At 42.4% G+C, this 121,896-nt stretch overlaps 1 protein-coding gene and 1 pseudogene across 7 annotated transcripts; both read right to left on the bottom strand.

Annotated features, from left to right (window-relative positions):
- Positions 1 to 2,180: 2,180 nt before the first annotated feature.
- Positions 2,181 to 63,671, bottom strand: SLC36A1 (solute carrier family 36 member 1). Of its 7 annotated transcripts, XM_031666554.1 has the most exons (12): positions 52,600 to 52,723; positions 45,696 to 45,699; positions 41,807 to 41,954; positions 34,367 to 34,457; positions 33,406 to 33,494; positions 32,847 to 32,942; positions 30,739 to 30,823; positions 30,099 to 30,317; positions 24,377 to 24,475; positions 21,411 to 21,577; positions 18,713 to 18,882; positions 2,181 to 9,982 (listed from the first exon to the last, which is right to left on the bottom strand). In XM_031666554.1, the coding sequence occupies exons 3-12, from the start codon at positions 41,947 to 41,949 to the stop codon at positions 9,711 to 9,713; spliced, it is 1,431 nt and encodes a 476-aa protein (XP_031522414.1). In that variant the 5' UTR covers positions 41,950 to 41,954; positions 45,696 to 45,699; positions 52,600 to 52,723; the 3' UTR covers positions 2,181 to 9,710. The 7 variants fall into 7 exon arrangements, with proteins under 7 accessions (XP_031522414.1, XP_009207694.1, XP_003900443.1 ...); XM_009209430.4 differs by lacking the exon at positions 45,696 to 45,699 and having other exon boundaries at positions 52,710 to 53,003; XM_003900394.5 differs by lacking the exons at positions 45,696 to 45,699; positions 52,600 to 52,723 and adding an exon at positions 52,776 to 53,002.
- A 46,715-nt stretch (positions 63,672 to 110,386) lies between these two features.
- Positions 110,387 to 114,052, bottom strand: LOC101026319 (annotated as a pseudogene).
- Between the last annotated feature and the right edge of the window lie 7,844 nt (positions 114,053 to 121,896).

Raw genomic sequence — 121,896 nt, 5'->3', positions numbered from 1 at the left:
GTAGCACGGAGCAGCTGGAAATCCAGCCTGGGGCAAAAGTACACTTATGCCAAAAATAGAAGTTATGCATATGGTTCTGCTCATTTCTAAAAAGGCACCATTCTGGATTCTACATCTGTGAGAGTAAATATCAGGGTGGGTGAAAAATGAAAGGCAATCTAACAATGTAAAGAATAGTATACCATGATAAAGCAGGATTTATTCCAAGTAAATAAGCAAGGCCAGTTCAATATTCAAAAATCAATTAACGGAATCCACCATATCAAAAGGTGAAAAAAGAAGAACTGTACGATCATGTCAGATACAGAAAAAGCATTTGACAAAATTCAGTACTCATTCATGATTTTTAAAGTATCTCAGCACAGTAATAGAGGGGAACTTCTATAAAAAGTATACTACTTACATCATACTTAAAGTGAAAGACTGAATGCTTTCCCTACAAGATCAGAGACAGGACTAGGATGTTCACTCTCACCACTTGTTTTAAACTAGAAATTTGAACCATTGCAATATGGCCAAAAAAAAAAAGAAAAAAGAAAAGAGATACACATTGGAAAAAAAGAAATACACCTATCTCTATTTGCAGATAACGTGGTTGTCTAAAAAGAAAATCCCGGCCAGGCACGGTGGCTCACACCTGTAATCCCAACACTTTGGGTGGCTGAGGTGGGTGGATCATGAGGTCAGGAGATCGAGACCATCCTGGCTAACATGGTGAAACCTCTACTAAAATACAAAAATTAGCCGGGCGTGGTGGCAGGTGCCTGTAGTCCCAGCTACTCGGGAGGCTGAGGCAGGAGAACGGCATGAACCCAGGAGGTGGAGCTTGCAGTGAGCCGAGATCATGCCACTGCACTCCAGCCTGGGTTACAGATGACCTGGGCTCCCAAAAAAAAAAAAAAAAAAAAAAGCATGAAATCTAACCAAAAACTCACAGAATTATTGAGCACAGAAAGGTCACAGGATACAAGATTAAAATACATAAATCAGTTGTATTTCTATATACTACCAATGGACACACAGAGACTGGAATAAAAAAACACCATTTATAATTGCTCCAAAAAAAAAATTAAATACTTAAGTATAAATCTAACAAAACACAGGATCTGATAAATGGTTACAATAACAAATAGTATTGGGAAGCCAAGGTGAGTGGATCACCTGAGATCAGGAGTTCAAGACCAGCCTGGCCAACATGGCAAAGCCCCCTCTCTACTAAAAGTACAAAAATCAGCTGGGCATGGTGGCACACACCTGTAGTCCCAGCTACTGAAGAGGCTAAGACAGGAGAATCACTTGAACCCAGGAGGCGGAGGTTGCAGTGAGCCAAGATGGTGCCACTGCATGCCAGCCTGGGTGACAGAGACTCTATCTCAAAAAACAAACAAACAAACAAAAACCCACAAGTAGTGGTAACAGCAAAGGCTGGCAAAGTTGCAGAGGAAATAGACCACTCATACATTGTTGCTAGAGTAGTAAAATGGTACAGTCATTCTGGAAAATGGTTTAGAAGTTCCTTTTAAAACTAATAATGGGGCTCACCATATGTATTAGTCCATTTTCACGCTGCTGATAAAGACATACCAGAGACTGGGCAATTTACAAAAGAAAGAGGTTTAATTGGATTTACAGTTCCACGTAGCTGAGGAGGCCTCACAATCATGGTGGAGGGCAAGGAGGAGCAGGTCACATCTTAAGTGGATGGCAGCAGGCAAAGAGAGAATGAGCGTGTGCAGGGAGACTCCCCTTTTTAAAACCATCAGACCTCGTCAGGCTTATTCACTATCACGAGAACAATGCAGGAAAGACATGCCCCCACAATTCAATCACCTCCCACCGGGTCCCTCCCACAACATGTGGAAACTCAAGATGAGATTTGCGTGGGGACACAGCCAAACCATATCACCATACAATTCAACAGTTGTGCTCCTGGGCATATATTCCAGAGAAATTAAAACTATTTTCATGCAGGAACACTTGCACAAATATTTATAGCACTTTATTTGTAATAACCAAATCTGGAAACGATGCACATTTCTTTCAGTGAGCGAATGGTTAAATATCAGTACCATGGAATCCTACTCAACAATAAAAAGAAACAAACTATTGATAAATGCAACAACTTAGATGAACATCAAGGAAATTATACTGAGTGAAAGAAGCCAACCCCAAAAAGATACATATGGCATAATTCAATTTATTGAATTATTATTATTTATTTCATGAATAACAAAATTATAGAGATGAAGAACAGATTCGTGGCTTTTGGGGAAGGTTAGGGATGTGGGGGACTGAAGGGAGTGGGTATTTATAAAGGGGTAGCATAAAGGAGTCTTGAGGTGATGATACAGTTAGGTATCTAGTTTGTGGTAGTGGTGTATACAAAGCTACTCATGATAAAACTGCATACAGCTATACACAAACACACAAACAAATGAGTATCTGTATAACTAACGAAATCTGCATCAGCTCTATGGATTGCGCCAATGTCAATTTCCTGGTTTCGATAATGTACTACAGTTATGCAAGATATTAACACTGGGAAGCCCAGCTGAAGGGTGCTCTGGACCTGGACCTCCCTCCTGTGCCTTTGACTCTTCCTGTAAATCTACAATTATTTTCCAATAAAAAACATATCAAAAGAAGTAGATGACTGAATTTTAAGAGGCAAAATATTTGAACAAATACTTCATTAAAAAGATAGGCCAATAAGCATGTAAAGAGGTGCAAAACATCACTAGTCATTGGGGAAATGCAAATTACAACTGCAATGAGATGCCACTTCACACCTATTAGAGGGCTAAAATTTAAAAGACCACAATATTAAGTATTGGTGAGGATATGGAGCAACTGTAACTGTTATACATTAGGAATCCAAAAGGGAACGGCCACTTTGGAAAACAATTTGCCGAAAGTTAACACACATTTCCCATACAACCCCATCATTTCACCTCTAGGTATTTACCCAAGAGAAATAAAAACATAGGTCTACACAAAGACCTGTACATAAGTATTTATAGCAGCTTTATTCATAATAGTAATTTTTTCATAATTAAGTATAGAGTATATTTGAGCCCAAAACTTGAGAATGGCCACTGGGGTGCACAGATTCAAGTTGCCCTCATAACATACTCTGATTAGCAGCAGTTACAAGTGAGTTTTAAGCAAGAAAGAAGAGGCAGTTTCTAAATTGTTTACCAGGAATTTACATTAAAATAACTAAGCCATAACAGCTAAAAATTTGAAGCAGCCTCAAAGACTATCAACTAATGAATGGATAAACAAATTATGGTTCACTCATGCAATGGATACTACTCAGCAATAAAAAGAATCAATTATGGATACATGTAACAACGTGGAGGAATATAAAAAAGCATGATTATGTTAAGTGAAAGAAACCAGACACAAAGGGCTGCATACGTAATGGTTTTATATGACATTCTAGAAAAGACAAAACTGGAGACAGAAAAAACACATTAGTAGCTGCCAGCAACTGAGTGGTGTGAGGATGGGATTGATTGCAAAGGGGCACAAGGGACTTTCTGGGGGCAAAGGAGATGGTCTGTATCTTGACTGAGATGGTGGTCACATGACTGTATGCAAAACACACTGAACTGTACATTTGAAAAGGTAGATCTAAATTTAATTACATGTAAATTTTACCCCATTTTTTTTTAAAGGAGACCAATGGCCAAGGGTCTAGTAAAGCATACCCATTAAAGACACACATAGTTCCTCAGCACAACCACAACAGGCTAAGTATGAGGAAGGCAACCTACATAGCAAAGAGCCCCAGGCTTAGGGTCCACTGTCACTCAGGTTTATGCCTCCAGTAGTAGTGCAATGGGCTTACCGGAGGGCCCTGGCTCTCTGGAAGAAGAGGTTACAGCCATTAGGTATAAATGTGAGCAGAAATAAAAACTTCAAGAGGTGGACAACCTAAAAGAGGATCGAGTGCTCTCCACAGAGGAAGTCAACAAGACATCAGTGCATGGACGGACAGCCAGAACAACAAGCAGAAGTACTTTGGAGTCCTGGTTTTCTACAAGTCAGCGAATATTTCAGAAAATGTTTAATAAGTCCTTTGTGATTATGACATATGGCACTTTACAACATTCTCTCTAACCCTCATGACAATTCCTCAAGGCAAACCTCCCCCTTGAGGTTGCAAGAAAGACACGCAGCCAGAGCCTTGGGAAACACTCAGGTTCTGGAACCAGAAGACTTGCATGTGTATCCTAATGCTACTACCTACTGGTGGGCAGCTTGGCATAGCTGCTAAATCTCTTTGACCTTCCTGTTCCAGAAATGATAATGACAATGAAAAAGACTATATGCCTGCCTTCCTCTCTTCGTAAAATATTATACTTTTAAGAGTGTTCCTTGAAGGCTCTGTTTTTAAACTTATACAAGTAAGTGTATTTCCCTGAGTTCTATGAGCTACTCTAGCAAATTAATCAAACCCCAAAACAGAGTCATGGGAACCCTGATTTACAATTTTTAGCCAGTCAGAAGCACAGGTAAACAACCTGGTACTTGCAATTGGCACTGGAAGTGGTGGTGGTGGTGAGGGGTGTCACTCTTGGGGACTGAGCCCTCATCCTGTGGGATCTGATGCCATCTCCAGGCAGGTGGTGTCAGAATTGAATTGGAGCACACCTGGCTAGTGTTTGCTGCAGAACTGATTGCATGTTTGCTGCAGAACTGATTGCGTGCTTGCTGGTGGGAACAAATTCCAAGTAATTTTTTTTTGGGGGAACCAATGTATTGAGAATAAACATTTTAAGCCTTAAGTGTGTTTTCCCACTCAGTGACAAAAAGGGAAGGGAAGGAGTGTCTTTTCCATTGTCCTGTCCTGAAATTAATCTCCACATTTCAAGAAAATTAAGTGTTACCTATTGTGTCAGATTTCTTCAGAGAAACAAAGCCAGTAGGAGATTTATATATACACACACATATATACATACACATATATGAATATAAATACACATAGAAAGACTGAGAGAGAGAGATCAAGGAACTGGCTCCCATGACTGTGTGAGCCGGCAAGTCTGCGAGTCACAGGGCAGGCCCGTAGGAGCTGATGCTGCAGTCTGGAGGCAGAATTTCTTCTCCAAGGAAACCTCAGCTTTGCTCTAAAGGCCTTTACACTGATTGAATGTGGCCCACCCACAATACTGAGAAAACCTCTTTTACTTAAAGGCAATTGATTATAGACATTAACCACATTTACAAAACACCTTTGCAGCAACACCTGGATTAGTGTTTGACTGAATTGTAAGTTGACACATATAAAACTGGCCATCACACCTGTCACGTGGGCTCATCTGCTATGCAAGGAGAGGGCTGAAAATTCTTACTCAAGTCTTCAAGAGAAGCGGAAGGAGGTTTAGGGAGGGGAGGATTGTCTAACAGAAAAAAACAAAAACACATTCCTGGTCCCTTTCTTCTTGGGCAACTCTTAATTCCATGGAAGGGTCTACTGCTTGTGCCACTCTCATATGAACTCTGTGGCATAAACCAGAAACATCTAACCCAGTATCTAGTCAAGGGATCTGAGTGATATAAAAAGGAAAAAAAAAAAGACACAGACAGCAACCTCTCAAAAATAAAAAATAAAATTCATTTATTGAAAAGAAAAAGCTTAACATATGATCCATGTGCAAACCCCCAAACAGGATCTATGAACTCTGGCATGATCCACATCCACGCAGGCACGTAACATACACAGTACTGTCTAGTTAGCAACACCTACGGATTGGTTGATTTTCTTCACACACCATTGACATGTTTTACAATAGAGTTACCAATTTTATTACCCACTGAAAGAACATAGCTTCCCCAGAATCACTTTGATTTAAACCAAGTAACACAGTGAATGACAGGCACCCTGTACCTATATCTCCTACCTTCCTTACTCTGATAACCTCTTATCAGCACCATTTATGTCCTCTGGCCAGGGAATGACTCAGTGGCACAAAGGAAAGAGAAGAAATGTTACAGGCTGATATTGTTGGGGCAAATAGCCTTGCAACCAGTCGAATTTACTGTCTAAAAGTATTAACCGTAATTTCAAAGACAAACCACACCCCTTCCTTTTCCCCTAATGGCCTCAGAGATCTGTAATGTACTTTGGAAAATTAACTTCTAAGGCAGACTGGAAGCCAGCCTCAAGTCCTGCCACTTGGACTCTGTGTCTTCTCTTTGAGGAAGCAGCATTGAGGAAGCAGCATTGTGGACCCAGTGGGGGCAGATGCTGAAGCTTGCCTTAACATCTCAGCAGCTACAAAATAAAATCCACTGATACAGAAACCCTTGCTGTGAGCAGTGAGGACAGAGAGCTGTAAACAGACATAAATTGAGATTTTTGCACTTCCGAAAAATATGAGGTGAACATTCGTGCTAAACAGAGATAATGTTCTAGGAAGGGAGAAATCTGAGAAGAGAAAAGTAAGATGAGAGATGAGAGAGAAGAAACATGATTTTTCGAATGCACTTGTTTAGGATCAACACTTTAAGACTATCGATAAAACTATAAATTTCCTGGGGATAGACAGTGAGCAGTGAGCATCAGCCAATGAATCCAGCTGCAGAGGAGAAATGGAAGAGGGCGGCTGAAGTGAAATGACACACATTCACACGTATCTCGCCAGGGCTTGTGCAGATGAAGGGATCTTAGCAGCTGGACAGCAGCACAACATAAATAATGCCACTTGTGAATGGTGACAACTGCTAGGCAGAGTGAACAGAAGATGCCAGCTCACACTCTTCCCAGCAAGTGTCTGCATTTAGCAGGAGGTGCACTGCCCACTGAGAGCTGGAAGCCTGCTCCCAACAGCAGCATTTGGAGGAGAGAACCACCAAGGGGCTCTGAGAAAGCTACCTCTGGCTTGGGGAAATTGGGGTGACAGGAGCAGGGTCACAAAGCTCAAGAGTATCTGGCTGGGAAATCCCACGGCTCCCCTTTGCTCCAGCAGATGCAGCCTCACACTCCTGAAAGCCTTTGCTCTGTTGCTCTGTGATCGTGTTTCTACTTATTGTGGGAGGACACCAGGGAGGGTTCTCTGCTTCAAGAAGCCCTTTGGGCTGCATAAGAGATTCTGGGCTGGCTGAGGGCTGCTTGCATAAGAGGAGGAAGGGCTTCCTCCCACTACTACTGACTGGCTGATCCTTTGCTTGATGCCTAACAGCTGTGCACCTGCACAGCCAGGAAGGTCCTCCAGCTGGAGTGCCCTTCCTGGGTCTTCTGGAAGAGCCACGCAATCAGTCTGTCAGTGTAGCAGGAACACAAGCCAGAGATCAAACAGGCAATAACAAATTGGCTTCCAGAAATCCTAAAGCTACAGCCAACTCTCCTACATACCGTGTTCTCACAGCCAAGCAGCAATAGCCTGCATCTTGCTAAGAGCTGGGGGACCCCCAGGATTCTCCCATCCAGTCCTCAGGTGCCAACATCACAGTCCCAATCTCAGAACTCGGCTGGGCAGGATGGCCTCTAGCAGCTCTGAGTAAACAGAAACATCCACCAAGGAGGACATGGGCAGGACACAGGCCTGGCCCTCCAGGTGGCCTCTACCTTCTCACTGAGACCACTCTTAGCACCGCTGGGGAAGACAGCTAAGGTAGTGGCTGGGCTGCCAGAGCCCGAACTTGGAACCAGGAGATGACAGTTTCCGAGCCCACTTTGGTAACTTCTAAACCTGAGACTTCAGAAGACAGGGCCTCTGCTACTCCCAGCTAGATTCGTGGTCACATAGCACCTGTTAAGAGTCCACCATAGAACAGAAAGGGTGGTGAAAAGCATCCTTCTCCTAAGGAAGAACAAGTCAACAATGACGGCATGTTCTTAAGTTAACAAATTATTAGGTAGGTGGGGAGTCACTACAATGAGAGTCCACTTTTCCCATCCCTTCACCTGGAAGTCAGCTCTCCTGGCTTTGGAACAGAAGAGACAGAAAAAACTGGGGCCATGTGGCTGGGTCACAGCCCTTATGAGCTTTAGGTGAAACACAGAAGCAAAACCCCTGATACATTTTTGCTGCTCTCCTTCAACCAACTTTCAGAGTGAACTGTATCTGCAGTGAAGCAAGAGCCTGGTGACGGAACAGAGGAGACAAGGGGTCTGGTCTGTTACTTACACAGGAACACACACACACACACACACTGTGCACACACACACACAGCTAAAGAGGGGAAACTCATCAATGGCCTTCTGAAATACTTTGTACACCAAGAGGAAAGAAGAGGCAGTCCACAGCAAGGCAATGTATCTTCCTCAGCCTTCTCTGAAGTTTGCTCCCAAATCTGAAGGCTGACCTTGAGGAGGGCCAACCTCAAGGCTGTTTGCGAAACCCAGGGAGGCATTCTGGGGGAAAGACAGGGCTCATAATTAGTGTTCAGTGGTTCCTTTCAAAGTCTAGGCCACAGAGGCAGTGTGGAGACGGGCACTGGTTCTGCCCTATTCCCCACTGATTGTAAACAACCAAGCACCGCGCGTAGTGTCAGACCAGCTGCTGTAAAGTCTATGAACTTAATGTCAAACTCTCTGTGCACACTGACCTCAGCTACTCATCCGTGGCAATAGAGCGGGTGTCGTCCCAGCACGATGGCAACTGAGCATTGCTGATCCTTTCACCTGGCATGGGCTGAGGCGGAAACATGGGCCTGCATGTACACAGCCCCATTTTATACGCCTCTCACTCAGCCACCCTTCCCTCGGCCCAGTGCACCCACACATTTCTGCAGTCCTTCAATGTCTTTTCAGTATGAAACCAGGCTGGTCAACAGGAGGCAAAATCTGCGCCTCCTCACCGAGGTACATTTTTAGATGATCCTGATTAAAACCTTTGCGTCCTCAGCCAAGAGTGCCGAGGACCACAGCAGACATCTCCTGGAGCGAGCTTCTTTTCAGCAGGAGAAGTTGAGTCAAAGTTTACTGAAGAAGAAGTCATTCGTAATAGCCCCAGATCTAGAGACAGTCTAAAAACAAAAATCTGATTTTAAATAAAAGATAAATATTTTCCGTTTAGACAACACTTCCTATGTTTTAAGAGCTAAAGCAACTAAGAATACAGTACTGTGACCCATCCTAAGGAATCCGCGGAAGAGACGCATTGCCTTAAGGGACACAGCAAGCCAGAGAGTCAAGATTAAAAACTCCAGTTTGGGGGGCCTGTTTCAAATGACCAGGTAGGTCCAGCCAGCCCCTGGAGACTCGGGTAGGAAGAATACTGAGATACAACATTTGGCAGAGAGATGAGAAAGAGGCCCAGCTTTACAAAGAGGGGGAGTTCCCAGTTATTTAATCTACGCCTAGACCAGAAAAGGTGAAAACATGAGGTGGGGGACACTAAAATTGTTAAATAAAGTGAACTGTGCAGTAAGAATGAATTGGGCGAGGCGCACCAGCAGCGGGGGAGGAAGGGAGGAAGGAGGAGGCATGATGAGGGGGAGCTGGAAAGGTCTGGGTGTAAATAGGTACAAGTAAGTGATGGCGGCCCTGTCACTAGTGGCACTTCTGCATGTCTGCCACCCCACTTCTCCCCTGCCCTCAGGTTACCTGGCCCGGGGTATCCAGGAGCCAGGCAGAGGGGTTCCCACACAGCAACCCTGATTTTCCTCAGAGCCTGGACCATACCTGAGGCTCTGGGGACAGGTAACGGGGGACACACGAGGCAGGGGTAGGCAGCTGCAGAGACGAACCCAGATCCCTATATGAAGGCACGGGTGGAATTGATGAAGATGGGAGCATTGCTTGGCTGAATCAGCTCATAGAGGGCCTCATAGGTCCCCACCACAAAGCCCACGAAGCCCAGGACGCTGATCAGGGCGTCCTTGAAGATGGTGAGGGGGCTCATGCCCTCTGAGTAGAAGGTGGTGACCTCCAGGAGCGGTGGGATGATGAGGGCCAGGGCGCTGCTGCTCACGGAGCCCACCAGGGAGATGACCAGGTCCAGGCGGGGGATGAGGATGGCCAAGATGCCTGCAGAAAGAGAGGACATGCCTGTTTAAGATGCCCAGAGCTGGGAGAGGTCTGTCTCCCTACTGTTGAGCAAATTCAGCATCTGTCCGTCTTCTAGGATTGAGAGCTCTAAGAAAACGCAGACATTATCCAGTTCAATCTCTGTGAAACAGATGCCCAGAAATGTGGAATAACTGGCGTCCCCCTGCAAGGTCAGCAGAACTGGGACTGGAACCTGGATCTTCTGGCTCCAGTCCCTGGGCTTTCAGCTTTTCCTGCTACAGCGCATGACTTCCATCTTTCTGCACAAAAGGAACCAAATTACGTTTCAGGGCAATCTGGTTTCTACCAAAGGAGGGAGGGTAGGGGGCAGAAAAGGAGGTGGACATTTCTGAGCAGCTGCTCATTTTCTTACCACTCAGGGAGACTCCAACACAAATATTTCTACTTGACTGACAAGAAACCAAATAGGAAAAGAAACCCCTCTTTCTGGAAAGACACCGTGATAAAACCGCATTTCACAGAGCATTTTCATACAGGTGAAAAAAAGCAGTTCTATCTGCAGGCTGACCCCTGGCAAAGCCCCACACAATGACCGTATCTCTGTGTCAGGACACCCACTGCCTCTCACATCTGAAACTCAGTCACGGGTTAGCAAGGAAGGAGGAACTGACGGAGACCAATGGTGCACTGCCGCAGGAGGTGCCATCAGCTTCCGTGCCATACCAACCATTGCCAATACTGCCAGACAGTGCTGCAAGCAGGAGGCTTCACCGAATTCAAGTATCCTAGTGCCCACTGACCCCATGCTTCCCATCTCACCGATCTTTCCACCAGGCAGGCAAAGGCCAGTGTTTCACAGGTTTATTGAGGGTTGTGGGCTCTGGACCTAGGTTCTTGTGTTCAGACCTTGGCTCTGCTGCTAATTAGCTGAATGACACTGGGGAAGGTATGGTACCTTTCTATTCCCCAGTTTTCTTGTTGGCAAAATGGGGATATTAACTGCTCCTATATCATAGAGATGTCATGATGGTCAAATGAGGTTATGCAGGTGCTTCACAAAAGGCCTGGTGTACAGTAGGGATGTCTTACATGTTAATGTTATCGTCATTAGTATTCATCTTTTTGGCCATGAAAAATGCATCCTGCTACAGCATGACTTCCTGTTAGTTACTAACCTGTCAGTAATCAAACGGAGTTTCACAGATTGTCTCTCCCACTGCTGGGCTACAGCTGGATGCTCCCAGCCTTGATGCAGACATCCAGAGCTTATCTACTACCTCACTGATTCCTACGAGAGGTTACCTTTTATATGAGAGGTTTGCTTCTAAGTTCATTTTGTAAGGCAAAAATGTAGTCAAGTCACTCTAAGAAGGCATCACCCTGGTGAGATTGCCAGGACGTCTGAGTCCAAGGCAGCCAATGTCTACATCGATCACTGCTTCTTTGGATGAGCACCAGAAGAAAGGATTGGATTGCATTTCAAGACCAGATTTTGTAAGAAACACTTTAAACTGAAATGTCTGAAGTTGATTTTTGTGGAGCCACAAAAACAAGCAAAATGCAATAGCACTCCCTGCAGTAAGATGAGAGGCATGTGGGAACCAGGACTTACCAGGTAATATGGTTTGGATATTTGTCCCCTCCAAATTTCATGTTGAAATATGATCCCCAATGTCAGAGGTGGGGCCTGGTGGGAAGAGTCGTGGGGGCAAATCCCTCATGAATGACTTGGTGCCCTCCCCAAGACAGCTGTTGTTTAAAACAGCCTGGTATCTCCCTTATCCTTGCTCCCTATCTTGCCATGTGAGACCTGCTCCCGCTTTGCCTTCTGCCATGATTAGAAGCTTCCTGGGGCCCTCACCAGAAGCAGATGCTGGCATCACACTTCCTGTACAGCCTGCAGAGCCATGAGCCAAAATAAACCTCTTTTCTGTATAAATTACCCAGTCTCAGGTGCTTCTTTATAACAATGCAAATGGACTCACACACCAGGGAAAGAGTGGATTCATGCCTCCTGCCTCACACCTACCCTGGAGCTGTGCTATCCAACACAGTAGCCACTAGCCACGGATGGCTATTTACATTGAAATGAATTAAAATGAAATGAATCCTGTTCTTCATTCACACTAGCCACATTTCAAAGTCTCAACTACCACTGGTGCCTAGTGGCTGCTGCAATGGACAGCACACACACAGGACATTTCCATCACTGCAGAATGTCTAGTGGTACCCAGCAGACAGCACTGCTAAGCACTCACTAGTGAAGGTGAATCTGCCTCTGTTTCACAGGTATGTAACTCCACAAAATTACTACAGTCCTATGGAAAGAGAGGCCCAGAGGGTGTAAACGACAGGAAGCAACAGAGCTGGGAACAGGATCCAGGACCTCAAGCCCCTGAGCCATAACCTCACAGACCTGATGGGCAAGGAAATGCAGAGGGAAGGGAGACAGGGAGTCTGGCAGATCAGTGGCAGGATTCTGTCTGTGAGGAAATGGGAGGCAGATACCCAGGCTAGCTTTCCCAGGGACGCACCACGGGCGTGGTGGAGAATCCAGCACACGATCAGCCCTGACCTCTTTCTGCTTTGTCAAGTGGAATTGGACAAGGGATTCAAAGCCTGACAGCAAAGGGGCACAAGGATATTGAGTCTCAGATCCACCTCTGCCACAGTGTTATATACTCTGGAGCAGTTCTTCATCTTTCCTTCTTCTATTAATCAACCATAACGGCAATTCTCATTAACATCTTCACTGATCTCAAGGCTTTGAGAAGTGTGCAAAAAGTTTAGGTTTTTAATTTCCCTGCAACTCAAAAATAGTATGTTTTTAGCCCTTCGCTGCTTCTAAATAGAGTTGGTGACATCTCCCAAACCTTGAGGGTTGAATATGGAGAAAATTAGAGGTAAAATTGTAGGCTGATGACAAAACAGCATTCTCATCACAGGTCATCTAACGCTCAACAAAAGAGCTGGTCTACTGTGGTACCGACACCAAGACACTTGCTCTCTGTGGGGTCTGGGTCTCCCTGCCTAATGTCACCCTCGCAGTGATGGCGCCAGGTGTTACTGTGGGGTGGAAACTGCACGGAGGAAACAGTTGGGAGAACTGAGCCCCAGGGAGAGGGTGGTATAGGAATGGGTGTAGGCTCTGGATTTGGAATGCCCAGGCTCCAACCTCAGCTCTACCACTCAGTGGCTAGTTACCTAAACTCTTTGAGACTCATTTCCCCAACTACTAAACAGGATGGTCAAATGATATCACTCATGTAAAGAAATCAGAGCTCTAAAAACCAGTAATAAATACTTCAATATTATCACTAGTCCCTGCTCCATAACAAGCTGAGTGGCACAGGGCAAATCAGCTTACTATTCTGAGCCTCAGTTCATTCATTTACCTGTGAAATGTGGTAACTGCGTGATGTCTGAAGTCTCGCCCAACTCTGAAATTCTAAGGACTATACATTCCAGTGTTAGTCACTTAGGACTGTGTTCTGGGATATGTTCCTCACCTCACTGACACCTGGGAAGCACCACATCCTGCCTGAAGGTGGCGCAGCGAAGTGATGGGGCTCCTTTCCCGGAACACATGGCTTGCCCAAAAGGGAGCTTCTAAGCCACTTGGTTCCGTATGAATAAAGGAAGTGTGAGTTTTTCTTCAGTCCCAGCCACACGAGCATCTCCACAAATGCTGAAGTCCGCTCAAGAGACAGGAGGCCTTTATTATCAGAGAAAATGAGTCCCTGGCAGGAGACAAATCAGAGCCTCTCCCAGCCCTGAGAGTCTGTCATCTCCCCACCCTCTCCCATACTGACCTAGCAGGACATATGGGCACTTCATGACAGTTAAGTGGAGTCAGAGAGATGCTCCACTCTGTGGCGAGAGTTAAGTGGAAACAGATACAGAAGCTTGGGATCAGAATTTTTCCTCTGATTGGACAAAGATCTTCTGCTTCGTCATGATATTTTATAAGTAATCTAAAAACTTGTTCTTGTTTTCACCACTATATAAGATAAATATGCCTAATAAAAATATCCTTAGTAGAGATTTTAAGAACATTTCTCTCCTCTTAAAGCCAGGATCACAGGGCTACAAAGGGAAGTCCCTCTTCCTGTCCTAGCTGAACCACATACCACCACTGAACCCTACACAAAGCGTGACACCGCAGAGGACAAGAGCAAGCCTCCCACTAACATGAAGTGGGAAGAAGAGAAGGATGTCCAAACCAAATCTGTATCAGCAGCTCCCAGGGTTCAACAGCACGGGTATCTGTTTTGCCACCATGGAAAATGACTTTAACTCCAGAAGCAGCAATTGACTACTCAGACATGTGGGGCAAATAAAACCCCTTCTGGCACTAAATGTGTTCTGTGAGTTAAAGTGCCTACAAAGAGAAACTCAACAAGGTAGAGATCTCAGGAAGCAGCCAGCCAGGAATACCCCTCTCCCAACTCTCCCCTAATCCCTGCACCTCCCCACACGAAAAGACCCCAGCCCAGACAAAGAGGAAGACATTTGTATAACAAACTCAGTTATACACTTCTCGGCAGCAGCTCAGCTGTGGCATGTACCAAAGAGGGGACAGAGGCCAACCTCAGCTCAGCCACACGATTAGTCAAGAGGGCTCCAACAGTATTACAAAACGTCTTCCCTTCGGGTGAAGAGACACGAAGAATATGAACTTTTAAACTGCTGAAGCAACATAAGGCCAACAGTCATGTTCACAGAAGGAACTGGATTCTGGAGCCTGTGGTTTTGAACCAGCATCAGAAAGAGCTGACTTATGCACAAGACAAGAGCAAAGCACTGAAAAGAACAAACACACACTTACGAAATACGCTGGCCATTTACAGCTCTTGTGCTGGGAGCTCTTGCTGCTATTTTACTACGATCAAAGTTCTTAAAACCTACCATGTTACTTTTAAATGTCTATAAATATGCCTTTAAAATTCACAATAATCTTGGACAGAATACAAAATTTGACTTAGTGGGGGTATAAATTTTAAAAATATGAAAGCAAGGGAAACAACCTCCATGTCTAACATTAAAGGAGTACCTTAGTTAATATGATCCACCAATACAGTGAAATACCATGAGGTCATGAAAATATTACTGAAAGATACGAATATTCGTGATATAAAATTAAACAAAATGTGGAAGACAAAGTTATGTGTAAACTACAATGGCAACTATTTTTACAATGAACGCATGAGGATTAAGACACAGAAGATACAATGCAAAAAATACATTACTTTGTTAAATTGGTAGAATATTGGAATTTCTTCTTCTTTTATTCCCAAATGTTTTTACATTGACTTTCTTTTTTTTAGAGTAATATTTGTGTAGAAATTTAAAATCAAGTGCAAAGCATCTGCACAGAATCACAGAATTTTGGAGTTCAGAGAAACCTTGGAGATCAGACACCCGTCCTATCTTACAGTTGAGGACCCTGAGGCCTTGTGAGGGTTCCTGGAGGGGGGCCAGGGTTACACAGCTAATGAATGATACTGCTCTTCTTCACTGTAGCTGCAAGACTAAAAAGTGTGAAAGGCCCAAAGGTACTAAGAAGCTACTCTGTTTGGACCTGGAAGCTTCATCCTCTAAAAATCTGACTGCTTGGAATGTTTTGCAGCTCTGCATTCCAGTCTGAACAGGCTTCTTGAATGATGCGATTTTATGTAATTATATCTTCAGAAATAGGTTTCTGAAATTTTCATAGCAAACTGAAGTAAAATGTGTCACATGGCAAATGCCACAGAGAATCAGTATGAATCACTGAAGGATGGATGGGTTATTGCTCCAAAGAAATCTAAAAAACCATTGATCCTACAACTCCAGACTCAACCAGATGGGGCCAGCCTCTTCCACACAAGGTCTGGACATAAGGTGACCTGCTAAGTCTGCATTTCCAAAAATTTGGGCTGGAAGTAGATACTGTCCAATATGAAATCATAACGAAATGAGCATTATTCTATGAAGTACTTGTTTTCCCTCCCCCTCTTCTCCAACAGTTTGAAATTAAGCATCACAAAGTCTGTATCAGCCATAGTAATCTTTGGAGGATGGGAGAGAGTGGGGAGAAAGTTGAATTCCAAGAAGGCAAAAAAAATGAAACTACACCAAATTCCTCCTGTTCCCCTTGGAGGGTGAAGAGGAGGAGGAAAAGTTGTGGAAAAGATAGGAAAACACCAGAAATAGCAATAAAAGAAGCTGCTGTTAAAATGTATGAGTATAAATGAAAAACATCAATTAAAGATCTAAAATCACATACTAATCAACGGTGCTGAAAGATCTGAAAGAACAGAAAAGCAAGAACAAAATGAACTTGCATGAATACATTTAAGTTGCTGCTACCATGAAAGGCCTCTACTGTGTCCCACAATTACTTCAAAGTCTCCAAGGAAGGTGAGAGAGGCGAGTGCTCTCAGAGATAAAGGGGGCTGCCTTTTTGAACAGGATGACATGCAATGCTAAGTCACAGCAGATCATAGAAGGGAAAAACAACGGCACACACTAGAAGACCAAAAACAGCCGTGTCTTCTGAGCATCGTGCTGTTGAAGGGAGATGAGACTCACAGACAGGGCCAGGAAAAGTGAAGCAAAATCCAAGAGGCATCTAAGGATAACATGAGGTCTGTGAATCAGAGACTACTGTCTCCTGTGGGGTGCTGCAGAAATAAACCTGGCAGGAAGTGTGGCATATGCTACAGGGAGGCTGAGTCAGGCTGCAGGGGAAAACTGGGCAGGGAGAGGAGCCAGGCTCCTGTCACTGCCCCAGCTCAATAGGCAGGGAGGAGAAGCTGTTTAGTCAGGAAGGCACGTTTTACCTAGAGAGACCTACTTTTTCTGGAGGGAACACTTTGGAGAAAAGCAAATTATTTGAACCAACCACATGCTTTCTTCCAGTGCCCTTTAGATTTAAGAATTGGGCCCTGAAATGTCCATCAGTGACAGATTGGATTAAGAAAATGTGGCACATATACACCATGGAATACTATGCAGCCATAAAAAAGGATGAGTTTGTGTCCTTTGTAGGGACATGGATGCAGCTGGAATCCATCATTCTTAGCAAACTATCACAAGAACAGAAAACCAAACACCGCATGTTCTCACTCATAGGTGGGAACTGAGCAATGAGATCACTTGGACTCGGGAAGGGGAACATCACACACCGGGGTCTGTCATGGGGAGCGGGGAGGGGGGAGGGATTGCACTGGGAGTTATACCTGATGTAAATGACGAGTTGATGGGTGCAGCACACCAACATGGCACGGGTATACATGTGTAACAAACCTGCACGTTATGCACATGTACCCTACAACTTAAAGTATAATAATAATAAATAAATTAAAAAAAAAAAAAAAGAATTAGGCCCTGAGAGTTTACATGATAAATACGGTACATGTGAAAGCTGTCTCCTCAGCACTTAGAGCTACTCCATCCACGGCGGAAATATACACCTTAGAATCAAAGCATGGAGAGTTACTGGCACAAGACAGGACTAAAATCTGGAATCCAAACATCCCATCTTAGCAGTACACATTAAGGCAATCTACTAGAAAAGCAGGATACATCATGTTCCTTCTTTTTCAGTCACTGTGGGAAGAGCAGCCGGCTTTCAACAGCCCTGGGCCCTGGATTAGCAGCTGTGTGGGCTGTTTCTATAGGCTGGTCTAGGAGAGGGCCTGAAAGAATGACTAAGAGCAAATGCTAGACAACATTCCCATCTTTCATCCTTAAAACAGTCAACCCTAATTAGAATTTTAAAAATCATATGGATCTATTTTTATTCCAAAGACAGAGGCTCAGACTGAATAATTTAAGAAAATTCTCGGGGAAGTCTCAATATAATAAGCAAAGAGGTTCTTGTTAAAAAGAAAACCAAAAAACAAAACAAAACAAAACAAAAAACAAATAGAGCCAAAAAGAGGAATCTGTGCTTTAAGCATTTCAATTTGGAAAACAATTGCAAATCTCTTAGAAACTTAAATTCACTATTATAGACCAATTTGCTCCGGGGTTCTCTAGTCTACCAACTCACAAAAGCTACAAAAAAAAAATTTTTACTTTTATTTTCTAAATGTCACCAGTTTTCAACCACAGCAAACAGAAGGATAGCCTGTCTTTTAACTTACACTCCTTGGAACGGGGCTGAGAGAAGAAGAAGAAAACACAAGTGATCAATCAAATACCTAGGTTAATCAGTAGAAATTTTCTGAAACATATTTAGTAAGACCGACATTTAAAAATGTGTAGAATACTATCCTACAGGCTCTAAAGGAAATCTAAGGAGTAACTTGTCACACTGGAAAAACAACAATTCGAAAAAACAAATAAGTACCCTTCATCAAAGTAACTTATACTCATTACAGATACGGGTTAAATGGCTTTCAGACCCTTACCTTATTTAATATGGGATAGTAGTTGTATGTCTTTACTCTGAATGATAACCATCTCCACAGCATTTCATACCCTATCTATAAATAAAAACCATCTCCACAGCATTTCATACCCTATCTATAAATAAACCACTGTCCTCATTCCCATGTTCTTTAGAGTACATATGTAATTAACTCACTTCCCCATCTGGAGGTGCCTCAACTCTGAAAGCGAGGCCATGGGCCAGGTTCTCTGCTCACAAACATAGGCAGTATATGTCAAAAGACACATACTGTCTTTTCTCACGCACGCCCTGGAGACTGGGTGCCCTTTAGGGAAAAACAAGCAAGGCAATTATCGTCTTCTACTCACATGTCAGGCAGACCAGCACTGTGCGCACAAACAGGTCCACCACTAACTCACAGTGCTCGGGTGCTCGGGACACAAAGAAGGGGATGATGATCTCAGCCGGGACGTAGAACTGGAGCGCGTAGGTGAAAAAGATCCCGATGGAGTACAGCAGCTTAACTGACTGGTACAACCTGCCGAGACAGACAGGAGATGTGCCAAGCCTGCTCAGCACACTTACACATCATCAGCAAGAGTGCAAAATGGTCCCACTGCGATTTATTGACACTTATCAAGGCTACAAACCCACACGACCTTCGGACCCAGCAATTTCATGTCTAAAAATTCAGCTCACAGATATCCTCGCACATGTACACAAAAGCTTATATTCACAATATCTCACTGCAGCACCATTTAAGAAGGAAAGACTGAAAACAATTTAAATGTTAACCAGTGGGAACTGGTTAGACAAATCGTGGTGCCCCCATATAGCTTTTAACAAAGTATGAGGCAGAACTCCAGGTGTGATATGAAACTATGCCCACGATATATCACTCTATCATGTGATACAGTATATCACTATCATGGGGACACTTTTATATCACTTTTTTTAAGTGAAGAAAGCATGAAGCAATACAGTATCTATAGAGTGCTACAATTTGTCTTAAAAAAGAAAAAAGAGGAGAAAAAAAATACCCTCGCCCCACATGACAATCTTACATACATTAAGCATCTCAAAAAAAAAAGAAAGAAACTGGGAATATGGTTGCCCCTGAAATGGGGAATTGTAAAACTGGGAATTAGAGTGGAGGGCGAGGGGTGGAAACTAAATGCTCTCTGTGTACCTTTTGAAAATCTGAATCTTTGCCATGGGTATATGGGTGTATGTGCCTTCAAAAATAAAAACAAAAATGCAATTAAAATGTCACAAGCCTATTTATATCTGTCCCGTCCGAGTCAAGTGTCCCTAGAATTAGATGAAGACACTGCAGGACCAAGAGGCCGGAGCAGAATTCCGTCTTTCTGTACCACTATGGCTCTCTTCCTACTACTGATTCAGGTGTAGCTTCCAAAAAAGACGTGACTCACCACGGGATATCCCTATTTTATCACTCCAGGGCCTTGACTGCAGAGTAGGAAAAAAGTCTGTGATCAGCTTACAGATCTGACTTGGTCATTAAAAGGAAAGGTCTCCATCCCTAAGCAAAGCTCCACTTTAAACCAGACCCTCATGTGTTAGGCAGCAAGAAACATTTGTCCTCCCTTGTGGGAAATCTATTTAAATGTGCAAACTGTGTATATGTGCATTGAGTTTCTCTGTGGCTGAACTTAAAATCTAGAAAATGTTCTTATGCTATAAGCAGGAGAACAACCTTGTAAAGACTGAGTTTGGTAAAAGGTCATATTTGCTCCATGAATAATGAAAACTCTTTGGAACAATCTGGTGGCTCTATCATCAAAGCAGCCCGAGAGCCTCTGGAGAGCTATGAAGTCTGGACTCAGGAGAGTGACACCTGCAGGGATAGCCAAATAAATTATACCCAAATAGAGGCAGAAAAGTGACAGCAGCTGGGTTTGGGGTGTTAGGAAAGAAGACAGATGCTCCTCTACGGCTTCAGATCACGTGGGCTGCTTCTGTTGCTCCCGATCCATTTATCTTCCAGGGAAAGGTGACACAGTTACACCAAGCTACTACCTGCCTCTTCCTTCTTGGAAGGGCAGAAACGTTTGGAAATTTGAAAGTAGGCACCAGATGGATATGCCAATTACCCTGATCTGATAATTACACATTGTATATATGTATCCAAATGTCACACATACTGCATACAGATATATAATTAGTATGCCTCACGAGTTAAAATCAACTGAAAAAGAATTTTAAAAAATTAAAAGCGAATCCAGGTCTATAGCCATACCATTCTGAATGTGCTCAATCTCATCTGATCTTGGAAGCTAAGCAGGGTCAAGCCTGGTTCGTACTTGAATGGGAAAGCCCCTGGAAATATTGAGTGCTGCTGACTTAAAAAATACAATACAATAAAACAAAACAAAACAAAATAAAAAGCACACCCAGGCAGATCAGCCAGCCTAGACTGAAAGGTGATTCTGATCCGGAGGGCACTCAACAAGCTTCTCAGTGTCTGCTAACAGCTGCTCTCCACCATGAGATGATTAATCTTCAAAACAGGATGGTTGCTCAGCACATGCCCTGGGACATCATCTACCTTTTCAGGAAGCATTTCAATATGGCTCACTATTTCCCTATAATACACTCACCAATGCAAGAGAGGTACAAAAGGACTCCCAACAATCCCCGGCCCACAGTGAGATGCTCCCACCTGCATATCAAGCCTGTGACTACCAAGGGAGAGGCACAACTGATGCTGGGAACCAAATGCAGGTTTGCCCTCCCATCTCCCTGTCCATTTGGAATGGTTTACAGTGAATGGACTAGATACCCGGTCCTTTTGAGCTTAGGAATTCCAAGGAGAAATGGCTTATCCATCGGCTGATCAGCACCACTGGCTTCAGCAGAAGGCTCTACATGAATAACGCAAACAGAATGCAGTCCAGGGCAGCCAGTGAGGGCTGGCAGTGGCAGGAGATGGTGGGTTAGAGTGAAGTGGGCTGGTTTAAGAGATAAGAGGAAAAATCCACACTCTGATCCATTAGTTTTTAAAAATATCCAGTGCTCCTAGGTTTCCATCCTCCCCTGACGTACCAGCAGTTGGGCAGGTTGAGGGTTATGCTGCCTTGGATATTAGCTCCAAATTGCAGGTACCCTAGACACCCCAGACTGATGTAGAGGATGGTGACAATGACCATGCCCAGGTATAGGATGAGTGGGAACTTCCGAGGATCCTTCATTTTGTTTTCCAGGGGTAGAACCTATGAGAGAGGAGTGAGAGAGGAGAGAAAGTGCAGAAAAAAGCAAAGTTAATGGCCAAGAAAAAAATCCTCAGAAAAAAAGTAACTCTTTTATCTCCAGAATTCTCCAGAAGCACATCTCCTCTTTAAAGTTATTTCATCAGACGTTATGCTCTTGGGACTAGAAGGGACTCCGCAGCCCACTGCCTAGCCAGGAAGTCCTAAAAGTAAGGGTGGGCAGGACAGGAGCCCAGGACTCCTGGCTCAGGACAGTGCTCTGTTCTCCTGCTGCAGGATCCCTGCAGGCTGGGAATGTCCCTTGCCCTGTGAGGCCACATGACGATCAGAAGGCCTTCCCACATCATGCCCACCTGGCATCTAACCTGAGATCACAGCTTCCTGCTACCTGTCTAAAGAATGCAAAATATAGGTCAGGGAAAACTGCCACTCTAGCTTAACAGGGGCAAGCACGAGCAGCAAAAAGTTAAACCTCCAAGTGAGAGAAGCTGCGGTGCGAAAGACAGCATGACTTCATAGAGGATCTCGAGACATGGGTACTTAACAATGCCCAGTTTCCAGACTCCTATTACAAACCACTGACCTTTGCTGCCTCCTTCATCATAAGAGAGGATATTCTTTAACTTTGGTAAAGGCAAAGGAAAGGCCCCTATGAAAATGAGTTTATTTAGGAATTGGGAAAATGGTGTGACTGTGAGGATCTTCACGGTCTGCCATGAACTGGATCTGGCATGGCTAATACGGAAGAGCAACACTGGGCAAGGTCTAGCTGTGCCACAAACTTTGATCTTGTTATTACACTTATTTTCCTGCAGCGCCTGCGGCCATGAGGCACAATGGATGTGTGCTGCACACACCAACACGATTCTGCTGCAGGCCTGGTGCTCCCAGGGGCTCCCAGTGTCCCCTACCACGTGCTCCAGCTTCAGTTAATCCACATCCATTAGAAACAGCTTCTAAATGTATCTGTCAGTTTTCTTCATACCAAGAATACAAAGAGCCAGAGGGCAGGGAGCCCATCTCCTCCATGTTCTATCTGGCCTGTGACAGCTGCATGAACACAGAGCACACGATGAATACACAGTGTGCAGCCTGGCACTTTACCCTGAGGCAATGAACAAGCTCTAGATCCAAAACCAAGAGTCAATCTAGCAGTGTTCTCTCTCTATTGTAAAAAAGTAGAAATACAAAGAAATCTTGAAGACAAATAATGTTTGCAGAATAACTTTGTGTACAAGTGGTGATGAAACCAAGCAAACAATTTCTGCACTGTGCTGTTAGGGAAAGCTACTAAAAATTTAGCACGAGGTCCCTTAGGATGCCCAGGAACCCAAGGTCTCTGGGCATCTTTCCACACTTTCTCAGCCTCCTTTTTCCAGTCCTGAGTTCTTGGGATCTCTTTCTCACTGCTGAAATATGGGCCTGCTCAGGCTTCTGCCCTGGCAGCAAGAAACCATTTGTGTTTCTGAATTAAAGTGAGATCCTCTTCATAGGCAATGAAAAGCCCCAAGAAAAAGCAAAGGGCAAGGTATAAAACCTCAAGGAGATCAGTGATTTATATGTGATCACTCCCAAAGCCTCCCCAATGAGGTCAGAGCCTCAACGTGTTCCATCAACACCACTTGGGTGATTTCTCACGATTCTGACAAAAAATGTGTACAGCTTCTAGGTTTTCTTAAAAGCAAATAAGGTGTCTGGGAAATCAAAAAAGAGAAAGAAGTGCCGTGCCAGGAAGAGGCTTTTCCCATTTGTGGAGCCCTTGGCCAGGAATAACTTTCTTCAGAGAAGAGTTTTGTACCATTATAATGAAAAATACAAATAAAATTCAAATTAGGTAAAATTGAGGGGTAGATTCCTCTTTAGGAAAAGCATTCGGTGAAATCACAGCATGCTGAGCCAGGAGTGAAGGCTGCTTTTTTGCATGCAGAAAATACACCAAACCAATGTTGTAGGGCAGAGAAATTATTCACACATTTATTGATTCAATAATAAAATAATATTAATAAAATTAAAATCTATTAAACATTTACCATGCGTCAGGGTCTGTGCAAAGCACTTTGCACATATCTCATTTAATCCTAATAACTATGAATCATTAAGTTCACTTTTCAGGAATAAACAATGAAGGCTCAAAGAGGTGAAGCCCTTGCTCAAGGTCACACAGCTACTCTATGGCAGAGCCAGGACTTACCCCCAAGTCAGTCTGACTCTAGACCTTGCCTTCCTGATTGTCATATACTATTGCTTACTGCACACATAGGAGATGAGTGTGCAATGACGGGGCCTTGAATGTAAACATTTTAAAATTACATATAATTTGTCTTGAAAAGTTGAAGCTGGGAAATCTCAATGGAATCCCCAAAACACTATTCACTAACTGACCAGTGAGTCACAGAAGATAATTTCTTTTTTTTGAGACAGAGTCTCGCTCTGTCACCCAGGCTGGAGTGCAGTGGCACGATCTTGGCTCACTGCAACCTCCGCCTCCCTGGTTCAAGCGATTCTCCTGCCTCAGCCTCTCGAGTGGCTGTGATTATAGGCGTGTACCACCATGCCCAGCTGATTTTTGTATATTTAGTAGAGACGGGGTTTCACCATGTTGGCCAGGCTGGTTTCGAACTCCCGACCTCAAGTCACCCACAGGCTTCGGCCTCCCAAAGTGCTGAGATTACAGGTGTGAGCCACTGCGCCTGGCCTCAGAAGATAATTTCTAACAATGTTTCCTCAGCATTCCTTGAAACAGACCTGCAGGACACCAAGGGCACTAGAGAACACTAGCCCAAATCACAGTGCAGCTCTTACCATTCCAATGCCTTCGAATGCAAAAATCGCTGTGCCAAAGAAGAGAGGGTAGGTCTTCCAGGGAGCCACCAAGGGGAGGTGGCTGGGGTCTGGGATCCTCTGAAAGAGAGAAAGCAAAACAAAGCAAAAGGCTATACAGAAATTCAAGATTTGAACTCTGAATCAGAGAGGTCATACCTTTCAACAAATCCGAGATTCTCTAAAGGAAGAAAGTCTAATACCTGACAGATGTTTAGGGACATTTAACCTTTGTATGTTTTTCTCTTCAGGCTAAGAAAAACCCACTTGTTTGGGGGAAAGACAAGCCCAACATATTATTAAAAACTCAAATGTTGGGGCTTGCATAAAAAGAGTCACATTCTTTCACGAGGTAATCCCATCCCAAGAAAGTGAAATCAAGTAGAAAAAAAATCAAAAGATGAAAAACACTGAGCAAAGCTGTTTAATAAAGTAACTGAAAACAACATAAATGCTCCCAAACAAGCATATATTGTATATTTAGTAGAGATCCCAAACAAGGGATCAGTTAAGTAATTAACAACATACCAGCTAAACCACAGAATATATACACTGTTTGTTTATTTAGAGACAGAGTTTCCTTCTGTTGCCCAGGCAGGAGTGCAGTGGCGAGATCTCGGCTCACTGCAACCTCCTCTGCCTCCTGGGTTCAAGCAATTCTTCGTGCCTCAGCCTCCCAAGTGGCTAGGACTACAAGTGTGCACCACTACACTTGGCTAATTTTTGCATATTTTTGGTAAAGACAGGGTTTCACCATGCTGGCCAGGCTGTTTGTGAACTCTTGATCTCAAGTGATCTGCCTGCCTCGACCTCCCAAGGTGCTGGGATTACAGGCATTGGCCACTGCGCCTGGCCAGTATGCACTACTAAAAAGTAAAAATTGAGACAACCTAGTAGAACATGAAAATCTACTTATGAAATATTAGGGAGAAAAAAATTTAATTTTAATTTATATATTCACTCTGATACAACTACATAAACACCAAAGATAAAGCTGGAAGGGAAGAGAAAGTGGTAAATTTTCAGATTGGTTCTCTTCCTTTTTCCTCTTCTTTTCTTCTCCTTTTTAAAATTCTTATCAATGAGCTTGAGCACTTTGAAAGTATTACCAAGATGCACACAATAGGAGTGTTGGAACATGTGGGGAGAAAGAGCAAAAAGAATGTTTTCAAAAATAGGCCAAAAAAAGGGGGCAACTGTTAACTGCAGGTACAATGTTAAGATTGTATAAGGAAGGAGGTTGTGGTGGTTAATATTGAGTGTCAATTTGATTGGATTGAAGGAGGCAAAGTATTGTTCCTTGGTGTGTTAGTGAGGGTGTTGCCAAAGGAGACTAACATTTGACTGGGACTGGGACTAACATTAACCGTGGACTGGGAAAGGCAGACCTACCCTCAATCTGGGTGGGTACCATCTAATCAGCTGCCAGCTCAATCAGTGGCCAGATTAAAAAGCAGACAGAAGAACATGAAAAGGCTAGACTGGCTTAGCCTCCCAGCCTACATCTTTCTCCCGTGCTGGATACTTCCTGTCCTTGAACATCAGACTCCGAGTTCTCAGCTTTGGGACTCGGACTGGCTTCCTTGCTCCTCAGCCTGCAGACGGCCTGTTGTGGAACCTTGTGATCGCGTGAGTTAATATTCCTTAATAAACTCCCCTGTATATGTACATCTATCCTATTAGTTCTGTCCCTCTAGAGAACCCTGACTAATACAGAGGTATAGCTGCAAAATCCTCCATTGAACAAGTCTCCAGTAACAGACTGTGTGGAAGGGGCAGGGTAGGGAGAGGGGATTCAAACTGCTCTCTTTTTAAAATTTGGCTTTCTAAACCTCATGCATACATTGCTTCAATTAAAATGAAAATTGATGTTCAAACAGCCTTTTACAATGTTTTAAAATTGATTTAACTATATGGATATTTGGATAATACGGGGCATGCTCTTAACAGGCTTCAGAATAATTTCAGGTGAGTAAAAGGAGATCCATTATTAATCTCTGTAACAGCCTTCTCTTTGAAAGATTTCAAAGCAGCGATACTGCTTTTGAAAAAATAAAAAAAAAATTAAATAAATACGTTTCCCTGGGCCCCTGCTAAGAAATCTGTTAGGTCTCTTCGTAAGAAGCATTTCAATACGTGGAATGAAGACAGGCTAATAGGTATTTTTCATCTACAATGGGACTTGAGGGCAAGAGTGCCCTGTAGTTATTCCTGAGTCATCTATGTGACATAAGTTATTGGAAATAGGTACTATCTGTTGGTTAGTGAATGACTCCTGCTCTTGTTCATACATCAGATCAGATTCAAGTATCAGACCGGGAATTTCACAATCCATGTCTGGGGATATTGTGGGAATGATGCCAGCAGAAGGAGTGTATTATTCTACACACTTACTGATTGCTACTTACCCAGCCAACTAAATGAGAAAAGTTTAATTTATAGAGAAATATACATGTTAAAATCAGCTTGTTATCAACATAGCTCCTTAATTCTACAACACAGTAACTCCTCACTCGTCATCAATAGGTTCTTGGAAACTGAGACTTTAAGTGAAACGATGTAGTCACTTCCTTCAATGCTGTTTTATTATAACATTGATGAGGAAAAAAACTGATTTTGCTATACATACATTTCATGGATTGCAGTTTCTAAGAACGTATCAATGATGTTATGTGAGGTCTTACCATATTATCAATTATAATAATAACAGTATTTTGAGAAAATGCTGTTAAATGTACACATGGATTGTGAGATGTACTCTTGTAATTCTGAAACTGTTATAACTATGAAAAAATACATCTCAGAAGCAACGATATGCAGTGATAAAACATTTATTGGGAGCTCCCTCTGTGCAAAGCACTCTGCCTGGAACTCTTCCATTTGAGACTCCACATGCCGAAGACAGAAGGGAACCTGCTCAGGTGGAAGACCTTGGTCTGCTACCTACAATGGCACGTGCATGAGGGGCAAAAGGAACAGTCATGTACATGCTTAGGCTTAGGGACAAAAATCAGAAATACTGAACAGTAGGGGAATCCTCATAGTAAGTTAGGCAAAATGCCAAAACAGAACAGTAGTAAGAAGCAACAAGCAGCAGAGGCAGCAGCAACAAAAATGACCTAGAGGGAGCATATTTAGCTGTACGACACATCAAAATGAAGCAATTACAACACTATGGGCAGTGACTACATCAAAACACAGCCAAATCTCCTCCCCCATGCTGCACTCCGGGTAGACGGCACTATTTGATCACAGCACAACTTCTGGCTAAGCCCAGAGGAAGACTTGGAATTGCTCTCAAGAAATCAGCAGGGCTGCCCTTATGCAGACATTGCTCTGTGTCCTGGTTGTACTATAAATAGACATCACTCTGGATGGATACTACCAGTTGGTTGGGACTGAGACGCTACAAGAACCCAGATTCTCATCCCAGCCCTCTGATCATGGCAACCACCACAGCCCGACTACCTGCAATGATTTAAAACTAAATGCAGCAGGTGTACCTGTCTATGGGGAGTGGTGTCACTCAATTCATCTTTAACGTCCACTGGAGTGTATCCAAGGTGCTCTTGAGAGCTCTAATTACAATGTGAAATCATGGGTAAATATTTACCCTTCCTTGTTTGGTAATGGAAATGGTCTATCGTGCATTCACAGGCCCTCCTTCCAGTCTCATAAAAAAGGGACGCAAAGAACTATTTATTTTATGTTTAAAAAAATAGTTCTGCAGAAGAACAGTCAATATCTGCCACTCATCTGACTTACCATGATAAAAAAACAGTCAATATTCACAGAGCACAATGTTAATCTAAACTGATAATGTCATTTGCTTAGCACAATAAGTTCTGCTTTTTATGAGCCACTGTTTTCCTGGAAACTATCAGTGGATGACTGGGTCACTGTTAAGCAGACTGTATGAAAATGAGGTAATATTCACCTGTCAGACTGACCAAAATAATACTAATACAATTATACTATATATAAATAATACTAATATAATATATACTATATATAAATAATACTAATATAAATAATACTAATACATCCAGTATTAGTTAAGGGTGGAAAAATGGGCATGTAAATACTGTAGAAGAGAGTCTCTATGAAATTAGGAAATAGCCTTTGGAAAAAACAACTTAGTAACATAAAAAAAAATCAAAAGTGCACACTCTTCAGTAATTACACATCTAGACAAATATCTTAAAGAAGTATTTATACAAGCCCACAAAAAGGAATGCGTAAGAACATCTCACTGTCTTAATACTGAAATAATACTAAAAATTATCAATCACCTGATAGCCACTGAGTGGGGACTGGTTAAATAAACGGCAGCAAATCTCTACTCTGTGATACAATGTGACAGCTAATAACAACAAAGTAGAGCCAGGAATACTAACCTGGAAGGCTCGCTAAGGCATTTTTAAGGTGGAAAAAAGCAAGGTAGATGAACATGTAACTTTACAAAATTATGTTTCCAAAACGAAAACAAAATATATTTTAATGTATTTCTTGATACATTACATGGGCTGTAAATCCATTAACAGGATCTAGAATGAGACAGACCAATCACACAGAGCGAGTCCCTGAGAGGAGACTCAGGGTGGGGACGTGGTATTCAAGAGGTATTTGTGTTGTCTGCATTTTAATGAATATGTACTGATGAATTAGTTGGGGAATTGAATTTAAGTATCGTTTTTAAGTTATTCTTTTATTTACCTGCTTTTACTTTTTTTCCTTTTCTCAAGCCTTAGAAGATGCATTGTCATTTTCACGAACAGTCATAGTGTTTAAGGGCACATTTTTCTTAGCCTGATCTCCTGATCTTCTACCCATCTGTACACAGATGTTCTCTCTCATGCCACCCCACAGACTTGCCTGCATGGGCTAAGTGAGGGCAGGGAACAAGTGAATTTATAATTTTGACAAATAAAAATTAACTGGAGTTGATAAGGAATTACTTCTCTAAATACATGTTAGAAAAATTAATTTTTATTTTAATCTTAATAGTTTCCTCTGTTTTCCAGTTGTATAGAATGATCATGAATTAACCATCTAATTGAAAAAAGTCTAAACCAGTGATTCCTGGGGGGTGGGGGGCGATTTTGCCCCTCAGGGAGGTTTGGCAATATCTGGAGACATTTTTGGTTGTCATAACTTGTGGAGGTGTTGCTACTGGTACCTACTGAGTAGAGACCAGAGATGCTGCTAAACATCCTACAGTGCACAGGACAGCCCCATAGCAAAGAATTATCCATTCCAAAATGTCAGCAGGGCGCAAGATAAGAACCTCTAATCTAGATAGACCAGTAGTAACATATAACTATTTACAGTCTACTTACATATATATATATTTTCGTTTTTGTTGTTGTTGTTGAGACAGAGTCTTGCTCTGTTGCCCAGGCTGGAGTGCAGTAGCGGCGTGATCTCGGCTCACTGCAATCTCCGCCTCTCAGGTTCAAGCGATTCTCCTGCCTCAGCCTCCCAAGCAGCTGAGATTACAGGATCACGCCACCACGCCTAATTTTTGTATTTTTAGCAGTAGAGACAGGTTTTACAATGATGGCCAGGCTGGTCTCAAACTCCTGACCTCAGGTGATCCACCCGCCCCAACCTCCCAAAGTACTGGGATTATAGGCGTGAGCTACCGCACCTGGCCTTTTTAAAATATTGAATCAAGACGATAGGGGACGGCCTAGGCACGTACCTGAACAATGAACTGGTAGATCATGATCAAGCTGACCAGCATGGTGATGTTGGCCAACAGGGAGAAGACTGACAGGGCTCGGAGGTTCCTGATGAAAACCAGCAGCACCAGGAAGGGCAGGAAGGACAGCATGTAGAGTCGCGAGTCCATGGTGGGGGTCAGAATCACTGTCTCGTTGTTGTGGCAGTTATTGGTGGTCCCATTGGCCGCTTCTATCACCTAGAATGAGGGGAAGGAAGAAAACAGAAACACCTCTCAAAAAACAGAGGCCGGTGGATCCTCTGCTGGAACAGGTTCCTGAGGAAAGGCTCACGTGTGTGAACAAGGCCTTTTAGAATCTGTGGCCAGTGAGCCATCTTTAGAGATCTTCACAACTATCATCAGCAACCCAATTGTCTGAGCTAGGTTTGATCATATGTACCTAGGACAGGAGGATGGACAAGACATGTAGCGGTTTCTCTATGCCCGAGCTCTTTCCCTGGGAATCAAACAGAAGACGTGGTTCTACGTAAAATGTTAAAACTTTAACTCTTTCGTTGACAAAAGCTGGCTTGGAAAAAATCCTAAATAAAAATTTCAATCATCTTTTGCTATCCTCTCTCCTGTTTTTGTTTTTGCTTTTTTTTAACCAGGTGCCTACCTGTTTAAAGTTGTCAGCCAGAAACACGAAATAGACACAGCAGAATCCCAGCTGAGTGACAATCAGGAAGAAGTCCACAACATGTCTGGAGATGGGGAAGGAAGGAATACAAAGACTGTTACAATACAAATGCAACACTCCCAGAAGGGGAGGTGTTTTTCCTTTTTGTTTTTTAACAGATTTAGGGAGTACAAGTGCTGTTTTGTTAAACGAATATACTGCATAGTGGTAGCGTCTGGGCGTTTAGTGTAACCATCACCCAAATAGTGTACCTTGTACCCAGTGTTTTTTTAACAGTGCTTTTCCCCAAGCCATCACAGACCCTTCCTGGCAGTGACAGGGCTGAGCATGCCCTGGCAGGAGAAGAAACCATGCTAGGTGCCACCGGTCGGGGGCGTTGGGAAGAAGGTGAGGGAGGTGCTGTCTGTGTGGTTTCTGACATCCCCTTCCTGGCTTCTTGTCTGGAATGCTGCATGAGGTCAGACACATGCACAGACACCATGACCACTGCCCAGCCCCTTAGCCTCCTCTCTACACATCTGCCCAACTATCCCATCTCACACTTTTTTGTTAAAGTTACAGGGAGCCTTTGACATAAAACACCAGAAGTAGTTTCCTTCACTGTCTCTCTAACTTGGATACAAGAACAAACCAAGTCCCACATGAAGGACACAGAAACTGATGTACCAAAAATAGATTGCTGGTTGAACAATAGCAGCTGGTAACAACCTAAAGGATCATCAAAAGGAGAGTGATTAAATTATAGACTGTTCTTAAATGGAACATTACACAGCAGTTAAAAAGACTGTGTTAAATCTCTATGTGCTGATAGAGAAAAACGTCTCAGACATTTAAGGGGAAAGAGCAAGTTTCCAAACAGTATACATAGTATGGTCAATCTGTGCAAAAAAACTTAAGAATATGTGGATGTTTCTACTTATACAGCAAATTCCAAAAGGCTACCCATGCAACTGTGACCAAAATTTTCTTTCACTTTTTACTTGATATCCTGTCTTGATCAAGACAAAGTTTTTACTATGAGCACACGTTAAAATAACACACATTTTAATAAAGAAGGAAGGAAAGGAGGGAAGGAGGGAAGAAGAAAGGAAGTAGTAAGAAAGAAAGGAAGGAAGAATTAACCACCACCCAACTCACGGTGGTCACTTGGCAATCTAGCTTCTCCCAGTTACAGAATATAATTTGGCCAAAAGAACTATATAATCTGCATCACAGGATAAAGGTGACTATGAATGAAGGTAAATTTCCTCTATGGCCACAAAAAGGAACTTTTCTAGAGAACATAGTTCTAATGTGGGGTTGTTTTTTTTTTTAAGAATTTTTAGCCCTTGATAGTATCAATTTCCTACATTTAAATGTAGAAAACAAAAATAATATTTCCCTCCAAACATCTAAGAGTTACCACAAGGAGAAATTTGTAAATACTTCCCACCTCCAAATTCATCTCCACACCCTGCTCTAGTTCACCTCACCTTCTCCTGAAGCCTTTTCTCTCCCAGCTCTCATGCGCGTTTCTCACCTGCCACAGCCGACAAGAGAATCTTTAAAGTTCCTCCTTCTTTGAGCGCTGAGGATGTATTCCCAGCTCATGACACTTTCTTCTTATAAGTGTCTCCTACTACTGGTCTCTTATCTTATTCCCTGGCTTCTCTTCCCAGATATCTCTTTCCTTACACAGACTACAAGCCTCTGGAGGGTAGGAACCACATAATTTACTTCAGGAAATCTCCCCTTCTTACCTAGAACTGTTTTGTTCCATTTATAAGATAGTGCTTAAATACATTTGTTGAACAAATGAGTGAATCAAAAACAATCACTGGTCATAGACTGCCAAAGCTGGAATGGCTCTAGAGACCATTCAGGCCAGGCCCCATGCTTTCCTGATAAGGAAACTGAAACCCAAGGAAAAAAGAAGTTACCCAGCCCCAGGTCACAGCTTACTACCAGTGGAGCTAAGCCACAGCCCAAGGCAACTGACCCAAACAGCAACTCTTTCCACGCTTTACACTGTCTCCCATGTTGCACCTCCCTGTCTGAAGGCCTCACACTGGGAGGCCACAGTTGAAAGGAAGGAGGAAATCAGTTACCTTCCCCAGTGTGCATGGTTCCGGAGCCAAGAGCAGGGGCTGGATTCTAGTCCATACATCACAGTGTCACCATAATCCACAAAGGATTTATTCAGCCTAGAAGAGGAGGAGGGAAGAGGAAAGGCAGAGCATATGGATTAGACAGAACCAATAGAGCCACTGAGACCTGGGTCAGTTCCCACCTGTCACCCTGGAGGTACCACTCTGAGTCCTGTACCTCGTGCTTTCAAAGATCAGAAGTATTAAGTCGATAGGATGGTTACTTTTATTATAATTAACAACCATGTGGTAGAATCATTTCAATGGGGTAAACATGACAACGCACATGAAATTAGAATGTAGTGTCTACCCACTGGGCATAAGTCAATTTAACAGATGATAATGAGCCAGAAAAGAACACAAAAATAACCAGGGAAAGGAAAACGCTGCAATCATAAGCCACTACCTCCAGCCAGTGTAAAGAATTGAGAGTGGTCTGCATCAGTGCTCATTTTCAGGGTTGATAACAGAACCCAAAAGGACAATTTATCCCTTGAGAGGTGGCGCAGAGGGCTCTCACCTGCGGCAGAAGTGGTGAGCACATTTCACCAGGATCCCCATGCAGTGCACGGCCACGATGCCTATGACCAGAAGGCTGATGGGACCCATCTGGGGACAGGTGTTGCGGGCAAAAGAGAGAGAGAGAAGTAGGTAGAATTAGGAGTGAACCAATGGATACTCGGTTCACAAATGATTAAAAAGCTACTAAGGCACTTTTCACTGACAAAACTTTGGGCCCAGCATTAGAGAGAGAAATGTGATCGTGGAGATTAGTTCTGTGAGATGGGCACTATCTGAACTCTAGCACATTTTCGAGAGATTTAGTCATGTGGAGAAGGAGGACATAAGATAAGTCTGTTCCGAGACTGGTGCACGTCAGCAGAATAGAAGGCTCCTGTGACTGTGGGAAGAGCTGGGCTAAGGGATGTGAGGCGACACGAGTAACTTATCTTTACAGCAATGCCAGATCAAGAAACACTGCATTTAGCTAAGGGCAACCCACATCTCCGAGCCTCTCTTCAACTCCAAAAGAAACCAGAATGGCTTTGGGCAGGCAGTCAACTGGAGGTAAATCACAAAAAGAAGACATAAGATTCTTGCAGTTGGCCATTTAGGAACAAGGCATGGGGGACCGTGTACAAAATGGGCAGACATCTGTAACTAACTCATCAGTTCATATTACTGACAGAAACTGCTCGAGCCATCTCAGTACATCCTCTCCACCATGAAGTAAGCTCCATGAGGGCAGGAATCTTTAATTCACTGATGTATTCTAAGAGCTTAGAATGGTGCCTAACACACAGAACACTCTCAATAAATATCTTTAGGTGAATGAATGTCTGAATTCTGCTTTCTGTCAACTGAATTTTTAAAAAATGCTTCTCTATCTAAAATGTTTTAAAGCAAGTACATTTTAACAACAACAAAAAGCTATCTCCTAAAATTTGTCACCACTCCCCTCTACTGATGCAGACCCTTACCACGATGCCTGCATTTTTCACTGCCAGAGGGAGCCCCAGGAGTCCTGTGCCAATGTTGCCTTTTAACAGGTGGATCAAGGTCTGGAACCATCTGAAGTGGAAGACAGCCAAAGAAATGATACCCATGACAGTTAACTTTTATTAGGATCTCAGCGCTTTATATGCATTATCTTATTTTATTTCCACAACAATCCTGTAAGATTTTATTTTATAGATGATCAAGCAGTTTGCTCAAGGTCACACAGCTAGTAAAGGGCTGGGGCAGGATTCAAATCTGGGCAGTCTGACTCCAGAGCTCCCCCTCTTATCCACTGTGCTGTAAGTCCCCACTCTCTGTGATATTTCTGAGAATCCCTTCTCTCAGAGATTAGACCAGAGGGGTGCTCCAACTGACTGCCTGCTCCAACTCTCTCCAGACACTCTACCTTTTCCAAGTATATTTGGGTCTGGTTCTAACCACTGAACTGACCATTGTAAACGCTCAGACCTGGTTGGGTGCAGTGGCTTACACCTATAATCCCGCCACTTTGGGAGGCCGAAGCAGTGGATCACCTGAGGTCAGGAGTTCAAGACCAGCTGGCCAACAAGGCGAAACCCTGTCTCTACTAAAAATACAAAAATTAGCCGGGCATGGAGGCATGCACCTGTAATCCCAGCTTCTCAGAAGGTTGAGCTTGAACCCGGGAGGCAGAGGTTTCAGTGAGTCAAGATCGCACCACTGTATTCCAGCCTAGGCAATAGAGGGAGACTCCATCTCAAAAAAAACCAAAAGACTCAGACCCCAAAACTGCAACAGTGGATGACAAACCAAACTATGACGGACAAACACTGGTGAGAGAACAGAGGAAATTAAAAAAAAAAAAAAATAGAAGCCCAAACGCTGTAACAGAAAGATACAAAGTGATTACCGTAAAAGTCACACCATACCATAAGAGGCCAGAAGTCCCTGATACACTTTGTATTAAAAAAAAAAAAAAAAAAATCAGGCCAGGTGCAGTGGCTCATGCCTGTAATCCCAGCACTGTGGAGGCTGACGCGGGCAGATCACGAGGTCAAGAGATTGAGACCATCCTGGCCAACATGGTGAAACCCTGTCTCTACTAAAAATACAAAAATTAGCTGGGCGTGGGGGCGGGCACCTGTAGTCCCAGCTACTCAGGAAGCTGAGGTAAGAGAATTGCTTGAATCCGAGAGACGGAGGTTGCAGTGAGCCGAGATTGCACCATTGCACTCCAGCCTGGGCAACAGAGCGAGACTCCATCTCAAAAAAAAAAAAAAAAGTCAAATGCCATAGAGTCCTAGGACCAGAGAAGCCCTTTCAGATAGTCACCTAGTTTACTCTTCTGCTGTGAGGGCGGATTTGTACAAACTGTCCCCTTCAAGCTGTAATGGTAAAGCTTCTCACACTTCCTCATTCATTTTTTCAGTCAACAAATGCCATCTATCACATATAAAGCATTGTGTTAACTGCAGTGGTGAAAATAAGTATGAATCTGGTATGGATCTCAGCCTCCAGAAATAATGTCTCGGGGAAAATAAGGGAACACATTAATCGCCACCAAAAATAGATTGTTGTCTTTAAGAAAATCCCAGCAGCTGGGCGCAGTGGCTCACGGCTGTAATCCCAGCACTTTGGGAGGCCAAGGTAGGTGGATCACGAGGTCAGGCATTCAAGACCAGCCTGGCCAACACGGTGAAACCCCGTCTCTACTAAAAATGCAAAAAATTAGCTGGGTGTAGTGGCAGGCACCTAAAATCACAGCCACTTGGGAGGCTGAGGCAGGAGAATTGCTTGAACCCAGGAGGCGGAGGTTGCAGTGAGCCAAGATCGCACCACTGCACTCCAGCCCGAGTGACAGAGTAAGACTCTGTCTCAAAAAAAGGAAAAGAAAAACCCAAGAACAGACACCAGGGAGAAGGGAGGCAGGTAAGGCTTTGTACAGAAGAGAGACCCGAGCTGAGCCCGGCAGCATAGGCAGGAACTGTAAATGTGCTTCTGGGGAAAAAGACACCACCGGCAAAGAGAAGGGCTTCGGAACAGCACCCTAGAGAGCAAGCTGAGACGGGAATCAGAAGGAGTAGTTGGGTTTAGTTGCCATTCGAGTTAGGGTGAGGGTGAGGACAGAGGCAGGAAGTTTCTCTTTTGTCTGCAGGGAACAGGAACTCATCCAAGAGGTTCCTTGTCTTCCTGCTATGCTGAAGACAAGAGGGGTGGTCGTGTCTTCAGTTTCTATCCATTGTTACCTCCAGAAGGATACGAAACAGGTCAAATACAGTATTTCTGCCCCACATCACTTAGGATTTGGCCCCTGGCACTGTCTGTGGTTCTACAGAACATGTAACCTAAACCCCTCAAAACTGATGTTTACATGCATTTCTTCAGATCTGCAATTCACTAGAAACTCAAAGCAAGTAACACTTGTTATTCATATAAGCCATTAATAAGACCCATCTACACCCCCTGGAAAGGAACTTCATTTTAACCTTTCTCCTTTTACCTTGAGGGAAAAAACCTCCTGATCTTCCTACTGTCCCCATCTTTTTCAAGAAAGAACAAGGAAACTACTTTGCTTCCACATGAGAAGAGGTTAAGATGTCCTGAGGAAACAGCTTAAGCATTACATGTGTCTACAGTAAATGCATTATCAGTATCCTGTGGCTGCAAGATAATGGGTCCAGTAAATTTCTATCTTGACAAATGTTTAATCCACTTAAGGGCAAAGGTAAGCACTGTACCAAACCCACCTACCCACCAGAGACCTCCCCAAAATGCCTCTGAGCTGGCTAGCATGAGACACTAGGTCCCTCACCCTAGCTCTGCCATCACCTTCATATGACAATTCCTCCCCTCCCTTCCTGGGCCTGCTGTCTCATCTGTATGGTGAGGGAACCAGACTACGACAAAATGATCTCCACGATCCCTTCAGCTCTGAAACACCAGGACTCCAAGCAATTGACGAAAATTACTATTTTTAATAGATGGCCCCAAGCTGGGATTACCCAGTACTGTGTGAAAAGCACAAAATCAACTTCATGAACAGTGAAGTCTTAACTACAAGGGAGGACTATCTTTCTGAAAAGGGAAGGGAGAAGCCTAGCAAATCTCTGTACTTCCATTCATGCTCCATCACTCATTCTTAGACTTTTTGGTCTCAGGACCCCTTTATTCTCTGATAAATCACTGAAGATGCCAAATAGCTTTAGCTGATGTGGATTACATCTGCTGATCTATACTATAATAAAAATTAAAACTGAGAAAAATTTAAAAATATTTAATTAAAAAATAACAGTAAGTTCATTGCATGTTAATACAAATAGTTTTTTTAATGAAAAAGAACCCTATTTTCCAAAAAAGAAAATGTGGTAAGAATGGCACTGTCTTTTTTTTCCCCCCAAATCTCTTTAGTATCTCACTTAACAGAAGACAGCTGGACTACCTACTTCTACGCTGAATCTACTGTTATGTGTTGTTGTTGAAATTTACGAAAAAAATTTATTTTCTCACAGACATGTAGTTGGAAAAGAAGGAGTATTTTAATGGCCTCCACAGACAATTATGGCAATTTTCCTTTGACACTACTCCAAAATGCAACACATGTTAATTTTTTAGAAGTTACCTGCAATGTGGTCTGGGCACAGTGGCTCACATTTGTAATCCCAGCACTTTGGGGGGCCAAGAAGGGTAGATCACCTGAGGTCAGGAGTTCGAGACTGGCCTGGCCGACATAGTGAAATGTCGTCTCTATTAAAACTACAAAAATTAGCTAGGCGTGGTGGCCCCCGTCTATAATCCCAGCTACTTGGGAGGCTGAGGCAGGAGAATCGCTTGAACCTGGGAGGCAGGGGTTGCAGTGAGCCAAGATTGTGCCACTGCACTCCAGCCTGGGCAACAGAGCAAGATTCTGTCTCAAAAAAAAAAAAAGGAAAAATCCATTGGTGATCTTGCTCTTTCAATGGACCTTTTACCCACACAGAACTCCTAACATCATACTTTGGTTGAGTTTATACAGATCTTCCAACTCTAACATCTTCATTATAGATCAATAATATCAAAAAGTCACATTTGTTAATATCACCACTTATCTCATCAGAAAAGTCTTCAAGTAGAGGGGCTATCAGGCTCATGGCACTGGACACAAGTTTTTTTTTTCCTAATTTTGCTTGAAAGTTTGAATTTTATTCTGAGCGAGAGATATGTATTGTCTATTGTTTTCCTTGAGGTAATGAGCTGATTTCTTTCATTTTCAAGAAAATGTCTTACAAGTAAGTACTCGGGTCTGAACGACCTACAGTTTGTTAGTTGTTCTTTCTAGTTCTATGAAAAAAAAAAAAAAAGCAAGTTTGGTTGACAACTCAAACAATCACTTAAAGTCTTTGCCTTGAGACAAGTAACATATTTTGGTACTCACAGAAGTACTTCATGCATACTTCCCATTTTGCCACACAGAATATTAAAGACCTATACCAAAGGTTCTCAAGTTTTTAAAGGTTAGTAATCCTGCCATTTCATCAAAGACATTCTTAAGTGAAAAGGGCTTTTTTTTTTTTTGGCGCATGTGTGGCAGCAAAAAATACAATGACAACTAGCGTAATTTGGTGCCATGCTTTGATTCATTCTACAGTGCAATTTTACCCACCATTGCTTCTACATTATAAGTGCAAATATCCACAAGTGAAAAGGCAGATAACATCTGGGTATTATTATGAAGATAGTTTTAGCCTCATAGACTTCTTGAAATGGTCTTGGGAAGTCCAAAAAGTGTGCAGACCACATTGTGCAAATGACTACTCCAGCTCACCTTTAGATAGCCAGTTTCAGTCTGCTGGTTTCAGTTTGCACGGGGAAGAAGCACGGAGGATTGATATATATAATGGAACTCAGAGGCGCAACTAGAAGAAAAATTTTCCCAACAGCATAAAATGAGGCTGTCTTCAAAGCAGTCAATAGCTTGACAATATCAAGTGTTAGTAAATAACCTCACTGAACACACTAAGAAATAACTCACAGGTTGGGCATGGCACTCATGCCTATAATCCTAGCACTTTGGGAGGCTGAGGCGGGTGGATCCCTTGAGTCCATGCGTTCAAGACCAAATGGGCAACATAGCAAAACCCTATCTCTACAAAAAAAAAAAAAAAAAACAGGTAGCCAGGTGCATGCCTGTAGTCCCAGCTACTTAGGAAGCTAAGGTGGAAGGATCACTTGAGCTCAGGAGATGGAGGTTGCAGTGAGCCATGACTGTGCCACTGCACTCCAGCCTGGACAACACAGCAAGACCCTGTCTCAAAAAAATAAAAGGAAATAACTCATGAAACTCATGGAAGTGTTTGGGGTTCCTATTTGCACCCCCTAACTAGGGCTTTTTACTGAGCCCTTGACTGCTAGAAGAGCCAGGTGTGTGCATGCATATGTGCAGTAGGTGTAGAAGTACTTCCATGTATTTTGTTCCTTGGCAAACTAGATAAAAGGGTGGGGCAAAGCAGAAATATAATAGGAATCCAGCTCAAAAACTTGTCCCTAATACTTCCTACATATTAAAAGATTAATTTAGGTAAAGAAGGTCCTCCAAATCAACCTCTACCTTAATCATACCTGGCATGTTTTCTACATAAATGCTTGCATGGATCCTATGCCCCAGGCTGGAAGTACTCAACCAGTCCTCTAAGCCCTAGCAAATTACTTTATCTTGTACCACCTGTAATGGGACTGTAATACCTGCCATCAACTACAGATGGGCTTTCCTGGTCACCTACATTGTATCACAACATCAGGGCAGGAAGGGAACCTTGGAACAAAGTGTATCCTGGAAAATGTCACAATACAAGCCCGAGGAAGTTATCTTCTGATTTGTTCGATTTCCAAGAAACAAGGACATATTTTGAATTGACCGTTAATTATAACATGATGTAGAGATAAAAGATATATTCAGAATAGCTAACAGGCATGCATCAGCTTTCACATGTCCACAACCTATGAGCTACTATCCTAAAGTTGCGAGTTGGTAGGTTTTGAGCTTCAGAGAGGTCTCTCTAAAAATAAAAATCCAGATCCCATCTGGTAAGTATTGCTTAGACAAGTTGATATCTGAGATCAAAAAGGAGCAAAGATTGCAAAGGAAACTACAGAGAGGGGAGCTTAAAAGTATCTTACGATAACGAGCATGACCTCTGAAGGGAAGCCATCACATGCCATTGGCTGTGTGTGGAGCTGCTTCTGCATGGGGGCTGCCAACGCTGATAAGGTTGGAGGAAAGAGGGGCAGGGTGATCCACACTGCTGCCAGCTGTGCCCTAGGCAATCTACCACCAGCTAACTCCCACTGCAGGCTAATGGGGAATCTACAAAAACATACCCCTGAGAAATAAGCCACAGAAACCAAATCTTAAGAGGACTGGTTGAGTACTTCCAGCCTGGGGCATAGAAATCAGCTGGTAGTGGTGATGGGCCGGGAATGTGGACAGACCACATCTTCTAGTTCCACCCCAGTTCACAAGAGAAAATGCTCTGTACCAGCAGACAGTGCACGCAGAGGGAGCTTCTCCAGTGATGAGCTCCAGGAGAAGCTTCCATGGTCCGCTTGGGCAGTCATCAGGAATGGCCCAAGTCTAGGACATGAAGGATCTCTCAGTAAGTCACACTCAATCCACAAGGACACACAGAAAGGCTGATAGCTAAGCTTGCGGAATAAACAGAAGGGCTACAAAAGCTGAGATGCTGGGACACAGAGAAATGTCAGAGGTCTGCTGAGATCAGGAGTAGCTGGGAAACTCAATGGAATAGCAAAACTTCCTCTGAATTTTCTAATTCAAGTGGTGAGCCCCACATAGCCAGCATAGCTTCACAGTGGAGTCCTCAATTTTTCCTTACATTTGGGGAAAGTGAGACCTGAAGAGGGCCAAACTCAGCCCAGATGAGTCTGGGGTTCCAGTTTCTGGAGACAAGATGTAAGCCCTCTTTGGAGAATGCAAAGTCTATCTTTCCTTTCCTATCAACCCTGAATTTTTTAAGTGCAGAAGTTAATTCTCTCTTCCCACTTCTTCAGTTCAAACAAATAGTGACTTGGTGATGAGGCAGAAGTCAGGGGGAGACTTTGCAAAGGAAGCTCCCGATGATGCTTGGAGATTATTTGGGGTTCTAGCACAGATGACACAGTTCTAAATTAAAAGAATGTCCTCTGTAGAAGCTTTTCTTAAGTCCAAGCTCTTACTTGGCACCAGCCTTGTGGGGCCAACACAGCTGAAAGGAACAAAGAATAAGAAACTGCCTAGAGAGCGGCAGCCCAGGAAGGCAAATCTCAGCGCAGTCGCTCACCCAATCTCTTCATTGCCGACCTTCATCTGTAAAGTGGAGGACTGATGAAACTGGGGAGGAAAAATAAGTCCCAGGGAGACTTAGGAACACGAATCCCACCCGGGAGAGGAGAAGGTAGCAGCTACTCACGTTGTGCTGTTGCTTTGACCGAAGCGCTGGTAGGAGCCCGGGGAGGAGAGGTTGTTGAGACCTTCCGACGGGCTCTCCTCGGGGCTCACGTCCGTGGAGCTGTAGTCGTGGTAGTCTTCATTCCGAAGTCTCTGCGTGGACATGGCAGCTGGGGAGACAGGGCCAGCATTAAGACCTCCCGCAGCTGGAGCCTTTAGCTCCATGTTCGGGGTGGCCTCTGGGGTAGAAGCTGTCATTGTCGGAGTTGCTCACTGTGACAGCTGCGCTATGGATTAAGTATGAAAGTGCCTGGTACCAAGGGAAATGGAAAAGTGCAAAGTACACAGGGGCGGGCTGAGTTTACCTGACTTCTGACTCCCATCCTTCCCATTGGTATACTCGGTGCTACACTCATCAATTTCTTAATTTTCCAGAGTACAGCTAGACAAGGCAGAAGTGAGGCACTGCTTGGGAGGAGTGGGCGAAAATGAAAGAGAAGGGCTTCCTGGAAGCATTCTCCATTCCATAGGTCAGGATTATTGACTCCTTTCTCTGAGCTAATTTCTTGGACCTTGTGCAATAGTTCGATTATATATATATATATATATATATATATATATGCACAAGCTCTTGCGGGGATGGAAATCTGGGTATTTCTCATTGTATACTATGTTTCCTCTGCCTTCAATGCAGAACATGTTTCACTTAAGAAATCCCCTCTGGGCCAGGTCCGGTGGCTCACGCCTGTAACCTCATCACTTTGGGAGGCCAAGATGGGTGGATCACCTGAGGTCCGGAGTTCGAGACCAGCCTGACTAACATGGAGAAACCCTGTCTCTACTAAAAATACAAAATTAGCCAGGCGTGGTGGTGCATGCCTGTAATCCCAGCTACTCAGGGGGCTGAGGCAGGAGAATCGCTTGAAACCGGGAGGCGGAGATTGCGGTGAGCCAAGATCGCACCACTGCACTCCAGCCTGGGCGACAAGAGTGAAACTCCATTTCAAAAAAAAAAAAACCAAAGAAAACAGAAATCCCCTCTGGATCATCCAATTCTGCTCAAACTCCCACCAAATCCCAGAGCCACACATGCCGTTCTCTTTCTCCCTGCTGTGGCCACAGGCTGATCCTATACTCTTTGGAGGCCACCAGTTAACTCTTATACCCTGACCCTGGGACTCCTTTCTTGCTGCCAACCTGAGTATCGAGAAATGGTAGCTGAAAGTAGGTCAGAGGAAGACCAGGAACCTGAAGGGTGCGCACCCTGGCCCTTGTCTCAACATTTCCCGTCCACAACCCTTCTTCCTTTTTATTTTTAGAGATGTGCTCATTCTTAAAATGGTGAGAGAAAAAAATTCTCCTTTCAATGTGTTGGGAGGATGGTGAGAGTGGTGTCCCCTGGGTGAATTTACTCAGAAATACTATTAATACTATACAAAAGAGAAGAGCAAGGGCTTCTTTAAGATACACAGTAAGGACACATCTTGGGAGTGATGTAGGCCCCTAGGATCCTAGAGACCATTGCTAAATGAGCCTTCACAGGTCCCTCTAAGCCCCACTTTAAAGATGAAGAATCAGTGCTAAAAGATGAAGTAACCTGCCTTGCGACAGCTAGGTAGTGCCAAGCAGAAAACGTTCTCTCCTGACCCCCGTCTGAATCTGCAAACATCTACTCTATAGAGTGCCAGCTGCTATGAGAGAGTCTTACAGCACAGGGAAAGAGCCAACTTCCTGCTCTTCGAAAACCAAGTGACAAAAAAGGGGTACATTAATATTAACAATGACAAGAATCCTCCCAACACTTGGCAGACTGGCACAGCTGCTTGCCCATGAGACTGTCCTCCGGCATGGGGCTGGATGCCCACCCTAAGCCTGGGCACTCTATCTCAGCTACCTTGAGAGGAGACAGGATCTCCAACTGCTGTCACAGCACCCCACCCTGCCCTGACACCCAGCACCACCTGCCAGAGGATGGTGCTCCGCCGAAGCCTCCCCTTAGGTCCAGTCCCAGGAGACTCCTTTGGAAACATCCCAGCCTGGCACCAGAGAGATCCATGGGAGATCACATTTTCTCTCACCAGCTGCAATGTAGGAAGGACCCCCAAGCTATCTCACAAGGGAAGTATCTGGCAAAATGCCAGCAAAGAACTTGGAAATCCCAGAGAGGATCCTGCCTAGCTTCACTGGCAGAGCCACTTGGCTAAAAATCTATGACAGCTTCATTTACTCATGAGCTAGAGGAATTCAAGGACACCATCCAGCTCTGGGGCATATAAACTCATTAGAGGGTGGGGAGAAAAAAATGTCTCTGAAGTATCTTAACACCAGCATTGACACCTCTTGCTATATAGGCATAAGTTCGTAAGTCAGTTTATAGGTACATCAGGAGGCCCAGGCGCCAAGCCTGCCTCTGTCAACAGTTTGCTTAGTACCTCTGAACCATTTTCAAATGTGCAAAAAGCACGGGGTGTAAACTAAAATACCTCTCAGTCCCCTCTAGCACTGACATTCTAGGCGTCCATGAACATAATTATTTATGCAAACAGCAGCTGAGTGCAGTATCTCACACCTGTAATCCCAGCATTTGGGGAGGCCGAGGTGGGAGGATCACTTGGGCCCAGGAATTCAAGACCAGCCTGTGCACCATAGTGAGACCCTGCCTCTGGTGAAAAAAAGAAAAAGCTGCTAATTTCTGGTCCCAACATACCAAAAGCATCTGAAGATAGAACCTTCCAAGTGAATCTTGTGAGAAAGAAAAGAAACTTTTTATCTGAGGAATCCCTTTAAATTACAGGTCCAGAGAGGCACTAAAATGTGACAGCAGTCACGTCTCTCTCCCGCCTTGAGTTAAATAATTACCTCTTGAAGCCACTTGCTATGTGGGTTCTAGACTGACACCACTAAGTCATACAATGCTAACACTGGACATCATAACTCATACCCTATAGTCCAACAATGTACAGCCCATCACTAATCCATGCTATTTTTGTAAACTGATGAGAATTCCCGTCATATCACTTTGTATCAGTCCTCTCCTTGTTAGCTTTTGCCTTTAAGAACCTGTGGTAACAAAGGCCGAAGGAAGCACTCCCCCAGGCAACTTGAAAGTGTGTCCCGGGCAGCTGTCCTCACTTTGGTTCAAGTAAATTGTTAAAAATTGCATTTTGTGTCTCAGTTTCTTCCTTTAGGTTGACACCTATATATTACTGAAGGTGAAAGGATGAAATACAGGGACTCATAAGTTGCCCAATCCTTCCCTAGCAACCGAGAAACCACTCTGTTGCCTACTTGGTACAGATGTTCAATTTATCTCAAACACTGTAAAGAGCCTTCTTTATGCTGTGTATAAAAACTGAAGTTACCTACTGCAGAATATTGCTAAGAAAACTGCTCAAGAAGCAGCTGAAATCTACAGAAGGTCCAATAAGCCTGCAGGATATGGAAGATGTGGCTTAGCAACTGCATGCATACTGAAAAAAGAAAAAAAAATTCTGCTTGGGAGTTCTGGTTGATGACAAGCTCAACAGAAGACAATAATATAATCCGAGATACCAAATAAACCAACACAATTCTAGGTTGCATTAGGACATGAGAGAATCACGGGTGGACATTGGCTCCATCCATCCCACATGCTAGTATGGACATTGGCTCCATCCACTCTACGTGCCAGTAAGTGGACATCTGCTCCATTCACTCTGCATGCTAGATGTTACACATGGGTAGATATTACACAACTCAGAATTGCCAGACAATGTGTTCTCTTCCAGGTAGCATGCTATAAAGGGGATAACGACAAACTGTGGTATATCCAGGGGTCAGAACTAGGGTCAAGAGGGGTAGGAAACCAACTAAATGAGGAATGGTTGAAAGCACTGAGAAGGTTCTACCTAGCAACTTGAGGGGTACATGACCTGTCTTTAAAAGCTGTCACATGGATTAGACTTGTTATTTGGAGCCTCAAAGGTCAGGCAGAGCTAGGATCAGTACGTGGAGAGTCAAGAGGGCTGATTTTTTGCTAGGCATAAGGAAAAACTTTCTATCAAAGACAGATCTGTTCCAAACAGAGCAGATCACTCTGGGAGAAAGCCTGTTCCCTTATCCCTGAAAAAAATCCAAGCAAAAGTCCTTTCTCAGAGTGGTTATATAAGGATTCAAGCATCAGACGGTGGGCACAGCTACTCCCTGGAGTTCTTTCTATGGCTCTTTCTGGAAACCAAGGTCTCCTCCTGCTGCTCTCTGTCTATCCCCATGAGTGCCGGCATCCATGGCCACGCTGCCCTTGGGCTCCCTTTGATGAAATCTGATAATCAAGTCTACTGCTGCAATCGCCAGTTCCTGCCCTATGGGAGATTTTAATGGTACCTAGTAACTGTCCAAATGAGGGTTGTACTATGTGATAGTTGAAGGCAAGCTTGTCCTTTAGATTCTCGAGGACAGTGAACAGAACACAAAGTCAAAATCTCCAGTAGATATTTAGACTCAGAAGAGTGAGCAACTAAGTAAGAAAAGTCTGCAAGTTTGATGGCCAAAAAATAAAAATAAAAAATGTAAGTGTATAAACCTTAAAACATTTCTTTCTTTTTCCTTTTAGCTGTGTAAATAGATAAGAGTTGCTCTTCAATCTACAAAATATGCCATTTTTAACTTGGCACTAAAAATGAGCAGGTGGAATCACTTTGTGCAATGGATGCAGTATGGAAAATGTATGTGCAAATTGAATTATTTTTAAAAATAAAGTACATGTTACTCTATTTTTAAAAATAAAAATTTGCAGGTGTTAAATTTTCCAGAAGTGGGGAATTTTAAGGGGAATTCTACAGTGATTTTTTTTCAAGGCAAGGCCAGAAATTTTTCTAATAAATTCAAATGCTGATGTTCCCATTTTAACAACATGGGATTTAGGACTCAGGAGAACATAACCTGGCTGTCATTCTAATCCCAAAGTTGTTTTCTTATTTTGATACAGAATTGAGAAGATTGCATTAGATGACTTCTAAGTACACTTTCACTTCTAAAGTTTCAGGATTCCAATGTCAATTTTTTAGTGACTGGGTTTGTTCAAAATAAAGGAGCATTAAGACTTAATAGATGGTAACATATTCTAAAGTTGTACCATCCAGTACAGTAACCACTAGCCATAAATAGCTATCTTACACTTGAAATACAGTTGGGTAAAACTGCAATGTGCACACACTAGATTTCAATGAACTGGTACCAAAAAAATTGTGAAATATCCCATGAATTAATAATCTTTACACTGATTATATATTGCAATAATATCTGGGATATATTGGGTTAAAATGAAACATACTTCAATAAAAAAAAAAAAGTAGATTTCTGAGTCCAACTTGATTCCACCTGAGCATTTTATTTTATTTTATTTTATTTTTATTTATTTATTTGAGACAGAGTTTCAATCTTGCTGCCCAGGGGAGTGCAGTGGTGCGATCTCAACTCTCTGCAACCTCCGCCTCCCAGGTTCAAGCAATTCTCCTGCCTTAGCCTCCTGTGTAGCTGGGATTATGGGCGTGCACCACCACACCTGGGTAATTTTTTTGTATTTTTAGTAGAGATGGGGTTTCATCATGTTGGCCAGTCTGATGTCAACCTCCTGACCTCAGGTGGTCTACCCACCTTGGCCTCCCAAAGTGCTGGGATTAAGGCATGAGCCACCACGCCCAACCTATGTTTTGTTGTTGTTGTTTTGTTTTGTTTTGTTTTTTGAGATGGTGTCTCCCTCTGTTGCCCAGGCTGGAGTGCAGTGTCGTGATCTCGGCTCGCTGCATCCTCTGCCTCCTGGGTTCAAGCGATTCTCCTGCCTCAGCCTCCCGAGTAGCTGGGATTACAGGTGCCCACCATCACACACAGATAATTTTTTGTATTTTTAGTAGAGATGGAGTTTCTCCATGTCGGCCAGGCTGGTCTCAAACTCTTGACCTCAAGGGATCCACCCATCTCAGTCTCTCAAAGTGATGGGATTACAGGCACGAGGTGATTTATTTTTAACTAGCTTCCTAGGTCATCTTGATTATAGGTAGATTTATATAAAGCACTACAAAAAAACATATGATCTTATTATGTAGGTACCCTAGGCCTCACCTCCTACCAGAATTCATGCAATGGTGCTACTTGTTTGCAAGCTAAAAGTGTCATCCATTATTCTCAAACAATTACACTGGTTTGGACTTTGTAACTCAGAGCAGCAGTAAATTCCCCAGATGTATTTTCTCCTCTCTGTCGATGGAATTCTAAAAACATGAACAAGGACACAGACTGTGTTGCTATGTGTGGTCTACAGGGAGGGAAGTAAAATGGTTTGACTTCTACATAATTTGTTTTTAAAACAGCATTGGATAGAATTCCATCCAACTTACCAGAGCAGAACATTCCATAAATTGAGACTTTTTCCTGCAGGAGTCTGATGCTAGAACATGCACAGGGCAGCTGCTGACCTCAGCAGGTTCTGCACAAAGCAGCTGCTGAACAGGCAAACGTGCACACTTTTACTCACAACCATGAAGACCACTAAATGTTAGGGCCAGGTATAACTTTAGAGAAGATCGACCTCCAGCTTCCTTCTTAGGGGTCAGAAAACCAGGGTCCACACACAAAGGCTGACTCATTCACGGCCCAGGTAGTCAAAGATTTGAGATGAGAATCTAGCAAACCAGCATCCCAGTCCAGTGTTCTTTCTACCACACCTTAAATTATATACCCTCCTTAAAATCTCCCTGCAAACAAAGCTGGCCTCAGAGCCTGGGGCAGGATTAGGTCTGCAGTGGGTATTCTTCATAATAAAAAGCACCTGAGTTTGTAGTCTGGTAGTGTGACTCTGAGCAAGTTACTTCACCTCCCTTTGCCCCAGTCTCCTCATCTGAAAGATGTCATTAATAACAGCTACATCACAATATTGTTATGAAGATAGATAGGAGGAAAAAATAAATAAATGTTAGATATGTTGTCTGGAACATAATAAAACCTCATTAATGATAGCAGTTGTGATTATTACTACAGATAAGTTCAAGGACAGGAAGTGAGAAAAGTTCACTAAACAAAGTCAGCAGTATGGGCTCCATTTAAAACTGGATTGTGGAGCCAGGTTCCTATCTTGCAGATGGCTATCTAAGTGGTATGAACATCTCAGTAACCCACAGACAGTTTTCCTAACTTCACTGAAAAGGAAGGCACAGAGGGGCTCTTCCTACTAGAGATAGTCATTAAGAACTAGCCCTGGGGCCAGGCCTGTTGGCTCACATTTGTAATCCCAGCACTTTGGGAGGCCAAGGTGGGAGGACTGCTTGAGCTCAGGAGTTCAAGACCAGCCTGGACAAAATAGTGAGACCTCATCTCCAAAAAAATAATAAAATAAAATAAAATAAAATAAATAATAATAAGAAGTAAAAAACAACTAGTCCTGGGTGTCAAGGCTTCCAAGAGAAATGTTTTGGGGGATTTTTAAACAACCCAAAATGCAGCACCATGTGGTTCCTATTTCAGCCTATTTACAATGCCCCGTGTATCAGCCCCCATGCCCATTAAGCAGAGGCTACCTTTATGTGCTCATCACAGTAAGGCCTGGCCAAAGGAGAGAGGTACAGGATTCTTTCAAGGCCTGGGTGGAGGTAAACAGACTCAGTGAGAGTTTCCTCTATGGGAAACAAGAGAAGGCCTGGATGGAAATAAACAGATTCCATGTGAGTTTCCTCCATGGGAAAAAGAAAAGCTGGCCCAGGTATGAGTAGTGTTAATCAGTCATGCACTTCAGAACGGGTTATCAGCACCAGGCCAGGAAAAGCAGAAACAGAAGACTATTCACTCCTCTGACCTTTGAAGAGGTATCAAGCATTTAAAGAACTGAGACATTCACTAGAGGAGAGAGGGTGGTGATTAAAAGAGAGAAAAAACAGGAGTACTTAACATGAGAATAGTTACCTGAGACAAGGTTATCAATAGAAACAAAGTAATCACAAAACTGGACGTTTGCTCCATCCACTCTACATGCCAGTAAGTGGGCATCCGCTCCGTCCACTCTACATGCCAGTGAGTGGACATCTGCTCTGTCCATCCCACATGCTAGTAAGTGGACATCTGCTCCGTCCACTCTACATGGCGCACATCTCCATCCACTCTACATGAGTAAGTGACATCTGCTCCATCCACTCCACATGCTAGTAAGTGGACATCTGCTCCATCCCACTCTACATGCAGTAAGTGGACACTGCTCCATCCACTTCTTACATGGCATGGACATCTGTGCCCCAGAATCCACTCCACATGCTAGTAAGTGACATCTGCTCCATTCACTCCACATGCTAGTAAGTGACATCTGCCCATCCACCTCCTGCAGCATGCTGGTCAGTGGACATCTGCTCCATCCATCCCAGATGCGGTAAGTGGATATCTGCCCTGGCCCATCCCAGATGCTAGTAAGTGGACATCTGCTCCGTCCACTCTACATGCTAGTAAGTGGGCATCTGCTCCATCCCCTCTACATGCGAGTAAGTGGACATCTGCTCCATCCACTCTACATGCTAGTAAGTGGACATCTTCTCCATCCACTCTACATGCTAGTAAGTGGACATCTGCTCCCTCCACTCTACATGCGAGTAAGTGGACATCTGCTCCATCCACTCTACATGCTAGTAAGTGGACATCTGCTCCATCCACTCCACATGCTAGTAAGTGGACATCTGCTCCATCCACTCTACATGCTAGTCAGTGGACATCTGCTCCATCCCCTCTACATGCTAGTAAGTGGACATCTGCTCCCTCCATCCCACATGCTAGTTAGTGTACATCTTCTCTATCCACTCTAAATGCCAGTAAGTGGACATTTGCTCTGTCCATCCCACATGCTAGTAAGTGGACGTCTGCTCCGTCCACTCTACATGCTAGTAAGTCCAGTCCTAGAATGTCACAGACTCTTCAGTTGAAAGAAAACTTAAAATTTTGTCTAGTCCAACCTTCTACCCAACAATCTAACTTCATCTACAACTTCCCCGAAATAATCGCCCAGAGACAATTACCTGCAGTGACAGGGAGCTCTGCGCTCAGTATTCTAATACAGGAGACCACTAATTCTTTGAAAGTTTTTACATTTACCAAACACCCTTCCCTTATGGCACTTTCATCTATTGGTCCCAGTTGTAGTCTCCAGAATATTACAAAATAAATGGAATCCCTTTTTCTTACACTGCCTTTGGCACAGAGACAGCTCTGAGCACTTCGAACTGCCACAAGAGGAGGCTGAATGAACAGCTACAGGCCTTAAAGGGAAAACAAGGACTCCAGAGCAGGCAAATATAAATGATACAATCAGAAAACAAAGGGAGAGGCTTAATGCTGTTATCAGCACTGCCTCTGCTGCACGTAGCCTCCATCCCCAGACAAACACAATGTGAAGGACAGAGCCTTTTGTGTCCCTTTCTACTTGACTTCAAGAACATCTTTAAAGAAAACATGTTCTAAATGTACAAGTAAGTTAATTACTGTAAACGAGGCTCTAGACAAGAGTCAGAAGAGGGCCCTCATCATGTTTAAAATAATAAAAGACAGTTAAAAATCATTTTCAGTTGTTAGTATTTAGCTTAGACATAATACAGTGATAGGAAGAAAGAGAAGGAGGATTTAAGGAGGATTTTATGGCAACAGAGGAATAAGCAGAGAAAACTGCTTTCTAGACAACAGTTAAGTCTTGTTGCAAGGCTGATACTCAGTGTATACAGGGGGTAAAATCTCTCTGAATAAAAAACCAAACAGACCCTGGTCAGTGGCACTGGCTCACATGCCTGTGATCCCAATACTTTGGGAGGCCAAGGTGGGAGGATCACTTGAGCCCAGGAGTTTGAGATCAGCCTGGGCAGCATAGTGAGACCTCATCTCTACTGAAAAACAAACAAAAACACAAACCTAGAAGGATGCACAGCATCCAGATCACAGCAGAAGGGGCCCTTAAGGATTCAATTCCATCACTGTCTAGACTGAGAAACCTAAACAGGAGTCACCTAAGGTTGCCAGGTAAGCGGCAGAGCTAGAACAAAATGTCCTGATTCCCCAATCTCTGTTCTGCCCATTGCACCATGATGCTATCTTCAGCAAAATTCAAATAACTGCAAAACATCCATCCAAATAAGCAATCCCAAATCTGACAAGTTACAGAAAAAATAAAGCAAAGGTCTTTCTATTCTTCAAGTTAATGTTAGGACTCTCCACAACCTCGGCTCAGCCACCTATCCTCCCAGGAGCACACTCCGATTAATATTTCATATTTTGGTGTGACTTACACAGAATGCAGGACGGTTAGAAACCAAACCTACAGAAGGATGAGTTTGCAGAAAAATAATGAACAAACAGGGAACCACACCCAGAGCCAATTCAACCCCAGCGGTGGAAAATGCAGACAGCTAAAAAGGGAGAGGACTAACAAGAGAAAGGGACAGAAAGGAGTGCCTTTTCATATGTCAAGTTTCCCGCAGGAGGCAGCGTGGTGAAAAGCAAACAGCTGCTGAAGCTTAGGAACATTTGCATTCTAATCGCGGGTCTCCGATTAACTCTCTGGATGACCTTAGGCAAGCCCTTACCCCTTCCTGGAGTAAAGGCTCAGTTTCTCCAACTGTCCTAGGAGGGAGCTGCACCAGACGACTTCCCAGGGTCCTTGCAGTTCTGAGCCAAAGACCCATTATTAGCCTGTCCCGAGCAGGGCTCCCGCAGCGGGCAAGACATTTACTGGAAACAGCTGGGGCCCTTTGCGAAGCGTGAAAGACGCCCCAGATGGTCGTTTGGGTTGTCTTCACCATCTACCCCAGTTTCCGCCACCTGTCAAACAGGACGGTGAGATCCCAACCCCACGAGGTCAAGGGAGATAGCGCGAGGGACAAGGGATCTCCACAATTCGCCCAATTCACAGAGGGGTGCCAGCGTCGTACCGCAGCTGCGGCCCGGGGACACCGAGGAGTCGCGGACCCGCAGCCCGGGCGGGTCCAGTGCCTGACCTGGAGCATCTGCCACGCCGGGAGGAAGGCGAGGTGGGTTCTGCCCAAGGCGGCTAGCGCCGCCAGCCGGAGCTCGTCAGTGGAGGAACTCACTGCTCGGGTTCTGGCCCCAGCTCAGGCTCCGGCTTTGGCTTCAGCACAGCCCACCCTTCCCGGCTTCAGTGTCAGCCCCTAGCCATCCTCCTTTGCTGCCCGGGCAGCCGCTTCCGGGCCTCGTCACGTGATCCCACCGCCCACGCCAGAGGCCTAGGTCACGTGCTCCCTTGCGCGGCCGCACCTTTTTTTCTCACTGAGCTCCGGAGCTCTGCTCCACAGCACCACCTGGCGACCTATTACTGCAACTGCTGGGAGGACTATGTTCCGGCCTGCTGGGGACTGCAAGTAGGAATTGAACGCGGCATTGATCTTGGGCATGGGACAGAGTCCAGTCGAAGAGCACTGTCCCTTGAGTTGTGGGTTTGTGAAATATTGCTAATTTTTACACTGGCTGTATTTTCTTTTACACATCTCGATGAGTTTGTATTGCTTTATAATAAGAAATATGCATATCTTTTTAAAAAAAATCTTCCAGTCAATTTTTCAGAAGCATACGCAAACTCTCATCTGTGGTTGCTACTGGAAATGGAACTGTGGGGTAGGGCAACGTTATCTTTTAATACATTAAAATTTTTAAAGTAACATTTTTAAATGGATGGCAACATTTTAGTATCGTATTATCTAGGCTTCTCCTTTTACCTCCTTGTTACAGATTTTTCCTTTAACAATTATGTAACAAATAGGCTTCAAGTCAAAAACTGTCACAAGAGACAGAGAAGATCATTGTTTAATGATAAAGGGGTCAATTCATCAAGAAGACACAATTGTAAATATATATGCATGCAAAATTGGAGCACCTAAATACATACAACTAATATTAATGGCCATGAAGGGAGAAATAGATAGCAACACAATAGTAGGAAAGTCAATATCCCACTTTCAACAATGGATAGAGCAACTAGAGAGAAAATAAGAAAATAATGAACTTGAATTGCACTTTAAACCAAATGAACCTAACAGATATATACAGAACTTTCCATCCAACAGAAACACAATGCACATTTTTTTCTCTGACACACTTGGAACTTCTCTAGAATAGACCATATGCTAGTCCAAAAAACAAGCCTTAAATTTAAGAAGATTGAAATCATATTAATATTCTTTCAGATCATAATAATATGAAGCTAGAAATCAATGACAGGAGGAATCTTGGAAAATTCACAAATATGTGGAAATTAAGCAACACGCTGCTTCTTTTTTTTTTTCTTTGAGATGAAGTTGCACTCTTGTTTCCCTGTCTGGAGTGCAATGGTGTAATCTTGGCTCACTGCAACCTCTGCCTTCCGGATTCAAGCGATTCTCCTGTCTCAGCCTCCCAAGTAGCTGGGATTACAGGCATGTGCCACCATGCCCTACTAATTTTGTATTTTTAGTAGAGACGAGGTTTCACCGTGTTGGTCAGGCTGGTCTCAAACTCCTGACCTCAGGTGATCTGCCCACCTCGGCCTCCCAAAGTGCTGGGATTATAGGTGTGAGCCACCGCACCTGGTCCCATGCTTCTAAACAATCAATGGATCAAAAATGAAATCAAAAGGGAAATTTTAAAAATATTTTCAGACAATTGACAATGGAAACATAACATACCAAAGCTTATGGAATGCAGCAAAAGTAGTTCTAAGAGAGAAGTTTATAGCAATAAATGCCTACATTAAAAAAGAAGAAAGATAGCAATTAAATAGTTTAACATTACACCTCAGGAAACTGGAAAAAGAAGAGCTCACAAAACCCAAAGTTAAAAGAAGAAATAAAGAGCAGAACAGAAATAAATAGACAACAGAAAAAAAAAAAAAAAAACAGACAAAATCAATAAAACTAGAGTTGATTTTTTGGAAAAAATAAAATTGACATACCCTTTGCTAGTCTAAGAAAAAAAGAAGACTCTAATAAAATTAAAAAATGAATGTGGAGACACTATAACAGATGCTTCAGCAATAAAAAGAATCATATGGGGCTACTATGACAATTATTTGCCAACAAATTGGATGACCCAGAGGAAATGGAGAAATCCCTAGAAAAATACAACCTACCAAGATTGAAATCAAGAAGAAATGGAAAGCCTGAACAGACTAATAACAAATAAAGAGATAATAACAAATATTGAAGATAAGACAGGGACTATTTGACTTTCTAGTTTTCTGTTTAAACTTCCCAGCAAGACCAGGTGGCTTCACAGCTGACTTCTACCAAACATTCAAAGAAGAATGTTTGTTACTAAACTCTTCCAAAAAATGGAGCTAGAGGGAATACTTCCAGACACATTTTATGAGGCCAGCATCACCTTGATACCTAAGCCAGAGAAAGACACCACAAGAAAAGAAAATTACAGGTTGATTTCGCTAAAGCACATTGATACAAAAATCCTCGATAAAATATTTGCAAAGAGAATTCAACAGCAATCAAAAAAATTATATATCATAACCAAGTGGGATTTATCCCTGGCATGCAAGGCTAGTTTAACATACACTAATCAAGCAATATAATACATCATATTAACCGAATGAAAAATGAAAACCACAAGGTTATCTCAATTGACCTGGTAACAGCATTTGACAAAGTCCAACGTCCTTTCCTTCCCTAACCCCCACCCCAACATACCTTCTTGATAAAAAATAAATAAATAAAACTCTCAATAGTTTAGGTATAGAAAGAACATTCCTCAACATAATAAGGTCATTTATGAAAAACGCACAGTTAACATTTTAATTAATGGGGAAAAACTGAAAGCTTTTCCACCAAGATCCAGTACCAGGCAAGGATACCCACCCTCACCACTTCTATTCAACATAGTACTAGAAGTACTAGCAAGAGCAATCAGTCAAAAGAGCAAAAGAAAGAAAGGCATCCAAATCAGAAAGAAAAAAGTAAAATTATCTTTATCTGCAGATGACATGATCCTATATGTAGAAAACCTCAAAGAATAAAAAAAATACTGTTAAATTAATGAATTTAGTAAATTTCCAGAACATAAAAATCAACATACATGACTGGGCACAGTGGTTCGTATCTGTAATCCCAGCACTTTGGGAGGCCAGGGCAGCGGGTCACCTGAGGTCAGGAGTTCAAGACCAGCCTGGCCAACATGGTGAAACCCTGTCTCTACCAAAAATACAAAAGTTAGCCTGGCATGGTGGTGCATGCCTGTAGTCCCAGCTACTCAAAAGGGTGAGGCAGGAGAATCATCTGAACTTGGGAGGCGGAGGTTGCAGTGACCTGAGATTGCGCCACTCCAGCCTGGGTGACAGAGTGAGACTCCATCTCAAAAAAAAATTATAAAAATCAACAATATTTTTATACATAAATAATTACCTACCTAAAAAAGAAATTAAGAGAAAGATTTTATTTGTGATAGCATTAAAAAATACCTGATAATTTAACCAAGGACATGAATAGTGTGTACACTGAAAACTATAAAACAATGATTAAATAAATTGAAGAAGACACAAATAAATGAAAAGATACCCCATGCACATGGAACAGAACAATTAACATTGTGAAAATGTCCATATTACCCAAAGCAATATACAGATTCAATGCAATCCCTATCAAAATCCCAATCGCATTCTTTACTGAGATATAAGAAACCTAAAATTTGCATGAGAACACAAAAGACCCTGAATAGTCAAGACAATTCTGAGAAAGAAAAACAAACTGGATGCATCACACTTCCCGATCCAAAATTATATTGCAAAGATATAGTAATCCAAACAGTATAGTACTGGCACAAAAACAGATACGATAGACCAATGGAACACAATAGAGAGCCCAGAAATAAATTCAAACATATATGGTCAACTAATTTTAAAGAAGGGCATCAAGAGAACACAGTGGGGAAAAGACAGTGTCTTCAATAAATGGTGCTGAGAATACTGACTTTTATGTGAGAAAGAATGAAATTGGATGTTTATCTTAACACTGTGCACAAAAATCAACTCAAAGTGGATAAAAGACCTAAATGTAAGATCTGAAACTACAAAACTCCTAGAAGAGAACGTAGGGGAAAAGCTCCTGGACATTGGCCTTGGCAATGATTTTTTTCGATATCAGACCAAAAGATCAGATTACAAAAACAAAAATAAATAAATAGGACTACATCAAACTAAGAAGCTTCTGCACAGCAAAGGAAGCAATCAACAAAGTGTAACGGCAGCTTATGAATTGAAAAACATATGCAAACCCTATGTCTAATAAGGGCTTAATATCCAAAATTTATCAAAAACTCATATAACTCAGCAATAGAAAAACAACCCAATTTAAAAATGGGCAAAGGACCTGAATAAACATTTCTCCAAAGAAGAAATAAAATGCTCAGCGAGTATATGAAAAAGTGTTCAACGTCATTAATCATCAAGGAGATGCAAATCAAAACCATTATTAGATACCAACTCATATGTGTTAGGTTGGCTATTATCAAAAAGTCAAAAGACAACAAATATTGGTGAGGATGTCGAGAAAAGGGAATTCTAGTACACTCTTGGTGGGATAGAAAACACTATAAAGGTTTCTAAAGAAGTTAAAAGTAAAACTACCACATAACCCAGCAATCCCCTTTCTGGGCAAATACTCAAAGGAAATGAAATCATCACCCCATAAAGATATCTGCACCTCCATATTCATTGTAGCTTTATTCACAATAGCCAAGATATAGAAACAATCTAAGTGTCTGTTGACAGCAGAATGAATAAAGAAACTGTGGTATATATACAAACATTTTTCTAAAAAAAGAAGGGAGTCCTGACATTTGCCACAACATGGATGAAACTGTAGGACATTATGCTAAGTGAAATAAACCAGACAGAGAAAGAAAAAATATTGCATGATCTCATTTATATGTGGAATACATTTTATATCTCATTTATATGTGGAATCTCATTTATATGTCAAATACACAGAGACAGGGTATCAAACAGTGGTGACCAGGGCCCAGGAGGGTTGGAGGAAAGAAATGGACAAGTGCAGCTGAGAGGATACAGAGTAGCAGATATGTAGGATCCCCAAGTCTAGAGATCAAAGGGACAACATGAGGACTATAGGTTATACAATTGTACTGTACAAAGAGTACAACAGAGGTTGCTAGTAGCTGAGCAGGTAGAGGGAAAGGATAGGGAGAGATTTGTTAAAGGATACAAAATTACAGCTAGCTAGGAATCAGTTCTATAGTGCTGTAGGATGAGCATAGGTAACAATAATACAGAATGTATTTTCACATAGCTAGAAGAGGGGTTTTGAATGTTCTGAACACAAAGAAATAAGTGTTTGAGATGATGGATATGTTAATTACCCTGATGTAATCACTGTGCATTGTATACATCACTGTGTACCTCATAAATATGTATAGTTATGTCAATTAAAAATAAATTTTTAAAAATAAAAAAATTGCACTGTATTTCAAATTCCTGTGAAATGAGTAAATTTTAGCTGCTCTTGCCACAAAAAAAGAAACTCCAAATAATGGGTAGCTATGTGAAATGATGGAGACAACAATTCATTTCACTATAGTTACGATTTTACTATCTCTATTTATCCCATAACATCATGTTGTAAATGCTAAATATACACAAAAACACTTATTTGAAAAATAATTTTAAAACAAAAATTATGACTCAACTAAAAAAATTATTAATGCAGCTACAAAATGGATAAATATCAAAATAATTATACATGGATAAATCATAAAATATGCTAAGCAAAAGACAGGAAAAATATTTCATTTATATAATATTCTAGAAAATACAAAATAATATAGAGTAACAGAAAACACACATCAGTCATTGCCTAGGAATGCAGATGAGGGACAGGAGAGAGGGTGATTATAAAGGGGCATGAGGAAATTTTCGAGGGGACAAATTTGTTCACCAGCTTGATTGTGGTGATAATTTCACAGGTGAATATGTATGTTGAAATTTATCAAGTTACTGCTTTAAATATGTGCAGTTTATTGTATGTAATTTATACTTCAATAAAGCCATTAAGATATTCAATAAAAAATTATATAAGTAATAGGTTAATATATTCTTAGAAGTTAGACAATATACAAATTGAAAATCCCCTTTCCCCAAATTCACTCCCCTTTCCAAAAGTTTACAAGTACCAGCATGTGTGTATTGTTCTCCAAACCCTATATTATACTATTATAGAAATATGTATCTATGTATAGAAAGGTACAGATTTATGGTGTTTAAATTTAAAATCATAAATACCGGTACTTATTGTTTTGCTTAAGACTTTTACTCTTCACAATTTTCTCATTTCTCCCCCTTCTAACCCCACCTGTCTCCTCCACTTTCAATATGTGCAGAACTGTTTTTTCATAGGTCTTCTTAGAAGCTCTGATGTATATTAACATAGTCACATTAAATACAACCTCTTGCTTATAGCACATACTATTAAAATCTTTGCCTTAGAGTATGCACTCCATTTTTCTTGTCTTTTGTTTCGTTTTTTTAGAAATGAGGTCTTGCTATGTTGCCCAGCTTGGAGTGATCATGGCAAACTACAGCCTCAAACTTCTGGGCTGAAGTGATCTCCCACCTCAGCCTCCCGAGTAGTTGGGACTACAGGTGTGTGCCACTGCACCTCGCTAGCATGCATTCTGTTCTAACCATTGTGCCAGTGCTTCTCAAAGTGTGGTCCCTAGACCAGCAGTGTCAGCATCACTTGGGAACTTGCAGAAATGCAAATTCTAGGTCCTACTCTACACCTAATGCATCAGAAACCCTGGGTTATTGGGGGACAGCAATCTGCATTTTGACAAGCCGTCTAGGAGAGTCTGATGCTCTCTCATGCTGTAGAACCACTGCCCTAAAGGACAAGCTTCTGGCAGGACTTGCTTCAGTCATGTGCTAACATGTTGTGTGGCCAGCCCCTGGTAGTGACTTATTTCTGCTGAGTGGTAAAAAGTAATTTGAAGGTTTTTTCCCCCTTACTTCCCAGCTGGGTGACCTGGGCAAGATTTTTGATCTCCATTTGGTTTCATCATCGGGAAAGTGAGATTGAAAACCCTCCTTGGTTCTGCCTCCCTCCCTGGGTTACTGGAAAATTAGATGAGATCAGGCACCAAAGTTTCTATACATAACATGAGGGGTTATGCTGCTGAGAGATTTTAGGGAAATTAATCCTTTTGCATTCAATAATCTTGAGGAATGTAACTTCCCTTTTTTTTTTTTTTTTTAATCACTCTACCCATCCCAAGCCTCCAAGGGTACCATCCCCTGAGATGTCACATGAACCCTACCCAGTGTCCTCTTTCCCTCTCCTTCTCTCTTTTTGAGACCCCTTGGGTCCCTGATCCATCCTCCTGAACATTCTGTGACTGATCGCACTACTGTCCAGCCTCTCTCTGTTAAGAGCACTGCCCCCTACAGTTGCTTCTAGCTCTAAAATTCTCAGGTTTTGTATCTTAAAAAAATAAATAAAAATAAAGAATCATGTGCTTACAATGTGCCAGGAACTGTGCTAGTTTCTTGATGATTGAGTCAATCCTCATGGCAGCCCTATGAGGCATATAGGAGATGCTGTAGGTACCCTTCCTGTACCTCCTTTACCAGAGCTGGAGCCCTATCCCCTAGCTGCGGTGAGTGTTGCCTGCTACACCGTAAAGCTTGCTACACTGTTATTGCCACACAGTGGACACTTCAGCTGGGATACAAAAGGCCCACCTACTTTTGTCACTATACAGACAGCAGTGCTGTTATTCACACTCATGGAACTCCTATGGGTGGTCTGGGTAATTCTTTGCTGTGTTATAGGCATTCATCAGCATTATGATTTCAATATTTGGCAATCCGATCACAACAAAATTCAAGAATTCATTAAGTGGCACAAGTGCTGAAAATGAATTTGAAAATTCCTTAACTTTGAAATGGAAATTAGAAAAAATAAAATTGCTCTAAAGAAGGCCAAACACCATCAGGATATGACATGTTGGTGACTTAGGAGGGTATATCTTATAAAGTAAATTAGCACTGGAGTGGAACAGATGAAAAACAGCCACTGAAGCAAGAAAACATCAGCTCAAGTACATAGGAAAAGTGCCGGGGCCACATCAACACAACTGGAATGTACCTCAGGCCATGCTATTACTTTAAACATTTATTTTTCTTTTTTCTTTTTCTTTTTCTTTTTCTTTCTTTCTTTTTTTTTTTTTTTTTTTTCCTGAGATGGAGTCTCACTCTGTTGCCCAGGCTGGAATGCAGTGACATGATCTCAGCTCACTGCCACCTCCACCTACCAAGTTCAAGCAATTCTCCTGCTTCAGCCGCCTGAGTAGCTGGGACTACAGGCACACACCACCATGCCTGGCTAATTTTTGTATTTTTAGTAGAGATGGGATTGCACCATGTTGGCCAGGATGGTCTTGATCTCCTGACCTCATGATCTGTCCACCTCGGCTTCCCAAAGTGCTGGGATTACAGGCATGAGCCACCACGTCTGGCATGTTCTACACATTTCTTATTGTGATTTTTTGATGATTTGAAAGGAGGTAATTATGATATAATATGGTTTGGCTTTGTGTCCCCACCCAAATCTCATCTCGAATTGTAAGCCCCAAGGGAGGGGCCTGGGTGGCAGTTGATTGGGTCATTAGTGGTTTCTCCCATGATGTTCCAGTGATACTGAGGGAGTTCTCAGATCTGATGGTTTAAAAGTGGCAGCTTCCCCTACACACACTCTCTCTCTCCTGCTGCCATGTAAGACATGCCTGCTTCCCCCTTCACCTTCTGCTATGACTAAGTTTCCTGAGGCTTCCCAGTCACGTGGAACTGTGAATCAATTAAACCTCCTTTCTTTATAAATTACCCAGCCTCAGGTAGTATAGCAGTGTGAGAACAAACTAATACAATGTGAGAATGAACTAATACCCAATAAAACATTATGTCAATTGTATTTTTGTGGTAAATGAAATATGTTTAAAGAAAAAACAATGTGACAGAGGTAATAGATGCATGCACTCTGAGGATTCAGAAAAAAATGTTGCAAGTAATTCAAGATCCCATCCTGTGATTAAACAGGACTGCTCTGCCACCAATGTCAGGACTCTAGTGCCTGGGAGAATGCATGAGAGATGATGAATTTTGCAGGGACAGAGACCTGCAGAGTATATGTCAAAGGATGCCAGAGAGCACCTCTGCCTGGCAATCTGCAGGCAGGATCACAGTGACAGGAGTGTCAGAGCACATGTATGAGACGCAGGTATACTCCTCTTCTTGGAACAAAATGCTGCTCACACAGGAGCTCATCAAAAGAACAGGCTTTAAACACATTATATTGCTTTACCATGAGGAAGACTTTCCCAAACATGTGCAGTGACCAATGGGGTACCACAAATGAGTCATAGGGGGTGCTGAGTGTCAGGTGGGTCCTAAGGTAGCTAGAGCACCTGAGGTGATTTTTAAAAAAATCTCTAGTTAAGAACAGCCTGTTCTTTGATCTCAAGGACCTCCAAAATGTTATTTCCTTCATGTTATGATGTGAAAAAGATTGGGAAGCACTGGATAAGTAGGGTGTTCATATAATTTATTTGTTCAAGTGGAGACACTTTTGAGAATAAAAGGGGCTATGTTAACATTTCACCAGAACAACAGGCACACAGTGGAATTGTCCCAGGTAAAGTGGAATGTATGGTGTGGTAGGCAGAATCACAGCTCTCAAAGACATTAATTAATCTCGGGAACTTGTTACCTTAGATGGCAAAGGGGACTTTCCTGATGTGATGAAGTTAAGGATCTCAAGATGCGATGATTATCCTGGGTTATCTGGACGGTCCTAATATAATCACAAGGTTTTTTAATAGGAGGGAGGCAGGAGGATCAGAGAGGAGAGAAGTTTCTAGTCTACTGGCTTTAAAGATGGAAGAAGATGCCTATGAGCCAAGGAAATGCAGGAGGCCTCTAGAAGCTGGAAAAAACAAGGAAACAGATTCTTCCCTAGAGCCTCCAGAGAAACACAGCTCTGTCGCACCTTGATTTTAGGACCTCTGACTTCTAGAACTATGAAAGAACACATTTGCATTGTTCTAATCTACTAAATTTGTGGTAATTTGCTATAGCAGCAACAGGAAATGAATATTATTTATAATCTAAAAGAAGTTTAGTTTTATATTTATATCATTATTAAAATTATGAAGGTAAGCAATAAAGAACTAAAACAGTAAAATAATTATATCAAGAAGTAAAGTAGGGGAGTTTAAGAGGTACAAATTTTCATCTAATATAATGTTGGTCAATTGAGAAATATCATTATATTGTATAGAGAAATGAAGGACTAAAGAACTAAAACAAACCACTGATTTTACTACACTTGATCTTAGCCAAAAGACTAAGAAGTGATCAAATCACTGATTAAAACACAGAAAGACAGTCCTAAAAAGAACAGCTTTAGATAGAGTAAGTCAGATAAGGAGACTATAGCTTTTCATTGTAAATCCTTCAGTTAAAATAAATCATAGTTTAACCATAAGCATTTTTTTTTAATGTGAATATTAATTGTTAAAGTAAGATTGTGTTAGGGGACAACTTCAAGAGCTTATTGGGCTCAGGTTCTCCAAAGCTGTATCCCCTTTCTACCTAAAACGTGTTCACAGCTTCCACCCAACTCAGAGCCTCCCCTAAACTCTTACTCAGCCAGAAGCTTCCTTGCTGTCAGTCTTGGCACAAGATAGGGCCAACTGGTAGATCCTTCTGAAATAAGGCAGGAAAAGACACCATTGAATGAGGAATAGTTCCAGGGTTGGGCCCAGGCAGGTTAAGAACTCTGGAGGAAACCCCCAAAGCACCCTCTATGGGGTAGGCAGACCTCAGGGTTACCTCACAATGGGAACAAAGGGCCTGGAAGTGCTTGGATGAGAGGAACACCACCCATCGCCAGTGAAAAAGTGATGACATAGGAGCCAAAAAAAAAAAAAAAAAAATGCTGAGACCAGCCCTGCCACTTACTAGCAGGTCCCCTTCAGTTTGGGCTTCTGTTTCTCACCAATGAAATGAATAGGAGAAGTTCAGCTCTCAGATCTTGCAACTCTGAGAGTCCTCCTTTTCCCGGCTTCAGCTACATTTCTCCTACCAAATGTGACCGGATAGGTCCCAGGACATATATATATCATTATATATGAGACTGTGGCTTTAGGGTTTAGAATTTCTTTGAGATGGTCTATGGCGATTCGTTCATTTTACTCATGGGAAACTGAGCCTCAGAAAGACAGAGGCATTTGTTCAAAGTCACACTTTATAACCAGCATGAGAATCTGTGGGTTCTCCCGTGATCGCTCACATAGACCCTAGGATTCCTTGGTCACAATTTGCCATAAGGTTGTGTGAGAATCTGTGACCCCTCACTTAGACCCTTGGAGTCCTTGATCATGATTTGCATAGGAAGGTGCAGAATGGTGGATATGGTGGGGTGGCCCTCAACGTCCATTCCAACCTCCCTTCAATCTGCCTTTCAGTACTGTAGAGACAGGAAAGAGTAGAATACATACTGTATTATCTCATTGATATAAAGTTCGAGAGCAGGCAAAACTAATTTCTGGTGATAAAAATCTAGACAGTGGTTATTGGGTATGTGAGGGAGGTGATGTTTGACTGCAAACAAGCAAAAAGAAACTTTCTGGGTAAGTTGTACCAGTGTATTCATTTGTCAAAACTCATTCAACCATACACTTAAGATCTGTGCATTTTATTGTATATAAACTATACTTTAAAAATTTCAGGTAACTACCTTAGAGGGATGTTGTTAAGATGAATTCATATATTGCCTATTACATAGTAGGTGCTCAATAAACAGTAGTAGCAGGGGCAGTAGTAATAATTATTGATATTAATATTAATATATTGGCTTTCTTTTGGCAAAATTTGCCTGCTAAATCTTTCCTATCCCTTTTACTTTTAAACTCTCTGCATTCTTATGTTTTAGATATGTCTTTTATAAATATTACTTTGATATTTTAAAAATTATTCTATTTATATTTATTGTATTAATACAGATATATTTACAGTCATATTTACCTTGTTATTTTATTCTATAGCTTCCACCTATTATTTTTTTCCTCCTTTATTGAACTTCTTTTGGATTAATTTTCCCTTATTTTATTTTGCTTTATTCTTAATAATTTGGAACTTAAAGACTTTATTTCTATTCTCTAGCCATATCCTAATAATTTTAACATGTATAAATTAATGAAGTCTTAACAAAAAATTAAGCAATATCTTTAGTCACTGCAGAAAATATAGGGACTTAAAAAATCTCTATTCACTGCATTCCATTTTTTATAATAATAATGTCATGTATTTTAAGTTCATTTTTCTTATGCTCCATAATACTTTATTATTAGAATCAAAATTTACCCATACATTTACCTCTCTTGGGTTCTTTATTTCCTTTTGCATCTCAGATCTTCTTCTAAATATGGACTTTACATTTTCCTTTAGTGAAGGTCTCTCCAATTTCTTTTGTTTGAAAATGTCTTTATTTTGCACTTAACGGATAATTTATACCCTCTCAGCATATAGAGGTGATCATTCCAGTATCTTGTGGCTTCCACTGCTGTCGTTAAGAAAACAACTGACAGCCTGACTGCAAATCTTTCCTTTTCCTTTTGAAATTTCTTTCACACTGCAATCCTTTTGAATGTAATACTTTTCACCAATCTGGCTGACTTTAGATGCCTCTAATGTTCTGAAGTTTCACTATAAAGTGTCCAGATATGTGTATCCTTTATTTATGCTGCTTGGAATTCAACTGGGCCTCTTGAATCTGTGGGTTGGTGTCTTTCATCATTTCTGAACAATTCTCAGCCATTATCTTTTCAAGTATTTATTCTACCACATTCCCTCTAAACTTTCCTTCTAGGAGTCTGATTTGATGTTGCCTTAGTCAGTTTGGGCTGCTATAACATATTACCATAGCCTGGGTGGCTTAAACAACAAACGTTTATTTCTCACAGTTCTGGAGACTGAAAAGTCCAAGATCAAGCTGCCAGCTGATCTTGTGTCTGGTGACAGCTCACTTCTGGCTTCCATGTGGCTGTCTTCTCATCGTATCCTCACATAGCGAAGAGCAGAGAGGATGCAAACTCTCTCATGTTTCTTATTACAGAGCACTAATCCTAGTCATGAGGGCTCTACCTCATGACCTAATTACCTCCCAGAGATCCCTCTTTTTAATACCATCACACTGAGGGCTAGGATTTCAATACACAGTCCATAACAGATGTAGGATATATTTAGGTCTTTCATTGTGTTCTCCATTTTCCCTCACTTTTCTTTTAGTTTTTTCATCCCTTGCTCTCTGTAGATTATCTTATGAATACCTTTCCCAGATCTAGTTCTGATTCACTAATTCTCTCTTCACTGTGTATAATCGCCTATCAAGTCTATCCATTTCAACTAAAATTAACTCAAATAAATTTTTAAAACTCAAATTAATTTTCAGTTTTAAATTTCAACTACTATAATTCTATTTTCTAGAAGTTTTATTTAATTAACTTTCAATTTCACCTGATTACTCTTCAGAGTATCTTTCTCCTTGTACATATTTTCCAGTACATTTTTTTCTGTTTCTAAATATGTTAAAAAGAAGCCACTTTTCATTTGTATCATATATTTCTCTTTTGCAAAGTTCTTGTGCTCTATTTAAATTTTCTCTTGTTTTGCTGTTCCTTGGAATTTTACTTACAGAAATTCTTTGAGATCTGAAACGAAGGTGAGTTCCTCCTGAAAGACTTTGTATTTGCTTCTGCCAGCAGCTGGCAACTATCAGTCTAGGTTCTTGTGAACTACATTCTGGGCTGGAGGTACTTTGGACCACCACGGTAGATGAAGTGGACTGTGGAACTGAGTGAAGCTTGAATTCTCATTCCACATTTTAGCCACAATTTTACTCCATCCTCTGGGCACTAGGTTCAGGACAGTCACTATTTTTCCAAGTCCCTTGATTGGGAGGTAGGGAGGGAGTAGCGTGGGAGTGGGATATTGGTTTATTTCTAGTTCCCTCTTACTCTGAGGAAGAGGTCCTCAGCCCTGGAATTTGTCTCATGCCCCATAAGGCCATAATATTAAAGCTCACCTTCACTGGGTTGAGCAAATACCCATGGGAGTGAAGCTGTAGCTGCATTCCACTAAGGTCTCGGAGTTCCCGTCTTCACCTGGCTGAGTGAGTACTGAGAAATTCCTTGCTCTCTTGATTTCCCCTCAATATTATTAAGAATTTTTTAAAAATATGTTATTCAGGCCTGGGGCGGTGGCTCGGGCCTATAATCCCAGCACTTTGGCAGGCCAAAGCAGGCAGATCACCTGAGTTCAGGAGTTGGAGACCAGCCTGGACAACATGGTGAAACCCCGTCTCCACGAAAAACACACAAAAGAAAACAGCCAGATGTGGTGGTGGGTGCCTGTAATCCTAGCTACTTGGGAGGCTGAGGCAAGAGAATCTCTTGAACCTGAGAGGCAGAGGTTGCAGTGAGCCAATGCGCTGCCATTGCATTCCAGCCTGGGCAACAAGAGTGAAACTCCATCTCAAAAAAAAAAAAAAAAAAAAAAAAAATATATATATATATATATATATATATATGTTATTCAGAAGTTTTAGTTATATTCAGCAGCAAGGCCAACCTGGTTACCTAGCCTGTCATATTACCATGGTAATAATTATAATGAGCATTTTATTTTGAAAATTATAAACTGGAATCCCAGAATCACAATGCTTTATTGACTGTGTTCATTTTCTACCTGCATGTAACCAACTGCCACAAACTCAGTAGCTTAACAAAACACACATTTATTATCTCATCATTTCTTTAGGTTAGAAGTCTAGGTATGGCTTTCACTGGGTCCTCTGCTTAGGATTTCATAAGGCTGCAATTACAGTGTTTCCAGGCTGTATTCTGTCTGTAGAAGTGACTGGGGAAGCATTTTCTTCCGAGCTCATTCAAGTTCTTGGCAGTAATAGAACTAAGGGCTCGGGCTTCTTGCTGTCTGACTGCTTTTTGCTTCTACTCCTCGTATTCCTTGAAATGCGGCCTCCTCCATCTTCAAGCCAACGATGATACATCAAACCCTTCTCATGCTTCTGGTCTCTCTGATCTCCCTTTCTGCCCAGCCAGATAAAATTCTGCATTTAAAGAGTTCATCTGATTGAGTCAAGCCCACCTGGATAGCTTCCTAGCTTCCACATCTTAAGGTCAACTGACTTGAGACTTTAATGACATCTGCAAATTCCCTTCACGGGAGTACCTAGATTAGTATTTAATTGAATAACCAGGGGATAAGAGTTTCGGGGATCTGAAAGCAAGGGGGAGCAAGGATGCCTACCCCCTCCTGGCCCTGTGATATTAATATGAGGGGGTGAGGAAAAAAGACACTTCTCTCAGAGGCCTGCAAAGACAGCAGTGGCCTCACGGGGAGCCGCCTTTGAGTGGGAGCAAGAAGGTGGGGAAGACATTGCAATGCAAGTGATTTTCCTCGTTCTCAGGGAAAGCTTTGCTGACCGCCTTTGCAAGAGCAACTGCTTTTGTTACACACTCATGCCTCTTTTCATTTTCCTTCAATGTGCTTTATCACTGTTGAATTTTTAAAAGCGTATTTATGAGAAACTATGATTAACGTTCGTAATTTCCAAGTTCATCGCCTCCAGGGACTGCAGTATCTGGAACTGTTTGGTTCCCAGCACCCATCAAAGTGCCTGACCTGTGATACTCAGTCATTTGGCAGGAAAAAAGAAAGAAAAGAACAGATTGTCAGAGCAACTGTGAGTGGCCTCTGTGTGGGTGGTGGAGAAGCCCATTTATCCATCCATTCATGCTTTTGGTCATTCATTCTTCCTAAGCTGCAGAGTCTGTGCCACTCCGGGCAAGGAGGGTGGAGCTGTATTTAAGCCCTTGAACTTATTAAGGCCCAAGAGCTGAGATCATATTTTGCAGCTCCTGCATGCCAAAGCTATTCTTGCTCATAGCCTCTGCCAAAGCCATGTGTATTAGTTCATTTTCACGCTGCTGATAAAGATATACTCGAGACTGGGTAATTTATACAGGAAAAAGGGTTTAATGGACTTACTGTTCCACGTGGCTGAGAAGGCCCCACAGTCATGGTGGAAGGTGAAAGGCAGTTTCACATGGTGGCAGAGAAGAGGGCTTGTGCAGGGAGATTCCCCTTTTTAAAGCCATCCAATCTCATGAGACTTATTCACTATCACGAGAATAGCACAGAAAAGACCCACCCCCATGACTCAATTACCTCTCACCAGGTCCCTCCCACAACACGTGGGAATTGTGGGAGTTATAATTCAAGATGAGATTTGGGTGGGGACACAACAAAACCATATCACCATGGCTGCTCCAAACCCCTCACCTGCCCAATATGTGGAGCTAAACAGCGAGGTATCCTCTTGCCTGGGCCTGAGGGTGCCTCTGCCGGCTGCCAGTCCCTAGATGATGCAGCCCAAAGAATACCCTGCCAGCCCCGAGGGAGGGTACAGCAACTCCTCCCCCCAGGGCTCCTGCTGCCAGGACAGGGCCAGCAGGACCTCGTAAGTGTCCTTTGCTCCACAGAAGCTTCTGGGCCTGAGACCTTGGACCTGAAAACTTTTGTGGGATTTTTTTTCTTCTTCTTTCTAGTAACACAAAGATCTAAATCTGTGCTCTCCTGTAGTTCTTGACAGACAAGCAAAGAGGTGTAGAGAAGTTGTGTTAGTAGCAAAAATAATGCTCCATGAAGTGATGCTTCAAATCCTAAGCATAATTCTTTAGAGGCCCATTCATTCAACATTCAACACCTGGGAACTGTGGAACGAAAGCAAGGAACGCAATATACCATTTGGGTCCCTGCAGCTAAGGATCTCACAGCCTAGGGAGAAAGATATGTACACATAGAAGTGAAATTCCAGGGAATGAACTCAGTGTTCTACAAGGATTCACAAAAGGAGGGTGTTGTTTCCAGATGGTGAAAATGGGAAAGGCTTTGTGTTAGAGGAGCCAAGACTGATCTAATCCTTGGAGAAAGGATGTTGCCAGTGAGGATACCCAAAAAGCATTATCTACCTCCACTGAAGAAGATAGATCAAGCCTTATCCAGCAGAATAACAACAATGGTATTGATTTCAGACAATAAGCATCAACTGAGATAATCCATGCAACAAACTTAACACAGTACCTGGCATACAGTAACTGTTCAGTAAGGGTTAGCTAATTCTATGGACAGGCACAGTGGCTCATGCCTGTAATCCCAGCACTTTGGGAGGCCAAGACAGGTGGATCATGACATCAGGAGTTCAAGATCAGCCTGACCAACATGGTGAAATCCTGTCTCTACTAAAAATACAAAAAAATTTAGCCAGGCATGGTGGCGGGCACCTGTAATCCCAGTTACTTGGTAGGCTGAGGCAGAGAATTGCTTGAACCCAGGAGGTGGAGGCTGCAGTCAGCTGAGATCGTGCTACTGCAGCCTGGGTAACTGAGTGAGACTCAAAAAAAAAAAAAAAAATTGCCGGGTGTGGTGGCGTGCACCTGTAATCCCAGCTACTTGGGAGGCTGAGGTAGGAGAATTGCTTGAATCCAGGAGATGGAGGTTGCAGTGAGCCAACTTCGTGCCACTGCACTCCAGCCTGGGTAACAGAGCAAGACTCCATCTCGGGAAAAAAAAAAGAAAAAAAAGGGGGTTAGCTAATTCTAGCCTGACTAGATGGTGAGAAACCCGAAGGCAATGACCAGGCTTTATTTACCTCTATTTCCTCCTAACACAGAGCCTGAGCACAAGGAGCTCAGTAAAGGTTTGCAAAATGAATGCATGCACAGAAAAGGGATCTTCTATATCAACCTCTTAAATTACACAGGAGGGAAGATCTTTTTTGAGAATGAGTATCGTTGAATCTTGGAATGGGTTTCTGAAGAAGTCTATGTTATTGCCAAAGGTATTTTAAGAAGATAAAATGGTCATCTGTCCTTGCAGGCCTAAGAGGCCAGCCTGCTTGAAGTCTATTTCTACATGTGTTCAAGCATTGGCTGTAGTAGGAAAAAGTCAAACATTTTATGAGAGTAAGAGAATATTGACTAAATGATTTCTAAAGATGCAGGATAACATGTGGCTAAGGCACAGAGAAACACTCAGATTCCAGTCCCAGCTTTGCTATTCCTATATTAGCTGTGTGACTTTGAGCAGGCTCTCCCCATTCCTGAGCCCAAACCTTTTTAAAATCATAGGTAAAATGCTGAGAAGAATATCCATTGCTTAGAGTTGTTGAGAGAGTGAAATGAGGCCATGGGGATAAGCATCGTGCAGACAGCACTTATACCTGGGATTTCTCCCTACGATGCTGTGCAAGGTAGGGTCTGAAACTGGTTCAGGCATCCTGTAGATTTTCTGCCCATTCCAGAGAATGTAACAGCTTTACCCATTTCACAAGGAGCTTCTTCCTCAAGAGCTCAAAATGCAGGTGAGGGATGGCCAGGTGCAGTGGCTCACGCCTATAATCCCAGGAGTTTGGGAGGCCAAGGTGGGTGGATCACCTGAGGTCAGGAGTTTGAGACCAGCCTGGCCAACATGGTGAAACCCCATCTCCACTAAAAATACAAAAATTAGCCGGGTGTGATGGTGCATGCCTGTCATCCCAGCTACTCAGGAGGCTGAGACAGAAGAATTGCTCGAACTTGGGAGACTGACGTTGAAGCGAGCTGAGATCATGCCAATGTACTCCAGTCTGGGAAAGAGAGTGAGATTCGGTCTTAAAAAAAAAAAAAATAGGCAGCAGAGGAAGGAAATGCTCTTTATCACTTGTCCCCAGGATGCTCCCCAAGTGAAGGCCAGGTTGCCTGTCCTGGAACCCTGGGTGTGATGAGATCCATAGTTGGCACTGGTGCCAAGAGAGCAAAGAAGAACAATGCATCTGAGAGAGCCACTGTGACACCAGGAGCTCACTTCTGGATGGCCAGCTAGGGCCTGGAGATGCAGCCAGGGGGATGAGTTGGGAGCTGGGCCACCCGTTGCTCCTCCAGGATTGCCTCCCTCAGTAAAAACAACTGATTTTTGAAGACCGTTTTTTTCTGCTGAGGGACAATATCATGAGGTCACAGAAATTGCAAGTGAGACAAGACCATGGAGGTCATCTCATCCTGTACACCCCTGCCTCCTATCAGTCAGGATTTAGAGGAAAAAACATACTACTTGGGGCAGAAAAATATCAGAAATATATTTAGGAATGGTAATTAAGGCTTACATAGCCATTAGAAAGATTGGAGGAGAGAATTCAAGGCTGGACTTCCCAGAAACACGTCCCTGGAGTTGCCACCAGGGAGAGCCACCACCTCCACCACAATCGGGAGGCTGAAGCCTGAGTCCCTGGGGGACCGGGGTCAGGAGCAAAAGGCTGTAGCTGTGTCCTGGGGATACGCGGGTGCTGCTGCTGCAGCGGCCTTTGGACACCCGTTTTGACTTTTTTCTGTCTAGAACTGTGCCTAGAGATGTAACTGTTCACTCTCCAGCCTCTGCAGTAGAGGAACTCACATCAAAATAATGTAAATGTCCTTCAACCCCATCTTGCATCCCTCCATCTCTGTGAATACCCCAAGTGGCAGGGAGCTCGCCTTATGTTGGAGAGATCTGAGTGCTGTCATTAGGGTGAAAGTTGCTGCACAGGGGTTCCCACTTGAGTGCATGGCACTGTCTCCCCCTCATCCCAGTGACAGCCCTTCTGAGAAGGGCAGGGTGTGAGTATGTACGGCCATCCTAGTTTCCACTAAGTCCTTTCAGGCTCTACTCCTAAGACCTACTTTCCTGGCCCCTGACAACTTAACTCACCTCTGAACAGGTTTCAGTCTGACAAAGCTCTTAACAAAGTGAAAAATAAGGAACTAAGCCCCAAAAAGCAAACGAACCCCACAGGAAGCTGCAACTCAGGACAGAAAGTGTGACACACGGTGGTTGCCAGAACAGGTGTGAATAGTCCCTGTCACCCTCTGCTGGTGGAGAAGCAATCGAAACAGCTCCCTGGGGGTAATTTGCCAATGTCTCTCAAAACTCTAAAAGCAATTACCTCCACTTCTGAGAATGTATCCAACAGACAAGCCCTCATGTATGTATGAAATTATATGTCCACAATTATTCATTTCAGCTTGGCTGAGAGTGGCAAAAGACTGAAGCAACTACATATAGGGGGTTGGCTAAATAAGCCATGATACTGTGTGGTAAAGAAAGAGAGATCAGACTGTTACTGTGTCTATGTAGAAAAAAGAAGAAATAAAAAACTTCATTTTGTTCATGTACTAAGAAAAATTCTTCTGCCTGGAGATGCTGTTAATCTGTAACCCTAGCCCCAACCCTGTACTCGCAGAAACATGTGCTGTGTTGACTCAAGGTTTAATGGATTTAGGGCTGTGCAGGATGTGCTTTGTTAAAAATGTGTTTGCAGGCAGTATGCTTGGTAAAAGTCATCGCCATTCTCCAGTCTTGAGAACCCAGGGACACAATACACTGCGGAAGGCCGCAGGGACCTCTGCCCAAGAAAGCCTGGGTAGTGTCTGAGGTTTCTCCCCACTGAGACAGTCTGAGATATGGCCTTGTGGGAGGGGAAAGACCTGACCATCCTCCAGCCTGACACCCATAAAGGGTCTGTGCTTTGTAGGATTAGTGAAAGAGGAAGGCCTCTTTGCAGTTGAGGCCTCCTGCTCATCCCTGCGAATGGAATATCTCGGCGTAAAACCCCATTGTACATTCTATTTACTGAAATAGGAGAAAACTGCCTTATGGCTGGAGGTGAGACATGCTGGTGGCAATACTGCTCTTTACTGCACTGAGATGTTTGTGTAAAGTCAAACATAAATCTGGCCTACATGCACATCAAGGCACAGCACCTTTCCTTAAACTTATTTATGACACAGAGACCTTTGCTCACATATTTTCCTGCTGAGCGTCTGCCCACCATTACCCTATAGTCCTGCCACATCCTCCTCACCGAGATAGTAAAGATAGTGATCAATAAATACTGAGGAAACTCAGAGACCAGTGCCAGCGCGGGTCCTCTGTATGCTGAGCACTGGTCCCCTGGCCCACTTTTCTTTCTCTATACTTTGTCTCTGTGTCTCATTTCTTTTCTCAGTCTCTCGTCACACCTGAGAAGAAACACGCACAGGTGTAGAGGGGCTGGCCCCCTTCGGATACAACCAACAGAATAGGATGCAGTTGTTAAAATGAAGACTGAGCACATCTATTATGCACTGATATGCACAACCTCCCTCCTTAAAAACATAAGGGTAGAAGTGAGTTTAATACCGCAAAGAAAAGTATGTGTGTAAGGACATAGGTATAGACAGAGAGATGGAGATAGATAGACTGATAGATAGATAGATAGATAGATAGATAGATAGATAGATAGATAGATAGATAGACAGACAGATAGATAGAGGAGGGAGAGAGAGAGAGACTATCTCTGGAAGGATACGTGAGAAACTATTAACAGTGATTGCTTCCAGAAAGGGGAATTGGGATTTCAGGGGTCACAGGTGGGAAGATTTACTTTTCATTCTATAAAATTTTAAAGTATTTATATTTTCACCATGTATAATATCACTTATTCTGGTAAACTATATATCTACTTAAAAATAACTAGGCCTTATAGTCCAAATACGGCCTGTGTTCTGAAGAGAAAAGTCAGGCTGTGAATTTCGTTTCTAGATAAAATTTTTTTGTAAATACAGACTTGGGACATGTTGGATTTTATTTTTGTTTTGGTCGTTTACCTAATTAATTTATTCACCCATCCATCCATCCATCCATTCATCCATTCATCCATCCATCCCCACTCATCCATCAACCTGTCCATCCATCTACTCGTACATTCATCCACCCATCCATCCATCCATTGGTCCCCCTACATTCACACAGCGACTCTCTACACTGGATATTTGCAAGAAGCCTGTCTGCCAGCTCTTCCCCAAGCAATTGGCTCTGGGGCCAAGGTCAGCAGTGGCCAGCCTCTCTCATGCCTTCCTTCTCTTCCTCCCTAGGTGGTTGCAAACCCTGATCCACATAGTAAAATGCAACATTGACTTGCGGCTCCTGAGGCTGCCCCACTCATGAAGAATGTGGGCATCTTGGTAAGAGGGACAAGGAGTGGTCCTGACTGGGAGGCAATGTGGGGTTGGGATGTCTCTGGTGCTCGTACATTCGCCTGAAAGCAAACCTCATCTGAGTGACATGGGACACAGTTTGACATCAAGTGTCCTTGTGACCATTTCTCTCTCAGGAGTCCCTATTAACAGGTTGACTCTGCTGCACAATTTGGGATCAGAAAGTCTGAGTTCACCCAGGCTTTGCTGCTTGTAAGCCAGGTGAGCTTATGTGAGCCTTAGCCCTTTTTTTGTTGTTTATTTTTTAACAGCTTTATTGCGGTATCCTTTACACACCGTAGAATTTATTCATTTTTTAGTGTACAACTCAACAAATTTTCAGTAAATTTACAAAGTTGTGCAACCATCACCACAATCTAATTTTAGAACAAATTGCATTGCCCCCAAAAATCTTCTGTTTATTTACAGTCACTCTCTCCCTGGCTCTTTTGAGCCTCAGTTTCCTGGCTTGTAAAATGGGAATTGACAGCTTAGTTATTAGAAAGATTAAATAATTTTGTAAGATTATTTTGTAAACTTTAGAATACTTGACAATCAAATGGTTTCTATTATTATTATTATTTATTAATGATTATTCTTATCTCATTTATTCCCTAGGCCAGGGGATCATACCTGGGTCTTACGAATTCCATAAGACTCATGAAATTGTAGGCGAAGTCTAGTGATTAATACCTGCTCTTTTTCTGGGAGATAAATTTATTTCATGAAAAATGAGTCTGTGACAAAACAATAAAAGAAGAAAAGGTTATAAATGTCTCTGGACAGTCTTGTGGAGTGATAACCCTTTTCTTCCCTTTTGACTTGAAAGTCCATGTTGTCTTCCCTTCCTAGCTTCTTAGCTTCCCTGTCTGCCTTCTTAGCTCTGGAGATCAGTTTTGTCCCTAAAACCTGTCCTCTGCCTTTCTTCCTCCAGTGTCACTGAAACCCCCACCCCTTCCCCTTCTCTGAAGTTGCTGCACACTTTGGGTTCCATCATTGTTCTCTGTGATATTAGAGGTGACTGGGAGAGTCTCCATGTTCAAACCCACATCCTGTCCAACATAATGTACTTCCATTGCCAGACTCTCCACTCTCCACACCCAGGCAATGAGAGGCTCTTTCTGCAGAGTGGTTGAGAGGGAGGGTAGCATAGGCAGCCCCGCCTGCCCTTCATGATGTCTTATGGCCCATTCATGTGAGGCGACTTGTACATTTGTACCGATGTTATCAAATGGCAGAGTTCTTAGTCTTCCCATCTACATTTCTGAAATATTCAAGGTTTTTGCTTTGTTTGTTTGCTTTTTAATAGATTGTATTTTTTCAGTAGTTTTAGGTTCACAGCAAAATTAAGAGGAAGGTACAGAGATTTCCCATATACCCTCTCCCCACACACACTCACTGCCTCCCCCGTTATCAACACCCACTACCAGAGTAGTACATTTGTTACATCAAGGAAGCTACCTTGACACATCATTATCACCCAAAGCCCTTAGTTTACATTAGGGTTCACGCTTGGTGTTGTACATTCTATGTTTTTTGGACAAATATACAATGGCATGTGTCCACCATTATAGTATCATACAAAGTAGTTTCACTGCCCTAAAAATCCTCTGTGCTTCATCTATTCATCTCTCCCTCCCACAACCCTGGCAACCATTGATTTTGTTTACTGTCTCCATAGTTTTGACTTTTCCAAAGCATCATATAGTTGAAATATACAATATGCAACCTTTTCAGATCAGTTTCTTTCACTTAGCAATATGCATTTAAGGCTCCTCCATGTCTTTTTATGACTTGATAGCTCGTTTCTTCTTAGTGCTGAATAATACTCCAATGTTCCTGTGTGTCATTGTTTATTTATCCATTCACCTACTGAAGGACATTTTGGTTGCTTCCAAGTTTGGCAATTATGAATAAAGCTGCTATTAACATTCACATGCAGGTTTTTTTGTGGATGTAAGTTTTCAACTCATTTGGGTAAATACCAAGGAATGCAATTGCTAGATCATACGGTAAGAGTATATTTCATTTTGTAAGAAACTGCCAAACTATCTTCTAAAGTGGCTGTACCATTTTGCATTCCCGAGCCAGCAATGAATGAAAGTTCCTGCTGCTTTACATTCTCACCAGCATTTGCTGTTATCAGTATTTTGGATTTTGATTGTTCTAATAGGTTTGTAGTGGTGGCTCATTGTAGCATGGATTTGCAATTCCCTGATGACATGTGATGTGGAGCATCTTTTCATATGCTTATTTGCCATCTTCTTTGGTGAGGTGCCTGTTCAGGTCTTTTGTCTATTTTTGTGTGGGGAGGGGAGGAGGGGTGGGGGACAGGGTCTCACTCTGTTGCCCAGACTGGAGTGCAGTGGCGCCATCTTGGCTCACTGCAACCTCCGCCTCCCTTGTTCAAGCGATTCTCCTGCCTCAGCCTTCCAAGTAGCTGAATTACAGACACGCGCCACTACTACCCAGCTAATTTTTGTATTTTTAGTAGAGACAGGGCTTCACTATGTGGGCCAGGCTATTACTATTTTTTTTTTTTTAGATGGAGTCTCATTCTGTCACCCAGACTCAAGTGTAGTGGCGTAATCATAACTCATTGCAGCCTCAAACTCCTGGACTCAAGCGATCCTCCCACCTCAGGCTCCCAAGTAGCTGGCACTATGGGTATGCACCACTATGCCCAGTTAATTTTTAAAATATTTTTAAGAGACAGGGTCTTGCTAAATTGCCCAGGCTGGTCTTGAAGGAAGACTAAAGACTCTGCCGTTTCAGAGGTTCCTGCCTCCACTCCCCAAAGTGCTGGCATTACAGGCATGAACCACTGCTCCAGGCCCTTTTGTCCATTTTTTAATCTGATTGTTTCTTTTCTTATCATTGAGTTTGAAGAGGGATAACAGCCCTTCATCCCACATGTCTTTTACAAATACTTTTTCCTAGCTTATGGCTTGTCTTCTTATTCTCTTAACAAATCAATTTTTGTCCTGTGTTTTTCATTCTAACATACCTCTTCAACTCTCTTCCTCTCCAGCTGGTCGCTGTCAGCCTGTTGGTGACAGGCCTCCTGGCTGTGCACTCTGTGGGGGTCCTGGTGAAATGTACCTGCCACTTTCACCACAGGTGAGAGGCTCTAAGTCTCTTTGCAAGCACAACTTTCTTTGCTTTACCTCCCCCAGCATGTTTTTCCCACTCTCCTGCTATCTGTGTTCATGAACCTGCCAGAATATGGCCTCTTGATCACACCCCACCAGCCACGAGCTGGCTCAGTTTTTTATTCTGCAGTTTCCATCACAAAAGTGGTGTCCTTTTTTCCACTTTCTACACAGTTTGAAAAATAACATTAAGCATGCTTTTAAAAACTCTATAAGATGACCGGGCACGGTGGCTCATGCCTGTAATCCCAGCACTTTGGGAGGCTGAGGTGGGTGGACCACAAGGTCAAGAGATCAAGACCATCCTGGCTAACACACGATGAAACCCCATCTTTACTAAAAATACAAAAAATTAGCCGGGCATGGTGGCACATGCCTGTAGTCCCAGCTACTCGGGAAGCTGAGACAAGAGAATCCCTTGAATCCAGGAGGCAGAGGTTGCAGTGAGCCAAGGTCATGCCACTGCACTCCAGAGCCTGGGCGACAGAGTGAGACTCTATCTAAAACAACAACAGGAAAAAAAAGAAAGAAAGAAAGGAAAAGAAGAAACTACAAGATTTGCCTGGTGTGGTGGGTCATGTCTGTATCCCCAGTACTTTGGGAGGCTGAGGTGGGTGGATCGCTTGAGCCCAGGAGCTGGAGTCCAACCTGGGCAACATGCTGAAACCCCATCTCTACCAAAAAATACAAAAACTAGCTGAGTGTGGTGGCTCACGCCTGTAGTTCCAGCTACTCCAGTTCCTGGAACAGCTGGATCACTTGAGCTCAGGAGGTGGAGGTTGCAGTGAGCCAAGATCATGCCACTGCACTCCAGCCTGAGCAACAGAGCCAGACCTTGAAAAAAAAAAAAAAAAGAAGAAGAAAGAAAGAAAGAAAGAAAGAAAGAAAGAAAGAAAGAAAGAAAGAAAGAAAGAAAGAAAGAAAGAAAGAGAGGAAGAAGGGAGGGAGGGAGGAAGGAAGGAAGGAAAAACTACAAGATTTCTTTAAAAATAACCTATTTACATTTATTATTTATAAATATATTTTAAAAGGTCTGGACTCAATCACTCCACACTATTAAAAGAAGTGGTAAGGAGAACTACACTGGGATGAGACAGGGGAGGATATGCATAGGGACATTCCTTTCTTACTTTATAGACTTCTGTACCATTTGACTTTTTATAGTAGGTATTGTTACTGCTATATTTTTTAATGAAGTTGGGAAAATAATCACATTCCCTCTCACTTCCTGAAATTCTGATGCACTCTTAGGATTATGAGCTCCTGCACTCCTAGTAAAAATCGTTACTCCAAGGGGCAGCATGCACAATCATCCCCATCATTAGCAGGAAGACCAGCAGTGTGTGTGGTCTCGGGGAAGCAGCAGAGTGTCACAGGAAAATCACTGTTATGAGAGTCAGGAGACCTAGGGTCAGGTCCTGACTCTGTCCTCAGCTCACTGTGTGGCTTTGGACAAGTGCCCTGCCTGCCATGGGCCAAAGTGACCCCAGGCATTCAGTGAATGCATGGGACTCATTAATTCACTTGACTGACAGCTCCAGAAGGATGGAGCCCTGCCTATTTTATTCACTGACATGGATCATAGGGCCTTGTATAACTCCAGCACTCAGTAGCCATTCGATACTTGTTCAGTGAGTTGGTACATCATTTTTGGAGCCCTTCAGGGAAATGAGGGAGGCTCAGTGGGCACCAGTGGGTAATGGGACCTACCACTTCTGCCAAATTTCCTACTATACATCTTTCCATTCAGCCTTGTACTAGGAAAAGATCTACCTTTCTCTCTCCCCATGTTATACTTCTGAACCTAATAAAGTCTTCTGCTCTCTCCCACAGACTCAACAAGCCCTTGATGAACTATGGAGGCACTGCAATGCAGTGCTAGAGGCCAGCCCCCGTGCCTGGCTCCATGACCACGCCCATTTGGGGAGGTAACTTGTCCTCTCCTTGTTTGGGATGGGGAAGGATGATGGATCCCGTTGAGGTCCCACAAATCCTGTAGTCCAATGTTGGTATCTGTCCCTCTGGAAATACAGTTCTAATTAATATTAATACTTTCAGATATCCTAAAGAGTTGTTCTCAAAGTTAGTCCCCAGTCCAGCTGCATCAGTACCACCTGGGAACTTATTAGAAATGCAAATACTTCAACCCCACCCAGACATACTGATCAGAAACTGCGGATGGGGCCCAGAAATCTGTATTTTAACAAGACATCCAGATGATTCTAATTCACACAAAAGTTTGAGAACCACTGCCCTAAAGAAATTACTTTACACTGTTGACAACAAAGGCAGCTTCTGGGGGCAAATTAATATATCAGAAATTGCTATTTCCTGTGCGTAGCTTGAGAATTTTCTTTAGTCCTAAAATCAAGACAGCCATGGGACAATAACCAAGACTCAAGATGTGTACATGGGTCCAGATGGATTCCCACAGGGACACAGCCAGATGCTGCTGGAATCCAACTTAATAAAAGTACAGATGGGGAAATCAGGCCCTAAAGACAGAAAGCAAACTTCCCAGGGGTAAACAGCAAATCATGATAGGCTGAAAATCATGATCTGAGCAAAGGTGTTATCGAAATGTGGTCAACTCCTGGTGTATTAGTCCTTTTTCACACTGCTATAAAGAACTGCCCAAGACTGGATAATTTATAAAGGAAAGAGATTTAATTGACTTGCAGTTCAACATGGTTTGGGAAACCTCAGGAAACATACAATCATAGCAGAAGGCGAAGAAGGAACAAGGCACTTTCTTCACATAGAGGCAGGCAGGAGAAGTGCCAAGTGAAGGAGTAAAGAGCCCCATATAAAACCATGAGATCTCATGAGAACCCACTCACTATCACAAGAACAGCATGGGGGAAATGGCCCCCATTATTCAATTACCTCTACCTGCTCTCTCCCTTGACATGTGGTGATTATGGGGATTATAGGGTTTACAATTCATGATGAGATTTAGGTGGGGACACAAAGCCTAACCATATCATTCCACCCTGGCCCTTCCCAAATTTCATGTCCCTTTCACATTTCAAAACCAATCATGCCTTCCAAACAGTCCCCCAAAGTCTTAATTTATTCTGTCATTAACCCAAAAGCCTAAGTCCAAATTCTCATCTAAGACAAAGCAAGTCCTCTCCACCTATGAGAGCCTATAAAATCAAAACAAGTTAGTTACTTCCTAGACACAATGGTGGTACAGACATTGGGTAAATACACTGATTCCAAACAGGAGAAATTGGCCAAACAAAGGGGCTACAGGCCCCATGCAAGTCCAAAATCCATCTGGGAAGTCAAACCTTAAAGCTCTGAAATGATCGCCTTTGAATCCATTTCTCACATCCAGGTCACACTGATGCAAGAGGTAGGTTCCTATGGTCTTGGGCAGCTCCACCCTTGTGGCTTCACAGGGTACAGCTCCCCTCCTGGCTGCTTTCATGGGGCTGGTGTTGAGTGTCTGTGGCTATTCCAGGTGCACAGTGCAAGCTGTCAATTAATCTACCATTCTGGGGTCTGGAGAATGGTGGCCCTCTTCTCACAACTCCACCAGGCAGTGCTCCAGTGGGAACTCTGTGTGGGAGCTCCAATCTCACATTTCCCTTCCTCACTGCCCTAGTAGAGGTTCTCCATGAGGGTCCCTCCTCTGCAGCAAATTTCTGCCTGGACATCCAGGCATTTCCATACATCCTCTGAAATCTAAGCAGAGGTTCTCAAACCTCAATTCTTGACTTCTGTGCACCTGTGGGCCCAACACCATATTTAAGCTGTCCATGCTTGGGGCTTGCACTGTCTTAAACAATGACCTGAGCTCTTTAGCCATTGCTGGGGTGCAGGCCACCAAGTCCTGAGACTTCACAAAGCAGTAAGGCCCTGGGCCTGGCCCACAAAACCATTTTTCCCTCCTAGGCCTCCAGGCCTGTGATGAGAGGGGCTGCCGTGAACATGTCTGACATGCCCTGGAGATGTTTTCCCCATTGACTTGGTGATTAACATTTGGCTCCTTATTACTTATACAAATTTCTGCAGCCAGCTTTAACTCCCCCCACCAAAATTGGTTATTCTTTTCTATTGCATTGTCATGTTGCAAATTTTCTGAACTTTTAAGCTCTGCTTCCCTTTGAAACATCAGTTTCAATTCCAAACCATCTCTTTATGAATGCATAAAACTGAATGCTTTTAAGAGCACTCTAGTCACCTCTTGAGTGCTTTGCTGTTAGAAATTTCTTCCACCAGATACCTTAAATCATCTCTCTCAAGTTTAAAGTTCCACAGATCTCTAGCACAGGGGCAAAATGCTGCCAGTCTGTTTACATAGCAAGAGTAACCTAGGCCTAGGAGGAAAAAATGGTTTCGTGGGTAGGGCCCAAGGCCTTGGTGCTTTGTGCAGTTGCAGAACTTAGTACCCTGTGTCCCAATTCCCAACAAGTTTCTCATCACCATCTGAGACCACCTCAGCCTGGACTTCATTGTCCACATCACTGTCAGTGTTTTGGTCAAAGCGATTCAACAAGCCTCTTGGAAGTTCCAAACTTTCCTACATCTTCCTGTCTTCTTCTGAGCCCTCCAAACTGTTTCAACTTCTGCCATTATCCAGTTCCAAAGTCACTTCCACATTTTCAGATATCTTTATAACAGTGCCCCACTACCTCAGTACCAATTTACTCTATTAGTTCGTTTTCATGCTACTATGAAGAACTGCCCACGACTGGGTAATTTATAAAGGAAAGAGGTTTAATTGACTCACAGTTCAGCATGGTTGGGGAGGCCTCAGGAAGCATACAATCATGGCAGAAGGCAAAGAGGAAGCAAGGCACCTTCTCCACAAGGCGGCAGGCAGGAGAAGTGCTAAGTGAAGAGGGGAAGAGCCTGTTATAAAACCATAGAATCTCATGAGAACTCACTCACTGTCATGAGAACAGCACAGGGGAAATGTCCCCCATGATTCAATTACTTCCACCTGGTCTCCCCCTTGACATGTGGGGATTATGGATATTTTGGGGTTTACAATTCAAGATGAGATTTGGGTGGAGACACAAAATCTAACCATATCACCTGGTCATCCTGGATTATCCTGAGTGTGGATGGACAGATTCTGGTAGCTGAAGTTTGTAATCACCTATCTCAGCAGCCAGGGGACACCCTAACACCCTGACAGCAGAGCTGTTTTGTTTTCTTCACCAGCTCTTCTTTTACTTTAGTCTTTAGCTATTAGGAGGCAACAGATTGAACAATGAGGTTATTTCTTTGATACTGCTCTCATAGTGCAAAGTAAATCATTGTCAATTTAGCAAAGGTCCAGTTTTGATAAAGCATTTACCAGCAATCATGTACAAGAAATACATTTTGACACCACATTGTGTTGTAACTGTCCTTCGGAGTGCTCTGGGAACATATTTCCTCACTTCTATTGACTTTGTTACTTGTGATCAAAGCAGAAAGAGTCCAGGTCTAAGGAAAGCTAGGCCCCAGGACTTGGGCGGTGGAGATCATCCAGCTCTAGTGGCTGCAATAGGCAGGGCAGAGAAGCTAAGAGGTGCATGTAAGCACAAAGAGGACAGGGTAAGGAGGCTGCTGGGATGCCTGAGATTGTTCCTGAACCTGGGCATTAGGGAATGCCAGGCAGCATGTGGGGACTCAAAGTCAGATAGACTCTGTGTACTTTCTTGTTTGTTGTTGTTTGAGACTGAGTTTCACTCTGTCACACAGGCTGGAGTGCAATAGTGTGATCTCAGCTCATTGCAAACTCTGCCTCCTGGGCTCAAGTGATTCTCTTGCCTCAGCCTCCCCATTAGCTGGGATTACAGGCACCCACCACCACACCTGGCTAATTTTTTTTTGTATTTTTGGTAGAGACAGGGTTTCACCATATTGGCCAGGCTGGTCTCGAACCCCTGACCTCAGGTGATCCACTCGCCTCAGCCTCCCAAAATGCTGGGATTACAGGCATGAGCCACTGTGCCCAGCCAGACTCTGTGTACTTTCTAGAATATCACCCTATTCATAGAGAAACAGGGCCTCATTCACTCCTTAATTTATTCATCTACTGATTGGACAAACATCAACTGAGTAACCACTATGGGCTGAGCATCACACTGGGTGCTAGGAAAATAGAGACAAACAAAATAGACACAATCTCTACCTCAATGGATTTTTATGATTTTGCAGTAGGGACAGAAAATAAATAAGAAAAGATACAAATGTATAATTATGAACTAGGATAAGAGCTGCAAAGAGGTGGTGAAAACTTCTCTGAGGAGGTAAAGTTTAAGCTAAGAGTTGAAGGGTAAGTGAGAGCCAGCCCTTTGAAGAGGGGTGGGAAGAACTTCCTAGGGAAAGGTATCGGCAAAAGACTGTGAGGTGGAAAGAGCTCAGAGGACTGCAGGAACTGGCAGAGCAAGGAGGAGAAGTAGAAGGGAAGAATGGAAAGGTGAGCCGGAGCTGAACCACTCAGTGGCTTACAGGCAAGTTAATACATCAGAATGCTGTTCCCAGAGTAGAGGGAAGCCCCAGAAGGTTCCCAAGCATAGGAAGGACATAATAAAATCAATAGTCTTCAAATGATCAGTCTAGCTGCTGTGTGGGACATAGATTGAGGGGCAAGAGTGGAAGCTGATTTTTTCCATGGGGGAAGGGACAGCCAAGACCAAGTGGAGTATTCAGTGTCAAAGTCAAATCAGTCAGAATTTAGAACAAAGCCCCTCCCTCTCCAAGAAGATGAGGTTGGGTGGTGGATGATAGGAAGGGAGATCAAGGCAGGCCCTCTTGACTCCATACCTGGACGCAAAGGCTCTGCCTGGAAACATACCTGGACATAAATGTAATGAGCCTGCCAGGGTATTCCTGCCCCTTCTGGAGCTGGAGGAGATCTGAGGCTACAAGCCAGGCTTCTACCTGTGGCTGTGAGAAGTGAGGGCATCAGATAAGAGAGGTAAGGCAGTAGCTGAAAACACTAGCACATCAGATGGCCACATACTCACTTTCCCTTCCCTCTTTTTATAACAATCTTCTCCCAATGCCCAGGGACATTGTGTTCTTCCTGACTGTGGACCAGCTGGGCTTCTGCTGTGTGTTCCTGATGTTTCTGACAGATAACCTTAAACAAGTAGGGCAGAGAACTCAAGCGGAAATACAAGATGGCACGAGATAGCCCAGCTTCAGTTTTAAGCAGCTCCATCCAAATCAACCAAGGTCGTGAAAGCCTGTGAAATTCAGTCTTTGCTTTGGACACTCCAGGTCCTTGTCTCTGAGCAACAACAGATGAAACAGGATACTTTTTCAACTTGAAAATTTTCAATATCTCCTTATTGGACAAGATAGATTCCAAATACCTTAATCTGGCTCACAAGACCCTAGGTGCTCTGGTCCCTTCCTGCCCTCCAGCCTGATCTTTTACTTCTCTCTATATGTTCAACACATCTGGGCTATCTACCATTCTCAAATAGATGGTGCATTTTTTTCTATCTACCATTCTCAAATAGATGGTGCATTTTCCCAACTCTGAGCCCTTACTTATGCTGTTTTTCCTATAGGTAACATGCTCCCTTCTCCTCTCTCATCTCCACGTATCCAAATCACACCCATCCTAAATGCTCACCTCCTCTGGGTATCATTCCCTGAGTCATACAATGGAATCACTACCTTATTTTTCTCTTCTTAATTTAATCCTACTGTTTAAATATATTTATAGTTTTCCTTGAATACAGTTATATCTTCTTTATAGCTAGGCTGTGAGCTCATAGAGAGTAGACAAGTTCCTTTGGAGCTCTTAAAACAAAGTAAATACTCAGCAAGTTATTTTTATATGTGTATTTTGAGCAAATAGGTCTGCATATTATAGTGCTTGAAGAAATTCAAGTGGTATAGCCACTTAAGGCAGGCCACAAAGCACCATGTTCACTTAGATCTTACGTTTATAAATATATTATGTTTGCATAAGTATGTATATACATATATATCCTGTGTATAAATAAATATAATATCTACTGCCAATATATAATATACCTTTCTGAAACGAATCTACAGGCCCATCTTTCATCTTCATTTTAAACTCTTATTTATTTTTTATGATGTCTCTTGAGTGATATAAAATCCATATGGTTGGTTTTTTCCCCTCAGAACACAAAAGCAACACCTCTTTCTTAAACAAAATCAAACAATAGCATGAGACTATAAAATATAAAAGGTCCCCATAAATTTCTCCTTCTGCAAAAACACACATTAAAAGTTATGTGACCGTCTGTAAAATGAGGGAACAAAAAATAAAAAAGCAAAAGTTATGTGAACAGTTTTTCATTTTTTATAAATATTCAAACATGCATACATAATAATTTTTCGGACTATGATATTGATATGCTGTTTGCTTTTTCTCATGCTTAATGATATGTCATGGACTGACTGTATATAATTTATTCACCAAGTCCTTAAAGACAGATATTTTCGTTATTTCTATTTTATTTTATGTTATTGCTGTCATAAACAATACAAAAAACTCTGTAAAAAGTCTCCAAAGATAATTTGAGGGGGGGGAAAAGATGCCTAGGTCATCTCTCTGTCCCTGTTCAGAATTTCACTACTCTCTTTCAATGAATGAATTAATTCATTCAACCAGTACATGTTGTATATCTGTCCTTGAGCTGGCCACTGTGCTGGTAATACAGCCGTGAACAAACCACATAAAGTTCCTGCCTCAGACACTTACATTCTAGTGGGAAAGATAAACATTTAGCAATAATCATGCTAGTGTAAAATCACAAAGCATGATAAGCCCTATGGAGGCAATGGACTGGTGCTATAAGAGTAGGGGCCTGATGGAGTTTGGAGGGAACATTGTCTCTAAAGGCTGAGCAGTCACTAAGAAGGGAATTTTGGGAGAGGTTTTCGGGAGTGAGAAAATCTCCAGAGGCTGGTGCTTTTAAGGGCTGAAGATTGACAGGAATGGCTGGAGGACACAAGGGTGGGAATAGGCAGGTCGCAGCTAAGGTTCACATCATCCTTTTTATCCATAGGTGATCAAGACAACTGATGAGATCATAGCTGACTGCCAGGGCAGAAGGGTGGCGATTCCCACACCCATCGTGGATGCCACATCTACAGTGTTCACATTTCCCTTGCTGGTGCTGCTGGTGTTCCTCCAGAGCCTCTGTGTCCTGCCTACTTTCTCGGTGCTGAACAAAGTCTTCACACGGGGAAGCCTCGTCCTCATCCTCCAACACCTCCTCCAGGTAGATTCCCCACCCCATGCCGTCGCCTTGAGAAGGGTGTGTGTGTGTGTGTGTGTAGAACAAAGCCTGGAAACACTCTTCCGGACTGTCAATGATTTCCTCTAGAGAGGGAAAGTTCAGGTTGTTATTTTCTTACATGTCTGTATTGTTTGACATACATATGGAATTATCACACAGAAAATTTCTGCGTAATGCCCAAACTCCAGGGAATGAATACATCTCTCTCACTACAATTTTTCCCCATGTTTACATAGGAAATATTTACATTTCTGTCCCCAAACACAATATAACATATCCAACAAAACAACCTGTGGGAAATGTCTTGAGACATTCTTTACATTGTCTTACCTTCCAGATTTAGTTAAATGTTAGGACCCACACAGACAGTTTGGAAAGAGAACAAGCATCCACAAAGAGGATGTGGAGGATGTGACCAGAGACAAAGCAATTCTTGTGACAACCATGTTCATTTGTGCTTAGTATGAAGTTTTTTGTTGTTGTTGTTGTTGTTGTTGTTTTGAGACAGAGTCTCTCTCAGTCACCAAGGCTGGAGTGCAGTGGCATGATCTCGGCTCACTGCAAGCTCCGCCTCCCGGATTCACGCTATTCTCCTGCCTCAGCCTCCCGCGTAGCTGGGACTACAGTTGCCAGCCACCACGCCCAGCTAATTTTTTTGTATTTTTAGTAGAGACGGGGTTTCACCCTGTTAGCCAGGATGGTCTCAATCTCCTGACCTCGTGATCTGCCCGTCTCGGCCTCCCAAAGGGCTGGGATTACAGGCGTGAGCCACTGCGCCCAGCCTAGTATCAAGTTTTAAGCATTCATAGACTAACGTTGTAGTTTGTTGCTTACATACTGGCATTTTGCTTGTTTTAGTCATGTCTTAAGAATTTTGGTTGAGTATTTGGGATGGATGTTCATCTCACAATTTCTCCTATTTAAAATAGTGGGAACTTGGTTATCAGTGTTTTTGCCCAGATCATCTGATTTTTAGAGCAGATTAATGTTATGAAGGAGGTTTTGTTTTGTTTTGTTTCAACAAGCAGGTATTTTCTTATCTGTGGGAAAAACTGTACTAAGGACCCTTGTTTAACTCAAGTTGAAGTAACTGGGGGAAAAAGAGACTATTAGAAAGATTCTGGGAGGTGTCAAGGAACAGCCAAGTCCTGAAAGGATCCTGAGGCAGTCAGGCTTTGCAGGTCACACCAACCCAGGGGTGGACCCACATTAGGGCTCCCAACACCTCTGCTCAGTTTGGCTCTGTGTATTGGCTTTATACCTCTCTCTCGATGTGAGCTGGCTCTGTCCACAGCTTCTGAGTTTTACGTTTTACAATTTAGCCACCAGAAGGAGACTAATCTGATGTTCTCTCAGGTCTCAACATTTCAGGAAAGGAATTCATTGGTTCAGCTCGGGTCAGGTGCTGTCCCTGAATCAATCTCCTATAGTTGGGGGCAACACCAATAGAAACTATACCTGATACAGAGGGGGTTCAGGTCACTTAAGGAACGTGGGGGACGGTTGCTGAGCAGATCAGCCTGTAGGTATCCATGACAACGCCTTGAAGAAATAAGAGAAATCAGGAGTAAATATTTCTCCTTCAGCTTTGCTCATTTATGAGGCATAAATCTTCCTCCTGACACCCACCATGGGTGAGAATGAAAGGACAGGTTTGAAATGTGGATATGAGTCCTAGCTTTGCCACTTATGAGCTCTGTGACCCTGGATAAGTCACACTTTTAAAATTAGGCTAATAACTTCTCTCTTGATGGGCTGTTTTGGTGTAAAACTGCAAGTGAGAACATAGTAGTTCTTAGAGATAGCAGAGTGGGTACAAGCATACACTTTAGACCAGTGGTTCTTAACTGGAAATGACTTTGCTCTCCAGTGGACATTTGGCAATTGCTGGAGACATTTTTGGTTGTCATAACTGGGCAGGGTGGATAGAAGCGAGAGATGCTGTAAAACAGCCTGCAATGCACGGGACAGCCCCTCCCAACCAAGAATTATCTGGCCCGGAATGTCAATAGTGCCCAGGTTGAGAAACTCTACTCTGGAGTCAAGTTACCTGAATTCTGATTACAGTTCCACCATTTCAAACTTTGGCAAGTTATCTCTGTGCCTCAGTTTTCCCAAGTGGAAAAGGAGACAATGCTAATACCTATCTCCGAAACCTATTGTTAAGATCAAATGGATTTACACATGTAAAGAGCTTAGGATTTCCCTAGTATATAGTGAGTGCTCCCTAAATAAATGCAAGTTGTTATTTCCCCAAAACTTGGATGAGCATCAGAATCACCTTGAGATTTTGCTTGATAACAGATTCCCAGGCTCTACTTTGGTTGTCTTGGATGTGAATCTTTGGAATTCAGAACCCAGGAATCTTTCTGTAGAAATACATTTCCCCTGCTGGTTTGGATGATCAGTCAAGTATTGAGATGGCTGCTCTGAATCCTTGCTTTGCAGAGTGTGGCCTTTGGACCAGCAGAATCGAACTACTGAAAGTCTGAAGTGCACACAGATTTCCTGGGGGCCTTGTTACAATGCAGATTCTGAGTCAGGAGGTCCAGGGTGGGGCCTGAGATTCTGCATTCCTGACAAGCCTCTAGCTGATGCTGATGCTGATGCTGATGCTGCTGGTTCATAGCCCACATTTTGAGTCAAAAGCTCCAAAGAACTTTGTATATGTGTGTTGTGGTTTCCATGCCCTCAGTAATGCGGGGGACCAAAACGCCTGTTGAACACTTGGTTATCAGTGTTTTGGAGATCGAGCACTGAGATCAAATAGCTGCCACTGTTTCTTCTTTTTGATAGTCAAAAGCAATGCAAGTAAAAGGAGACTTGACGCAAACTCCTCAGATAGTCTTTGCCTCCTGAGGGCCCTCCTGCCTGAGTAACAATGAAAATCTATCCCCCGACCCCAACCCCAGCCAGACGCAGTGGCTCACGCATGCCTGTAATCCTAACACTTTGGGAGGCTGAGGCTGGTGGATCATTTGAGCCCAAGAGTTCAAGACCAGAGTGGAAAACATGGCGAAACCCTGTCTCTACCAAAAACACAAAAAAAATTGGCTAGGTGTAGTGGCATGCACCTGTAGTTCCAGCTACTCCAGAGGCTGAGGTGGGAGGATCACCCTGAGCCTGGGAGGTTGATGCTGCAATGAGCCATGATCACACCACTGCACTCCAGCCTGGGCAACAGGGTAAGACATAGTCAAAAAAAAAAAAAAAAAAAAGAAGAAGAAAAGAAAAAAAGAAAAGAAAATCCACCCTCACCATGTTTCACTCCAAGGAGAAGTCATTCACTTACCACTTTCCTGGTTGGAAAGGTTTCTAACTGTTCTCAGACAGAAAAAGCAAACAAACAAACAAATCCTTCCTGGAAATCAGTTGCTATAAATATCCTGGAAGTCATCCTGTTTGCAAGTGGATTTTTATTGGTGTTTCCTTTCATGACTGAATATCTCTTTAAAACCATTGTTCTCCAGCTGTCAGGCCTCACCAGACTCCAGAATTCTGCATTCTTACAGAAGCAGATATAGGGCTAGACTTACAAGTCATTTAATTCAGTGGTTCTTCAAGGTGCATTTCCATGCCTTTGGTGGTGTGTGTAATAAATTTGGGGAGGGGACATACAATGTTTGTTTTCTTAGTTATGTATTTGTAGTATGTATGTATGTATGTTCTCTTCTATTAATGGAAATGGAGAGAATTGCATTATAATGCTTCTTTGTAAAATTAATCTAATGCTAAAACCACTGACTTGGCCATGCACGGTGGCTCATGCCTGTAATCCAGCACTTTAGTAGGCCGAGGCAGGTAGATCACAAGGTCAGGAGTTCAAGACCAGCCTGGCTAATATGGTGAAACCCTGTCTCTATTAAAAATACAAAAATTAGCCAGGTGTGGTGGTGTGTGCCTGTAGTCCCAGCTACTTGGGAGACTAAGGCAGGAGAATCACTTGAATCCAGGAGGCAGAAGTTGCAGTGAACCAAGATCATACTACTGCACTCCAGCCTCGGTGACAGAGTGAGACTCCGTCTCAAAAAACAACTACAAAAAAACAAAAACAAAAACAAAAAAACACTGACTTGATGAGAAAAATACAATAAATGACTGAAGATATGCTGTTTTAGTTCAACTTTCTTACTTTATGGGAGGAGAACCTAAAGCTAGAGTGACCGTGAGCCTTGATTTCCTTATCTTTAAAATGAAGATAATAATCCCTGCTTTGTAACATTGTGGCAAGAATTAAACAGTGCATTTAAAGCACTAGCACAGTGCCTGGCCCATCACAAGAACCTAAGAAATATTCACTGCTTATATTATCATATTAGAGGAGGAACTTTATTATGATAATCACTGTTAGCCTTCCTGGGCTTCAGGTTCCCATGTGTAAAATGAAGCATCAGACCACAGGATTTCTAAGGACCTTCCTTCTCCTTTCCTAACCATCTCTGGTCATCCAGTATTCTTGTTCTCTCACTGACCCCAAACATTGGCTCCAGAGAATGGCAGAGGGCAGAAGGCCAACTTCCATCCCCAGATCCAACACCCCACTGAATTATATACATGCAGAAACTGAGGTTCAGATGCTTGTGTGGTTATTTCAGCCCTAGAACTGAGCCCCTCTCACTTTCGATTCCCCTCTGAGTCTAAGGGTTTCCTGCTGCTGCTGTCTTCTTAAAGAAACAAAGTCCGTCCACCAAAGGATGAAGGTCAGCAGAAAGTTGAGCCCATTGTGGAGCTCTGCTAGCTGGCTGTTTCACTGTTTGCTTTATTTCCACTGGGTTTTCTCAAGTCCAGTTTCATGGTAACCAATTACCATTTTTCCTGTGTTTCTCTTTCAAGAAATCCCAGACTCCAGCAGTCTGCCCCTAGTGGCAAACTGGAAGACCTAGTCCCTGTTCTTTGGGACAACTGTCTTTGCCTTTGAAGGTATTGAAGTGGTAAGGTTTGAGATAGAGTGAGTGTCCCCATCCCCTATGCAGAGTGAAGAAGGTGCATGGGGTAGATAAAGAGTACTGGCTCTGGAGCCTGATGGCATGGATTTGAACACGTTTTTTTTCATCCTTTCAAGCTATTGGATCTTAGACAGCTATTTTAAAATCTCTCTGAATCCACAGACATACTTCACAGCCTGCTCTGACTCTGCCAAGCTCAGAGGACCTACAGGTTTCTAGGGACCTGCAGGTTTCCTGGTGACCTAACCTTCAGCTCAAGCCACCTCTAGAGAGGAAGGTGTGCAAACTGCCAGGGCCCTTCTTGGGGCTAAGGAAATGCATGTGCAGCACCAGTGATTGGAGGGGGAACTCCTAATGCCCAGGAAGAGTCTTGCTGAAGGGATCATCTTTCACCCTCTCATCCTCCTTTCCTAGAGTGCTGCTGCAAAGGCACTGAAACACAAAAAAGGCACGCATTTGAGTAACAGCCTATCTGTCAGCCCTCACTCTTAAGCACTATCTACTGGATTGCAGCCTAAATTATACTACCAAACAAAGATAAATTTCTTCACCAAGCAACACCTGTAAAACCTAATGCAGGTAAATAACCAAAACTAAGGAAACCAAACAGAGCCTTGGCCCTCTAAAAGCAGCCAGAAATGAAGCCAATCAACTATACACAATATATACTACAGTCAAACCCCAAGAGTGAAAAAGAACACAGAAACAAAAAACCCCATCCAAATAACAGCAAATTCAAAAAGATAAAGAAACACCAGCCCCCTAAGATGAGAAGGAATTAGCATGAGAAAAGCCAGAGTGTTTTCTTATCTCTAAAGGTCCACACTAGCTCCCTAGCAAAGGATCCTAACTAGATTAAAATGTCTGAGATGATGGATATAGAATGACAAGAAAGCTGAATGAGATTCAAGAGGTGTTGGGTGCAGTGGCTCAAACCTGTAATCCTAGAACTTTGGGAGGCCAAGGCAGGCAGATTGTTCAGCCGGGGAGAGGCTACAGTGAGCCATGATCATGCCATTGTGTTCCAGCCTGGGTGACAAAGCAACACCCTGTCTCAAAAAAAAACAAAAAGAGAGAGAGAAAGAGAGAGAAACTTAAGAGAAAGTAGCAATTCAACCCAAGGAAGTCAGTAAAGCAATTCAAGAGTTGAAAGACAACATAGCCATTTTAAGAAGGAACTAAATTATTCTGGAATTGAAAAATTTACTACAGGAATTTCAAAATATAGTTGAAAGCCTTAATAACAAACTAGACCAAGCTAAAAAAATAATTTCAGAGCTTGAAGACCAGTCCTTCAAATCAACCCAGTCCAACAAAAATAAAAGAATTTAAAAACTGAACAAAGCTTTTGGGAAATATGGGAAATATGGGCATATGTAAAGAGACCAAACCTACAACTCATTGGCATTCTTGAGAGAGAAGGAGAGAGAGTAAGTAACTTGGAAAACACATTTGAGGACAGAGTCAATGAAAATTTCCTCAATCTCACTAGAGAAGTCTATGTGCAAGTGCAAGAAATTCAGAGAACCCCTGCAAGATACTGTACAAGACACACAGTCATCAAACTTTCCAAGGTCAATGAGAAAGAGAAAATCTTAAAGGCAGCTAGAGAAGAATGAGATCACTTACAAAGGGGAAACCCCATCAGGCTAAACAGTAGTCTTCTCACCACAAACCTTACAAGCCAGAAGAGATTAGTGGCCTATTTTCAGCATTTTTAAAGAAAAGAAATTCCAACCAAGATTTTCATATTCCTCAAAACTAAGTTTCATAAGCAATGGAGAAATAAAATATTATCCAGAAAAGCAAGCACTAAGGGAATCTGTTACCACTAGACCAGCCTTACAAGAGATCCTTAAGTGAGTTCTAAACATGGAAATGAGAGAATGATACCAGCTACCACAAAAACAACTTCACTACATCTCCCACAGACCCTATAAAACAACTACAGAATCAAGGCTACAAAGTCATCAGCTCACAACATCACAACAGGATCAAAATCTCACCTATCCATATTAACTTTGAATGTGAACAGTCTAAACACCTCGATGAAAAGGAACAAAGCGGGAAGTTGGATAAAAAATTAAGACTTAAACATCACTGTTTTCAAGAGACCCATTTCACATGTAAGGACACCCATAGGTTCAAAATAAAGAGATGGAGAAAGCTCTATCTCACAAACAGAAAACATAAAAGAGCAAGGATCACTATTCTAATATCAGATAAAACAGACTTAAAACCAACAGCAGTAAAAAAAGGGCAAAGAGGAGAATTACATAATGATAAAGGGTTCAATTCGAAAAGAAGACTTACTATCCTAATACATTCACACCCAATATTGGAACACCTGGATTCATAAAACAAGTACTTCCAGACCTATGAAAACACTTAGCCACACAGTAATAGTGGGAGACTTTAATACCCCACTCAGTGTAAGACAGATCATCAAGGGAGAAGACTAACAAATTCTGGACTTAAATTTGACCCCTGACCAATTGGACCTTATATACATCTACAGAATAATCCACCAAACAACCACAGAATATACAGTCTTCTCATCTGCACATGGCACATACTCTGAGATCAACCACATGCTTGGCCATAAAGCAAGTCTCAATACACTTTAAAAAACAGAAATTATACCAAGCATACTCTTGGGCCACAGTGGAATAAAAATAGAAATCAATACCAAGAAGATATCTCAAAATCACACAATTACATGGAAACTAAGCAACTTGCTCCTAAATGACTTTTGGGTAATGTATTAGCCCTTTCTTGCATTTCTATAAAGAAATACCTGAGACTGGGTAATTTATAAGAAAAAAGGTTTTATTGGCTTATGGTTCTTCAGGCTGTACATTGCTTCTCAGGAGGCCTCAGGGAACTTTTACTCATGGCAGAAGACAAAGCTGGAGCAGGCAGGTCACATGGCAAGAGCATGAGCTTGGTGCTGGGAGCAGGGGGAGGTGCCACACACTTTTAAATGACCAGATCTTGCGAGAACTAACTCACTATTGCAAGAATAGTACCAAGGGGATGGTACTAAACCATTCATAAGAAATTTACCCCCAAGATTTAATCACCCCCACTAGGCCCCACATTCAACACTGGGGGGGATGACGATTGAACATGAGATTTAAGTGGGGACACAAATCCAAACCGTATCAGGTAAACAACAAAATTAAGGCAGAAATCCAAAGATTCTTTGAAATAAATGAAAACAGTGACACAACATACCAACATCTCTGGGGTGCAGCAAAAGCAGTGTTAAGAGGAAAGCTTATAGCACTAAATGCCTACACCAAGAAGACAGAAAGATCTCAAATTAACACTCTAACATTGCACCTAGAGGAACTAGAGAAACAGAAACAAACTAACCCCAAGGCTAGCAGAAGAAAAGAAATAACTAAAATCAGAGCAGAACTAAATGATATTGAGACCACAAAAATCCATACAATGGATCAATGAAACCAAAAGTTGATTTTTTGAAAGGATAAACAAGATTGATAGACCACTAGCAAGATTAATAATGAAAAAGACAGAAGATCCAAATAAGCACAATCAGAAATGATAAAGGTGACATTACAACCAATCCCACAGAAATACATATGATCTTCAGAGACTATTATGAACACCTCTATGTACACAAACTAGAAAATCTAGAGGAAATTAATAAATTCCTAGAAACAAAACACCATCCAAGATTTATTCAGAAGGAAATCGAGACTCTGAACAGACCAATAATGAGTTTCAAAATTGAATCAGCAATTTAGAAAAACCTACCAACCAACAAAGTGGTTGATTTTATTTTACCCTGGACCAGATAGATTTACAGCCAAATTCTATTAGATGTATAAAGAATAGCTGGTACCAATCCTACTGAAACTATTCCAAAAAATTGATGAGAGACTCCTCCCTAACTCATTCTATATAGCCAGTATCATCCTGATGCTAAAAGCTGACAAAGACACAATGAAAAAAGAAAACTACAGGCCAATATCCCTGATGAACATAGACACAAAAATCCTCAATAAAATACTAGCAAACCAAATACAGCACACATCAATGATTAATTCACCAGGATCAAGTAGACTCTATTCCTGGGATGCAAGGTTAGTTCAACTCACACCAACCAATAAATGTCATTCACCAAATAAATAGAATAGAATTAAACATAAAAACCATATGATCATCTCGATTGATGCAGAAAAGCTTTTGATAAAATCTAACATTGTTTCATAATTAAAAACTTTCAGTAAACTAGGCATCGAAGGAATATGTCTCAAAATAATAAAGCCATCTATGATAAACCCACAGCTGACATCATCCTGAATGGGCAAAAGCTGAAAGCATTTTCCTTAAGAACTGGAACAAGACTAGTATGTCCACTGTCACCACTCCTATTTAACATAGTATTGAAGTCCTAGCCAGAGCAATCAGACAAGAGAAAGAAATAAAAGGCATCCAAATAGAAAAAGAAGTCAAATTATTTCTCTTTGCCAACAATATGATTCTACACATAGAAAATCCTAAAGACTGCCAAAAGGCTCTTAGAAGATTTCAAAATACAAAATCAATGTACAAAAATAAGTTGCATTTCCATACACTGATAATGTTTAAGCTGATAACCAAATCAAGAACACAATTCCATTTACAATAGCCACAAAAAGAATCAAATACCTAGGAATAGATCTAACCAGGGAGGTGAATGGTTTCCACAAGGAGAACTACAAAGAACTAGAGAAGAATGAGATCACTTACAAAGGGGAAACCCCATAAGGCTAACAGTAGTCTTCTCAGCAGAAACCTTACAAGCCAGAAAAGATTAGCGGCCTTTTTTCAGCATTTTTAAAGAAAAGAAATTCCAACCAAGAATTTCATATTCCGCCAAACTAAGTTTCATAAGCAAAGGAGAAATAAAATATTTTCCAGAAAAGCAAGCACTAAAGGAATTTGTTCCCACTAGATCAGAAGAGATCCTTAAGGGAGTTCTTAAAGGAGATTTAAGTGGGGACACAAATCCAAACCATATTAGGTAAACAACAAAATTAAGGCAGAAATCAAAAGATTCTTTGAAATAAATGAAAACAGTGACACAACATACCAACATCTCTGGGGTGCAGCAACTCCTTAAGGGAGTTCTTAAAGAAGTTGATTACAGAATCAATATAATTAAAATGGCCATACTGCCAAAAGCAATATACAGATTCAATGCTATTCCTATAAACTACAAATGTCATTTTTCACAGAATTAGATAAATCTATTCTAAAATTCATCTGGAACCAAAAAAGAGCCCAAGTAGCCAAAGCAATCCTGAGCAAAAAGAAAGAAGGTGGAGGCATCACATTACCTGACTTCAAACTACACTACAAGGTTACAGTAACAAAAACAGCATGGTATTGGTATAAAAACAGACACATTGATCGATGAAACAGAATAGAAAACCCAGAAGTAAAACCCCACATCTACAACCAACAGATCTTTGACAAAGTTGACAAAATTAAGGAATGGGGAAAGGGCTCCCTATTCAATAAATAAATGGTGCTGGGATAACTGGCTAGCCATATGCAGAAGAATAAATCTGGACTCCATACCTACCACTATATACGAAAATTAACTCTAGATGGATTAAAGCTTTAAATGTAAGACCTGAAACTATAAAAATCATAGAAGAAAACCTAGGAAATACCATTCCAGGCATTGGCCTTGACAAATAATTTATGACTAAGCCCTCAAAAGCAATTACGACAAAAACAAAAATTGACAAGTGATACGTAATTAAACTAAAGAGCTTCTGCACAGCCAAATTAACTGTCAACAGGATAAACAAACAACCTACAGAATGGGAGAAAATATTCACAAACAATACATCCAACAAAGATCTAATATCCATAATGTGTAAGGAACTTGAACAATTCAACAAGCAAAAGAACCAAATAACCCCATTAAAAAGTAGGTAAAAGACACGAACAGACACTTCTCAAAAGAAGACATACAAGTGGCCACCAAACATGAAAAAATGCTCAACATCACTAATCAGAGAAATGTGAATCAAAACCACAAAGAGTTACCACTTCACATCAGTCAGAACGACTATTACAAAAAAGTAAAAAACCAAAACAAAACAAAACAAAACAAAAACAGATATTGGCAAGGCTGTGGAGAAAGGGGGATACTTATATACTGTTGGTGGAAATGTAAATTAGTTCAGTCACTGTGGAAAGCGGTTTGTAGATTACTCAAAAAATTAAAAATAGAACAACCATTCGAGTCAGCAATCTCACTACTGGGTATATACCAGAGGAAAATAAATCATTCTACCAAAAAGATACATGCATGCACATGGTCATCACAGCACTGTTCACAATAGCAAAGACATGAAATCAACCTAGATGTCCATCAATTGTGAATTGGATTTTTAAAAAGTGGTACATATACTCCATGGAATGTTATGCAGTCATAAACAGAATGAAATCGTATCCTTGGCAGCAACATGGATGCAGCTGTGGCCATTATACTAAGCAAATGAATGCAAAAACTGAAAACCAAATACCGCATATTCTCACTGATAAGTGGGAGCTAAACACTGGGTACTCACGGACATAAAGATGGAAACAGTAGACACTGGGGACTACTAGACGGGGGAGGAAGGGTAGCAAGGGTTGAAAAACCATCTATTGGGTACTGTGATCATTACCTGGGTTATGGGATCACTCATACCCTAAACCTCAGCATCATATAATATACCCATGTAACAAACTTGCACATATACCCCCAAATTTAAAAGTTGTAAATTAAATAAATAAACAAGAACCTCTTTGAGCCTCATTCTCATCTGTAAAATGGGGATTATAATACCTACGAAGCATGGATGTTGTAACAACTCAAAGAAATAAGGAAGGCAAAATGATTAGCACATTGCCAGGCACAAAGTAAACAATGATTATTATTATTTTGCTTCACGATCCGTTACTATGTGTACGCAAAATATGCTAATATGCTAAAGAAAATATCTGATAGAAAGCTGTGGAATGTTGGGCAAATCTTCTCCTTTCAGTGGGTCTCATTTTATTCATCTGTAAAATGAGAGAACTGAAAATCTCTGTATGACAATCCCTACCAACAAGTCACCCTATTGACACACTATTATTTTCACGTTAAAAATCACTATTTAATTGGGTATGGCCTCATCAGCATATTTGGGTGCTACAGCTATTTTAATCCAGCATGAGAAAAATTACTAAAAGTCAGCACTAAAAGGAGTCTAGCAGTAGTTTTCCAATATTTCTTATCCTCTGAACCTTTCGAATGAAATCACAAAAAGAACAAAGTATTTAAAATAAATCTGGGTTTTTCTTACATAGCTCAGAAAAAATACACACATCCCTCAAACATATATGTATGGGGATATAAATATATATGTACATTACGGTGGCTCACGGCTATAATCCCAGCACTTTGAGAGGCCAAGGTGAGATCACCTGAGGTCAGGAGTTCGAGACCAGCCTGAACAACATGGTGAAACCCTGTCTCTACTAAAAATACAAAAATTAGCCAGGTGTGGTGGTACACATCTGTAATCCTATCTACTTAGGAGGCTGAGGCAGGAGAATCGTTTGAACCTGGGAGACAGAGGTTGCAGTGAGCCAAAATCATACCACTGTACTTCAGCCTGGGTGATAGAGTAAGACTGTCGAAAACAAAAACAAAAACAAAAAAATATACATATATATATATTTACACACACACACATATATATACACATTAAAATACACACATACAGAGCAAGAAGGAGAATATGATAAAGCAAATGTGCTAATCTTTGGGGAACTGGCAAAAAGTATATGGGAATTCTTCATACTACTCTTCCAACATTTCTGTAAGTCTGAAATATTCCAAAATCAAGTGATCATAATTTTATCCTTATTTTGAAGTGGTGCCCACATCCGTGCACAGATAATGAAACCAAGGGCGAGAAGTGACATGGCTGTCCGAGAGCATAAGTTAAATTCCAAAGCCAGGGCTTGCACCCTCACCCACCAGCTCCCAGACCAATTCATTCCCCACTCAAATTCTTCTCTGGTCTTCCCCTGTTGCTCTTTTTAAACAGTTTTCCTTTTAGTTCTCCTTTGACAAGACTGAGTTGTTGGGAGCTGATGCTCGCATATTACAGAATCACAGATCATGAACAGCTGGGGCTGGAATAAAGGATGAGCAATTGGAGCTTTTTCTAGACAACTAACTCAAACCACAAATAAGGAAACAGGTTTCTTCAGTCCCAGTTGCAGTACAATATCTACTCCTTTTCCATCCTTTGGTCAGGAGCTGCTATATATTCTGATATATATGATACTTTCTTCTTAACACCCCAAGCAAAAGGAATCCAAAATTTTATTTTAGCCCACACACCTGCGTTACTGCGGGTCACCTTACACCCGAAATGGGGATGGTGCTCCTCCTGGTGGACTGAGCGTACAAACTGAACTCCTGCAAAGACACCAGCTTGTACATTCTAATTGCCATTTTCTGTGACAAAAATTATAATAATGATGGTAGTCCTCAGCCGTGGGACATGAAGCCACTCGGAGGCAGAGGTATAGGGTGATTCCTGTTAACTCAGGGGCAATGGTTGCTGGGTCAGTTAATCCAATGACTGCCCATATATAATTTTTTCTTTTGAGACAGGGTCTCACTCTGTCACCCAGGCTGAAGTGCAGTGGTGCAACTTTGGCTTACTACAGCCTCAACCTCCTGGGCTCAAGCTATCCTCCCACCTCAGCCTCCTGAGTAGCTGGGACTACAGGCACATGCCACCACACCTGGCTAATTCTTATAATATTTTGTAGCGATGGGGTTTTGCCACATTGCCCAGGCTGTTCTCAAACTCCTGGACTCAAGCAATCCTTCTACCTCGGCCTTCCAAAGCACAGCGATTACAGACATGAGCCACTGTGCCCAGCCACATGTAATAATTTTAGTGAAATCTGGAGGCCACAGTCATTTGACTTGTTTTGTTTTGTTTTGTTTTCTGAGTTGGAGTTTTGCTCTTGTTGCCCAGGCTGGAGTGCAATGGCGTGATCTCAATTAACTGCAACCCCTGCCTCCCAGGTTCAGGCGATTCTCCTGCCTCAGCCTCCCAAGTACCTGGGACTACAGGCATGCACCACCATGCTCGGCTAATTTAGTATTTTTAGTAGAGACGAGGTTTCACCATGTTGGCCCTGGTTTCTAACACTCGCCTTGGCCTCCCAAAATGCTGGGATTACAGGCATGAGCCACTGCGTCCTACCCATTTGATATTCTTACCACTTCTCAGTAAGTCAGGCAAGATGTGGGAATCATTGAAAAGGGCAGTGAGTGGGATATCACTATAGAGTGGCTAGCAGCTTCTTCTGCCTTTTGCTCACCATCTTGACTTTCCAGAAGCACTCAGGTTCTCAGGCACACAAACCCTTTTTGTTTCGCTCCCCACTTTGTGCTCTTATGTTAACATCCTCACTGGGAATGGGCTCTGTGGGTATGTGTGGGGTGAATACAACAGACAGTGTTTGAACCTTAAAGGCACAGGTGGGAAGTTTTAAGTGTGAGCTTCAGCTGAGCTGTCTACGTGGAGCCAGGAGCTGGTATAATGATCATGTGCAGTATTGGGAATGAAAGTGCTTTATAAACTCCACAAATGAGATTGGGTGGTAATTGCTATTAATTTTACCAGGCTCACAGAGAAGTCCATGTGGACTCACACTGCTCTGTCCAGAGTGCTTATGCTCCATAAGCACACAATTTGCATCACTAATATCCCAGGGATGGTGGGTCACAGAGAACTCAAATGAAAGGAGAGGTGGCCTAGCTGAGCCCTTACAGAATGCTTAAGAGTGTGACTTCTGAAGTCAGTGAGACTTGGGTCCAAGTTCATGTTCCTCATTTGCTAGCTTCATGAACTTGGGAATATTGCTTAACCTGTCAAAGCCTCAGCTTCCTTATCTGTAAAATGGGATAACAGTGCCTGTTTCATAGGGTTGTAGTCAAACAATATAAATCCAAGTAAAGAGCTTAGCACAGTGCCTGCCACATAGAAGTGACTCACTAAGTTATTACCTTCCCCCTGGAAATGCAATCCCATTCATGTCATTCCTCTTTCTTTAAATAAAAAATCTAAACCAACATACTTCTTTTTTCTTGTGTGTGACCCTAACTAATTATTGGCTACTGTAAGTCAATGGCCCCAAAGAACAGAAATCTACATTCTTGATCTAATTTATAAAGAATAAAGACTTAGAAAAATATAATGAGATAACTTGGATTTTGCTTTCTGGGTAGTTCATACCCATCATTAATAATAATAAGAGGAGGCTGGGCATGGTGGCTCACGCCTGTAATCCCAGCACTTTGGGAGGCCAAGTGGGCGGATCACCTGAGATCAGGAGTTTGAAACCAGCCTGGCCAACATGGTGAAACCCTGTCTCTACTAAAAATACAAAAATTAGCCAGGCATAGTGGCAGGTGCCTGTAATCCCAGCTACTCAGGAGGCTGAGGCAGGAGAATCGCTTGAACCCAGGACGCAGAGGTTGCAGTGAGCCGAGATCATGCCATTGCACTCCAGCCTGGGGGACAAGAGTGAGACTTTGTCTCAAAAAAGAAGAAGAAGAAGAAGAAGAGTCTGGGCTCAGTGGCTCACACCTGTAATCCCAGCACTTTGGGAGGCCGAGGCGGGTGGATCACAAGGTCAGGAGTTTGAGACCAGCCTGGCCAATATGATGAAACCCCATCTTTACTAAATTAACCAGGTGTGGTGGTGCACGCATGCAGTCCTAGCTACTCAGGAGGCTGAGGCAGAAGAATCACTTGAACCTGGGCCGGAAGGAATCACAGTGAAATTTAAGATTGTGCCACTGCACTCCAGACTTGGTGACAGAGTGAGACTCCATCTCAAAAAGCATATATATGTATGATAATAATAAGAAGAAGAAGGAGGAGGAAGAAGAAGAATAAGTCCAGGTGCAGTGGCTCACACCTGTAATCCCAGCATTTTGGAAGGCCACGGTGGGCAGGTCCCTTGAGGTCAGGAGTTCGAGACCAGCCTGGGCAACATGATGAGAGCCCATCTCTAGTAAAAATACAAAAATTAACCAGCTGTGTTGGTACTCACTTGTAATCCCTGCTACTCAGGAGGCTGAGGCATGAGAATCACTTGAACTCAGGAGGTGGAGGTTGCAGTGAGCCCAGGTTGTGCCACTGCACTCCAGCCTGAATGACAGAGCAAGACTCTATCTCAAATAATAATAATAATAATAAAGAAGAAAGAAGAATAGCACGTATTCACTGAGTGTTTCCCATGTCATAAGTGGTTTCCAGGCATGACCTCATCCTTATCACAGCCCATCTACCAATCTGTCTTGAAGATAGAGTACCAGGTACAAGGAATCCTGACATGATTTGGCCACAATCCCTAGCTTCATGGAAATGCTGATGCACACACACCAATTCACATTCCATGTGAGAGTCTCTGTGACACGGATGAGGACTGGTATTATAGGAACTCAAAAGGAGGATTAATTATGACCAGGGGACAGGAGGCATTACAGGAGCCTCAGGAACTTGAACAATGAGCAGAAATATCACAGATTACAAAGGGAGGAAAAGAGCCTTCTTAGCAGAGGGAATAGCACATGGAAAGGCATGGAGTTTGAAGGTGTATTGCATGCTTCAGACATTCTCTGGAATGGTTACAACATCAAGCACAGGAAGGTGGAGACAGAAGGAGGAACAATATTCTCAACGTTGTAACCGGGCCAGACAGTTAGAACCACTGGACCTGAAGTCCAGTGGACTTTGAATCCCAGGATCAAGTTGTAACTCTTTCCTGTAGGCAATGAGATATGATTAAAGACTTTTTAAGTATCAGAGTAACATGGCACTAATGTTTCATCTGCCTTATGTCCCTTAAAAGCAGTGGGGTTTTTTTCTATTTTTGATAAAAATTAGTTCCATGTGGTTAGTGTTTTATGATTGTAGACTTTCAGAGACCATCAGATCCAGCCCCTACCTTCTAGCAGGTAAAGAGTTATATCTTCATTTTATAGATGAGGCGTATAAAGTTCAGGGAAGTAAAGTGACCTAAATACTTAGGGGTAGAGGCTGAGTTATTTCAGGTCTCCTGAATTTCAATTTAGTAGTTTTTCCAATATAAACATCACATACTCTCTGACCTCATGTGAATTCAATTATGAAAGTGTTGACAAAAACAGTCAAACTCTGTAAAATATTTGAAGAGATTTATTCTGAGCCAAATCCTAGTGACGATGGCCCATGACACAACCCTCAAGAGACGCTGGGAATATGTGTCCAAGGTGGTTGAGCCACAACTAGGTTTTATATATTTTCTAGGTTAACACTGCGGAGACCAAAGTTTTTTTTTCTTTTTTCTTTTTTTTTTTTTTTGAGATGGAGTTTTACTCTTGTTGCCCAGGCTGTAGTGCAGTGTTGCCATCTCGGCTTACCACAACCTCTGCCTCCCGGATTCAAGCAATTCTCCTGCCTCAGCCTCCCAAGTAGCTGGGATTACAGGCATGCACCAACATGCCTGGCTAATTTTCTATTTTTAGTAGAGATTGGGTTTCTCCATGTTGGTCCAGCTGGTCTGGAACTCCAGACCTCAGGTGATCTGCCCACCTCAGCCTCCCAAAGTGCTGGGATTACAGGCATGAGCCACTGCCAAGACCAAGGTTCTTATCATGCAGACGAAGCCTCCAGGTAGCAAGCTTCAGAGAGAATAGACTGTAAATGTTTCTTTTCAGACTTAAAAGAGACCAGACTTGGTTGATTCTCTCCTGGATTTGAAGAAAAAGACCTGGAAAGGGAAGGGGGTTTTCTACAGAATGTAGATTTTTTTCCCCCACAAGAAACAACTTTGCAGGGCTATTTCAAGATATGGCAAGGAAAATATATTTGGGGTTACGATACTTTGATTTCCTTGTCTGTTATGTGATGTTATGCCAGAGTCAGATCTGAAAGCAAGTCACATATATAGGGTTAAATAAAACCCTTCTGATGAGACTTTATGCTCTGTAGGGCATGGCTTCCCAGGCCCCTGAGATAGGAATTTGTGCAAGAGAAGAAAAAAGATAAGAGTTTAGTTCTCAGAAAGACAAAGAGTCCTTAAAGGGCAGGCAAGCTGGGCATGGTGGCACATGCCTGTATTCCTAGCTACTTGGGAAGTTGAGGTGGGAGGATCACTTGAGCCCAATAGTTCAAGGCTACAGTGAGCTAGGATTGTGCCACTACCTTCCAGCCCTGGGAATAGAGTGAAATCCTGTCTCAGTAGATAGATAGATAGATAGATAGATAGATAGATAGATAGATAGATAGTGCAGGCAGTTTCACCCACCACCCAACTCATTGAATAGATGTCTGTGAAGGAGTTGAGATGGAGAACATGAATCCACCATCTTCTCTGTAGGTCTTGGCACCTTCATGCCCTTCATAGAGAGTGAGATTCTTGCCACTTGAGTGAGACTCTAGTGCCTAAAGACATGTATACAATTGTTTCTACTAGATAGCTTCTTAGCACCTTGCTATATTCTCTGGCAATTAGGGGGTTCTTGGAAGCAATTTTAACTATTCCCAATTTCTGCCTCATGCTCTGGCCTGAATGATCTCCCAACTAACCCCCATGGGTCCTCCAGAGCCTGCTGGTGTCTGTGTGTGGACCTTTCCTGATCCCCTCTGCCTTGCACAGCTTGTACCAGTCTGTTGAGCTCCTCTACTTGGGTGGCATCTGCCTTACCTACCCCCTGCAGTTCTATGTCTCTGCCAAGATCATTGTGCCCTTCACTGTTTCCTGGGTGTGCAAGTGCTGAACCCTCATGGTAGACCTGGGCATTGGCTCTGCCGTGCTCTGAAAGACATGTGAGTAAAAGGCAGAAAGACTTGCTTCTTTTGTCCCTCCACCAGGCCCCAGGAGTTTACAGGAGTTGGGCCACCAGGACCTCCCTAGAGCAAGCGCAAAATTCCAAGCTTAGTAAATGTTTGTGGAATTAAGCTGAACCTAAGAGAAACACATCAGTTAGGTTCTTTGGAGGCAAACAACAGAATATGACTGTGGACAATTAAACTAAAACAAATGGATTTGAAGATGCCTCACGAGTCAAGGGAAAGTTAAAGAAGCAGACATTGAGAAAGACAGGGACAAGGCAGAGCCTGAGACTGAAGTCAGTGGGACTCTGCCTCTGGGATAAATTTCCACCAACTGTTTTCTGTTCTTCAGTGCAATGCTCAAGATGCAGATTCTATGGAGAGAGTGTCCAATTGCACAAGCCCATCTGTTGGTCAAGGAAAGTCAGGGCTTTTTGAATGACAGTGCCACCAAGACTCCCATGCAGTGAGAGGGATGGTACCTCAAAGCAAAAATGAGTTCTACACCAAGAATGGGGAATTGGGGAGTGTTAAAAGCAACAGATGTCCACACAAGTGAACATCACATGACAGAAGTCACCACGTAAGGGTAACTGTGAAAAACACAACAGAGTTAGATATGACATTAGCCAACTTAGAGAAATGGTCAGAGTTATTGTCTTCAAATACTAAAGGTAGTTAAAGCTCTGGATCAGGAGGAAACTAAGTTCAAATTAAAGTATGCATCTCTCAAACCTCTCACTCAGTAGTGCTTATTCCAACCTCAGAGTATCAGCCATTCCACACTTGCCATTTACAGACATGAAGCCAGCTTGCCTAACAGCCAGTAGGGGACCCTGAAGATCTGACAACAAAATATAAAGCCGAAATTTGGCTTCATATTTTGAAGAAGCCAGATACAGAAGGGACCAAGAGCAGTGGCTCACACCTGCAATCCCAGCACTTTGGGAGGCTGAGGCGGGTGGATCACGAGGTCAGGAGTTTGAGACCAGCCTGGCCAATGTAGTGAAACCCCATCTCCACTAAAAATACAAAAAAGAAAAAAAATAGCTGGGTGTAGTGGCGGGCACCTGTAATCACAGCTACTCAGGAGGCTGAGACAGGAGGATCACTGGAACCTGGCAGGCGGAGGTTGCAGTGAGCTGAGATCATGCCACTGCACTCCAGCCCGGGAGACAGTGTGAGACTCTGTCTCAAAAAAAAAAAAAAAAAAAAAAAAAGGTACAGAAGGAAACCTCTATTCTTAAAAGGCTTCATCTTAGAACCTGAACAATGACTCATACACTTCCTAGAATTGTGTGCAAAAATGGTATGTAAAGGTAGTTGTTGTTGTTTGTTTGTTTGATTTGGTTTTTGTCTCTTTTTTTTTTTTATTGTTTTGTTGAGTTTTTGCCCTAAGATTCCCTAGTTCTCCCCAATTTGGCAAAAGGGGCTGTGAAAGGTTTGAACCTCTACCAACAAAGAGGCTGCCCTCTCAGATGGTCTCAGTCAGAATCTACTTTCTCAGAGCTACCTGGCCCCATACTGGCCGCTATTACTACCAGAGACAAGGATGAAAATGTAAATCATTTCTCAATTTGGAAAATGAGAATTTGTAGGAAGCCCTCTATGGCATTTCCAGTTTGGATGGAGATTTCGGGATTTTTCCCCTTGGAAATTCCCAGGATCTCCACAGTCTGCTCAGAAAACTAGGTTTAAAAATGTGACTTTTTCTCCCTGCCTGCCATGGCCAGATGGAAAGAGTAGGTGAGTGACTGAGCAGGGGCCATGCCCAGGAAACAGCACATGGCACAGTCTACGTTACCCATCTCCAGCTGGTGAGGGTCCATGCTGGGTCATTTCCAAGTCGCAAGGAAGCCAGGAATTCTGGTTATGTGTATGTCTGTGCAACTTTTCCAGTTTTTAAATAGTGGCAGCTAATTCAAAAAGTGTGGTACTCAGGTGGCCAATTTGCAACCAGGACCTGGATTTTATTCCCAAGGTACTTATGAAGGCCTTTAAGCACCCTCCCACCCCTCTTTCTCTCTATCTCTCTCTCTCTCACACACACACACACACACGCACACACTCTCTCACACACACACATACACACCCCACTTAAAAAAATAAGATTGCCGAATAAAACAAACTTCTTTCTGTATCTTTTTGACTTTATATTTTGTTACTGGAAGACCTTCAGGGTCCCCTACTGGCTGTTTAGCACAATGGCTTCATGTCTGTAAATGGAGAGCATGGAATGGCTTATACTGTGAGGTTGGAATAAGCACTAATGAGTGAGAGGTTTGAGGGTTGCATATTTTAAGTTCAACATAACAAAGAGCTTTCTTATACTGGGTGAGAAGAGGATAGTGAGTGCCTGATCTCTGAAGGTATTTAAGCAGAGGCAGGACAACCAATTTTCAAGAGAGGAATAGTTTTGCTATATAACCTATGAGAAGCTCCTTCCAAGTCTGAGATTCTCTTCCTTGGTTTTCCTTGTAAGTGAAAATCAAAAATTTCTGAAGGATGATGCTTTTTAGCTATTGTCTGATGCATTGTAAACTGCAGATTATAGAAGGCATGAAACATATATGTTGGCCTTGAAAATATTCACTCTAGATGTGTAAACTGCTAGCTCTCATTTGTTTCAAATATGCAACTCATAGATTTCTCTTCCTGCATTGTTTCTTCCTGGCTCACCCCTAATATCTAAGAACTGTTTTGGTGGCACCCTGAGTCAGACCTCTCGGGCAAGTAACTAATAATTCATGGAGCGCAGATAAGGGAGCTGAAAGTGCCTCAAGAGCCAACACCCGGAAAGGAGAGGATATATATTGGGTCTCCTAGAGAGTTAGTTTCAGAGCGAGGACTAGAACACAGGTCTCCTGATTCCCAATCTAGGGTGCAACATGTTATGCAGCTCACACTAGGAGATTTTTTTTGGAAGATAAAAACATTTTAGAGAGAAAAATTTAAAGAATTTCCAAAACGAAGACGTTTGCCTTCATGTGATAGGGTTCTTTTTTTGGTCACGAAACACTATGATTTTATTAGCAACCACATATGTATCATTTTCCACTACATTTTACAATGGCCTTGTTTCACAGGGAAGGTGAACTAATTCTGATGAAATACCAATAACGTATCTTAAACAAGTAACATGTTGCTGAAAAAATTTTAAGTTAAAGGCTGGGTGCGGTGGCTCATCCCAGCACATTGGGAGGCCAAGGCGGGCAGATCACCTGAGGTCAGGAGTTTGAGACCAGCCTGGCCAACATGGTGAAACCCCATCTCTACTAATAATGTGAAATTAGCTGGGCATGATGCCAGGCGCCTGTAATTCCAGCTACTTGGAAGGCTGAGGCAGGAGAATTGCTTGAACCTGGGAGGCGGAGGTTGCAGTGAGCCAAGATGGTGCCACTGCACTCCAGTCTGGGCGACAGAGCGAGACTCTTCTCAAAAAAAAAAAAAATAATAAGTTAAAATGCATGACATTAGGTTGCAGAAAAAAAGTGCAGCTGGCAATTTAAGACATGATAACAATGCTGAATCAGTAGTGTTTGGAGTGATACATTTGCCCATCTTTGGCCAGTCCTAGAGTAGTACTCATCACAAGCCGTATGACAAATGTGAACTAATGAGGCTAAAATACTGAAGACCAAATAGAACCATTCTAAAGTCAGTTTCACAATGAAATACTCCGCCCCTGGCCTGGAAATAGTGATCTGCTGCAGTTGCTATCCTACTGTGGCACCTATCCTGCTGCAGTACTTATTACCAGATCAGGTGTCCTCCAGCCAGCCAGCCTCCAGGACAAGTGGTGCCCAGTGAGTCACAACCCAAGGAGGAACAGCTGCAGGTTATCGATTTGCATTCCTGTACATACTTGACTTGGGTGGCAAGGATTTTCTCATTTAGCTTGAATATATTTACTTCTAAAAAGACTGTAGGTCGGGTGCGCTGGCTCACCCCTGTAATCCCAGCACGTTGGGAGGCCGAGGTGGGCAGATCACGAGGTCAGGAGATCAAGACCATCCAGGCTAACATGGTGAAACTCCGTCTCTGCTAAAAATACAAAAAATTAGCCAGGCGTGGTAGTATGTGCCTGTAGTCCCAGCTACTCAGGAGGCTGAGGCAAGAGAATTGCTTGAACCCAAGAGGTGGAGGTTGCAGTGAGCTGAGATTGCGCCACTGCACTCCAGCCTGGGTGACAGAGACAGACTTCATCTCAAAAAATTAAAATTAAAATTTAAAAAATTAAAAGACCATGTCTGTCTTATTGGGAGGAGAGCAGAGGAATCTTTACTTGCTAGAGAACAGAATACCAAATATCAGCTCTCTCTCCTCATAAACAGAAAGCCCATTGTCTGTGCCATGAGAAGAGAACCACCTTGTCAGGAAGATGTCACTCCTTACCTCTCCAAGAAAAAGGGCCCATATTAAAATCAACCTGTGGCTACCTCCCTTAGAAATGTTGTTTTCAGATATTCCCATTCCTAGTTTGAGAGGCAGCCATGGAATATATAGTCTCCTCTGGCCTTGGGGTCAGGAAGAAAGGGAAATCTATTCATAAAAGGAATTTAGATTCTGATCTTGGCCTCTCAAACACACTTCAAGTGAACAAAGATGGCTCAACCAACAGGTTCCTCCAAGCAAAATTATTCTGGGACCAATGACTCACTCATGTTGTCACTCACGGCCATAAAAAGAATGGTTAAAGCAACCCAGGTTTTCTGAGAATCAGATTTGGTGCAATGAGTTGGGGTACTATGTGCCACAATTGATTTCTTTAACACAGGCTCAAGCACATGTGCCCATATGTACACTGTGGCTACACACCAGGGCAGAACCTTCTCAACAAGGGGGTCTCCAGCACATCTTTCCAAGACGCTAAGTTGGTGGAGAAAACACACTTTGCACTCATTTGGCAGATGACCTAAGCAGCATCTGGGAAAAATGCCTTTAACCCCACCTTTGATTCCTTGTTTCTATGCTAGAAGACTAATACATCTATCCCTACTGAGCCAGGAGCTTGCCTGGGGTCAGGGCATTCTCATCAAAAGGCATCTTTGGTATTTTTGAGCTGGCTTGTGGCCAGATCTACAGGGAGGCTGAACTTGAGGCTGCTGAGGTGACTGTGCAGGTTGAGGGCACTCTCAAAGCCTGTGTGTGCTCCATAGCTCCCAGGCTGGTAGTGAGGCTCAATGAGTGACCCGGATTTGCAGATGAGGTTCACCTAGGACATCAGAGGCCACTCATTCAGTGCCATGCACACCAAAGCCTTCAATTCTCAGTCTGCACTGTGCTTACAAGGGTCGTGCTCTGTCAGCACCATATGGATGACGGTCAGTAGGCTCTCTTTGGGGGTCACAACAGTGCCTCCTGTAACAGAAAGGGCAAAGACTGGGAGAGCTCCTGGTCTGGGCATAAGCACCGCCATTTTTAGCATAGTAGTACTGTAACCCCCCAAGGGATTCACCTTGCTGGCTGCCTACACAGAGCAGATTCATCAAGACAGAATTGCAATAGAGAATGAGTAATTCACACAAAGTCGGCTATGCAGGAGACCGGAGTTTTACTATTACTCAAATCAGTCTCCCCAAGCATTAGGGGAGCAGAGTTTTTAAGGATAACATGGTGGGTGGGGGTAAGCCAGTGAGCCAGGAGTGCCAATTGGTCAGGGATGAAATCATAGGGAGTCAAAGCTGTCTTCTTGCGCTGAGTCAGTTCCTGGGTGGGGGCCACAAGATCAGACGAACCAGTTTATCAATCTGGGTGGTGCCAGCTGATCCATCAAGTGTGGAGTCTGCAAAATATCTCAAGCACTGATCTTAGGAGCAGTTTCAGGAGGGTCAGAATCTTGCAGCCTCCAGCTGCATGACTCCTAAACCATAATTTCTAATCCTGTGGCTAATGTTAGTCTAGTCTCCAGGTAAGAAGGAAGTCTGCTTTGGGAAAGGGCTGTTACCATCTTTGTTTAAACTATAAACTACAAACTAAGTTTCTCCCATAGTTAGTTCAGCTTGTGCCCAGGAATGAACAAAGACAGCTCGCAAGTTAGAAGCAAGATGGAGTGAGTTAAGTTAGATCTCTTTCACTGTCTCAGTCATAATTTTGCAAAGGTGGTTTCAGTACTTTACAAAGGGCTCCCAGGGGTGCAAGGGCTCAGGGGCTGGGGAGAAGGTTGGCAGCAAACAAGCAGTAGGAGCCATGACGAGGCTCATTCCTGAGGAGGAGACATATAGTCCATGGGCTAGCAGGTCCCTCACAGCCACCATCAGCCCCTTCCACACAGCCACGTGGCCAGTTCATCCTTGCCTGCTAGAGAGAGGTCCTGGAGGATGGCAGAGGTGGTGACATGGTCGTGTGACTAGCTGCTTACTCTGTCCACTGACACCTCCAGCCTCTTCAGCAAGGGAGCGTAATCTGTCAGCCTGGCTCCTCTGTTACAGGGTTGGAGGGATCTGCACTGTGGCACAACCAAATTAGCTAACAGCAAAATCTGGAGCATTGCCAGCACTTGCAGTATCAGGTGCAGCCCTGTCCCCTGGACTTTCTTCACCTCCCCTGCCTTTGTTTCGCTGTGTCCTGGAGGCAGTGGGTCTGCTGCTGCCATTTCTGGTGGAGCCATTTCCTGTCTCCCCAGAGGTCTTGCACTCACAGTGTCCACCACCTGTCTTCAAGGGGCTTCCCACTTCATCTTGGATGAGGTTGATGAACATGTAGAAGTCTCCGATCTGAGTTTCCAGTTGCTCAACCAACCGATCTTTGAGTAGGGCTGGGTTGACGATGTGAGCCACTACTGCATCTACACACTGACCAAGCTCTTCCGTGGACAGGGAACGGAACTGATGTCCTCATTCAGATTCATGTCCGGTTTCTTTATTAACTCGTCTAGGATCACCCACTGTCTTTCCAACACCACGAACTGCGGCAGGGCATCATACCTGCTTTTGGATAGGCAAATGTTTCCAGGTCATCTAGCTGGGTCTTGAGCTGCAGTATCCATTCTTTCTGCTTCTGCCTTTGGGTTTCCAGACACTCTTGTTTGTCCTGCTTATTCTGGTCCTCGCCCCACAACTGTGGCAGCTAATTTGTATATTTTTGGTAGAGAGGGGGTTTCACCATGTTGGCTAGGCTGGACAAACTCCGGACCTCAGGTGATCCACCCGCCTCAGCCTCCCACCTAGGGTTCTTTTTAATATTTCCTTATTATCCTTTAAATGTCAATAGAATCTAGAGTGATGTCCTATTTTTCATTTCTGATATTGGTATTCTGTGTCTTCCGTCTTTTTTTTCTTGAACTGTCTGGTAGATTTTATTGATCTTTTCAAACAAATAACTTTCTGGTTTATTAATTTTCCTCTATTGTTTTTACATCGTTTTCACTTTTGTGCATTTTTCTTCCTTTTCTCCCCTTCACCTTGCTTTGAGTTAATTTTTTTCCTAGTTGCTTGACATCAGAGTTTAGATTATCGATTAGAGACCTATTTTCTTTCTTATATAAGCATTTAATGCTATAATATTTCTTGTATGCCTGCATTAATATAGTAGTTGCTAGCCACATTGAGCACGTGAAATGTGACTAATCTGAATTGAGACGTACCATAGTATAAAATAAATATTAGATTTTAAAACTGTAATACAAAAAATTTAAAATATTTTAATAGTTTTTATATTGTTACACATTGAAATAGTTAATATTTGGGGTATATTGTGTTAAGTTAAATATAATGTTAAAATTAACTTTACCCCAGAGAGGGCAAGCTGGTCCCTGTGGCCACAATTAAAGTGAAGAGAGCCGGGCACGGTGGCTCACGCCTGTAATCCCAGCACTTTGGGAGGCCGAGGTGGGCAGATCACTGAGGTCAGGAGTTCAAGACCAGCTTTACGAACATGGCAAAACCCCATCTCTACTAAAAGTACAAAATTAGCCGGGTGTGGTGGCGCATGTCTGTAATCCCACCTACTCAGGAGGCTGAGGCAGGAGAATCGCTTGTACCCGGGAGGTGGAGGTTGCAGCGAGCCGAGATCGTGCCATTGTACTCCAGCCTGGGCAACAAGAGCGAAACTCTGTCTCAAATAAATAAACAAATAAGAAAACCTAAGAAATTCAACTAAAGTGGGGGAAAACCATTGCCTGCTGGGCTCATAAAATGGGGGAGACTATGGCATCCAGGCAGTGAGGCAGCAGGAAGGCCAATGTTAGTCTGGCTCATCAAGAGACAATACAAAGATGGAGCCAGAGAATGGTCTGAGTCTGAAAATTCTGCCACCACTGAGGAGACTCTAGGCGTAAGGACATTACCACTGCCAGGCTGGGGGCCTGGGCTTCTCTCCCCATTCTCAGCTTTCCTGCCCCTGTGCAAGCACCTCCCCACCTGGAAGAACCCTCCAGGGCTTGGGCTTTGCCAGCTCTGACCCAATTTTAATTATTTATTATGTAATTTATTATTGTTCCTGTGAAAAGGCCACACATCTCCTCTGTCCTTCTGAGAGAGACAGCTGTCCGTCCATAGGTTCCACAGTCCAGCCTGCTGGGTGAGTACAGCATTGCCCCCCTCCTCTGGCCCTCAGGCCCAGGTGGCTGTGTGCCAGCCAAGTGGCAGTGGATGCTCATGGCAGTGGCAGGGGGTGAGTAGAAGTGGCAGGTGGCCCAGCAACCTCCTTTTCCTCAACTCCTCCAACCACCACCCATCTCTCACCCTCCCTGGTGTCCAGTGTTTCTATCTGTTGTTGGCGGTGGCAGTAATGGCAGATGGTGGCTGTGGTGCTGGAGGCAGCTGCTACGAGAGATGATGAATTCCTCCTTCATGATAAACCAGGCCAGCCTGCAAGATGGTCACCATGACCTCTTCTGCCTGGCTGACTTGACAGGGATTAAATGGAAAATATATGTATGGCAAGGCCCAACTTCTGCCCCTAATATGTTTCCCGCGACTCAAGGTGACCCTAATTTGAACAGCTCTAATTGCTGCCTTAAGACAGATACAGTTGGTGTTTGGTAGCAAGATCAAACACCTAGAAGAAGAGAATTGTCAATATTTTGGTGGGGCAAAGACCCCAATTTTGCTGACCTTGAAAATGGAGTGTGGGAGAAAAGACTTTACTAAGAATGCCATACTCTGCTTTTCAAAGCAGTTCACAGTCTGCTGGGATGGTGTTTAATGAACCAGAACTTTGTACATATTGGCAAGTGGTTTGTATAGTCTCACGAAAAAGATTAAAAACCTGTAAATAAAAGTGAATGACTGTCCTGCTCTTTCACCTTTTTCTTGCATGGAAACATCAATGTTTGTACCAGTGTGGAAATTAGCCAACATCAACCTGTATACCTTCTTAGCGAAGATCACATCACCCTTGCTCAACAGCTTCATAGCCCATTTCAAGTTATCTTAAGCCAAGTTGGACTAAATAAAGACCCCAATTAAAAGACATAGATTACAGGATTGAGCTTTAAAATGAACCAACTATATGCTACTTAGAAAAACTCACTTTACCGGTAAAGACACTTAGAGACTGAAGATTAAAAGATGGAAAAAGATATTCTACACGAACAGAAACCAAAAGCGAGCAGGAGTAGCTATACTTGTATCAGATAAAATAGATATTAAATCAAAAATAGTTTAAAAAGAAGAAAATAATTATATAATGGTAAAGAGATCAATTCAAAAAGAGTATATAGCAATTCTAAATATATATGCACCAAATACTGGAGCATCCAGATTTATAAAACAAGTATTACTAGACCTAAAGAAAGAGACAGCAATATAATAATACTGGGGGACTTCACTACCCCACTCATAGCATTAGACAGATCACTGAAACAGAAAATCAACAAAGAAACACTAGACTCAAATTGGACTCTAGGCCAAATGGACCAAATCATATTTACAGAACATTCTAACCAACAATCGCAGAGTATACATACTACTTATCAGCACATAGAATATTCTCTAAGACATATTGTATGTTAGTCCACAAATCAGTCTCAATAAATTTTTAAAAACTGAAACCATATCAAGTGTCTTCTCAGACCACAGGGAAACAAAACTGGAAATCAATACCATGAGGAACTTTCAAAACTATACAAATACATGAAAATTAAACAATATGTCCCTTAAGGATCTTTGGGTCCATGATGAAATTAAGATGGAAATTTAAAATTTTTTTGGCCAGGTGCAGTGGCTCATGCCTGTAATCCCAACACTTTGGGAAGCCAAGGTGGGTGGATCATCTGAGGTCAGGAGTTCGAGACCAGCCTGACCAATATGATGAAAACCCATCTTTACTAAAATACAAAAATTTGCCAGGTGTGGTGGCATGCACCTACAATCCCAGCTACTCAGGAGGCTGAGACCGGAGAATCACATGAACCTGGGAAGCAGAGGTTGCAGTGAGCCAAGATCACACCATTGCACTCCAGCCTGGGCAACAAGACTGAAACTCCATCTCAAAAAAAAAAAAAAAAAAAAAATTGAAATGAATGAAAATGGATATATAACATAATTCTGGGATATATAAAAAACAATTAGTGCTAAGAGGGATGCTTACAGAGTTAAGTGCCTACATCAAAACAAAATAGAAAGATCACCAATTAACAACTTACTATCACACCTCCAGGAACTAGAAAAACAAGAACAAACCCAACCCAAAGCTAGCAAATGAAAAGAAATAATAAAGATCAGAGCAGAACTAAATGAAATTGAAAACAAAAAAAAATTATAAAAAGGATCAACAAAACAAAAAGTTGGTTCTTTGAAAAGATAAGCAAAATTGACAAACTTCTAGCTAGACTCTTTATTGATTTATCTAATCAATAACTGTGATTTATCACATAATTAAGGACAAAAACAATATGATTATCTTAATAGATGAAGAAAAATAATTTTATAAAATCCAGCATTCCCTCATGATAAAAACCCTCAACAGAATAGGCAAAGAAGGAACATACCTCAAAATAACAAGGGCCATATACAGCAAACCCACGGCCAATATCATACTGAAGAGGGAAAAGTTTAAAGCAATCTCCCTAAGACCTGGAATAAGACAAGAATGCCCACTCTCACCATTCCTATTCTACATAGTACTGGAAGTCCTTGCCAGAGCAATCAGGCAAGAAAAAGAAATAAAGGCATACAATTGGAAAAGGGAAGTTAAAGTACCTCTGTTTGATGATGATGTGATCTTATGTCTAGAAAAACCTAAAAATTCCTCCAAAAACAAAAAACTCTCAGGTTTGATGAATGAATTCAGCAAAGTTTTAGGATACAAAATCAATATACAAGAAAGCAATCCCATTTACAGTAGCTACAAAAAATAAAATATCTAGGAATATATTTAACCAAGGAGGTGAAAGATCTCTACAAGGAAAACTAGAAAACACTGATGAAAAGAATGACACAAATGAATGGAAAAACACTCCATGCTCATGGATTGAAAGAATTAATATCGTTAAAATGACTATACAGCCCAAAGTGATCTACAGATTCAATGCAATCCCTATTAAAATTCCATGTTCATTCTTCACAGAATCAGAAAAAAAACCCTTAAAATTTATATGGAACCCCTTCCCCAAAAGCCCAAATAGCCAAAGCAATCCAAAGCAAAAAGAATAGAGCTGAAGGCACCACATTACCTGACCTCAAATTATACCACAAGGCTATAGTAACCAAATCAGCATGACACTGGTATAGAAATAGACACAAAGATCAATGGAACAGAATAAAGAACCCAGAAACAAAGCCACATGCCTATAGCCAAATGATTTTTGACAAAGTTAACAAAAACATACACTGGAAAAAGGATACCCTTTTCAATACATGATGCTGATAAAATTGGATTGCCATATTCAGAAGAATAAAACTGGACCCCCTATCTCTCACCATATACAAAAATCAGCTCAAGTTGGATTAGAGACTTAAACATAAGACCTGAAAGTATTAAAATGCTAGAAGAAAACCCAGGGAAAACACTTCTGGACATTAGACTAGGTGAAGAATTCATGACTAAGACCTCAAAAGTACAGGCAACAAAAACAAAAATAGGCAAATGGGACTTAAGTAAGCTAAAAAAACTGCTGCACAGCAAAATAATAATTAACAAAGTGAACAGACAATCTGCAAAATAGGAGAAAATATTTGCAAACTATGCATCCAACAGGGGACTGATACCTAGAATTTACAAGGAATTCAAACAACTCAAAAAGACAAAAAAAAAAGTATTAATAACTCCATTAGAAAGTTGCCAAATGACATATGTAGACATTTTTTAATATGAAAAAATGTTCAACATCACTAATCATCAGAGAAATGCAAATTAAAACCACCATGAAATATCATGTTACACCAGTCAGAATGGCTATTATTAAGAAGTCAAAATATAACATATGTTGGCAAAGAGCAGAACAAAAGGAATGCTAATACGTTGTTGTATTTGCGTTAGAGAATGTAAATTACTATAGCCTCTATGAAAAAGTATGGAGATTTCTCAAAAAAACTAAAAATAGAATAATCATTTGATCCATCCACCACAGGCTATCTACCCAGAAGAAAAGAAATTATTTTATGAAAAATATACTTGCACTAGTATGTTTACTGCAGTGCTATTCACAATAGCAAGTATTCGGAATCAACCTAAGTATCTGTCAATGGATGAATGGATAAACAATATTATACACACACACACACATACACATACACATAGAAAGTTTCTTGTATCGGTTCGAACTCCAAGAGCGCTCCAACAGACAGCACCAGGTGGTGTGGAGCAACATGTTTTGTTGTTTTTTTTTTTTTTGAGACGGAGTCTCACTCTGTCGCCCAGGCTGGAGTGCAGTGGCGTGATCTCCACTCACTGCAAGCTCCGTCTCCCAGGTTCACGCCGTTCTCCTGCTTCAGCCTCCCGTGTAGCTGGGACTGCAGGCACCTGCCACCGCGCCCGGCTAATTTTTGTATTTTTAGTAGAGACGGGGTTTCACCGTGTTAGCCAGGATGGTCCGGATCTCCTGACCTCGTGATCCACCCGTCTCGGCCTCCCAAAGTGCTGGGATTACAGGCGTGAGAACATGCTATTTTAATGAGCTCCTGGGTGCAGGCGGGCTGAGACCTAAAATGGCGTCAACCCCAAGTGAGGACTGGACAGGGGTTCATAGCCCTCTGTAAACAGGAAGTGTCCCAGTCTGACATGACTGCTACATAGTACCTGGAAGCCTCTTTCTAGATCTGGGGGTACACGTCTTCCTGCCAGGGTAGGTGTCTTCCAGCCGGCTCTCTTCCTGCTTCTGCTCTCTTGCTGGCGCACACTGCTAGCGAAAGTGGCCTCGCGCCTTGGACTGGGCCTGAGAACTGAGGAGTTAGTCATCCCTTAAAGCTTTCAGGCCCCAGGGAAAATCTTTCACACATACATACACACCAGCCCATAGGCCATAGTTTGCTTGTCTCTGCTTTAATCAAATCTCTTTCAGAGCAATTTAAAATAAAGAAGAACAGGCTGAGCACAGTGGCTCATACCTGTAATCCCCGTGCTTTGAGAGGCCCAGGGAGGAGGATTGCTTGAACCCAGGAGTTTGAGGTTGCAGTGAGCTATGACCGTGCCACTACACTCCAGCCTGAGCAACAGAGCAAGACCCTGTCTGTAAAACAGTTTTTTAAAAAATTAAAAATAAGAAAAAACTATCTTTTATACTTTAACCATCTCCAAAGATTGTCATTTCTTTTTATAGATCTAAGTTTCTGTCTGGAATAATATTTCTTCTTCCTGAAGAATTTAACCTTTATAGAACAGATTTGCCGGTAATTAATTACCTTAGTTTTCACTTGTCTAAAAGAAAAACGGCTTTATTTCTCCTTCATTTTTGCAAGATATTTTCTCTGGGTTGACAATGTTTTTGTGTAAACACTGGCAAGCTATCACTTCAATGTCTTCTGATTTGCATAATTTCTGATAAGGGCACTTTAATTCTTATATCTGTTTCTCTATCTAAATGTCTTTTTCCGCTGGCTGCTTTCAAGGTTTTCTCCAGTTTTTCTTTACATCAGTTTGAATATGATGTGTCTAGGGGTGTGTGTGTGTGTGTTGTGTTGGTCCTTATCCTCTTTATCCTCTTTATTTTGGTATGTTTCTCTGCACTTTTTTTTTTTTTAGATGAGGTCTCATGATGTTGCCTGTGCTGGCCTCAAACTCCTGAACTCAAACCATCCTCTTGCTTTAGCCTCCAAAGTAGCTGGGACTATAGGCACACACCGCTGCACTCAGCCCTGAACTTTTTGATCTATAGTTTTATGTCTTTTATTATTTTTTGAAAATTTTTGGCCATTATTTATTTATTTCTTCAAATATTTATTTTATGTTTTTTAATAGAGATGGGGGGGTCTCACTATGTTGCCCAGGCTGGTCTTGAACTTCTGAGCTCAAGTGACCCTCTCACCTTGTCCTCTCAAAGTCGAATATTTCTTTTGCCACATTGTGTCTTCTTCATCTGGGATTCTAATTAATCATATGCTAAACTGTTTGACATTGTCTCACAGCTCTTGGATGTTCTCATTTTTTTCACTTGTTTTTTTCTGTTTATATTTCAGTTAGGGTAATTTTTATTGACCTATCATCAGGTTCACAGGTTATTTCCTTGTCTTTATTGAGTCCACTGATAATTTCGTCAAAATAATTCTTAGGCTGGGTGTGATGGCTCATGCCTGTAATCTCAGCACTTTGGAAGACCAAGGTAGAAGGATTGCTTAAGCCAGGCATTCAAGATAAGCCTGGGCAACACAGCAAAACCCCATCTCTAAAAACAATAATATAAAAATAGCTGGGTGTGTTGGCATGCACCTGTAGTCCTGGCTACTTAGGAGGCTAAGGCAGTAGGATCAATTGAGTCCAGGAGTTCCAGGATGTGAGTGCACTGTAATTGTGCCACTGTACTCCAGCCTGGGGAACAAAGTGAGACCCTGTTTCTAAAAATATATATATATTTTTTTTTTTAAAGAAATTATTTTTCTCTGTTACTGTTTTTTTTATTAATCACATTTCAATTTGACTCTTTTGTATAATTTCTATCTCTCTGATGAATTTTCCATTTGTTCACACATGTTGTCCAAATTAATTTCAGACTTTCCATGAAGTATCAAAAATAGTCATGTCCCTCAATTCCCAGCCTACTGGGAAGGTGGGAAGCGTTCCTGGGGTTGGTTCTGTCTGTGAGTATAGCCTTTTGTAGAGAAAGACCAGGACAACAACTGAGAGACTCTGTGCTAGAGTCCCAGAATCTCAGAGTTCTAGAAGCTTATAGTTTTGGAATCATGGAAACTAGGGTTCCAAAAATATTTCTTAAGATTTTACAGTTGAATTTTAGAGGTCGAACATTGCCAAAGATGGGAGTTCACCAAACTCGTAAGGCAGCTAAGGCCAAAGGGAAGCTGCCTTCCTTCGGGTAGAATAATGTTGTTATTGTACTGTTAAAAGGAGGCCAGTTCCCACCCAGAGTGTCACAGTCAGAACAAAAGCAGGATCTCCCTCCCCTTTCCCTGTCTCCCACTCCCATATACACCAGAGTGAGATAGCCCCAAATCTGAAGAATAAAAACCAAGGAAGATCAGTACACATTTATCCTCTTTAACATGTTTGTAATGCTATTAGGTAGAAAGTTTTAGTTTCTTCCAAAACTAAAAAGGTAAATTTTTTTTTTAAAAACTAAAAACTAAAAGAAGAGACATCCCAG

Source organism: Papio anubis, chromosome 5 (genome assembly GCF_008728515.1).
Source record: "Papio anubis isolate 15944 chromosome 5, Panubis1.0, whole genome shotgun sequence".
Taxonomy (NCBI): domain Eukaryota; kingdom Metazoa; phylum Chordata; class Mammalia; order Primates; family Cercopithecidae; genus Papio; species Papio anubis.
Note: the sequence above shows the minus strand (reverse complement) of the source record. Positions and strands in the feature narration are given on the sequence as shown.

What these genes read in the sequence shown, in the direction of transcription:
- SLC36A1 (XM_009209429.4), bottom strand. Translation starts at nt 41,949, where the DNA reads ATGTCCACGCAGAGACTTCGGAATGAAGACTACCACGACTACAGCTCC. An exon ending in TGGCTGACAACTTTAAACAG is followed by an intron (nt 30,318 to 30,738) that starts GTAGGCACCTGG and finishes CCCTCATTCTAG; the next exon opens with GTGATAGAAGCGGCCAATGG. An exon ending in AGTGCTGGTCTGCCTGACAT is followed by an intron (nt 9,983 to 18,712) that starts GTGAGTAGAAGA and finishes CTCTTTCTGCAG; the next exon opens with GCATCTTGGCCATCCTCATC.